The following is a 121,896-nucleotide window of genomic DNA, read 5'->3' as shown; positions in this document are numbered from 1 at the left end:
GTGTCCTTCAAACAATGCTTTCGTCAAAGAATCCTCCATATGTAGCAATTACAGACTTACAGACTTTTGGCATTCTAGTTGTCAGTTTGTTGAGGTAATCTGAAGAGATTTCACCCCATGCTTCCTAAAGCACCTCCCACGCGTTGGATTGGCTTGATGGGCACTTCTTACGTACCATACTGTCAAGCTGCTCCCACAACAGATCAATAGGGTTGAGATCCGGTGACTGTGCTGGCCAGCTGACCGCTTCTTCCATAAATCGTTATTGCATTGTTTGGAGCTGTGCTTTGGGTCATTGTCCTGTTGTAGGAGGAAACTGGCTCCAATTAAGTGCCGTCCACAGTGTATGGCATGGCATTGCAAAATCCAGTGATAGCCTCCCTTCTTCAAAATCCCTTTTACCCTGTTCAAATCTCCCACTTTACCATCACCAAAACCCCTCCAGACCATCACATTGACTCCACCATGCTTGACAGATAGCATCAAGCACTGCTCCAGCATCTTTTATTTTTTTCTGCGCCTCACGAATGTTCTTCTTTGGGATCCGTACACCTCAAACTTAAATTGGTCTGTCCGTAACACTTTTTCCGATCTTCCTCTGTCCAGTGTCTGTGTTCTTTTGCCATTCTTAATATTTTCTTTTTGTTGGCCAGCCTGAGATATGTCTTTTTCTTTGCAACTCTGCCTAGAAGGCCAGCATCCCGAGTCGCCTCTTCACTGTTGACGTTGAGACTGGTGTTTTGCGGGTACTATTTAATGAAGCTGCCAGTTGAGGACTTGTGATTCATCCGTTTCTCAAACTAGACACTAATGTACTTGTCCTCTTGCTCAGTTGTGCACCGGGGCATCCCATTCGTCTTTCTAATCTGGTTGGAGCCAGTTTGCGCTGTTCTGTGAAAGGAGGAGTAGACAGCGTTGTACGAGATTTTCAGTTTATTGGCAATTTCTCACATGGAATAGCCACAGTGAAGAGGGCACAGTGTGGACAGGAGCCAAGGGAGGCTGACACTTCCTGGCCATGTTGCAGCCCAAGGCAAGCGGAGCACACCAAGTGGGTGTCCTTGGCCGATATCTTGTTTCCACAGGTGCAGAGTCGTGCCAGGAGCTTCCCTTCGTTTGGAATGGGAGATTATTTTGTTGCCATAGCTGGGATGCTAAGATTCTAGCTTTCACTCTGTGGCACTCGAATGGCCGGATACTGTTTCCCGAAATGACTGATTAGAAAAGATAGAAAAATTTACTAATAGCTAAGTAAAACCACAAAAGCTAGCTAGCGTGGTGGCTAGCTTGCTAACGATTAATCACTGTTGGGATACAGCCAACTTCGTTGTGAACGAGGTAGCCATGTCACAGCTGTACCCGTTCCTCCCTCTAATAATTTCCCTCTAACTATGGTGAAGGAAAAGGAAAATTTCCACCACTGCACAGCCCAGAGGATCGGGCCTGGAGAGCGAGTTCTAAGCTCACGTCTGTGAACAGTTTAGCTAAATCTGGAAAATGCAGCCGTGTCGAGGTAAGCTTTCTGATGAGAAGCGAGAAGAAGTGTTTCAATGACTCAGAGACGCTGCGTCTGACCTTTTTTTTCCCGGCGGAACACCCTTCCCCGACTCACACGTCTCGACACCACCCAGTCCATGGGTGGTGTAGTTTAGCAAAGGCTTCTGAAGAATACGCTGGGGGCGTATCCCATAAGTGAAATACCAAAACGATTACTTGAAAGAGAATAACATTGTGTTATCTGATCACAGAACAATTGTCTCCCTAGGACAGGGTCATTCTGACATGTATTGCACAAAAAGCTGAAACCATCAATACAATCCAACATACTTTGCCTTTGAATTTATTAGTTGGGCCTGGGTATTTTCATTTTTTCCTATAGATGTTGTTTGTGTAATGCACAGTTAAAATAAGATGTGTTTGTTTATTTCTGCAGAAAGAAATATATAGGATAGAAGAAGAGATATTCTCTTTCTTATAGAACAGAAAACCATGTCCATTTTATGCTGTAGATCTTCATCTGCTGCTCTCTAAACGTTGGGCCCACTAGCTGAGCCCCTGGTTCATCTCTCAAAAGATACACAGAAAGAAAACACGCATTCATGTATCGCTAATTAAAACTTACCAATTAAAACTTGACATTTGTCATTGTCTTTTAATACAATAAATGGTGGTGAAATGGAGAGATACAGGAGCTTTTGCATAGAGTAGTTCTGACACAGATGTAATTGATCAGCCATGGGGAGTGGTGGTGGCGATGAGCTTGGTCCTCATTGGGTGAGGAGCAAACTGACTTTATTCTTATTTGGACATTTGCAGCAGAAGAAAAATCCTTAGCGTGGAAAATGTATTGATTGGCAGAAATGACTTAAAAACAGTTGTGAATGGTTACTGGGCATGCCATGAAGCTGCCCCTCTAAACTCAAGGGGATGTGTGGCCGAGGCTGGGGTCATTCCTAATTCTGTCAACCTGACAAAATTAGGGAGACATGGTTGACTATGCAAGCCCCAAAGCTCTGGTACTTTCAGTGCAAAATATATAATTACACACACCCACAACAGGTGCAGACATACATGTACACAAGGATGAGACATACAGGACCAGCACACACCGTGTGGTTCTCTGTGTAGCCATGAACCATGACCTCTAACCTCTAACCTATCATCAAGACAGGTGATCTCATGAATGTAACAAAAACAATTCCCTTAAAGTGTGTTGCCATAGTACTTCGTGTTGCCATAGTACTTCGGTAACACTAGTCATAACCCTTAATATAAACAAAACATAAAGCTTATAACATTTCACAATTGTGAAGCCATAAACAATGTGGCACAAAACCGAAATATTTATTTGATCGCGTCCACCTCATCACGGACACATTCATAACGCATTATAGCAGCATACCCTACAGTTCTTATCCGGCTCCTCCCGCCCTTTTCTCAACATCGATAGAGATATCCTCATGCAAAAGTTATTAAGGACAGACTTGTGTTGCACTATTTCTGCATGCAAATATCGAGATATAACACAACACCATCTAGGGGTCCCGGGCTCAGTGCAGCTCACAGAGTTGCTGAGATGGACCTTGCATGCAGTTTCAAGCCAGGCTGAGATATGAAGGCTTCCTCCACAATGCATCACAGTGGGGCTTCTAGCCCGAGTGGTCTGTCTTGCTCGCACAGACCTCTGTACAGTAGTTGTAATCATGCGTACCCACATAAAAAGGGTGTGTCTGTGAACACGTGTGCGTGTGTGTGTCTGAATGAGTCCGTTGGGTAGGGGATATGCACTGAGAAGTCCAAAACCAGGATGAACACGTGCTTTCAAGAGATCCCAAGCATCTGTGTAGGTGTGTAGTGTATGTCCCGAGCTTATAGATGCTTCCATAGCTGTGTGTACGGTACTGAAGTAAGTACCATATCATGTGCTGCCCTCGTGTTTGTATTCTGGAACTATTTTAGAATACAACTAAGAGTTGTAGCTCTGTTTTTGTTGTGTGTAACACACCTAGCCATTTGAATGTTCTTTTGACCGACCAAATAAACATTACAAAGTCTCTCGTTACAACTTTTCGGCTGTGACCCAAGAGGAAGAAATAGGTGCGCCCCACTATCGGGTCCCCAACCAACCCTCCTCAAAACACTGAGTGAAAAGGTTTGTCATAACAAGGCACGTGTCCGGTGCCACTTTCAGCCTTGGCTTCCATATTCAACCAATTTTAGGTGATCCACTTCCTGGTGCGGCTCTGGTGTTTATTTGTCTTTGGCCGCAAAGGCTCCTCCTCCTACTACAGCAAGCCAGAGGTGCTGAAGTTTCATACATTCAGTCTTTTATGTGATACATTCATCAGTTCAGTGGATGGGAGGCAATATCATTAGTGAGAAATAGAGCCATGTTAGGCAATGTCTCAGTGTGTGTGTGTGTGTGTGTGTGTGTGTGTGTGTGTGTGTGTAGCTACATATGTGTATGAGAAAGTGCATCTCATTTATTTTGAAAAAGAGTGACCCTACAATTGTATTTGTTATCGTGACTTAGTGTGTGCCAGTTTTAGAGCCTTGCTCATGTAGTCTAGCATAAGAAGACAAGTACAATGTGTTTTGGAGTGAGTCAATGCCTTTGGTGCACCTTAGGAGCTGTGACATACAATTTAATCCCCTCAGAAATTAATCATGAGAGTCATCTTGAAAGTGTGTGAGAGTGAATGAGTGTGTGTTTGAAGACAAGGAATTAGTCAAATGATGTATTATAGTGTACGTAGTCTCCAGTCCCAGAGTAGAAAGACACAGTTCCGAGGTCCAGAACAGGGGGTCAATCAAGGAGGAAGCATAGGGTATTAGGAAGAGGTGTCTCTGGACTTGGAAGGGCAGGCTGAGCCCCTGTAGGAAAAAGGAGATACAGTAACCAAGGCCAATAAACAGATAAGAGATAAAGCACAAGTGTGGTTGTTGTACACAGGAATCAAATGGAGGGCATCAGTGCAGGTAATGGAACGGTAACGTGATTCCAGGAAGTGTGGGATCATGGAGGCGGGAGGTATAGGCAAGCCGGAGGAGGGGGGGGGGCAAATTGGGATTGTCTTGGTGGTGAAATTGTCCCCAAAAGTTCTGTTGCTTCTCCAAAATTATAATTTCTGGTAGATGTCTATTCAGTTTCCATTGTGTACTGCGAGTACTGTCTCGCCTCAAGCTAAGGTGACAGGATTTCCTCTCCACCATTGTTCTTTCCCAATTCGCCCCCTGGCTGTGGCAGCCATTTTGGAGAGTTTACTCCAGGCCAAAGGTGCTGGTTTCTTCTACGGCTGTCAGCATCTTCTCATAGAGCATGGAGAACGAAGGGTACGGCGGGAGGTCCAGACGGTTAAAGCATGTGTGAGCCCTGTAGAGAGGCAGACTGATAGTGAGAGGAGCACACTGACAGATGCACATAACGTACAGTCGTGGCCAAAAGTTGAGAATGACACAAATATTAATTTTCACAAAGTTTGCTGCTTCAGTTTCTTTAGATAATTTTTTTCAGATGTTACTATGGAATACTGAAGTATAATTACAAGCATTTCATAAATGTCAAAGGCTTTTATTGACAATTACATGAAGGTGATGCAAAGAGTCAATATTTGCAGTGTTGACTCTTCTTTTTCAAGACCTCTGCAATCTGCCCTGGCATGCTTGCATAATTAATGCTTGGAGTTTGTCAGAATTTGTGGGGTTTTGTTTGTCCACCCGCTTCTTGAGGATTGACCACAAGTTCTCAATGGGATTAAGGTCTGGGGAGTTTCCTGGCCATGGACCCAAAATATCAATGTTTTGTTCCCCCGATCCCACAGCTGAATCAACTTTAGGAGACGGTCCTGGCGCTTGCTGGACTTTCTTGGGCGCACTGAAGCCTTCTTCACAACAATTGAACTGCTCTCCTTCAAGTTCTTGAAGATCCGACAAATGGTTGATTTAGGTGCAATCTTACTGGCACCAATATCCTTGCCTGTGAAGCCCTTTTTGTGCAAAGCAATGATGACGGCACGTATTTTCTTGCAGGTAACCATGATTGACAGAGGAAGAACAATGATTCTAAGCACCACCCTCCTTTTGAAGCTTCCAGTCTGTTATTTGAACTCAATCAGCATGACAGAGTGATCTCCAGCCTTGTCCTTGTCAACACTCACACCTGTATTAATGAGAGAATCACTGACATGATGTCAGTTGGACCTTTTGTGGCAGGGCTGAAATGCAGTTTGAAATGTTTTTGGGGGATTCAGTTCATTTGCATAGAAAAAAGGGACTTTGCAATTAATTGCAATTCATCTGATCACTTTTCATAACATTCTGGAGTATATGCAAATTGCCATCATACAAACTGAGGCAGCAGACCTTGTGAAAATTAATATTTGTTTCATTCTCAAACCTTTTGGCCATGACTGTACACGCACTGCATACACACTAATTTATGTGCATACATCTCACACACACACATAAGAATAGCTCATATAAACAGGTAGGCAAACATGGACAGACAGAGGGGTGTACTATACCTGGGTAAGGAGGTTATTTTACCCCACTTCTCCACACAGAACCTTCGTGGTCCATTGCTACCTCTGAGGGAGGCAAAGCCCTCATAGGGAATACTGGAGGTGCCTGTCACAAACTAAGGAGACATATACAATCCCCATTTAGGTAACAATTTATTTTACAGTGCCTAATGACCAGGTTTTCGCTGAGAAACTACATGTTAACAGGGCAATTATGTCAATATTACCCGGAATTATTTATCGGTTACTAGGGGATTAATTGTACCACGAAGTTCCAAATGTTACCAAATAATATCACCTTCAATACCAGATAAATACCAGTGGAAACAGAGCTGAAAAATAAAGAGTTAGCAAAGTTAAGACTGGAGAGCTCAGCCTTTCGTCAGTATCAAACTATATTGGAATGTCCCTTGAAAAGTAGTACCTGCAGCAGTCGGAGTCTCTGCTCATTGTTGAACCTCTCCACTGCTGCCCAGAACCAGCGAATGACTATGTGTTTGTCATGGTAACCTAGGGAGAAGGATGAAAGGTGTACCGATCAGCCATAGTCCAAAATAAGCCTGATCTTCTTAGAAGCACAATCTGTAACAAAAGTGGTGCCCATGAGTTGTGCGGAGTCAAGCAGTAACACCTGATTCCATCAAAGTCATGATCTAAATCTTTAAAGACTAGCATTAGATGATTAATATAATCAGGGGCGTTACTAGTTGGCTGGAAAAATATGCCCCCACACCGTCTGACTCTCCAAGGCTAAAACTGCCCCCCGCTGCTCCTCTGTCTCTACCTCCTCTGTACTCTGTGTTGTTCCTCCAGTCGGCCAGGTCGATCTCTGCAGTGCCAGCAATCACCAGCTCCAGCTCTCTGGCATCAAACACAGACACCAGCCTCACGTCCACCACCTGACCAACACATGTCACAATTCTGAAACATTTTCTATTACAGAGACATTACCACCTGGCCAAGACATATCACAATACTAATATACTCCTAATACATTAGGAGTAACCACATTAATTGTTATTGGCATGCATGATTATCTATTTCAGATAAATTACCACTTGCTGCATCATTATCTATTACACAATACCTGACGTAGCGCTGCATCATTATGCAGATACAATGCCACTTGACCAATACATATGACAATGATGGACCATTATCAATGATGTGTGTGATGTCATAGGGCCCCGTGTTTTGTGTAACTATGTCACAACATGGATTTTAACCTTTATTTAAAGCTTTTTCATCAAACTATCCCCTTTTCTTTTTATGTCAGATGTTCCAGCACTATCCTCAGACAATTGCTTAGATTTTGCTGTAATTCTAATTTCTGGCTAAGGCTTAAAATACAGGATAAAATCTTGCTATGTCACATGATTGCGCAAAACACAGAGCCCTACCTCATAGAAGCCTCGCACCAGGCTCTCAGTCTGCTGAGCCACACCCCTTTCGATGCGCCACTTAACCATGCGCTCAATGTACTCCTTCTTATTTTTCTCCGACACTGGAACACCTGCACCGCCTGGCTTCAGCTCTCTCTCTGTGATCTATAGGGCCGTAAAGATAGAAACACAATATAGGGTGAATCCTACCTTACCATTGACATCAATGAATGACTAAGTAAAGTCAGGATTCACCCCCAAATACAACACATTGCAACAAGCAATTAAATATCAAATGCAGGGTAGTGTATGTAGTCTAAAATGATTGAAGATACATATAATACATTCATTATTCAAAACACAAGCATACACACAGACCTGCCCGAAGACCTCCTCGTTGACGGTGAAGGTGAGGTCCAGCATGTCCTCGATGTCATTGTCCTTCATCCACTGTAAACTCTGGTGGAACTCCTCGTCCAGGAACTCCAGGTCACTCAGGTCACATGGGCTGTAGGGGTCAAAGGTCAACAGAGGTGAAAAATGTAGCTCATAACTAAGTCTTATATTAACATTTTAGTAATTTAGCATGATGTTTTCCAGAGTGTATATCAACCACATAATGAAAGCATGGTAACTGAATAACTAAAAAGTCAAATCAATCTAACCAAATCCTGTCTGTTCAGCTTCTTCCAGTTCAGTAGTTACTACCTAAAAAATAGTGAGGTGTCTATTTGTCATATAATTTATTTTATGCTAAAGCATAACTGGCAATTTGGTGGTTGCAGGGGTGGTTGCATTGTCAGACATATAAGGGTGGTTGCATTGTCAGACATATAAAAATGTGGTGTTCATCGTGATAGGATCCTTAGCAATTTGCTAGCTAAGAGAACCTGATTGAGAAACTTACATACGCAGCAGGCCCTTGTAGAACGGGCGGGTAAAGAAGGCATCCAACAGATACTGGTGGATCAGAGCCAGGCCCAGGATACGCCCACTGAAACGAAACCTGGAAGACAGCAACATTGCTAGGTACAGTATGTACAGTATACGATGACAAGTCAGATGTTATTATAGGTTCTATCTGCGTCTTTGATCCTTATTTTATCTAAAGCATGTCTGTCTTCCTAAATCCGACCACTCGCCTGTCCATCCATCCATCCGTCTAACCATCATGGTAGTGTAAACTTGTCACTCACCACTCGTGATGGTTGTCCACGAAGGCAGACATGGGGCTGATCTGCACAGTGTAGGTGTCATTGGCAGAGTACTCAAACAGACCGTAGTAAGGGTTAAACAACTCCCTTGACACCAAGAAGAAGAACTCCCTCGAAGGGCCGCTGTAGTCCAGCCTATAACACACACACACACGTTTCATAAATCATGTATTGAGATTATGGAAAATAAACAATGTACACAGAGACAACATAACAACCGATGCAAAATGAGCAAACTTAAGGTAATGTGTAGAAAATATTAAAAGACCTAAACTACAAAGGCAACACTCACCCTTCCTCTCCCACAAAGCTGACATACAGCTTACTCCTCTGCAGGTCTTTGCGGGAGTAGCACATGATCTGATTGAAGGCATCCTCCAACAGGTGATCTCTACGAACGATCAATCTGGAAGAAGGAAAAACAGCCAGTCATGAACCCACTCAGGCACAGCACACACGCACACAGTTTAGGAATGAACAAATCTAATTTTATTGGTCACATAGACATATTTATCAGATGTCATTGCGGGTGTAGCGAAATACTTGTGTTCCTAGCTCCAACAATGCAGATCCAAACAATTCACAAAAATACACACAAATCTAAAAGTAAAATGGAATTAAGAAATAAATCAATATTAGGATGAGCAATGTCAGAGTGGCATTGACTAAAATACAGCAGAATAGAATACAGTATATACATATGAAATGAGTAAATCAGTATGTAAACACTATTAAAGAGACTAGTGTTCCATTACTAAAGTGACCAGTGATTCCATGTCAGAATTACTGCTGAAATTTAGCAGTTCTCTCAACCTGTTGAATGACGTCATCAAGTACTCACTTGACTTTCCCAGGTCCCTGGCCATAGCCCTTTGTCTCCAGCTTGCAATAGAAGTTTCTCAGTTTTGCCTCAAAGTCACGTTTGTACGGGGCAGGGGCACGTGCATTAGCTCTCTGAGTACCTGAGAATGGGGCGGGAGGAGGAAGAGGAGAATGAAAAGTAGACAAAAAAAATACACAAGTTCCTCAGAATATCGTAATTGTATCTCATTATTACAACTTTTATTAGCATAGATTTGGTTCAGAAAAAAAACACAAAACTTCACTAATTGAGAGCGCTAAGCAATTTTTACGGCTCAAGGCTTTTTCTCATTATCTTGCCCTTTCTTGGATGGATAGTTTTGATTAGAAGCAAGACTAAGGGAAGAAGAAGGGCATGAGGAGAAAATATATGTGTGTGTGGTCTCACCAGGGGAGCTTTGAGGGGAGGAGCAGTAGCTAGGGTGCAGTAAGGCAGCAGGTGGCACATAGGACATGACCTCCTCATCAAACAGGCTAAGGGAGAGAGGAGTACTTAAATTCTCACTCTCACACAGACAGACAGACACGCAATACCTTCTCGTACACACAAACATACACCAACCACAAATAGACATTAGCACATAAAGACACACAAAGGTCCCACCTGAGCAAAATGACTAGATCAGCATCGCTAGAGAGACGAGCAAGCCCAGAAACACCCTCGCTGCGAATGAACTGTAACCTTTCCCTGCAGACAAACACGTTAACATTCGTGATACTGCTGTTTGGCATAATCATAATACATTTAGGAGGTTAAGATTAAGGGTTAAATATCTGACTAAAGGGTTCCCATGGTGATTGGGGTGACCTACTTGAGTGAGTGGTTCCTGACGAGTTCTGGTTGCCTCTCTTGCAGGATCTCAATGATGTTTGGTTGCCGTAGAAATGCCACAATCTTGTCATTGTAGGCTGGGGAGAGACCCGTGTAAATATCAACATTACTGTGTCTATTAGTGCATAAGTTAGCCCTGTATATAGCACGTGTGTGTAAAAAGTTTAAATAGAGGGTGCTTAAATTCTTCCTGTTTCACTGCATGTACACACTTGTATACACTTGTACACACTTGTATTACGGTAACCTGTAGGAGTTTGAGGGGTGAAACGGACATTTTTTTTGCATATCCCAACTCCCCTTGAGACACCCTCAGAGAGTGGGGTCGTGGCCAGGGACCCTTGGTACAATTAGGGTTAAAGATGCACTATGCAGAAATTGCTCCACCATTTCGGGTTGCTAAAATTCTAATAAATTGCCTAATTTCAGTTTTGTGACAAAACAAGCAGTCATTGTGTGGTGAATCATTGTACCATCTAAACCGCTGTGAAATAGATTTTCCATAACTAAAATATTGTTTATTCAGCTGTTTTCAAGCTGCTGTACAAAACCGAAAGTACAGTAAAAGACAACAACAACAAAAACATCAGAACGGGAAGCATAGAAATAGCACACATAGATCTACCTCTTCTTGACTTGCTTTCAATGAATGGAATGGAAGTCTATAACTCATGTTTCTATGTGTATTTGGTCATATACCAAATTGTAGCTTTAAGTGTAGCAATTAGGGTTAAGTGCCTTGCTCAAGGGGAGAATTTTCACCTTGTCCGCACAGGGATTTAAACTAGCAATATTCTGGTTACTGGCCCAACACTAACTGCTAGGCCACAGTGCATGCGTGTGTACTCACCTACAGGCACGAGGTCCTGGTATTGATTGCGAGTGGACCCACTGAAGGTGCTGGAGGGGCGGGGCATGACAGGTGGGTTGGAGTGTCGCGTGTCATCTACCACCTGCAAGGGGACACTCCGAGTCAGGACGGATCCCTCTGCTGCTACCAATTGACACAATCACTCCCAGCCATAAACCCAGCATTGTCATTGTTTCTATTGAAAACCATACTACTTACACCCATTTTAGGAGGTTAAGGAACCATTTCAATCTTTTTGATATATTATGAATTTTTGTCCATTCTATTAACCTAGTATTAGTCTTGCTAATTAGCATTATGATTGATATAGGTCTTATTAAACCAGCTAGTCTTAGTGATGATCACAGGTCAGTATTCTAGTGTGTCAGTGGTGAGTGAGTGTAATAGACTAGATTTAGAGCTGATCTCAAGCCTATATTAGTGGTGCAGTAGTACAGCAGTTTGCTGCGTTCACATAGTCGACTTATTACGGCAAGATGAAACCAGATGTAACTATTTCAGCAAGACAATGGCAAATTCTGATGAGGCCAACGGACAATATCATCCACTGTAGAGGTATTTTCTTTTTTGGATGTTAGTTGGCATGTTCTTCAAACCAGCTATATGAATTCAAACATGCCAGGAAAATTTCCAAGCCACATGTAGGTTAGTCCACGAGTTAGCATGCCGTCATGCAGTCCAGTCAGACTTTTTTTAAGTGGCCTGTGTGAATGCAGCAGTAGTCTCTCACCTCGCCTGCGCTGTGGCTGCGTTGGCGGCTGAGGTGCTGGCGGTGGGTCAACAGGCCAGTGGAGCGTGCACTCTGGAGGGGGAGCCGTGGGTCGATGAAGGTAGTGGAACGACGATTGTGATCCACAAAGAAGGGCTGTGAAAACACACAGCCAGCCACGTACAGTAAGATAGATAAAGAAACTACTGTATATGCAAGCAGGTGTACATACAGTACCAGTCAAAAGTTTAGCCAAACCTACTCATTCAAGTGTTCTGTATTTTTACTATTTTCTACATTGTAGAATAATAGTGAAGACATCACAACTATGAAAAGAAATATGGAATCATGTAGTAACCAAAAAAAAGTGTTGATCAAAATATTATATTATATTATATTAGAGATTCTTCAAAAGTAGCCACCCTTTGCCTTGATGACAGCTTTGCACACCCTTGGCATTCTCTCAACCAGCTTCATCTGGAATGCTTTTCAAACAGTATTTTCAACAGTCCCACATGCTGAGCACTTGTTCCTTCACTCCGCGGTCCAACTCATCCCAAGCCATCTCAATTGAGTTGAGGTCGGGTGATTGGGGAGGCAAGGTGATCTGATGCAGCACTGCAACACTCTCCTTCTTGGTCAAATATCCCTTACAGAGCCTGGAGATATGTTGGGTCATTGTCCTGTTGAAAAACAAATGATAGTCCCACTAAGCGCAACCAGATGGGATGGTGTATCGCAGCAAAATACTGTGGTTACCATGCTGGTTAAGTGTGCCTTGGATTCTAAAATCAATCACAGACAGTGTCACCAGCAAAGCACCCCCACACAATCACACCTCCTCCTCCATGCTGCACGGTGAGAACCACACATGCAGAGATCATCCATTCACCTACCCTGCGTCTCACAAAGACAAGGCGGTTGGAACCAAAAATTTCAACATTTGGAATCATCAGACCAAAAGGACAGATTTCCAGTCTAATGTCCATTGCTCATGTTTCTTGGCCCAAGCAAGTCTCTTCTTATTATTGGGGTCCTGTAGTAGTGGTTTCTTTGCAGTAGTTCAACCATGAAGGCCTGATTCACAGTCTCCTCTGAACAGTTGATGTTGAGATATGTCTGTTACTTGAACTCCGTGAAGCAATTATTTGGGCTGCAATTTCTGAGGCTGGTAACTCCAATTAACTTTTTCTCTGCAGCAGAGGTAACTCTGGGTCTTCCTTTCATGTGGCGGTCCTCATGAGAGCCAGTCTCATCATAGCGCTTGATGGTTTTTGCGACTGCACTTGAAGAAACTTTCAAAGTTTGTACATTTTCCGGATTGACTGACCTGTCTTAAAGTAATGATTGACTGTAATTTCTCTATGCTTATTTGAGCTGTTCTTGCCATAATATGAACTTGGACTTTTACCAAATAGAGCCATCTTCCGTATACCACCCATGCCTTGTCACAACACAACTGATCGACTCAAAGGCATTGAGAAGGAAAGAAATTCCACAAATTAACTTTTAATGAAGCCTCATGATTTCAAGAGTGTGCAAAACTGTCATCAAGGCAAATTGTGACTACTTTAACAAATCTAAATATATTTGAGATTCTTCAATCACTTTAATCATACACCCCATATGTGTTATTTCCTAGTTTTGACATCTTTACTATTATCCTACAATGTAGAACATAGTAAAAAATAAAGAAAAACTCTGAAAATGAGTATACCCATACTTTTGACTGGTACTGTATATATTATACAGTGCATTCAGTAAGTATTCAGACATCTGGACTTTTTCCATATTTCGTTATGTTACAGCCGTATTCTAAAATTGATTAAATACACTTTTTCCCTCATCAACCTACACACAATACGGATGAATAAAAATAAAATTCAGACTCTTTACCCAGTACTTTGTTGAAGCACCTTTGGCAGCGATTACAGCCTCGAGTTTTCTTGTGTATGACGCTACAAGCTTGGCAGACCTGTATTTGGGGAGTTTCTCCCATTCTTCTATGCAGATCCTCAAGCTCTGTCAGGTTGGATGGGGAGAGTCGCTGAACAGGTATTTCCAGGTCTCTCCAGAGATGTTCAATCGGGTTCAAGTCCGGGCTCTGGCTGGGCCACTTAAGGACATTCGGAGACTTGTCCCGAAACCACTCCTGCGTTGTCTTGGCTGTGGGCTTAGGGTCGTTGTCCTGTTGAAGGTGAACCTTCGACCCAGTCTGAAGTCCTAAGCACTCTGGAGCCGGTTTTCATCAAGGATTTCTCTGTACTTTTCTCTGTTCATCTTTGCCTCAATCCTGACTAGTATTCCAGTCCCTGCTGCTGAAAAAACATCCCCCACAGATTGATGATGCCGCCACAATTCTTCACCGTAGCAATGGTGCCAGGTTTCCTCCAGACGTGACACTTGGCATTCAGGCCAAAGAGTTCAATCTTGGTTTCATCAGACCAGAGATTCTGGTTTCTCATGGTCAGATTCTTTAGGTGCCTTTTGGCAAACTCAAAGCAGGCTGACGTGCCTTTTACTGAGGAGTGTCTTCCATCTGGCCACTACCATACAGGCTTGCTTGATGGAGTGCTGCAGAGATTGTTGTCCTTATGGAAGGTTCTCCCATCTCCACAGAGGAACTCTGTCAGAGTGACCATTGGGTTCTTGATCACCTCCCTGACCAAGGCCCTCCTCCCTCGAATGCTCGGTTTGGCCAGGCAGCCAGCATTAGGAAGAGTCTTGGTGGTTCCAAACTTCTTCCATTTACTATGGACAATTGCTTCGACCTGGCTTGGTATTTCCTCTGACCTGCACTGTCAAATGTGGGACCAGGTGTGTGCCTTTCCAAACCATGTCCAATCAATTTAATTTTCCACAGGTTGACTCCAATCAAGTTGTAGAAACATCTCGAGGAGGATCAATGGAAACATAGCAATCTCAAAGCAAACGGTCTGGATACTTATTTAAATAAGGTATACGTTTTTTTTTTATACATTGGCATAAAATTCTTAAAACCTGTTTTTGCTTTGTCATCATGTATATAAATCGATGAGGGGAAAAAGTGTATGTAATCCATTTTAGAATAAGGTTGCAACGTAACAAAATGTGGAAAAAGTCAAGGGGTCTGAATACTTTCCGAATGCACTGTATATTCACGTCATTGCACAAACTAAAACATTTACACACACACCACCCCCACACACACATTTTTTCAGACCTTGCCGGACTGGTCGTGCTTCATCTCCCAGCCCCTGGGTAGCTCCAGCTGTTTGTTGGTGAACATATTGAGAAAGGCCACCAGGTCCCTGTTGTGCTGGTAGCGCTCATAGTGGTGGGCGTCCCGACGCACCTTACTGATCATGTGCTTCAGGCAAGTGTTGCTCGTAAACATGCGGTAGGCACACTGAGGAGGGAGGGAGGGAACAGATTGATGAGGTCATCAAAGAGGGACATGTGAAATTCCAGGCTCTTCTGTAAATAGGGTTGTCATTGCTTTGATAAAACGCAGATTAAGGGAAGAATGATGACTCATAATGGGAAATTAAATCCCAGGTAGCATACCTCATTGTTCTACTTAAATTAACCTGATCAACGCAACATTTGACGTACATTTGAAAACAGCATTTCATTCCAAAAAGCTGTTCCCTTACCACACACTTTTGCAAATTGTTAACTACTGAGAGATATGACGTGATAAGTGAGAGCTGGGGGATCAAAGGTGATCCATTAGAATGTGAAAGGTAAGGGTTGAGGGCCTGTGCAGCCAGACTCACAGGGTTAGAATGCAGCATGGTGAAGAAGTCTGGGCTGCACAGGAACTTTGCGCTGGGGGACTGGAGCAGCAGAGAGAGACGCGACCGGGAGCTGGAGTGACCCACCGCACTCTCTCTCCTGTACTCTACAACACACAAAACAAGAGTAAGAGTAGAATAAACTTTTTGTCCCTTTTTCAGGACCCTGTCTTTCAAAGACAATTAGTAAAAATCCAAATAAATTCACAGATCTTCATTGTAGAGTGTTGAAACACTGTTTCCCATGCCTTTTCGATGAACCATAGACAATTAATGAACATGCACCTGTGGAACGGCCGTTAAGACACTAACAGCTTACAGACGGTAGGCAATTAAAAAATCACAGTTATGAAAACTTAGGACACTAAAGAGGCCTTCCTACTGAAGAAAGATGCCCAGGGTCCCTACTCATCTGCATGAACGTGCCTTAGGCATGCTGCAAGGAGGCATGAGGACTGCAGATGTGGCCAGGGCAATACATTGCAATGTCCGTACTGTGAGACACCAAAGACAGCGCTATAGGGACACAGGACGGACAGCTGATCATCCTCGCAGTGGCAGACCACATGTAACAACACCTGCACAGGATCGGTACATCCGAACATCACACCTGTGGGACAGGTACAGGATGGCAACAACTGCCCGAGTTATACCAGGAACTCACAATCCCTCCATCAGTGCTCGGACTGTCTGCAATAGGCTGAGAGAGGTTGGACTGAGGGCGTGTAGGCCTGTTGTAAGGCAGGTCACCAGACATAACTGGTGAGGACCTATGGGTACAAACCTACCGTCACTGGACCAGACAGGACTGCCAAAGTGTGCTCTTCACTGACGAGTTGCGGTTTTGTCTCACCAGGGGTGATAGTCGGATTCGCGTTTATCGTCGAAGGAATGAGCGTTACACCGAGGCCTGTAATCTGGAGCGGGATCAATTTGGAGGTGGAGGGTCCGTCATGGTCTGGGGTGGTGTGTCACAGCATCATTGGCCTGAGCTTGCTGTCATTGCAGGCAATCTCAACACTGTGCATTACAGGGAAAACATCCTCCTCCCTCATGTGGTACACTTTCTGCAGGCTCATCCTGACATGACCCTCCAGCATGACAATTCCACCAGCCATACTGTTCGTTCTGTGCGTGATTTCCTGCAAAACAGGAATGTCAGTGTTCTGCCATGGCCAGCGTAGAGCCCAATTCTCAATCCCATTGAGCACGTCTGGGACCTGTTGGATCAAAGGGTGAGGGCCAGGGCCATTCCCCCCAGAAATGTCCGGGAACTTGCAGGTGACATTGATGGAAGAGTGGGTTAACATCTCACAGCAAGAACTGGCAAATCTGGTGCAGTCCATGAGGAGGAGATGCACTGCAGTACTTAATGCAGCTGGTGGCCACACCAGATACTCACTGTAACTTTTGATTTTGACCCCCCTTTGTTCAGGGACACATTATTCCATTTCTGTTAGTCACATGTCTGTGGAACTTGTTCAGTTTATGTCTCAGGTGTTGAACCTTGTTATGTTCATACAAGTATTTACACGTTATGTTTGCTGAAAATAAACGTAGTTTACAGTGAGAGGACATTTCTTTGAGATGTTGGGAAGGGTGTGTGAGTAAAATAGTAGATTACATTTTTTTTTACCAACTGGTGGCATTTTGTTGGTCCCCACAAGGTCAAATGCTACTTCTAGGGGAGTTAGGAATTTGTTTTAGTGTTAGGCGCTAGGGTTTGTTTTAAGGTTAGGAGCTAGGATTAGGGGTTAAGGTTAGTGTTAGGGAAAATAGGATTTGGAATGGGACTTAGTTATACGAGACTGTGTGTGTGAGTGAGAGAGAGAGTGTGCGCACGCGCTAGGGCTATAAATAAAAATAGATATAGCCTATATGAATTCTAGATACTTCTGAAGCACGTTGTGGCCTAAAAATTAATATGTAACCCTGTAAATACATATGTTTATTATAAAAAGCTAAAATGTTGATACAAATACCTGTCATTGAAATTAAGTCATTTGTAGAATATATGTTATTTTTACATTATGTAAATAAGCTGTTTTCCTATTGAAATGCATTACATTGGAAATTATACACTGTCTTTTTAAAGGAATAGTTAACCCAAATTACAAAATGACACTGGTTTCCTTACCCTGATTGCAGTCAATAGACAAGGTATGACAGCATTTTACGCTTTGCTTTAGTTTCCCTGGCTCCGTTTCCACATGCTAATGTATGAGCATTTGTGGCACAAATCCCATTCAAGCCATTGGACCGATATAAGCATTTTTAGCGCATCATGTCCAAATCATCCAAAAGTATCTAAAATTAACTGTGAAGCTCAACAGTCACTAATAAATAGATGATTTGAACATGCGTGAAAAATGCTAATATTGATCCCATGACTCGAATGAGATTTGTGCCACAAATGCTAAAACATTAACATGTAGAAATAGTGCCAGGTAAACTAAACCAAAGCAGGGATTGCTGTCATACCTTATGCATAGACTGCTTACAGGGTAAGGAAACCAATATGTAATTTAGCTGAACTATCCTTTTTACACTATAACTGCTGAAGCTTCTCCCAACAGTTGAAAGTGCATTACCCAGTTAATAATCACCATGATAATTGTCTCGAAACTGAACCTAAACTACACCGAAACTAATTTCACACATATAACAACAGGTTAAATAAATGTGATCAAGTCACAGAAGCACAAATATCATTACCTCCAAGACATGATAACCTCTCACCGTTACTATAACAGTCAGTGAAGGTTAGCATCTTTTCAGGGGATGATATTTGTCTGTCTAACTTTCTCAGTCATCATTATTGATGATTCATTCAGGACGTAATCATAGTAGCGTCCACATGAATTCTTATTTACAATAAAAGTGACTCCAAAATGACAACACATTATTTACCATAAATTTCTATTGGACAAAAAAATGATCTGAAACACATCCAAAACAAATAGCAAATGCAGCCTACAAGTTTATAGACTCACAAGCTGGATGTGTGTGTGTGTGTGTGTGTGTGTGTGTGTGTGTGTGTGTGTGTGTGTGTGTGTGTGTGTGTGTGTGTGTGTGTGTGACTATACTAGCGCACCAGGGATGGTCTGGGGTAGAAGGTCACTCTCTGTGAGCTCTGGCGGGAGGTCAACTGTGTTCTCCTCAGACCTCTCGCTGGTCATCGTCCTCCTTATGCTCTGATACCTGATGGAGAAAAATACAGAGACACAGAAATGGGTGTGAAGGGGAAATACAGAGGACTGAAGTTACAAAAGTATGTGTGCACGTGAGTGTGTGTGAGAGAGAGAGAGGGTGTGTATGTATATATACACACACACACACACGACACACGACACACGACACACGACACACGACACAGACCTGCGGTTGAGCTGCTCCATCTGTTGGATGGAGTTGGAGCGGGTCAGGCCCTGGGGGGCAGGTGGTCCGGTGGGGCGCTGCCACGTGGTGGTCCGGTTCACATGATCCACAAAGAAAATACGACCGTGACTATCGATCCTCGCCTCCCAGTCTGTAAGGAGAACAAACACATTGCTTTACATTTAAGACACAGGTAACGTCCCAAATGGCACCCCACTTACTTTTTACTGCATTACTTTTAACCAGGGCCCATAGGGAATATAGAGTGCTACTTGGGATGCACAAACAGTCACAGCCAAACTGAATTCAAACATGGTTGACATGCACGGATGCATTCTAACATCCAACCATTGCACCTTGAAATAACAAACATACAGTAGACCATTGTGCACATAGGACTTAGTCTATGATTAGGCCCACTTTTCTAAGACAGCTCTAGTGCCCCAAAGCGTGTTTTAACATGGGCAGCGCCATTGAGGAATTCCACCAATTTGAAGTACAGTATGGGTTAAGGAAAGATCACATATTTCCATCCAGGTCATAAGGAGAGATCAGCCAATTAACTATATTCCTGAGCAAACATTTTATAACTGTAGGTGGCAGTAAATCACAAATCCTGGCTTTATACCAGTACACTTTAGGTGGAAGTATGCACCCTTTCAGTCTACCGATTCATCGAAGTAGTAGAAGAAAACAACTTTTTAACTTTTAAACAGTTGTTGCGCATGTTGTCACAGAAGCCAGTATGGCACAGGTACAAACAAATGCTCTCTATCGAGACAAATACACATACTATATCAAGCTTTCTTTCTTTCTCTTTTGTCATCTTCCTTCACCTCAAATACCTACAGAGGTAGTATGTACAGAGACACTTACTAGGAGGTAAGGGTTCGTCCACTCGTTGGTATCGGTGGATGTCATGGCGCACTGTGGGGAGCGAGTGAACGGCGTGACCGTTCAGTTGAGCACCTGAGCATACGCAACATTCAGGAAAGGCAGAACACATAGCCTTTTACAGTTTTATTGTAATTCACTATTTGTTTCTACTGGATGAATGAGGGAATAATATTTAATGATTGTTCCAGGTAGGGGAGTATGGAGATGTTTTAATGAATCCCAAGGACGCAAAATAGATAATCATTTCAGAATGCCATTTAAAAGTAAATATCAGGTAAACATCAGACTGTAAAATAATGCGTAACAAAAAAAATATTTTTAAAAAGGTGGTAGTTACATACCGTCCTCTCCATCCGTCTCCGTGGTAACTGCATCTGAATCCACAGTTCCTGCATCTCCCGCTTGCCTTGGCTCCTCCCCCACCTCATCCTGGGACACACTCCCAGATGCCTGCAAGCTCCGCCTAAGCTCACTTATCTCCTCTCCTGGCTCCAGCTCATTGGCTGATGGAGCATCTCCTTCAACCTCATTGGCTGGCGTCTGCTCATCTCCCTCATCGTCTACATGCTGACTGGTGGGTGAGTTGTCGGTGATGGTATCTCCTCCTGGGTCAATGGCAGCTTCTGCCCCTGCATCCGCCTCCTACAAAGCCCAAAGACATCCAACAGCATGAAGGCCGATGAGGTCAGAGTGTTCTTTCCCAAATGGTGGGTTAGGACCAGGGATGTAGTGGAGCGTTAATAAATGCTGTTAATGCACCTTATTTGCTTTGGTGAATAATATTTGCACACCTACAACACTAAACTGACATTGTTAGCATTTGTGTTAACCCGCCAGCATTATCTCGAAAGGCATTCTGTGTTTACGCAACTTTTTTTTTACCAATACTACAGTCCAAACCAGATGTACAGTACCTTCAGAAAGAATTCATATTTTTTGATTTATTCCACATTTTGTTGTGTTAAAGTCTGAATTCAAGATGGATTACATTGTGTTTTTCTCACCCATCTACACACAATATCCCATAATGACAAAGTGAAAACATGTTTTTAGAAATACAGAAATATCTAATTTGCATAAGTATTTGTGAGTCAATACCTGTTAGAAACACCTTTGGCAGCGATCACAGCTGTGAGTCTTTCTGGGTAAATCTATAAGAGCTTTGCACAACTGGATTGTACAATATTTTCACATTATTCTATCTCTGTCAAGTTGGTTGTTGATCATTGCGAAACATCCATTTAAATCCTGCCATAGATTTTCCACCTGATTTAAGTCAAAACTGCAACTAGGACACTCAGGAACATTCAACGTCGTCTTGGTAAGCAACTACATTGTATATTTGGCTTTGCGTTTTAGGTTATTGTCCTGCTGAAAGGTGAATTTGCCTCTCAGTGTCTGTTGGAAAGCAGACTGAGCCAGGTTCCCTCTAGGATTTTGCCTGTGCTTAGCTCTAAGCCGTTTCTCTCCCCCCCAAAGTTTAGTATTTGGTCCCATATTCCTTGCACACAATGACAACATCATGCTTGTGACTCTACAAACTTGTTGGATGCATTTGCAGTTTATTTTTGTTGTTTTCTTTGGATTATGTTGTACCCAATAAGAACTAAATAGTAAATAATGTTGTGTCATTTTGGAGTCACTTTTATTGTAAGTAAGAAAAGCATCCACATTCATTGGACATTCCCATAGACTTGCCTGTAAAGAGAGGCGGTGGAGCTACCGCCCTGCTTTCACTCCTTGTTGTAGTATATTTTCACACATTTGTCCCCAGAATTTAATAGATAATCTAATGCAATTACGCAATACTTTAGTTCAGGATTTCCAAGATTATTATTTTACTTAGTACTAGAGATGTACTATAGGCTATTTAAGGTGGAAATATTGCATAGAGAACTTTTAACCACAGGTTAAAAGATCAGTGTAGTCAACATTCAGTTTTTCCTGTGTTTTGTATCATATTGTCACACCTACTCCCGCTCGACGTCGCAGGTCTACTAACCACCGGTCCTGGCAACCATCCTTACCCACACCTGCTTCCCCTTGTTACGCACACCTGGATCTCATCATCACCTTGATTAAGCTCCCTTTATTTTGTCCTCAGTAGCCTCAGTCATCAGGCAGTATTGGTTTTGGCCACGTTCAGTACGTTTCTGTTTTCTGCCTTATTCTTATCATTAAACTCACCTTCTGCACCTGCTTCCTGACTCCCAGTGTATATGTTACACATATTGTACAACAGCTGATGAAACTAACACTGTAAAAGTGTGAAAACATTGGATCAGTGTTATTTCCTCATAGTTGCTTCTTAAAAATACAATCTACACAGGACCTTCTAATCAGCAGGTTTGCATGAGCGGGAGTTCTGGATTTCCATGGTGAGATCACTATATGGTCAATTGGTTAATAGACCAATAACAAAGAGAGCTCCAAACCTTTCTGCCAATAACAGCTAGTTTTCAGTTTTCCCCTCCCCATTCAGACCACTCCCAGACAGTCCTATCAAAAATTTAGCTTGAGAAATAGTTTTCTGCCACAATGTTTTGGGGGCCCATTTTACATTAAGGTATTTAATTATTATTCAGACATTTTTTGAGATTTATAGAAAAATGGCAGTCATTTTTCTATAAATCTCAAAAAATGTCTGAATAATAATTAAATACCTTAATGTAAAATGGGCCCCCAAAACATTGTGGCAGAAAACTATTTCTCAAGCTAAATTTAGCCATTGGGCCTTTAAGATCTACTTACTGCACCACCAGTCACACTCACCTGAGCTGTGGACATCGTGATTTGGCAACTCTCTGTAGAAGAGAAGACTGTCTGTGGGGCTGTTGCCATGGAGCATGAGTCAATCTCCGACAAGGGGTCGTCAGCGGGCCCCTGGCCCTCTTCTGGCCCCTCCAGGACCTCAGTCAAAAGACTCTGGGACAGCACCTCTGAGAAGAAAGGAACTTCCTCCACCTCTGAGAAAACATCAGGCTCGGAGGCGTCTTCCAAGTCGAGGGCCAGGTCTAACTCAGGGGCCACATAAGATTCACCACCAGTGGCACATTCTTCCCCCTTTACCCCCTCCTGTTCATCACCCTCCACCCTGGGCTGAGGCTGCTCAGTGTCAGAGTCCTGTTGTAGCTCTGGGAAGAGATCTTCTTCATGGCCGCCGTTGAGCAGCAGGGGGGACCCGGGCACCGGGTAGATGTCAGTGGACCCCGAGCGCTCCTCTTCTTCATCCGAGTCAATGTGCAGCATGGCGCTGAGACGTGTGTGAGTGGGAAAGCTAGACCGCAGCTTCGGGGAGGCAGCGCCTAGAGGCCTCTCTCCGGGACCCTTGGGGGCCTCGATGGCATCCAGGCCTTCACTTAGGGACCTCTGCAGCCGTTGAGGGCCAGAGTAGGATTCGCCCTCTGTGGTTCCGCCCTCTGTACCGCTGAAGTCCCTGTAGTCTGGGACTGGATAAGCTGTGGCCCCGCCTTCCCAGGACCTCTGAGAGCCCAGAGAGCCAGTAGGGGAGGGGCCTCCAGTGACCACCCCTGGGAGTGGATGCGGCAGATCCTCGTCATCTGAAGGAGTCCCCGGGGCCCCATTATTGGGCACACCGATGATAAAGTCTAGTGAGGCCCCTGAGCATGACAGAGAGAAAAATTTATAATTTTGTAATACCTTGATTATTATTACATTACAATTCATCAGTGTGTACAGTCGTGGCCAAAAGGTTTGAGAATGAAACAAATATTAATTTTCACAAGGTCTGCTGCCTCAGTTTGTATGATGGCAATTTGCATATACTCCAGAATGTTATGAAGAGTGTTCAGATGAATTGCAATTAATGGCAAAGTCCCTCTTTGCCATGCAAATGAACTGAATCCCCCAAAAACATTTCCACTGCAATTCAGCCCTGCCACAAAAGGACCAGCTGACATCATGTCAGTGATTCTCTCGTTAACACAGGTGTGAGTGTTGACGAGGACAAGGCTGGAGATCACTCTGTCATGCTGATTGAGTTCAAATAATAGACTGGAAGCTTCAAAAGCAGGGTGGTACTTGGAATCCTTGTTCTTCCTCTGTCAATCATGGTTACCTGCAAGAAAACGTGTGCAGTCATCATTGCTTTGCACAAAAATGGCTTCACAGGCAAGGATATTTCTGCCAGTAAGATTGCACCTAAATCAACCATTTGTCGAATCATCAAGAACTTCAAGGAGAGCGGTTCAATTGTTGTGAAGAAGGCTTCAGTGCACCCAAGAAAGTCCAGCAAGCGCCAGGACCGTCTCCTAAAGTTGATTCAGCTGTGGGATCGGGGGACCACCAGTACAGAGCTTGCTCAGGAATGGCAGCAGGCAGATGTGAGTGCATTTGCACACACAGTAAGGTAAATACTTTTGGAGGATGGCCTGGTGTCAAGAAGGGCAGCAAAGAAGCCACTTCTCTCCAGGAAAAACATCAGGGACAGACTGATATTCTGCAAAAGGTACAGGGATTGGACTGCTGAGGACTGGGGTAAAGTCACTTTTTCTGAGGAATCCCCTTTCCGATTGTTTGGGGCATCCGGAAAAAAGCTTGTACGGAAAAGACAAGGTGAGCGCTTCCATCAGTCCTGTGTCATGTCAAGAGTAAAGCATTCCTGAGACCATTCATGTGTGGGGTTACTTCTCAGCCAAGGGAGTGGGCTCACTCACAATTTTGCCTAAGAACACAGCCATGAATAAAGAATGGCACCAGCACATCCTCCGAGAGCAATTTCTTCCAACCATCCAGGAACAGTTTGGTGACAAACAATGCCAGCATGATGATCCAGCATGATGGAGCACATGGAGTCCATGGAGAACAAGAGCACCTCCTCCCAGCTGCCCACTGCACTGAGGCTAGGTAACACGGTCACCACCGATAAATCCATGATTATCAAACACTTCAACAAGCATTTCTCAACGGCTGGACATGCCTTCCGCCTGGCTACTCCAACCTCGGCCAACAGATCCGCCCCCCCGCAGCTACTCGCCCAAGCCTCTCCAGGTTCTCCTTTACCCAAATCCAGATAGCAGATGTTCTGAAAGAGCTGCAAAACCTGGTCCCGTACAAATCAGCTGGGCTTGACAATCTGGACCCTCTATTTCTGAAACTATCCGCCGCCATTGTCGCAACCCCTATTACCAGCCTGTTCAACCTCTCTTTCATATCGTCTGAGATCCCCAAGGATTGGAAAGCTGCCGCAGTCATCCCCCTCTTCAAAGGGGGAGACACCCTGGACCCAAACTGTTACAGACCTATATCCATCCTGCCCTGCCTATCTAAGGTCTTCGAAAGCCAAGTCAACAAACAGGTCACTGACCATCTCGAATCACACCGTACCTTCTCCCCTGTGCAATCGGGTTTCCGAGCCGGTCACGGGTGCACCTCAGCCACGCTCAAGGTACTAAACGATATCATAACGGCCATCGATAAAAGACAGTACTGTGCAGCCATCTTCATCAACCTTGCCAAGGCTTTCGACTCTGTCAATCACCATATTCTTATCGGCAGACTCAGTAGCCTTGGTTTCTCTGATGACTGCCTTGCCTGGTTCACCAACTACTTTGCAGACAGAGTGCAGTGTGTCAAATTGGAGGGCATGCTGTCCGGTCCTCTGGCAGTCTCTATGGGGGTGCCACAGGGTTCAATTCTCGGGCCGACTCTTTTCTCTGTATATATCAATGATGTTGCTCTTGCTGCAGGCGATTCCCTGATCCACCTCTACGCAGACGACACCATTCTATATACTTCCGGCCCGTCCTTGGACACTGTGCTATCTAACCTCCAAACAAGCTTCAATGCCATACAACACTCCTTCCGTGGCCTCCAACTGCTCTTAAATGCTAGTAAAACCAAATGTATGCTTTTCAACCGTTCGCTGCCTACACCTGCACGCCTGACTAGTATCACCACCCTGGATGGTTCCGACCTTGAATATGTGGACATCTATAAGTACCTAGGTGTCTGGCTTGACTGTAAACTCTCCTTGCAGACCCATATCAAACATCTCCAATCGAAAATCAAATCCAGAATCGGCTTTCTATTCCGCAACAAAGCCTCCTTCACTCATGCCGCCAAACTTACCCTAGTAAAACTGACTATCCTACCAATCCTCGACTTCGGCGACGTCATCTACAAAATAGCTTCCAACACTCTACTCAGCAAACTGGATGCAGTTTATCACAGTGCCATCCGTTTTGTCACTAAAGCACCTTATACCACCCACCACTGCGACTTGTAGTCTCTAGTCGGCTGGCCCTCGCTCCATATTCGTCGCTAGACCCACTGGTTCCAGGTCATCTACAAGTCCATGCTAGGTAAAGCTCCGCCTTATCTCAGTTAACTGGTCACGGTGGCAACGCGCTCCAGCAGGTGTATCTCACTGATCATCACTGAAGCCAACACCTCATTTGGCCGCGTTTCGTTCCAGTTTTCTGCTGCCTGTGACTGGAACGAATTGCAGAAATCGCTGAAGTTGGAGACTTTTATCTCCCTCACCAACGTCAAACATCTGCTATCTGAGCAGCTAACCGATCGCTGCAGCTGTACATAGTCTTATCGGTAAATAGCCCACCCAATTATACCTACCTCATCTCCATACTGTTTTTATTTATTTACTTTTCTGCTCTTTTGCACATCAATAACTCTACCTGTACATGACCATCTGATCATTTATCACTCCAGTGTTAATCTGCAAAATTGTAATTATTTGCCTACCTCCTCATGCCTTTTGCACACAATGTATATAGACCCTTTTTTTCTACTGTGTTATTGACTTGTTTATTGTTTACTCAATGTGTAACTCTGTGTTGTCTGTTCACACTGCTATGCTTTATCTTGGCCAGGTCGCAGTTGCAAATGAGAACTTGTTCTCAACTAGCCTACCTGGTTAAATAAAGGTGAAATAAAAAATCAAATTAAAAAAACATAAGGCAAGTGGCTCTGAGAACAAAACATCAATATTTTGGGTCCATGGTCAGGAAACTCCCCAGACCTTAATCCCATTGAGAACTTGTGGTCAATCCTCAAGAGGCGGCTGGACAAACAAAAACCCACAAATTCTGACAAACTCCAAGCATTGATTATGCAAGAATAGGCTGCCATCAGTCAGGATGTGGCCCAGAAATTAATTGATAGCATGCCAGGGCGGATTGCAGAGGTCTTGAAAAAGAAGGGTCAACACTGCAAATATTGACTCTTTGCATCAACTTCATGTAATTGTCAATAAAAGCCTTTGACACTCATGAAATGCTTGCAATTATACTTCAGTACTCCATAGTAACATCTGACAAAAATATCTAAAGACACTGAAGCAGCAAACTTTGTGGAAATTAATATTTGTGTCATTCTCAAAACTTTTGGCCACAACTGTACTTTAATATAGTTGTTAAACACAATACATTAAAAGGTAATGGTCCTCACCGTCAGGTCCAGTGGATGTAAGCTCCACTTTGAACTGCATCTGGCCACTCACATGCTCAGTGGGCAACCGTCGACACAGAGAGAAGCTCAGAGGCTGGACACTGAAAACAGACAGATGGACGAACATACAAAACAACCAAAGGCAATCACTCAACTGTAGTGAACAGGCAATGATAAAGTACAGTGAACAATCAACAATTATGAACATGGGTATACTTGAGTGTCAGTAAGAACACCTACACTACCAGTCAAATGTTTTAGAACACCTACTCATTCTTTATTTTATTTTTTACTATTTTCTACATTGTAGAATAATAGTGAAGACATCAAAACTGTAATATAAAACATATGGAATCATGTTGTATCCAAAAAAGTGTTAAAGAAATTCAAAATATATTTATATTTGAGATTCTTCAAATAGGGTGAAGGAAAAGCAGCAAACACGTGCTCAGCATATGTACAAGCTCCTTCAAGACTGTTGGAAAAGCATTCCAGGTTGAGAGCATGCCAAGAGTGTGCAAAGCTGTCATCAAGGCAAAGGGCAGCTTATTTGAAGAATCTCAAATATATTTAGATTTGTTTAACACTATTTTGGTTATAACATGATTCCATACAGTGGGGAGAACAAGTATTTGAAACACTGCCGATTTTGCAGGTTTTCCTACTTACACAGCATGTAGAGGTCTGTAATTTTTATCATAGGTACACTTCAACTGTTTGAGACGGAATCTAAAACAAAAAATCACATTGTATTATTTTTAAGTAATTAATTAGCATTTTATTGCATGACATAAGTATTTGATCACCTACCAACCAGTACGAATTCCGGCTCTCACAGACCTGTTAGTTTTTCTTTAAGAAGCCCTCCTGTTCTCCACTCATTACCTGTGTTAACTGCACCTGTTTGAACTCGTTACCTGTATAAAAGACACCTGTCCACACACTCAAACAGAATCCAACCATTCCACAATGGCCAAGACCAGAGAGCTGTGTAAGGACATCAGGGATAAAATTGTAGACCTGCACAAGGCTGGGATGGGCTACAGGACAATAGGCAAGCAGCTTGGTGAGAAGGCAACAACTGTTGGCGCAATTATTAGAAAATGGAAGAAGTTCAAGATGACGGTCAATCACCCTTGGTCTGAGGCTCCATGCAAGATCTCACCTCGTGGGGCATCAATGATCATGAGGAAGGTGAGGGATCAGCCCAGAACTACACAGCAGGACCTGGTCGATGACCTGAAGAGAGCTGGGACCACAGTCTCAAAGAAAACCATTAGTAACACCCATGCCGTCATGGATTAAAATCCTGCAGCGCACGCAAGGTCCCCCTGCTCAAGCCAGTGCATGTCCAGGCCCGTCTGAAGTTTGCCAATGACCATCTGAATGATCCAGAGGAGGAATGGGAGAAGGTCATGTGGTCTGATGAGACAAAAATAGAGCTTTTTGGTCTAAATTCCACTCGCCGTGTTTGGAGGAAGAAGAAGGATGAGTACAACCCCAAGAACACCATCCCAACCGTGAAGCACGGAAGTGGACATCATTCTTTGGGGATGCTTTTCTGCAAAGGGGACAGGACGACTGCACCGGGGGGAGGATGGAAGGGGCCATGTAAGAGCATTGAAGATGGGTCGTGGCTGGGTCTTCCAGCATGACAACGACCAGAAACACACAGCCAAGGCAACTAAGGAATGGCTCCGTAAGAAGCATCTCAAGGCCTTGGAGTGGCCTAGCCAGTTTCCAGACCTGAACCCAATAGAAAATCTTTGGAGGGAGCTGAAAGTCCGCATTGCCCAGCGACAGCCGAAACCTGAAGGATCTGGAGTAGGTCTGTATGGAGGAGTGGGCCAAAATCCCTGTGAAAACCAGGTCAAGAACTACAGGACCAAATATTGAGTTCTGCTTTTCTGATGTATCAAATACTTATGTCATGCAATAAAATGCAAATTAATTACTTAAAAATCATACAATGTGGTTTTCTGGAATTTTGTTTTAGATTCCGTCTCTCAGTTGAAGTGTACCTATGATAAAAATTACAGACCTCTACATGCTTTGTAAGTAGGAAAACCTGCAAAATCGGCAGTGTATCAAATACTTGTTCTCCCCACTGTATGTGTTATTTCATAGTTTTGATGTCTTCACTATTATTCTACAATGTAGAAAATAGTAAAAATAAAGAAAAACCTTTGAGGTGGTGTTCTAAAACTTTGATCGGTAGTGTATGCATGGGTGCGTCTGTTTGCCATTTTACCTACCCAGGTATCTTCTCAATCAGCCTCTGGACAGGAATAGTCAGCTGACCAAGGAAGCGCTTGATGATTGGTCGACTTTTGGCAAACTTGTCCTTCACCTCGATGTTCAGAATATCTGTCATCAGTGCTACGAAAGTGTATTTCTACAGAGGGAGGGAGACACAGACTGTTAGAACATGTTTCTATGAGCTGGCTTTTTCCAAAAATATATATTTTTAATGGTTAACAAGAAGTGAATTGCGGCTATCAAGGGTTCAGGTCCAATTTAAGTGGACAGCAACTTAATCAGAATTCTGAAGTTCAGCATGACAGTGGACAGCGACCATCTGAGACGCCAAGCGAGACACAAAAAGGGAAAGCCTTGCTCGGCTCCCCATTAACTCTTTATTTGGAAGACTAGGGATGGGCAACCCCAAAAGGTTAGCGGATGCATGTGTGGGTATGGATGTGGATACGCAGACCCGCAAGCCACAGCAGCCCCTCATGAGGAGTTCAGATTGTGTGCCCCCCACCCCTATCAAATTTACCAATCCCTGACCTAGTCTCTTCAGCCATATTGATTTCAAATGTCTAACCTTCACAATTTTGTAAATAATAGGGAATATAGATCACCTCTCCGTGCCACTTAGGGTTGGTGGTGTTGGCGATGATGGCGGAGCGTCTCTCCTGTCCATGGTGGCTGAAGGTGGGGAAGCCGCTCCTCTTCCCAGGGTGGATGGACATCTTCAGGTAGGGATCCGGGTTGAAGAACATTCCCTTCTTCAGCCCCACCGCACGCATATCTACACAGAGGAAGATTATCATCACATCAGGGGATGTATGTATCAACAGTATCAGAGTAGGAGTGCTGAGTCAGGATTGGTTTAGTCTTTTAGAGAACAATAAATGAGACTATATGGACAGGGGACCTGATCATAGATCCAAATTCCGACTCTGAGACTCTTATACATACAGTACGGCCCCAGGTCCTTCACTGAGCATTGTCTAAGGCTTTGACAAAACAAAATTGGAGGCTAAACTGCCAACCAGAGGGGGCTAGTGGGTGGAGATAGAAGAGGACGGGCTTTGATGCCATTCCATTTATTCCATTCCAGCCATTACAATGAGCCCATCTTCTAATATCTCCACCAAACATATCCTCTCTGCAAATGCATTGATGAAGGTTGTGAAACAGCAACACATTGGCAGTAGACATTATGTTTATCTTTTTTGGTTTTTTTTTAACTTTCCAAAATTAAGATGCCAAGCCGTTTCAATAATGACTTTTATCTGCAACTATATCATCATACACGTTTAGCCAAGTCCAATTTCTTGTCAATGTCACAAGCCAGGGAAACCAAAGAGCACCTTACTATATGAACTAGTATTGCAATTGGAGCGCGAACAGAACCTACTTCTTTTTCACACATTTTCTGAGGTTTATTGCAAAGGAAGGATGATATACATATATGCAAAGTTAGAACCTCTTATTTTCAAGTGGGAATAACACATGAGGAGGAATAAAAGGTCAAATAAAGTGGTAGATTAATATGATTCATCTTATTGATAAGATTTATCAATAAGTGACAAAAGCAATCTGCTGCCAAAACGTTGACAATCTTCTACTAAATAATTTGAAATGGAACTATAGTGTGTGCACCTTTTCTAAGACAGAGTCAATGAGGACATTTACTTGGTTTTAGCCAAACCACACCTCACCTGTTAAAGTAAAGCTGATTAGTTTGCGAGGATGATCTGTGGATGACTGCCCCTCACTTTGACCTTCTCCCTGAGAGACACAGAGAAGTTGTATAAACATGATAACAGTCGTAAAACACACACACACGCACACACACACACACACACGCACACACCAGGACTCCAGGGTTCTTCACAGTGATGCAGGGGGTGGTTGCTCTCAGGGCTCCACTGACACCGTGGTAGTACTTGAAGCAGATCTTGGTCTCAGCTAGAGGGAAATAGAAAGATTCATGATATGAACACAACTTCTCTTTTCCTCTCCTCTCCAACTCTTTTGCTGGCTGAATCTCAATTGTGAGACATGACTTCTAATCTTGCTTGTTAAGAGGGTAGTATGTACAGAGTAATGCAAACATCTTGCTCACAATTACTTGTATTCACATGTATTACAGAACTAATAATTCAATTAAAAGTAGTGTACTATGTAATTGCAGTGTAATTACCTTTCCAGTAGTTAACCATGAAATAATGGCCCTATGGGCCTTGCTCAAAAGTAGTGCACTACATAAGGAATAGGGTGCCATTTGGAACAAAAACCTGTTAATTAAGCTTTGCCTCTCCCCCTTTGTTAATCTCATCACATTGGACTGCACTTTTTGCTCAAAGACATTTTGAAGCTTCAATTCCACATCATACTTGATCATATTAAAGCTTTCTTTCCTTCACTCCCTCTCCTCTCGTTTTCTCTCCTCCCACTCACCATCCATGAAGTAAGGACCAGGCTCCAGTCTCCAGACAATCTGACCCCTCTGTGTCCCATTCACACCGCGATTCTTACAGTCCCACACATTAGATGGGCTGGTCTCATCTGAGCCGGCCAGGGAACAAAAAAGCTTTGTCAGACACTCAGTTTGTGTGTTTGGTTCTAAATGAGTAAAAACATGCATGTTTTGTGATCTATAAAGACGTGAGAGTGACAGACAAAATGTTTAATTATTGAAAAACTAGAAAATGGTGGACCCCAATGAACACTATAATGTTACAGTCAGATATTTATTGAACAGCACATATCTACACTCCACATTGCAGCCTTATCATAACTCTTGTTCCATGTAAACTCAGCAAAAAAACAAGTGTCCTCTCACTGTCAACCCTCGTTTATTTTCAGCAAACTTAACATGCGTAAATATATGTATGAACATAAGTTTCAACAACAGACAAACTGAACAAGTTCCACAGACATGTGACTAACAGAAATTGAATAATGTGTCCCTGAACAAAGGGGGGGGGGGGGTCAAAATCAAAAGTAACAGTCAATGCAGCTGGAGGCCACACCAGATACTAAGTACTGCAGTGCATCTCCTCCTCATGGACTGCACCAGATTTGCCAGTTATTGCTGTGAGATGTTACCCCACACTTCCACCAAGGCACCTGCAAGTTCCCGGACATTCCTGGGGGGTTGGCCTGAGCTCTCACCCGCCGATCCAACAGGTCCCAGACGTGCCCAATGGGATTGAGATCTGGGCTCTACGCTGGCCATGGCACAACACTGACATTCCCGTCTTGCAGGAAATCACGCACAGAACGAGCAGTATGGCTGGTGGAATTGTCATGCTGGAGGGTCATGTCAGGATGAGCCTGCAGGAAGGGTACCACATGAGGGAGGAGGATGTCTTCCCTGTAACGCACAGCATTGAAATTGCCTGCAATGACAACAAGCTCTGTCCAATGATGCTGTGACACACCACCCCAGACCATGACGGACCCTCCACCTCCAAATCGATCCCGCTCCAGAGTACAGGAGTAACGCTCATTCCTTTAACGATAAATGCGAATCCGACTATCACCCCTGTCTGAGACAAAACCGCGATTCGTCTGAGAAGAGCACTTTTTGCCAGTCCTGTCTAGTCCAGCGACGGTGGGTTTGTGACGTGGTTGGCCTACAAGCCCTCAGTCCAGCGTCTCTCAGTCTATTGCGGATAGTCTGAGCACTGATGGAGGGATTGTGGTTTCCTGGTAGTTGCTGCCATACTGTGCCTGTCCCGCAGATGTGATGTTCGAATGTACCGATCCTGTGCAGGTGTTGTTACACGTGGTCTGCCTCTGCGAGGACGATCAGCTGTCTCTCCTGTCTCCCTGTAGCGCTGTCTTAGATGTCTCCACAGTACGGACATTGTAATGTATTGCCCTGGCCACATCTGTAGTCCTTTTGCAACATGCCTAAGGCATGGTCACGCAGATGAGCTGGGACCCTGGGCATCTTCTCTTTTGGTGTTTTTCAGTAGTAGAAAGGCATCTTTCATGTCCTAAGGTTTCATAACTGACCTTAATTGCCTACTATCTGTAAGCTGTTAGTGTCTTAACGACCATTCCACAGGTGCATGTTCATTAATTGTTTATTGAACAAGCAAGGGAATCAGTGTTAAACCCGTTACAATTAAGATATTTAGATTTTTACGATTGATCTTTGACAGGGTCCTGAAAAAGGGAAGTTTCTTTTTTCCCCCCTGAGTTTATAATGTCTGTTTTGCTCTATACCATAACCTTAGATACGTCAAACTTCAGACAATTATCCTTTAATTCGTAAATGTAGTGCCTAAAATACATTCTCTACAACCTCTAACACAAAGGACAAGAAATTGCAACCTCCCACAGTGTTAAAACCGAGGGAATTCCGCTGTACGTAGCACTTTCACGTCAGGCTGAACTGAACAAGCACGAAGCAGCATGATGTGGGGGAAAAGATGGAGGAGAGAGGGAGGAGGAGGAGAGATATCATTGAATGTCTGCTTAGTTGTGGAAAGTGGGAAAGCACGCTGCACCCTGGGGGGATTAATACCCTGACGCTAGTAATGAAGTGCATGATAGCTTTGTGATCGATAGCTAGAGGGATCCCTGCATGGATTGCCTTCTCTGCTTACTCCCTCCCTCTCATATTTTCACCTGACAGGGATGATTGGGATCTCTCTTCCTTAAAGGAGGAAATCCAGACAGGTCAAGGGGCAGGTGGATAGAGGATTCAGAAGCTTCTGGAGGTTGACTGACTCGTCCCACAGCCAATTGTTATATTGGTAAACTGGTAAATTAGTATTAGAGAGGAGTCTTAGACAAGCCTAATGTGGTTGCTTATAGTTTGTGTTAGATAAATACTATTTAGTTTGTTGCCTGAAAGTATTTAGTGGGCATGTATGCTCGCATGGAGCCAAATTGGTTATACTGTAGGTTCAAAACAATATGTGGTTCATTTATATGAATAAATATTAAAAAGTTGGAGAAGTTGTTTTTTCACTGCAATATTTCACAAGGAGCCTTATACAGTGTGCCGCTTAATATATAATGAACAAAAATATTAACGCAACAAATTCAAAGATCTTACTGAGTTACAGTTCATTAGGACATCAGTCAATTTAAATGAATTCATTAGGCCCTAATCTATGGATTTCACATGACTGGGAATACAGATATGCATCCTCACAATGGGCCTCAGGATCTTTTCAAGATATTTCTGTGCATTCAAACTGCAACTGTGTTCATTGTCTGTAGCTTATGCCTGCCCATACCATAACCCCACCACCATCACGAGGCACTCATAGTTCCGGCGCCGACAGAGATGGCCGCCTCGCTTCGCGTTCCTAGGAAACTATGCAGTTTTTTGTTTTTTTTACGTGTTATTTCTTACATTAGTACCCCAGGTCATCGTAGGTTTCATTACATACAGTCGAGAAGAACTACTGAATATAAGATCAGCATCAACTCACCATCAGTACGACCAAGAATATGACTTTCACGAAGCGGATCCTGTGTTCTGCCTTTCAACCAGGACAACGGAATGGATCCCAGCCGGCGACCAGCCGGCAAAAAAACGACTTCGTAAAAGAGGGAAACGAGGCGGTCTTCTGGTCAGACTACGTAGACGGGCACATCGTGCCCCACTTCCTAGCATTCTTCTCGCCAATGTCCAGTCTCTTGACAACAAGGTTGATGAAATCCGAGCAAGGGTAGCATTCCAGAGGGACATCAGAGACTGTAACGTTCTTTGCTTCACGGAAACATGGCTCACTGGAGAGATACTTTCGGTGGCGGTGCAGCCAGCGGGTTTCTCCACGCATCGCGCCGACAGAAACAAACACCTTTCTGGTAAGAAGAGTGGTGGGGGCGTATGCCTTATGGCTAACGAGACGTGGTGTGATCACAGAAACATACAGGAACTCAAATCCTTCTGTTCACTTGATTTAGAATTCCTCACAATCAAATGTAGACCGCATTATCTACCAAGAGAATTCTCTTCGATTATAATCACAGCCGTATATATTCCCCCCCAAGCAGACACATCAATGGCTCTGAACAAACTTTATTTGACTCTTTGCAAACTGGAATCCATACATCCTGAGGCTGCATTCATTGTAGCTGGGGATTTTAACAAGGCTAATCTGAAAACAAGACTCCCTAAAATGTATCAGCATATCGATTGCGCCACCGAGACCCTGGGTCTCGACCCCGCCCTGTGCAACTGGGTACTGAACTTCCTGACGGGCCGCCCCCAGGTGGTGAGGGTAGGCAACAACATCTCCACCCCGCTGATCCTCAACACTGGGGCCCCACAAGGGTGCGTTCTGAGCCCTCTCCTGTACACCCTGTTCACCCACGACTGCGTGGCAACGCACGCCTCCAACTCAATCATCAAGTTTGCGGACGACACAACGGTGGTAGGCTTGATTACCAACAACGACGAGACGGCCTACAGGGAGGAGGTGAGGGCCCTCGGAGTGTGGTGTCAGGACAATAACCTCACACTCAACGTCAACAAAACTAAGGAGATGATTGTGGACTTCAGGAAACAGCAGAGGGAACACCCCCCTATCCACATCGATGGAACAGCAGTGGAGAGGGTAGTAAGTTTTAAGTTCCTCGGCATACACATCACAGCCAAACTGAATTGGTCCACTCACACAGACAGCATCGTGAAGAAGGCGCAGCAGCGCCTCTTCAACCTCAGGAGGCTGAAGAAATTCGGCTTGTCACCAAAAGCACTCACAAACTTCTACAGATGCACAATCGAGAGCATCCTGTCGGGCTGTATCACCGCCTGATATGGCAACTGCTCCGCCCACAACCGTAAGGCTCTCCAGAGTGTAGTGAGGTCTGCACAACGTATCACCGGGGGCAAACTACCTGCCCTCCAGGACACCTACACCACCCGATGTTACAGGAAGGCCATAAAGATCATCAAGGACAACACCCACCCGAGCCACTGCCTGTTCACCCCGCTATCATCCAGAAGGCAAGGTCAGTACAGGTGCATCAAAGCTGGGACCGAGAGACTGAAAAACAGCTTCTATCTCAAGGCCATCAGACTGTTAAACAGCAACCACTAACATTGAGTGGCTGCTGCCAACACACTGACTCAACTCCAGCCAATTTAATAATGGGAATTGATGGGAAGGATGTAAAATATATCACTAGCCACTTTAAACAATGCTACCTAATATAATGTTTACATACCCTACATTATTCATCTCATATGTATATGTATATACTGTACTCTATCATCAACTGCATCCTTATGTAATACATGTATCACTAGCCACTTAACTTTTCCACCTTGTTTACATACTCATCTCATATGTATATACTGTACTCGATAACATCTACTGTATCTTGCCTATGCTTCCAATTAGTTTTGGAATTGTTAGTTAGATTACTTGTTGGTTATTACTGCATTGTCGGAACTGGAAGCACAAGCATTTCGCTACACTCGCATTAACATCTGCTAACCATGTGTATGTGACAAATAAATTTGATTTGATGTTCACAAACGTTGACATCAGCAAACCGCTTGCCCACACGATGCCATACAAGTGGTCTGCGGTTGTGAGGCTGATTGGACGTACTGCCAAATTCTCTAATAAAAACGGAGGCTTATGATAGAGAGATTAACATTCAATCCTCTGGCAATAGCTCTGGTGGACATTCCTGCAATCAGCATGCCAATTGCAAGCTCTCTCAAAACTTGAGATATCTGTGGCATTGTGTTGTGTGATAAAACTGCACATTTTAGAGTGGTCTTTTATTGTCCGCAGCATAAGGTGCACCTGTGTAATGATCATGCTGTTTAATCAGTGTATTGATATGCCACACCTGTCAGGTGGATGGTTTATATTTGCAATGGAGAAAGGCTCAGTAACAAGGATGTTAACTGCATATGGAAAAATTCTGGGAATCATTATTTTCAGCTCATGAAACATGGGACCAACAATTTACATGTTGCGTTCATATTTTTGTTGGGTGTGGTTTACAATCAAAATCCTGACTCTAAGCAGGGCTATTAAACAGTGCATTTGGAAAGTTTTTTAAACACCTAGACTTTTTACACATTGTGTTAGGTTACAGTCTTATTCTAAAATATATTAAATAGATTTTTTTCCACCTCAATCTACACGCAACACCCCATAATGACAAAGCAAAAACAGTTTTTGAAAATGTATAAAAACTTAAAAACAGAAATACCTTATTTACATAAATATTCAGACCCATTACTATGACACTCGAAATTGAGCTCAGGTGCATCTTGTTTCCATTTATTATCCTTGAGATGTTTCTAAAACTTGATTGGAGTCCATCTGTGGTAAATTTAATTGATTGGACATGAATTGGAAAGAAACAAACCTGTCTATATAAAGGTCCCACAGTTGACAGTGAATGTCAGAGCAAAAACCAAGCCAGGAGGTTGAAATAATTGTCCATAGAGCACCAAGCCAAGGATTGTGTCGAGGCACAGATCTGGGGAAGGGTACCAAAAAATGCCTGCAGAATTCAAGGTCCCGAAGAACACAGTGGCCTCATCATTATTAAACAAAAGAAGCCTGGAACCAGTGTAATGTACTTAAGTCGTTTTTTGGCGTATCTGTACTTTACATTTACATTTTTGACAACTTTTACTTTACTACATTCCTAAAGAAATTATGTACTTTTTACTCTATACATCTTCCCTAACACCCAAAAGTTGTGTTTACATTTTGATTGCTTACCAGGACAGACAATTGTATAATTCACACACGTATGAAGAGAACATCCCTGGTCATCCCAACTGCATCTGATCTGGCAGACTCACTAAACACATGCTGCATTTGAAAATTATGTCAGAGTGGAGCGTGCCCCTGGCTATCCGTAATTTAAAAAATACAAGAAAATGGTCCTGTCTGGTTTGCTTAATATAAAGAATTTGAAATGATTTATACTTTTGATATTTAAGTATATTTGAGCAATTACACTTACTTTTGAAAGGTAAGTATATTTAAAACCAAATACCTTGACTTGAACCAAATAATTCACTTGAGTCATTTTCTAATGATGCGGTATCTATACTTTTACTCAAAACCTGCTCCAGAGTGCTGAGGACCTCAGACTGGGGTGAAGATTAATCTTCCGCCAGGACAACGGCCCTAAGCACACAGTTAAGACAACGCAGGAGTGGCTTCAGGACAAGTCTCTGAATGTCCTTGACTGGTCCAGCCAGAGCCCGGACTTGAACCCGATCGATCATACATCTCTGGAAATAGCTGTGCAGCAACACTCCCTATCCAACCTGACAGAGCTTGAGAGGATCTGCAGAGAAGAATGGGAGAAACTGCAAAATATAGGTGTACCAAGCTTGTAGCGTCATACCCAAGACGAGGAGACTGTAATCACTGCCAAAGGTGCTTCAACAAAGTATTGAGTTGGGTCTAAAATACTTATGTAAATGTGATATTTTATTTGATACATTAGTAAAAATAACTAAAAACCTGATTTTGCTTTCTCATTATGGGGTATTGTGTGTAGATTGATGGGGGGGGGACAATTGAATCAATTTTTGACTAAGACTGTAACAGAACAAAATGTGGAAAAAGTAAAGAGGTCTGAAATTTTTTCGAATGCACTGTATTGGAGACCACCCAGGATAGTCTAGGTGTATATGATATGTGGTGGTCCAAGTCAGATGTATGTGTTGACTCAGGCTTCCCTTCTGTGGAACTTCAACAGCTCCAATTTCATTATTTACTCTGTAGTCTCCTGCACCAGAGACATGCATTTCTCAACTCTACATAACTTGCTAGAATCAGCAAGTCCTACACAACAGCTTGGATCAGTCAGATCAATAGTATTAGTTAAAAAGTTTGCCTTGTCAGTCCAAATCAAAGAAACATTATTACAATAAAGAAAAAGTTAGCATTTATTTAAACCTTTAATTCAATGCTCCACAAGTAGCTGGATAAGGTAAACTCGTGTTCTACCTTATTCTGGCGGGGTACCCCTGGGGTTGACCATTGTTGTTTACACCTGTACTAACACAACTGATTCATTTAATCAAGGGCTATATCATTAGTTGAATAAGATTGTTGTACTGGACTACAACAAAACTATGTATCCCTGGGGGCAACCAGTTCATGTGTTCTACTTTAAACGTTCCTAGTTATTAACTACCATTGTGAAATGAGCATGCTGAGTGTCTCACCGATGTGGTAGAGGCCAATCCAGTCGGTGGCATCCACCTCCTCCTTGATGTCCCAGGAGATGACCAGGTTCTCGCCCCTACCCAGCGTGAACTCCAGCGTGGACGCCGTCAGCGACGAGCGGCTCTGCGATGTCACCAGGTCCGTGTCACTGTTGGCCCTCGGGAGGCCAATGGGGCTACTCACCACGGAAGCCATGTCCCCAGCGGCGCCACCGCGCTCTGCCAGGCTCCGAAGGTTCTCCGGGCTGAGTGTGTGTCGCAGGTGCGGGCTGCGCCTCCGAGGCGCTGACAGGTGCTCCCGTCCCAAGTGTCCGGACAATCCATGTGCATTGTGGGGGTGGGCCGTGTGGGGATGGTTACGGGTCCTTGGAAGGACCGCTGTGGCAAGTGAGGGTCGCATGGTGTCTGCGGGGGAAAGGCCAAAGCAGGAAGTTTGGAGTTGTTGTTACAGGAGCTGGCAAAAGGTTGGTGGGGATTAGATAACCGGAAACCCTTGGTCTTAGTGGTTGGGTTACGCTTCAAAGATGCGGTCTACCTCACTTAACTATGGTAGATTGCTACAGCTTTAGCTTTCAGATGGTGGTGTTAATAATGTTTCATGTGGAGGCTGCAGAAGTTATCCTTCCATAAAAGCTCTGTACTGCACTGTGCTGTACCTAATGTTCAAGCCCTCTCTGGCCAACGTAAAAAAAATATTTTTCCTGGAGTGCAGTGAACAATAATCCAGGAGCAAAGACAGGTGGAAGACAGCCAGCGTTGTCCACTCTGCTACCTTACGCTGTCCAACAAGCAACGGTCGAGACAGAGAGCCCAAGACTAGGAAAGAGAAGACAAAATGGAGAGGAAAATGGAGGGACAGGGGCAGACAGACGAAGTGAAACAAAGAACAAAACGTCAGTACTCTTAACCGATGCACTGCATGCACAGCAAAAACAATGAACACTGGACAACTCTCATCGAAATGCAATCACGAGATCCCTGAACAAGCATTTGTCACCACCAGACTGCGATGTGGTGTCACAGAACCAGTCACCAATGCATTTATAGTACATTGCCACCTAGGCCTAGCCATTCTAATTTACACACCGAGTGATTCTCTCTTTCCTAATCAACATTACAAATGAATGACCAAATTACATCAGGAAAGCTGGGTTAAGGCGAAACTGCTGATTGTTTCATCTCTCCTTCTAAATGAAATGCATGCAAATGACCAAATCTAAAACAGGATTTATTGTATTAGAGACACGTTTCCATAACAACAACAACGTCCCAATGTACTGTTTTGAGAACTGATTGTCCTCCTCTCTCTCTTACTGTGACTCTTTCCCTCTCTCCCGCCGTGCTTTGTAGAGTCTGTCAGATTGACTGCCCCAGAAAAAGGAAGTGGAGATCCAGCAGAGAAAGGGAGCTGTAACTGCCTCCCAGGAAGATCTTAAATCAGCAAAGGTGTCTGGGGGATATCAGGGGGACGACTGTCTGATTGGCTGTCCGATTCTGAACCACAACTGTTTAGTATGAAAAGGGAGACATGTGACGTTATGATTCAATAGGAGCTTATTTTAGATGTGCTGAGCAACAACCAAGGCATTTTGGAAGATTAGCTATAATTTGAGCTAATGCTAGCACCAGTAATTTCTGATTTGGGATGATCTATGCTGGGATCATCTCATCGTCTGTTCAGCACTATTATAACCAACTAAGCTGTTGTGGGTGCGGACCATTACACAGTACTGTAGCTCCTTGGTAAATTGAAATGATGATCTCTGTTGAACCAATTTACAGTACATTAGCAAAAGTATGTGGACACATGCTTGTCGAACATCTCATTCCAAAATCATGGGCATTGACATGGAGTTGGTCCCACCTATGCTGCTATAACAGCCTTCACTCTTCTAGGAAGGCTTTCCACTAGATGTTGAAGCATTGCTTCAGAAAATTGGAACGGAAATGGCGCCACACCAAACTGGAAGTCTTCTGACTAGCTTGGGAAGACAGTACCCTGCAGTATCGAAGAGCCCTTACTGCTGCTCGATCATCCTATTTTTCCAACTTAATTGAGGAAAATAAGAACAATACGAAATGTATTTTTGATACTGTCGCAAAGATAACTAAAAAGCAGCGTTCCCCAAGTGAGGATGGCTTTCACTTCAGCAGTAATAAATTAATGAACTTCTTTGAGGAAAAGATCATGAATATTAGAAAGCAAATTACGGACTCCTCTTTAAATCTGCATATTCCTTCAAAGCTCAGTTGTCCTGAGTCTGCACAACTCTGCCAGGACGTAGGATCAAGAGAGACACACAAGTGTTTTAGTACTATATCTCTTGACACAATGATTAAAATAATCATGGCCTCTAAACCTTCAAGCTGCATACTGGACCCTATTCCAACTAAACTACTGAAAGAGCTGCTTCCTGTGCTTGGCCCTCCTATGTTGAACATAATAAACGGCTCTCTATCCACCGGATGTGTACCAAACTCACTAAAAGTGGCAGTAATAAAGCCTCTCTTGAAAAAGCCAAACCTTGACCCAGAAAATATTTTTTTTAAACTGTCGGCCTATATTGAATCTTCTATTCCTCAAAAAAATTAGAAAAGGCTGTTGCGCAGCAACTCCCTGCCTTCCTGAAGACAAACAATGTATACGAAATGCTTCAGTCTGGTTTTAGACACCATCAAAGCACTGAGACTGCACTTGTGAAGGTGATCTTTTAATGGTATCAGACCAAGGCTCTGCATCTGACCTCGTGCTCGTAGACCTCAGTGCTGCTTTTGATACCATCGATCACCACATTCTTTTGGAGAGATTGGAAACCCAAATTGGTCTACACGGACAAGTTCTGGCCTGGTTTAGATCTTATCTGTCGGAAAGATAGTTGGTCTCTGTGAATGGTTTGTCCTCTGACAAATCAACTGTAAATGTCGGTGTTCCTCAAGGTTCCGTTTTAGGACCACTATTGTTTTCACTATATATTTTACCTCTTGGGGATGTAATTCGAAAACATAATGTTAACTTTCACAGCTATGCGGATCACACACAGCTGTACATTTCAATGAAACATGGTGAAGCCCCCAAATTACCCTTGCTTAGAAGCCTGTGTTTCAGACAAAATGAAGTGGATGGCTGCAAAATTTCTACTTTTAAACTCGGACAAAACAGAGATGCTTGTTCTAGGTCCCAAGAAACAAAGAGATCTTCTGTTGAATCTGTCAATTACTCTTAAATGGTTGTACAGTCATCTCAAATAAAACTGAAGGACCTCTGCGTTACTCTGGACCCTGATCTCTCTTTTGACGAACATATCAAGACTGTTTCAAGGACAGCTTTTTTCCATCTACGTAACATTGCAAAAATCCAAAACTTTCTGTCCAAAAATGATGTAGAAATATGTATCCATACTTTTGTTACTTCTAGGTTAGACTACTGCAATGCTCTACTTTCCGGCTACCCGGATAAAGCACTAAATAAACTTCAGTTAGTGCTAAATACGGCTGCTAGAATCCTGACTAGAACCAAAATATTTCATAATATTACTCCAGTGCTAGCCTCCCTACACTGGCTTCCTGTCAAGGCAAGGGCTGATTTCAAGGTTTTACTGCTAACCTACAAAGCATTACATGGGCTTGCTCCTACCCATCTCTTTGATTTGGTCCTGCCGTACATACCTACACGTTTGCTACACTCACAAGACGCAGGCCTCCTAATAATCCCTAGAATTTCTAAGCAAACAGCGGGAGGCAGGGCTTTCTCCTATAGAGCTCAATTTTTATGGAAGGTTCTGCCTACCCATGAGAGAGACGCAAACTCGGTCTCAACCTTTAAGTCTTTACTGAAGACTCATCTCTTCAGTGGGTCATATGATTGAGTGTAGTCTGGCCCAGGAGTGTGAAGGTGAACGGAAAGGCTCTGGAGCAACGAACCGTCCTTGCTGTCGATGCCTGGCCGGTTCTCCTCTTTCCACTGGGATTCTCTGCCTCTAACCCTATCACAGGGGCTGAGTCACTGGCTTACTGGTGCTCTTTCATGCCGTCTCTAGGAGGGGTGCATCAATTGAGTGGGTTGAGTCACTGATGTAATCTCCCGCCCCCTCCCCCCCGAGTTGTGCCGTGGCGGAGATCTTTGTGGGCTATACTCGGCCGTGTCTCAGGATGGTAAGTTGGTGGTTGAAGATATCCCTCTAGTGGTGTGGGGGCTGTGCTTTGGCAAAGTGGGTGGGGTTATATCCTTCCTTTTTGGCCCTGTCCGGAGGCATCATCGGATGGGGCCACAGTGTCTCCTGGTCCCTCCTGTCTCAGGCTCCAGTATTTATGCTGCAGTAGTTTGTGTCGGGGGGCTAGGGTCAGTTTGTTATATCTGGAGTAATTCTCCTGTCTTATCCGGTGTCCTGTGTGAATTTAAGTATGCTCTCTCTAATTCTCTTTCTTTCTCTCTCTGAGAACCTGAGCCATAGGACCATACCTCAGGACTACCTGGCATGATGACTCCTTGCTGTCCCCAGTCCACTTGGCCGTGCTGCTGCTCCAGTTTCAACTGTTCTGCCTGCGGCTATGGAATCCTGACCTGTTCACCGGATTGCTACCTGTCCCAGACCTATTATTTGACCATGCTGGTCATTTATGAACATTTGAACATCTTGGCCATGTTCTGTTATAATCTCCACCCGGCACAGCCAGATGAGGACTGGCCACCCCTCATAGCCTGGTTCCTCTAGGTTTCTTCCTTGGTTTTGGCCTTTCTAGGGAGTTTTTCCTAGCCAACGTGCTTCAACACCTGTATTGCTTGACGTTTTAGGCTGTGTTTCTGTTTTCTGACATTGGCTGATGTAAAAAGGGCTTTACAAATACATTTGATTGTCTCCTGCTGCAGAGGTATCAATCAAAGGTCACTGCCTTATTTGGGTTTCCTATAAGCCTTTAGTGCGATTGTTGACATATCTGAATCAGACAGGAAATGGTTCTAAGGGCCAGTTCAGAGAATGCCACCTAGACTTTTCCTCTGCTTCTGTGCTGGGTGGTGTCTCCCTGCTGAAATTTATTATATACCGGATAGGTTTTTGATTAACAAAAAGGAGAGCAGTGAAGTCAATCTGGAAACTCCTGTAACAGAAGTGTAATGTCTTACATTGTGCACATCTGCAATATCATCCGTTCATCCTGCTGCCCGAGGCAACATATCACAGAATCTCAGTTTCATAGTGAACGATCCATGTTGCTCAGTGCGACATTACATGAGAAGAGAGGTCATGCATGTGTGAGATGATTGCCTGTGTGTCCGGACTGATACTGGAGAAAGGAATGCTTGCATGGATGTCCCTGAGTCAACAAGACTATTCAACTGGGGAAGACATGCATGCAGGCACAAATCGATACAGTGGGGCAAAAAAGTATTTAGTCAGCCACCAATTGTGCAAAGTTCTCACACTTAAAAAGATGAGAGGCCTGTAATTTTCATCATAGGTACACTTCAACTATGACAGACCTAGCCAGTCTCCAGATCTCAACCCCATAGAAAAGGAAGTTGTTGAAAATCTGTTGCCCAGCAACAGCCCCAAAACATCACTGCTCTAGAGGAGATCTGCATGGAGGAATGAGCCAAAATACCAGCAACAGTGTGTGAAAACCTTGTGAAGACTTACAGAAAACGTTTGACCTCTGTCATTGCCAACAAAGTATTGAGATAAACTTTTGTTATTGACCAAATACTTATTTTCCACCATAATTTGCAAAACAATTCATAAAAAAATCCTACAATGTTATTTTCTGGATTTTTTTTTCTCATTTTGTCTGTCATAGTTGTAGTGTACCTATGATGAAAATTACAGGCCTCATCTTTTTAAGTGGGAGAACTTTTACAATTGGTGGCTGACTAAATACTTTTTGCCCCCACTGTATGTACACAGCTACATGTGCGCGCGCACACACACTTGTTGGAGAAGGAGCATTTTGAGTAATTTTGAGTCGAGAGAGAGAAAAGTCTATACACTTGAATGGTAGTTATGCAACTGTTCTTGAGGTCAGTCCTCAAATTCCTTCCATGTCTGTATGCCGTTGTTTTCTCTAATTTGAGTGGGAGAGGTCTGGGTTATGTCTGTCTCACTGAGCCAACAGGATAAGGAGCCTGTTCACTGCCTCTATACACAGTACAGGGGCCTTGACCAGCCTTCCTTTCCTTGAAATAAATCATGGCTCTTACATGACTGGATAGGTGAACGCTAGGCTTCTGCTACAATGCTTTAATCCATCATGTCATGTGAGATCTGTGATTGATTTGCATCTAGGATGTAAAGAAGGAAGCAGGTATTCATTTTAAAGATGAAAAAAACAAGGCCATGGTAACCATTTGTGCTTAGGAAAAAAAATTGCAGATTCCAAAGGTTGGTAAAGAAAAAAAGAAAAATAATGCTCTTCTTTATTGGGACCCACAGAATCCATCCCGTGCTGTGAGATTCTGGTTATAACTGTGTGAAAGTGTATTATTAGGCCAATAAATAAATAATCAGTTCCATTTTGAACTTGTTGGGCACCAGGTTTATGGTAAAGCCATAGATTCCTATTGTTGGGCAAGAATACCAGAGCCATTCTGTTGGGTACAAATACTGGTTGAATAAACATTGCTTCCACATCATTAAAATGAAGAAAAAAAAATGCAACAATTAACGATTTTACTGAGTTACAGTTCATATAAAGGAAATCAGTCAATTGAAAGAAATTAATTAGGCCCTAATCTATGGATTTCACATGACTGAGCAGGTGTGCCGCCATGGGTGGGACCCAGGCCCACCCACTGGGAAGCCAGGCACAGACAATCAGATTATGTTTTTCCCAAACAACGGGCTTTATTGCAGACATAAATACTTCTTTGTTTCATCAGCTGTCCGTGTGGCCAGTCTCAGACGATCCCACAGGTGAAGAAGCTGGATGTGGAGGTCCTGGGTTTGCATGGTTACACGTGATCTGCGGTTGGGAGGTCAGTTGGACGGACTGCCAAATTCTCTAAAACAAAGTTGGAGGTGGCTTATGGTAGATAAATAAACATTACATTCTCTGGCAACAGCTCTGGTGGACATTCCTGCCGTCAGCATGCCAATTGCACGCTCCCTCAAAACATCTGAGGCATTGTGTTCTGTGACAAAACTGCAGGAGGATGCATCTTGGCAAATGACAAATTCTCACTAACCAGGGATGTAAACAAATTTATGCACAACATTTTAGAGAAAAGCTTTTTCAGTTAATGAAACCAACACATTACATAGTGTGATATATATATATATATTGCTCAAAAGAATAAAGGGATCACTTAAACAACACAATGTAACTCCAAGTCAATCACATTTCTGTGAAATCAAACTGTCCACTTAGGACGCAACACCGATTGACAATAAATTGCACATGCTGTTGTGCAAATGGAATAGACAACAGGTGGAAATTATAGGCAATTAGCAAGACAATAAAGGAGTGGTTCTGTAGGTGGGGACCACAGACCACTTCTCAGTTCCTATGCTTCCTGGCTGATGTTTTGGTCACTTTTGAATGGTGGCAGTGCTTTCACTCTAGTGGTAGCATGAGACAGAGTCTACAACCCACACAAGTGGATGGCACATCAATGCAAGCTGTGGCAAGAAGGTTTGCTGTGTCTGTCAGCGTAGTGTCCAGAGCATGGAGGCGCTACCAGGAGACAGGCCAGTACATCAGGAGACATGGAGGAGGCCGTAGGAGGGCAACAATCCAGCAGCAGGACCGCTACCTCCGCCTTTGTGCAAGGAGGAGCAGGAGGAGCACTGCCAGAGCCCTGCAAAATGACCTCCAGCAGGCCACAAATGTGCATGTGTCTGCTCAAACGGTCAGAAACTCCATGAGGGTGGTATGAGGGCCCGACGTCCACAGGCGGGGGTTGTGCTTAGAGCCCAACACCGTGCAGGACGTTTGGCATTTGCCAGAGAACACCAAGATTGGCAAATTCGCCACTGGCGCCCTGTGCTCTTCACAGATGAAAGCAGGTTCACACTGAGCACATGTGACAGACGTGACAGTCTGGAGACGCCGTGGAGAACGTTCTGCTGCCTGCAACATCCTCCAGCATGACCGGTTTGGCGGTGGGTCAGTCATGGTGTGGGGTGGCCGCACAGCCCTCCATGTGCTCGCCAGAGGTAGCCTGACTGCCATTAGGTACCGAGATGAGATCCTCAGACCCCTTGTGAGACCATATGCTGGCGAGGTTGGCCCTGGGTTCCTCCCAATGCAAGACAATGCTAGACCTTGTGTGGCTGGAGTGTGTCAACAATTCCTGCAAGAGGAAGGCATTGATGCTATGGACTGGCCCGCCCGTTCCCCAGACCTGAATCCAATTGAGCACATCTGGGACATCATGTCTCGCTCCATCCACCAATGCCACGTTGCACCACAGACTGTCCAGGAGTTGGCGGATGCTTTAGTCCAGGTCTGGGAGGAGATCCCTCAGGAGACCATCCACCACCTCATCAGGAGCATGCCCAGGCATTGTAGGGAGGTCATACAGGCACGTGGAGGCCACACACACTACTGAGCCTCATTTTGACTTGTTTTAAGGACATTACATCAAAGTTGGATCAGCCTGTAGTGTGGTTTTCTACTTTAATTTTGAGTGTGACTCCAAATACAGACCTCCATGGGTTGATAAATTTGATTTCCATTGATAATTTGTGATTTTGTTGTCAGCACATTCAACTATGTAAAGAAAAAAGTATTTAATAAGAATATTTAATTAATTCAGATCTAGGATATGTTATTTTAGTGTTCTCTTTATTTTTTCGAGTAGTGTATATATATATATCACACTATTTATTTTTGCATCTGATAAAAGGTGAATCAGAGTGGAAAAAGGAATTTGGGTATTTCCTTTTTTTACTCAACATTTTACCTAAATCCAATAACATGGTAAAATGTTTTGTTGAAGTTCAAAACTATATGTTGAACTGATGTCTGTGCCCGGTTGGATAAGCAAAAGGTTGAATTCTCTTATTTTACTATTTTAGAAATGCTATCTTCCTTACAGCCCTTCTTTGAAGGAAAGTCACTGATCTGATATGACTAGATCGGTCAAAGATATGTTGTGGGGCCCTTGCTTTCTCCTGTCCAGTCATGTTAAATCAATAATTATTTAAAAGGAAATAAGGAAAGAAGACTGTAATTGTAAAGTATTATAGTGAATGGCAGGAGTGGGAAGAGTCATCTCCCTTAGGGAGTTTGTAACATCCCAGCGCTTCACCATTAAAAGTAACTCACGCCTCAGATCTGGGACCCACTTCAATGGCCTCACAGTGTGACATCTCATTTTGACACCAATGTAGCAAACGATGGGGGTGATTACCTCCCCGAATGGGAATGCTACCTGGTTTCCCTGATCGCAAAACAGCTAGCAACAAACCTTGTGGAAGTTCACAACTACCGTATTTATGTTGGAAGTTGGTGAGAAATTTAAAAAAAAAATAGGATGGATGGAATAAGAATATTGTTGTTCTTGTCTTGGCAATTGACCCACATTCTACCAACACCACTGCACACCTAGACAGTGGGAAAGGTGTCCCTTTCGCTCTCTTTACACCTCTGTGTCCCTGTTAGAGGGTGGGTGGCCTTGTGAATATTGATTGACACATGTCCGTCTTCCAGGCTTCCTGTCGATATTCTGTCCAGAGGAGATTTGGGCCTCTCAAAGGCCAAAAAAACTCAGGGAGGATAGTAAGTGCACACACTTCCATGCCTAAAACACATCTTGCCAAGGAAAAGTGCTGAATCTTCACAATGCAAGGCACTGTTCAAAGCACACACACAAACATGGACTCCCCTTATATCAGGCGCAGGGGGGTGGGTGTGTGTGTACATGCTGACAGTAGACAGTTAGCAAGTGTGTGCTCAGTATTGTTTTGATTTTTGAACTGACGGCACAGACTTGTATTGGTTATCAAATACTGTAATTTAAACAGCTAGCACGCTTGCGATCTACTTCTACACAGTGTTTTTCAACATGGATACACCTTGCTCTGAGTGTATTCACCTTGCTCTGAGTGTATTCTCCGAGGACGTTTTCTTGAGTGCGTTCTTGTGAGGATGAGAGTGTAGAGAACGCATAAAACATTACATTTGAGAAGCACTCGCACTCCCTCTACTGTATTGCCTCACCACTGCATCTCCCCATTCACTGAACCTGCTTCCAGCCATGACAATGGCAACAATAGAGACGAAACAAGATACACATAAAGCAAACATTTTACTTCAGAATTATTAGCTAGATATGTGATAATGTAGCTAACCAGATAGTTTAATAGGCAAAAATGACCTAAAACTAATGTTACATAAGGTAGATGTCAATTTTTCATGGGGAGCTAGCTAACAATTCTTTGTGGCTATCTGGCTAGCTAACAGTAGTAACAATAGTAGTAGCCAGTTAGCCTTGACATATTATGGGCTTGCGATCTACGGTGTGTAGGCAGGTAAACATGCCCGAAACAGCATGTCATTATTAACATATGAAGATTAAATATTGTAGTCAGAAAACTTAAGAGATGTGGATAGGCAGCATTTAATTCTGAAGTTAGACTGTATTTTCTCAGTGGTTGCGTCATATTTCTTTGCATATTTCCGTTGAAGCTTGCGTCGATGCATGCTTCAAAATATGTACTAATGGAACATGCATTTGAGAAGTGCCTTACGGGCTCCGTTTCGCGCACTTTGATTTGGACTCATACTCCGACCCTCCCGTGTGATAGTGCGCATTTTGAGAACACCCAGGCATTGTATCTATGACGCATACACGTACAGTACTCTCAGAGCCACAAATAAAAACACATGCAGTATGCACTCACAGTCCACACAGCTATAATATGATATGCTGTAAATTAAGCATGCTAATGTTACTGTGGCCAATGACCTGTTCACTATGGGTAATGCAGTTCATATGAACGTGTAAGCTTTATTGATGCACTGAGGCCTCATAATAATGAATGCAGTTCTGACTCACTATGAGAGCAATAACTGTATACTGTGCCAGGGTTTGTCATGGTTACTTCATTGGCTGCTTCCCCATGGGAATACTTGCCTGGAATGAGTCACATGCTGAGAGGTATCCCACAATGACCTGCAATGCGAGTGAGCACCACGGAAGCTCACTTCCTGTTTTCATGCAGTACCCCTTTAGAACGCTGATATTTTTATAAACAATGGAAGAAGGCTTCTAACATATGCACATTAATCTGCACCTTAATTTTACACTTAGGTGCATACACGCAGACAGAAAGACACGCAGGGTCAAGAAAAAAACATGAAACAAGCATGTAAACTGTACAGCCAAACCAGACACATCCATTTAACCTGTTCTCACTCTCCCTACTGTACATCACTTTGTCCAACTACACCTGCACTGCATGACCCCACAAAACAGATGGCGACAAAGACAGCCTGAGACAACGAGGGACAATAACGATGGAAAATGTACCATTCTGGGTCAAAGTTGTCCATTGGCACAGACCTAGGATCAGCTCATCTCTGAATCCTCACCTTAGCAACACTTGTTTTAACCATTTCATTTTGAGTTTGATTCATTTCATGAACTGAGTTCAAATGGAAATGATCTTAACCCTGTCCGTGACTGCATCCATCCAAGTGAAGATTGGCAGGACTATTTGAAATTCAATATAAGATGCTACTGTTTGCTTTGATATAAACTAACGTAGCAGCCGTAAAAGAAAGAGTGGAGTTCCCACACCTGGTGTTCTGCAAAAAAGAAGCTAGGTTGAATTAGCTGCATCCCTGAAAACTGGATGCATCCGGTTGTTGGCAACTAAGCCTAGCTTTGACACATCCTGAGTGTATCACTGATCACCTGATTTGAGGTGACTATACTGTATGTAAAGGCCAGGGGGGCACAGTTCTTGTCCTCAGTGGCTGCAGTCCGGCTTCTTTTCATCTCTCCCTGTACTGGCACTGAATTGATCAATTAAATGCACTGATTTCCCAACGAATGTACACACATGAAGGCTTTTGGTTTTGACATTGAGCCGATTCAAGACAAATTAATGTCGTATACACATCCACCATAGTTGCTGCGATGTTCTGAGCCAGCACAGTATGGTTTGAGTCTGCATGATATTGTGAAAGGGTAATAGATTCCTCTTCCCAGGTCTTAAATCAGTGTCAGGTGAACAGGATAGAACGAGAACTAGCAGACACGTCAGCCCTTGAAGACTGGAGCTGTGACACCCTGGCTGTAGGCATAACAAACTCACTCATAACATCTGAAATAATGGCATGATGTCAATGCTCAGCTGCATAGCGCGAGCATTATGCTGTACTCCCCAGGGCATTACGCAGCCACAAAGTTATGTTACAATGGGTAGCCTATACCACCTACAGAGAAGTATCATGTTTTATAGCCTACTCTCAATATTGACAGGTGAATTGAACACATCTTACTATATTACCTACTGTAGTCTACAAGGCAAGTTAGCCTACATCAATTTAATTAGCATGTGAACACGTTAGGCTTCTCTCGTGCTGTCGAGGCCACAGGCGCATTTGCTTTGCACACATTACTGAATAGGGACCGCACTGAACAGTATGCAATCATTGCTCGCTATTGGGTTAGGCTACTTTGGGAATTCCCTACGTCAATTCTTAATGCAAATCTCCTTGACAAGACGCAGGCTATAAAAACCAATCAATTTCACTTAATTGAAAGTGATGACATGCACAACATGACACTATTCACATGTAACGGTTTGGCTATACTAACAGATTTAAATTCCTTCGGTCACCATCCTAAACGATAATAAAATGCCACATGAAATATTGACCACTGGTGTATCCATGGGTAGTATACCCATTGCTTACCTTTTGCGCAGAGGTGCGATAAAACAGACGTACACAAATTAAACGCGAGCATAGCCTTTATCAGCAGTTATGGTGTGGATATCACGATGGTTTTGTTTACCTCTCTGTGCAGTCTCGGATTTATGGACAGGCGGGATACCGCTTTAGGAGACCCAAGTCCAGGCCAAATATGTAGAGGCAGCCTGGGTGTGAGTCATGTATAGCATCGGTATCTCTCCTCCGGTTGGCAGTAATGTTGGCGTGAATTTTTTAGGCTGCGGAGACTCGACGGCCTTCTTGTAAGGAGGCTGTCAGTGTCTAAAGGTGCGCGCTAGAAACACAATTGTCCCTTATTATTACGACCACAACGTTCGTTTTGTCGTCTTTCCAATGTATAGCTTTCTATGGTTTTGCATCGCAATGCGTATTCCACACACTCAGCCATACTATCCGAATCATCTTCCCCACCAGCAGATGCTCAAATCCGAACGCCCTATCCCGCAAGCAACACAGATTTGAAGCCGAACCTACAGAGTAAGATGGCAAATGTAACCTACCTAATTATTGCAGTTAGCCTATGAGTCGTTTGTCTAACAGGGGTCATTATGGAATTATTCATAATATACCTAATGCGTAAGCCGTGCCTCCTCTGTTGAAATGGGCGGTGACTTAAAGGAGATAACCCCAGCCTGCAGAGCTGTGTATGGCGGCTGGCTGTGCAACCTGGTCTCAGAGTATATTGTAGTATTCTGTACGTAAATCAGACCCGCCTACTATTTTTGTGGTCAAGGTTTTACGTTTAATATGTTACATCTAATGTATGAGACCAGGTTGGTGTGTTGGAACGCGTAGAGAGAGTGGTAAAAAAAGTGGTATTAGCTTACTGTACGTGTTAAAAGAAATTTAGTCTGTGTCTTTTAACGGAATGTCTCATATAGGCAGTGGCGATTTTTGCATTTACATTTTGGTGGGGCAAACTAAAAAATATATTTTTCGATGCATGCCCACTGCACAACACTAAACAATACATTAATTACACTATAACGGTGACAAACGGTGCCCACACAGGCCCAACACCTTACCACTGCTATACCTGTTAATTAATCAGCCTAATTTACTGCCTTTAAAAAAACATAGCTGATATGGCTGACTTGCTTAAACAAATTAGGTTCCTACTGGTAATTGAGATGTACAAACTATGACATAAGGGGATGATGAGCAGATAATAGACTTGATAATACCCATCCCGCATGCGGGAGCGTAATCATAGCCTCAAACTAATTAGCATAACGCAGTGGACATAAATCTTCCTAGAAAATGTTCCTATTCATGAAAATCACAAATGAAATATATTGAGACACAGCTTAGCCTTTTGTTAATCACACTGTCATCTCAGATTTTTAAAATATGCTTTTACAGCCAACGCTAGACAAGCATTTGTGTAAGTTTATCATGGCATAATGCTATGGCTAGGCTCTGCTAGCATCAGGCAACATTTTCACGAAAATAAGAAAAGTAATCAAATTAAATCATTTACCTTTGAAGAACTTCGGATGTTTTCACTCAGGAGACTCCCAGTGAGATAGCAAATGTTCCTTTTTTCCAAAAATATTATTTTTGTAGGCGAAATAGCTCTGTTTGTTCTTCAGGTTTGGCTGAGAAATCGACCAGAAAATGCAGTCACTACAACCCCAAACTTTTCCAAATTAGCTCCATAATATCGACAGAAACATGGCAAACGTTGTTTAGAATCAATCCTCAAGGTGTTTTTCACATATATATTCAATAATATATCTGTCGGGACAATTGGTTTCTCATAAGAAGCGATTGGAAAAATGGCTACTTGTGTACTTTACGCAAGATTTTCTGCGGGAGCCATCATGTGACCACTTGCTCAATGTGGTTCCTTATGGCTATTCTTCAACATAAATGCGTAAAAAGACGTCACAATGCTGTAGACACCTTGGGGAATACGTAGAAAACGTAAGCTCATTCATAGCTCATTCACAGCCATATAAGGAGTCATTGGCATGAGGCGGTTTCAAAAAATGTGGCACTTCCTGATTGGATTTTATTTGGGTTTTGCCTGTAACATCAGTTCTGTTGCACTCACAGACAATATCTTTGCAGTTTTGGAAACGTCAGAGTGTTTTCTATCCCGTTTAAAACGGGAACGTTTTTTATCCAAAAATGAAAATACTGCCCCCTAGTTATAAAAGGTTTTTAATGAACGAGCTAGGACCGGCGTAGTCAATATAACTATTTAATCACCTTTTTTTTAAATGTACCAGCAACATAATTCAGAACATGGGCCGTTTACAGTATTCTCCCTGTACACCAAGTCAGAACCATAGGATAAATCAAGGGGGCATATAAGCAGACAATTTATGCAGCGGCATACAATACATTTTTGGACTCAACTTGTTGTGCTGTGCTCACTTGAAGCTGGTGTGGCAGTCCTTCGCGTGCAATTTTTTCAGAAAACTTTGTCATCAAAGTCTGGCATTCTCTAGATTTATGGTGCTTTCAAAATAACTGAGAACACTGAGATAAAACAAGGTTGTCAGTGATCTTCAGGTCAGAGCTCTAGAGAGAGGCCCGAGTTCCCGACTTGCAATTCCGAGTTGGATGACAGTTCAAACCGTATTTTCCTAGTCGGAACTTGTGAATTCACTAAAATCAGATTTCCCAGTTCTGAGTTTTCAGTTGTTTTGAGCGCGGCAGAAGTCATGCTGAATTGACACCATGGCCAATGTTGAATGTTTATACGTTTAAGCTTGGAAAAGAGACCCTTAAACACAGACTTGGGACCACACACCCACTCCACTGAATAGCAGGCAAGTGATTGCTTTCCAATGCTTGCAGTTAGCCACTGACTTCTTCCAAACCACTCACTGATGAAGTAACAATTTCCAACTTGTTGTGTAATGTTAATGTCCAATGGCCAATGACCACCGATATGTTTTATCTGTAATTTCTCTTCAAAATGTCTAATGTGACAAGGATTTAAAAGGTTTTGCCTGTAGATTGTAGATTTGATTCTTGATGATGTCTGATACCTTGCTAGCTGAGATTTTGAAAGTATGGTGTTGACATGATCAGTCCAATCAAAGCTGATATAAGATATCATGTGATTTGAAGTAATTTTATCTGTGACCAATGACCTTGAGCTTTCTTGGATGGGCACTTCTAATGCACAGTTCCTGTCAAAAGTGTGGACACACCTTCTCATTCCAGGCTTTTTCTTAATTTACTATTTTCTACATTGTAAAATAATAGTGAAGACATCAAGGAGGTGAAATGCAAAACTGACCTTGGGACTACTACATCTCTGGCTGTATTTCAATGTAAAGTATCTCTTTAATAATACTTCCTGTTCACCCGACCGAGTGATATCTCACCTATGATCATGCTGTGCCCTCTGTGTCAGCTAGTTCAGATGAGGGAGGGGTTTGCCAAAACAGCTGATATAACCTAGAGGATTTAGGGAGAAGGGGGAGAGGGATGAAGTGAAGAAGAGAGACTGTTATTGTGTGTGTGTGGTCTCACCTGGTGTCCACACTAAGTGGCTACTGAGTACTTTATTAAACTGAAAAACAGACACATGAGGACAAACAATAGACGATAATGTCAATAGAAGATACTGTATGTGACGCAGACACCTATCGGAGTGTACCTGAAACATTTAAATATAGAGGGGCTATGTGTCTGACCACTTGGCTATTGCAAAGCTAACCCCCAGGGAAATCATGACTTTGCAGCAACAGATGATCCAGTAAAAATGGCTGTGTTTATGTGGTGTAAATCTGAAAATTAGCAGATGACAGATGGTTTTTTAAATTAATGCATGTGAGACTGGTTCCATGTACAACAAGACAGGCGGAGATGGAGAAAATAACACAGAACAGTTTAATTACCTCGGTTATGGACACTTTTGCCAGCAATAAAGCTTCCACGGCCTGTTCCTCGGACAGTGAACATCTGGCAATATCTATATTTTCGACCCCTTGGTCAGCTCGCTCTCTGAAAGTAAAGAAAACAGCTTATTTTTTATACATGTGAAAACAATTTTATTTATTTTTTATTTTTTTTATTTCACCTTTATTTAACCAGGTAGGCTAGTTGAGAACAAGTTCTCATTTGCAACTGCGACCTGGCCAAGATAAAGCTTAGCAATGTGAACAGACAACACAGAGTTACACATGGAGTAAACAATTAACAAGTCAAAAACACAGTACAAAAAAAGGGGGAGTCTATATACATTGTGTGCAAAAGGCATGAGGAGGTAGGCGAATAATTACAATTTTGCAGATTAGCACTGGAGTGATAAATGATCAGATGGTCATGTACAGGTAGAGATATTGGTGTGCAAAAGAGCAGAAAAGTAAATAAATAAAAACAGTATGGGGATGAGGTAGGTGAAAATGGGTGGGCTATTTACCAATAGACCAAGTACAGCTGCAGCGATCGGTTAGCTGCTCAGATAGCACATGTTTGAAGTTGGTGAGGGAGATAAAAGTCTCCAACTTCAGGGATTTTTGCAATTCGTTCCAGTCACAGGCAGCAGAGTACTGGAACGAAAGGCGGCCAAATGAGGTGTTGGCTTTAGGGATGATCAGTGAGATACACCTGCTGGAGCGCATGCTACGGATGGGTGTTGCCATCGTGACCAGTGAACTGAGATAAGGCGGAGCTTTACCTAGCATGGACTTGTAGATGACCTGGAGCCAGTGGGTCTGGCGATGAATATGTAGCGAGGGCCAGCCGACTAGAGCATACAAGTCGCAGTGGTGGGTGGTATAAGGTGCTTTAGTGACAAAACGGATGGCACTGTGATAAACTGCATCCAGTTTGCTGAGTAGAGTGTTGGAGGCAATTTTGTAGATGACATCGCCGAAGTCGAGGATCAGTAGGATAGTCAGTTTTACTAGGGTAAGTTTGGCGGCGTGAGTGAAGGAGGCTTTGTTGCGGAATAGAAAGCCGACTCTTGATTTGATTTTCGATTGGAGATGTTTGATATGAGTCTGGAAGGAGAGTTTACAGTCTAGCCAGACACCTAGGTACTTATAGGTGTCCACATATTCAAGGTCGGAACCATCCAGGGTGGTGATGCTCGTCGGGCATGCGGGTGCAGGCAGCGATCGGTTGAAAAGCATGCATTTGGTTTTACTCGCGTTTAAGAGCAGTTGGAGGCCACGGAAGGAGTGTTGTATGGCATTGAAGCTCGTTTGGAGGTTAGATAGCACAGTGTCCAAGGACGGGCCGGAAGTATATAGAATGGTGTCGTCTGCGTAGAGATGGATCAGGGAATCGCCCGCAGCAAGAGCAACATCATTGATATATACAGAGAAAAGAGTCGGCCCGAGAATTGAACCCTGTGGCACCCCCATAGAGACTGCCAGAGGACCGGACAGCATGCCCTCCGATTTGACACACTGAACTCTGTCTGCAAAGTAATTGGTGAACCAATAACTGAGATATGACCATTCAATCTAAAGCAGCAGATGATTTTTAGGGTACGTCAATACAGCCCATTGCTGCTTACCTGAGATGCCATCTTCGTACGGTGTCCGCTTTGACTTCCTTTGTGTTGGAAAAAAGTTGCTTTCAGAACAATTATTTTTGATCGAAAATATAAACGTTTTTTCTCTAAAAAAAGACACAAATGTACCTCAAATAGCGTTTAAAAAATTACCTGTGAATAACCACACCTTCATACAAACGTGCTACTGTATGCAGAATTCTTGACGTACAACCGAAGATGCTGCCATATCCTGCCAGCACGCCCACAAGCGAGGAACTCAGGAGCAGAATGATGCCACGTGGAAGAGGGAAAGGAATGAGATGGGAACAGCAATTTGTTGCAAGTTGAGGTGGGCTAATTACTGAACAACAGGCTATTCAACCTTTACTAAATAATAGTCTAATAGCCGAGCTAGGTGTGAAAATCTCCCCTCCTATCACAGACCAGATTTGCCCTAACGAACCAAAGGGGTAGCTTGCTACTCAATGTAATAAGGTAATGACTTTTCAAATAAGTTACCTTACACATTATGTTGGCAGACAATTTGTTAGCTACGCTGTCCTTACAAACCACATAGCATATCATTACAGCAGTATGTACTGGTATGTTTTTTATTTTATTTTATTTGTTAAAATTTTTAGTAATTACTATCTTGTCTCATCGCTACAACTCCCGCACGGGCTCAGGAGAGACCAAGGTCGAAAGCCATGCATTCTTCGAAACACAACCCAACCAAGCCGCACTGTTTCTTAAAACCTCTTAGAGATCGGGCAACTTTTTTCAAAATTCTGTTAAAAATCGCGCAACATTTCAACGTCCTGCTACTTATGCCAAGAATATAGTATATGCATATGATTAGTATGTGTGCATAGAAAACACTCTGAAGTTTCTAGAACTGGTTCAATGGTGTCTGTGACTATAACAGAACGAGTTCCGTGGTCAAAATCGCAAGGAAACCTGATCACAAAATCGAAAAAGAAAAAATCCATCCGCCAGTCTCAGTATTGTCTATGGCTTGCCATAAATGATGGGACTGAGCTTGCAATTCCTACAGCTTCCACACGATGTCGCCAGTGTTGTGATTACCAGGGCCCTTTATCCTTGGTCAGATTAGTCAATGGCACATCCTGTCTTCAGGCGCGCAACTGAAAAAAATGTCCGTGAGGAAATGGACTTCGTTTTGAAAACTTCTACCTATTGAATACAGATCGCTCCGTGATCAATTTGAACGTTTATTAACGTTTACTAATACCTAAAGTTGGATTACAGAAGTAGTTTGAAGTGTTTTGTCAAAGTTTATAGGCAACTTTTTTAATTTAAAAAAATAACGTTGAGTTTAAAAACAGTGTTTTTCCTGGATCTGATGGTCTTCATAAATGGACATTTTGGGTATACAAGGACCGATTTAATCGAAAAAAAGACCCAATTGTGATGTTTATGGGACATATAGGAGTGCCAACAAAGAAGCTCGTCAAAGGTAATGAATGTTTTATATTTTATTTCTGTGTTTTGTGTAGAGCCGGCTACGGTAATTCCTTTGTTTACGTCCCCTTCTGGTATTTCGGGGTGTTGCATGCTATCAGATAATAGCTTCTCATGCTTTTGCCGAAAAGCATTTTACAAATCTGACTCTTTGGCTAGATTCACAACGAGTGTAGCTTGAATTGAGTGCCCTGCATGTGAGTTTTAATAAATGTTTGAGTTTTAACGAGTGCTATTAGCATTTGGCGTAGCGCATTTGCATTTATTGTTGGCAAGGTGGGGCGATTGCGTCTCGGGTGGGCCAGAGAGGTTAACACAGCGCGCCTCGGACCCGGAAGCCAGCCGGGCCAATTGTGCGTCACCCGACGGACCTCCCGGTTGCTGCCGGCTGTGATGCAGTGCCCTAGACCACTGCGCCACCCGGGAGGCCCTATGTATTGGTATGTTAACTAGCTACCTAAAGTTAGTAGTTATACTTGACTTGATTATTCTCGTCATTCTGAGCTTAACTAAATGGTACAGTTTTGTGCTTTCTCAATGGACATTCGGTAATTTTGTAAATTCGCTCTGGCTATCTATAGGCTAAAAAAAATCTAAATCCAGCCAAGGCTAAAAAAGAGCGTTGGCTAAACTGGAACACTAGCGTGAGCCCAAAGCAGATTGATTGAATCGAACATAGCAGAGCCTGTTTTGACTGGAGTGATGCTTAGAATTCCATTAAATACGTATCCTTTTTCATTTTACCACTACAATCTGTTCGTTGTACGAAACTGGAAAAAAACTACTTGTGTAGAAAGTAAACGTCCGCACCTCGATGGTGTCAGCTGTGCTTATGTCTGCGTAATGAAAAAGTAGGAAAAAATAAGAACTGAGCTTGCTGCCCAGACTTACATCACTACAAAGAGGAGATTCTCCTGATTAAAATGATACCCGTGTAACAGTTTTACTTCTCCTCGCCCCTACCTGGGTTCAAACCAGGAACCCTCTGTACACATAGACAACACCCACCCTCGAAGCATCATTACCCACCACTCCACAAAAGCCGCGGCCCTTGCAGAGCAAAGGGAACAACAACTTCAAGGTCTCAGAGCGAGTGACGTCACTGATTGAAACACTATTAGTGCGCACCCCGCTAACTAGCTAGCCATTTCACACTGGTAACATCCGACTTGAGAAAAATCTAAATATACACATTGCAAGATATTTGGCGAAATAGACAGACATGGCTATATTTCTCCCATAGGAAACAATGGGAAGGCCGCAGAGTTCCAATATTATTTTTGTTGTTTACATTTTGTTGTTTACATTTTAACTATAAAACAACGTGAGCAGGTCTCATTGCCAACAATAGCAAAGCAGGCATTGTGACGTTGAACAATAAGTTGGGAATAGAACGTTCGTAAGGCGAGTTGGTGCCACGGTGCTCAATAGAAATAAGGCCTGTTTTTCACAATTACTTCTAAACGACAGCAAGCAGCTGGGAAATATGGTCATATTATGAAACTGGGCTCCACGGTGGATGCAATGAACTCGTTTTTATCAGAAAAGAACGTTGTTAAAAATGTGTGTCCAGCCTACTATCTACATGGATTTCAGAGCACTCTCGTCTGAGTGTACCAGAGCACAGAATAATTACTTTACGAGCGCTCAACACCCGTTGAATATGCCCGGTGTCCATAAATGTCAGAAAAAAAGTGTAATTAAATTGTTTCCAGCAGCACATTTATAGTCACCAACGCTCTGGTTAACACAAGTAGCTAGCCAATGTTTGCTTGGGCGCTTCACTGCCGTTGAACCAAAACGCTCAAATCAACCCTACACCTCGGCCCGAGAGCTAAACGGTCTGAATTTACAAACTGACCATTTTTCTCTGAATTGGAACACTCTAATATGAATCAAATTAATTAAGCCAAATTTCATAAAATCAATCCCATATACTATGTTATTACAAAAAAGGTTTTAAATTCTCTGGTAATGCCAATACGGAATACTTTCAAATGCTTCTCAAAGATGCCCTCTGGTGGTCAAACTAGCAATAACTTGCAGTAACGGAAGAAATGGCTGAGAATTAAATGACGTGCCACAGAATGCTGCAGCAGCACTCAGGATGTGCCGCAGTATGACACAACTTTTAAATTATCTCCGCATGTGTAGTTTCCCACTGTGAATCATAGAGGAGGTGGTGTGATGATTTTGGGGGTGCTTTGCTGCTGGTGACGCTGTTAGTGAGTTACTTAGAATTGGAGGCACACTTAAGCAGCATGGCTACCACAACATTCTGCAGTGATACGACATCCCATCTGGTTTGGGCATGGACAATGACCCAACACACCTCCAGGCTGTGTAAGGGCTATTTGACCAAGTAGGAGAGTGGTGTAGTGCTGCATCAGATGACCTGGCTCCACAATCACCCGACCTCAAACCAATTCAGATTATTTGAAAAAAGTTGGACAGCAGACTGAAGGAAAAGCAGCCAACAAGTGCTCAGCAAATGTGGGAACACCTTCAAGACTGTCGAAAAAGCTGGCTGAGAAAATGCCAAGAGTGTGGAAAGCTGTCACATATGCAAAAAAAAGAAGAATATATTTTTGAAGAATCTAAAATATATTTTGCTTTGCTTAACACTTTTTTGGTTACTACATGATTCCATATGTGTAATTTCATAGTTGTTGTCTTCACTATTATTCTACAAGGTAGAAAATAGTAAAAATAAAGAAAAACCCTTGCATGAGTAGATGTGTCCAAACCATTGACTAGTACTATAACTTTATGGCAGCAACCAAGGGGTTGAATCTCCGAACTCCACCCCTAGATTTGGTGGTGACGTAGTGTCCCCATGAGCGACAGAACACGAGAGAACATAACCAAGCCCTATGCTCTGTATTTTCTTCTGGCAGTCCTACCACCACAGAAAGCACTGAGCTAGGCTGAGACATCTGCATTTTGGAGCTGCCTTACTCAAGAAAGCAAAAAAGAGACCAATTTTGTATGCAGCTTTATTAACTTTTTTTTTTACATTGTTTTCAAACTGACACGTATTAATACAAAAATAACATGAAAAACAGCTCTGCCCAACCTCACCTGAATGAAAGGTTGCCACTGCATTTAAACTCAGCATAAAAAGAAACGTCCCTTTTTCAGGACCCTGTCTTTCAAAGATTATTCGTAAAAATCCAAATAACTTCACAGATCTTCATTGTAAAGGGTTTAACTTCTTATGGCTGGGGGCAATATTGAGTAGCTTGGATGAATAAGGTGCCCCGAGTAAAACTGCCTACTATTCAGGCCCAGAAGCTAAGATATGCATATTATTAGTATATTTGGATAGAAAACACTCTCAAGTTTCTAAAGCTGTTTGAATGATGCCTGTGAGTATAACAGAACTAATATGGCAGGCAAAAACCTGAGAAAAAATCCAACCAGGAAGTGCGAAATCTGAGGTTTGTAGTTTTTCAACTCATTGCCTATTGAATACACCGTGTCTATGGGGTCATATTGCACTTCCTAAAGCTTCCACTAGATGTCAACAGTCTTTAGAACTTGTTTAATGCTTCTACTGTGAAGTGGGGACGAATGAGAGGGGATTAAGTCAGAGGTCTGCCAGAGAGTCATGAGCTGACCACGCGCGTTCATATGAGAGTTAGCTTGCTTTCCATTGCATTTCTACAGACAAAGGAATTCTCAGATTGGAACATTATTGATTTATGATAAAAAAAACATCCTAAAGATTGATTCTATACATCGTTTGATATGTTTCTACGGACTGTAACAGAACCTTTTGACTTTTTGTCTGCTCGCGCGTCATGAATTTGGATTACTGGGCTAAACGCGTGAACAAAAAGTAGGTATTTGGACATAAATAGACTTTATCGAAACAAATCAAACAGTTATTGTGGAACTGGGATTCCTGGGAGTGCATTCTGATGAATATCATCAAAGGTACAGTACATGTATTGCGTAACATGAAGTCCTATGTGTGTCATCTGATGAAGGTTAGTGATTAATTTCTCTATTTCTGCTTTTTGTGACTCCTCTCTTTGGCTGGAAAAATGGCTGTGTTTTTCTGTGACCTAACATAATCATTTAGTGTGCTTTCATCATAAAGCCTTTTTGAAATCGGACACTGTGGGGGATTAACAAGAAGTGTATCTTTAAAATGATGTAAGGGAACACCCCCCTAAAATGTACAAAAATGAATGGGAACATATTGGCACCATACAAAACATATACACGGTGTCCAATACCACTTTGTTTCATTCAAAGTTGATTGCAAATGCCATATGGCAAATGCCAAGTGTAACACTCCAAAAATCCAACAGACGGCGAGTGCGCTCCACCATCATTTTTCATATTGCAAATGTAACACAAGTCAAGACCCAAGAGTAAAATTTTGAAAGATTGTCGTTTTAAGTCTTTACGTTAAGAACTGACTGATTTCCACAGGGTTGAATGCACTATTTCTATCAAACATCAGGTTGGGTATGGAAAAACACTTTTCGGGTGATTTTAACCACTTCCGGTTGCTTCAGGAAGCTTAGAATCGACACAGGTGGCCTGATGGATTGTCATCAAAGACAGGTTCATGAGGCATTATTAACCCACATATTCTCCTGGTTGAATTTAGGGGAGCAGGCAATGTATTCCTATAAGGAGAGATGTCATTGTAATCTGTGAGATCAAAAAACCCTGGTTAACTGTTAAGGGTTAATGCCACACGGTCAAGGATAGGCTTGCACTTTTTTCACAGTCGCTGCACTCAGAGTGAGCTACGGTCAAGCGGGGCATCTCGTTGAACTCTGCACGGCCTTGAGAATATGGAAATGCCATTGCAGGCTCTGTGTGTCTTTAAGCACCGCACTTTGTCACTCCATCCATGCTGTGTGTGTGTGTGTGTGTGTGTGTGTGTGTGTGTGTGTGTGTGTGTGTGTGTGTGTGTGTGTGTGTGTGTGTGTGTGTGTGTGTGTGTGTGTGTGTGTGTGTGTGTGTGTGTGTGTGTGTGTGTGTGTGAGAGCTTTTATTTGACATCTGTTGAGGAAAAATGACTGATTTACAGTTCATGAGGGTTGCTTAATCACACATATGAAGTTTTAAAAAGATCTGACCTTTTTAACCCTTCAAAACAGCACATATGACACCATTTTAAGGAACTTCCGGTTGGCACAGGAAGCTATAAGTAAACACATATCTTGATTGGGGTAGGCTCTTACAGAATCCTGAGTTTTAAGTCTTTGTGTTTAGAATTGACTGGCTACACAGAGCCCTGAGCTCAACCCCATCGAACACCTTTGGGATGAATTGGAACGCAGATTGCGAGCCAGGCCTAATCGCCCAACATCAGTGCCCGACCTCACTCTAATGCTCTTGTGGCTGAATGGAAGGAAGTTCCAGCAGCAATGTTTCAACATCTATTGGAAAGCCTTCCTAGAAGACTGAAGGCTGTTATACCAGCAAAGGGTTGGACCAACTCCATATTAATGCCCATGATTTTGGAATGAGATGTTTGACAATTAGGTGTCCACATACTTCTAGCCATGTAGTGTATCTCTTGAAACATCCCTATGTTGTGTGCTTGTTCTTTCACCAGGTACAGCAGGAATGTCTACCAATTGCATGCAATATCATGCCCAAATTACACTGGTCACTCAAAACATTTATATAGTTGTCGTGTCTTTGGCTATGCCGGATTAAGTGATATGACATGCTATTTGATAAAATAATTTCTCCGTAATTAATATCACCTGATTAAGCTAATCATGTAAATGTAATTAACTAGAGAGTCGGGCACCACAAAATAATATTTATAGAGCTGTTATCTTCCGAATAAACTCTTAAAGACCTAGTAATATTTTACATCCATAGCAGTCAACATTAATCTTCATTTTACTTCAGTCTCATCTGAAAGTTGTAAATTCTTGGTTATCTGCAAGAACCCTGGCTAACAATTTGAATCAGCAATACAAAATTGGGTTTAATCATTTATTTACTAAATACCTAACTAATCACACATACACATAATTAAATCATAACTTGATTATGTCATAAAGGAAAACGTCCCTAGCAGGCGGAACAGATATGACAGCTTGTTACACAAAGAAAAAGGGGCTGGGTTGAGTGAAAGAGCTGGAGACTGAGGAACAAAGGGAAAAAGCTGTGCTATCGTAAATACAGTATCTTATGCATTCTAAATTACTGCCCATTTGGAAAAGGAAAATGCAATAAATACTTACTCTGAGCTGCGCCCCAGTAGGTTGGTGGTAGATGGAAGAACGTGTTGCCAAACCGAGTCCTTTGTCCTTTGAAGAATGTCTCTGGTGGTCAATTCGATACGTTGTAGTAACGTCGTTGTGTGGTAGATGGGATACTCTGTCTGTTCCTTCCTAAACTGCATTTGCAGCTGCGTTCGCTAACTCAACTGCTAGGAGGTATCACTTCTGCCGTGAATAAGAGTTCAAAAGTTCATACCATTCGCAACCAAAGCTCATGCTGATGTTGGCTTCGTTCTGTAGTTATTATCTGAACCATTCTGACATAGGACCATCTTCCTACCTCATCAGAACAGCAAGTTATGTTGTCGTCAAGGCTTTATAATGGAAGGGAGAAAAGGGGTGTGTGTCATAGTTTACAACCTCTGTCTCTTCGCGTGGGCGGGCCACTGATTGAGCAGCAATATCTTATGAAAACTCACATCTCACATTTTAGAAGCTAAAATCACATTTCATCCCATCACAAATCATTTAATATTAAAACATTTAAATTGAACAACAATTCCATGTGAATCGATAACTCTGATGCATATACTTTCCACTGTAGATTTTGTCATCTTATCATTGATGAGAATGTCTCAGATGACAACCGAACTGGCATCATATTCATTAAGTACCACCGCATATGTTCAATTGTTCGGATTACCAGAATATAGTTCATTTCCCCCCCACATTCTGACATTCCCAGAGTCTCTTTGTTAACCAAGGGTTTTGCAAATGTAACCTCAGTAGGGTAGAGAGGAAAAGGGGGGGAAGAGGTATTTATGACTGTCATAAACCTATCCCTCAGGCCAACGTCATGACATAGTATTTATAAAGTATCGATTAGGGACTGCAAAAATACTTTACTAATGATTGGTAAATGGTTTATTAATGTGGGACAAATTAATAACAAATGTTGAACACAATCTATAAATGCTTTATAAATGGTTTATTACGGACCCTTAAAATAAAGTGTTATACACCCGATTTGAGAATGAATAAACACATATATTAGACAAATAAATAAAAAATCACTGAATAAATGCCTTATAGATGACCATTGACTTTACAGCCTGGCTACATATTTCAAATTTGTGCATTCAAGTGTTCCGCTCTGCCCTCTTAGTGTTTAAATATTAGGTTACATATAATTCAATAGAAGAAAACAAAGAGAGAGAGGAGACTGAGAGTTCCTTAATGTTTGGCCCTATATTACATTAAGGAACTGGCAGTCTCTCTCCCTCTGTTTTCTTCAGTAGAATTCAATATACAACCTTCTGTGTTTGTCAAAGAACGATGCTGGCACTAGTTTATGTGGATGCGGATAGATTTCTAGCATTGTGCTTAGTTTGACAGCATATAGTGCGTATCTTTCTGACAATAAGTGATTGGTCTTTCAGCAATTGAAATAAGATAGGCGGAACATTCCAGCCTTCAGTGCATTGGCCATATTGTTATCGGACACCAGTCAATTGTTACTCAACTCTCTCACTGGGCTGAAGAAACTCAGATTCAGAAGCAAATAAACATTGATATAACAATTAAAATACATAGCCTTAACTATGTGTTATAAAAGCCAATCTAATGACTTGTTAGGCTATATTGCAAGTAGCCTAGTGTCTAAATGTTCCCACAAATCCCCCTTCCCTAATTAGCCTACAATAGGAGGTATGAAATATATTTCATACAATATACAGGTCAAAATATTAGGCCTAACTGGCATCAGTAGGCTACTTGATGTGTCTGTTTCCGTGTGTCACGTCTAATCAAGGTGGGTGGAATCAGGCGCAGAGAGCAGATAGCGATATAAAGTTTATTCTCCGGTGAACAAAAACAAACAACGGTCAACCCAAATACAGACAGGGTGAATATATCCAACACAGGATAAAGACTAACCGGAGAATAACAAACAACAAACACCGACAGACAAAGCGAAATGACAAAATAAACAATCCCGCACAAAACAAGGGCGGGACATCCTACATTAAATACAGACACTAATTAACTAAACAACACACAGGTGAAACCAATTAGACAAAACCAACAGATACACGAAAAAGGGATCAGTAGTGGCTAATAGGACGGTAACGACGACCGCCGAGCACCGCCCGAATGGGCAGGAGAGCCAACTTCGGCGGAAGTCGTGACACCGTGAGTGTGTCTTTCTCTGTTTTTTCCTAACCCGATGGTAACAAATCAGTTGATCTGTCATTTCTCACAGACACAACCCTCTGACCAGCAGAACCAGAACTTTTAGCAAATAAATCTGTTAATTTTACACATTTAGCAGAGTGGGTCTCGAGACAATTTTTGGTCTCTAACTTTTTCGGCGCCACCTTTCCATTTTTCTGTTTTAATGGACAGAGTCATGGCAGGTCTCACTCTTTTTGATGATGTGAGTTTGACTGTGAAGGCCCACCGGCAAATGCCAAATGCTCAATATAGATGATTATGACAACAGAGAGAAAAAAAGGACCGTAGACCGTCGGCCGTGTCCATAATTATTTTATATATACTGTAACAGTCAAAAATTTGGACACACCTACTCATTCAAGGGTTTTGCTTTATTTTGACTATTTTCTACAGAATAATAGTGAAGACATCACAACTATGAAATAAAACATATGGAATCATGTAGTAACCAAAAAAGTGTTGAACATATCAAAATATATTTTATGTTTTAGACTCTTCAATGTAGCCACCCTTTGCCTTGTTGACAGCACACTCTTCTCCCAACCAGCTTTTTGAGGTAGTTACCCGGAATGCATTTCAATTAACAGGTGTGCCTGGTTAAAAGTTAATCTGTGGAATTTCTTTCCTCCTTAATGCGTTTGAGCCAATCAGTTGTGTTTTGACAAGGTAGGGTTGGTATACAGAAGATTGCACTATTTGGTAAAAGACCGTCCATATTATGGAAAAGGAGAGCTCAAATAAGCAAAAAGAAATGACATTCCATCATTACTTAATGACATGAAGGTCAGTCAATCCAGAAAATGTCAAGAATTTTGAAAGATTCTTCAAGTGCAGTCACAAAAGCCATCAAGCGCTATGATGAAAATTGCTCTCATGAGGATCGCCACAGGAAAGGAAGACCCAGAGTTACCTCTGCTGCAGAGGATAAGCTCATTAGAGTTACCAGTCCAGAAATTGCAGCCCAAATAAATGTTTCACGGTGTTCAAGTAACAGACACATCTCAACATCAACTGTTCAGAGGAGACTGTGTGAATCAGGCCTTCATGGTAAAATCTCTGCAAAGAAACCACTACTAAAGGACAACCAATAAGAAGAAGATTGGGCCAAGAAACACAAGCAATTAGACCGGTAGAAATCTGTCCTTTCATCTGATGAGTCCAAATGTGAGATTTTTGTTTCCAACTGTTGTGTTTTTTTGAGATGCAGAGAAGGCGTATGGATGATCTCTGCATGTGTGGTTCCCAATGTGAAGCATGGAGGAGGAGGTGTGATGGTGTGGGGGTGCTTTGCTGGTGACACTGTCTGTGATTTATTTAGAATTCAAGGCACACTTAACCAGCATGGCTGCATGGCTTAACCAGCATGGCTGCCACATCATTCTGCAGTGATAAACCATCTGGTTTGCGCTTAGTGGGACTATCATTTGTTTTTCAACAGTACAATGACCCAACACACCTCCAGGCTGTGTAAGAGCCATTTGACCAAGAAGGAGAGTGATGCATCAGATGACCTGGTCTCCACAATCACCCGACTTCAACCCACTTGAGATGGTTTGGGATGAGTTGGACCGCAGAGTGAAGGAAAAGCAGCCAACAAGTGTTCAGCATATGCAGGAACTCCTTCAGGACTGTTGGAAAAACATTCCAGGTAAAGCTGCCAAGTCAGGAATTCGGGCAAAGCTGTCATCAAGGAAAAGTGTGGCTACTTTGAAGAATCTAAAATCTAAAATATATTTTGATTTCTTAAACATGATTCCATATGTGTTATTTTGTTAATAGTTTTGATGTCTTTACTATTATTCTATAATATAGAAAACAGTAAAAAATAAAGAAAACCCCTTGAATGAGTAGGTATGTACCTTGACTGGTACTTCATAGTGGTGAATGCATCATACGTAGTGCATTAATGGATATGCTTTTTGTGCTCCTCTGCTCTCCGCAGACTGTCATTACACTAATGTAACAATGTCCCTAATCGGTTTTGCACATACAATTAGTATATTTTCAGATCAGCACCATGGGCATTTCTGTATGGAAAACACTAGCCGACTCCATCCTTGGAAAAAGAGCATGCAGACAGTGTTCTCTCTTATAAGAGAACAGGGAAACGCTCATCCAGAGGCGGTGCTCCTAGTGGCCGGGGACTTTAACGCAGGGAAACTTAAATCCGTTTTACCAAATTTCCACCAGCATCTTAAATGTGCAACCAGAGGGAAAAAACTAGACCACCTTTACTCCACACACAGAGATGCGTACAAAGGTTTTCCTCGCCCTCCGTTTTGCAAATCTGACCATAATTCTATCCTCCTGATTCCTGCATACAAGCAAAAATGATAGCAGGAAGCACCAGTGACTTGGTCAATAAAAAAGTGGTCAGGTGAAGCAGATGCTAAGCTACAGGACTGTTTTGCTAGTACAGACTGGAATATGTTCCGGGATCCTTCCGATGGCATTGAAAAGTACACGACTTCAGTCACTGGCTTCTTCAATAAGTGCATCGATGACGTCATCCCCACAGTGACTGTACGTACACACCCCAACCAGAGGCCATGGATTACAGGCAACATCCGCACTGAGCTAATAGGTAGAGCTGCAGCTTTCAAGGAACCATCAAAAATGCAAAGCGTCTTTACAGGATTAAGATTGAATCATACTAAACTGGTTCCGATGCTCGTCGGATGTGGCAGGGCTTGCAAACTATTACAGACTACAAAAGGAAGCACGGCCATGAGCTGCCCAGTGACACAGGCCTACCAGACGAGCAAAATTACTTCTATGCTTGCTTCAAGACAAGTAACACTGAAACATGCATAAGAGCATCAGCTGTTCTGGACGACTGTGTAATCACACCCTCCGCAGCCATGGTGAATAAGACCATTAAACAGTTCAACATTCACAAGGCCCAAATGGCCAGACGGATTACCATGACGTGTACTCCGAGCATGCGCTAACCAACTGGCATGTATTTTCAATGACATTTTCAACCTCTCCCTGTCTGAGTCTATAATACCAACATGTTTCAAGCAGACCACCATAGTCCCTGTGCCCAAGACCACTAAGGTAACCTGCCTAATTGACTACCGACCCGTAGCACTCACATCTGTAGGCATGAAGTGCTTTGAAAGGCTGGTCATGGCTCATATCAACATCATTATCTCAGAAACCCTAAACCTACTCCAATATGCATTTGAGTGGGTCCCCAACAGATCCACAGATGATGCAGATGATGATCTCTATTGCACTCAACACTGCCCTTTCACACCTGGACAAAAGGAACACCTATGTGAGAATGCTATTCATTGACTACAGCTCAGAGTTCCACAGCATAGTGCACTCAAAACTCATCACAAGCTAAGGAGCCTGGGCCTAAACACCTCCCCCTGCAACTGGATCCTGGACATTCTGATGGGTTGCCCCTAGGTGGTAAGGGTAGATAACAACACATTCTCCATGCTGATCCTCAACATCACCAGCAAACTAACATGGTCGAAGCACACCAAGACAGTCGTCAAGAGGGCACGACAAAACCTATTCCCCCTCAGGAGACTGGAAAGATTTTGGCATGGGTCCTCAGATCCTCAAAAGGTTCTACAGCTGCACCATCTAGAGCATGGTTGCATCACTGCCTGGTATGGCAACTACTCGGCCTCCGACCGCAAAGCATTACAGAGGGTAATGCGTACGGCCCAGTACATCACTGGGGCCAGGCTTCCTGCCATCCAGGACCTCTATACCAGGCGGTGTCAGAGGAAGGCCCTAAAAATTGTCAAAGACTCCAGCCACCCTGGTCTTAGACTGTTCTCTCTGCTACCACATGGCAAGCGGTACCGGAGCACCAAGTCTGGGTCCAAGAGGCTTATAAAATAGCTTCTACCCCCAAGCCATAAGACTCCTGAACATCTAATCAAATGGCTACCCAGACTATTGCATTGCCTCCCCCCTCTTTTACACTGCTGCTACTCTCTGTTATTATCTATACATAGTAACTTTAATAACTCTACCTTCATGTACATATTACTTCAATTACCTCGACTAACCTCTGCCCCAGTATTATTTGGAAAGAATTCTTTACCATAATCTTCATTCTGTGAGAAAGGATGTGACGGAAAAGAGAACATCTGCCTAAAATAATTAGCTCTTTTAAAATAGAATTCTGTCAGGCATAGGTGTATAGGTGGCAGGGAAGTCAGGCGCAGGAGAGTCAAACGGAGTGTAAAATGGAGTCTTTTAATAAAGTCCACTGAATATGCTCCATAACACTAAAATGTACATACATAAACAAACATTGGGTACGAGGACCCGACGCGCACCTATACAACAATAAACTACACTGACAATAAAACAATCTCTGACAAAGACATGAGGGGAAACAGAGGGTTAAATACACACCAGGTAATGAATGGGATTGAAAACAGGTGTGTGGGAAGACAAGACAAAACTGGATCAATGATGGCTAGAAGACCGGTGACGTCGAACGCCGAGCACCGCCCGAACAAGGAGAGGCAACGACTTGGGCAGAAGTCGTGACAAATTCAGAGAATCATAGATGACTACACCTTCAGTAACGAGTTTCTGCAAATTCTTTTTGTTAGCATTCCTGTATTGGAGATTCAGGAAGAATTTTCTGCATTTTCTCCATATTCCATCCAGTTTGCTTTATTTTTGTAATAGATTACATTAGATCATTCTTCAATAAGTTCCTCAAGTTCTGTTTTTCCTCTAATTTATTTTGTATCTCTGTAGTATAATTATTTTATTGCTATCGACCTGTACTATTAGTTCATGGATTTTACTTGTTATTCTTATATCTTTAGCCAGAAACTGCTTTTTATTATTGATGAATATTAAATTGAATGGTATCCCTAACAATAAGGGGATTTTCTGAACCTTTATTATACTGGAAAAATTCAGTTATAAATCATTTTGTCTTAGTTAAAAAATAAGTTTCCTCCAGTAAACTTTGATTAAATTTCCCCATCCAAGTGGAAAATCTCTAAGAGTTACGTGAATGCCAATTAGATGATGATCTGATCGCATTCTGTCTCCTATTAAAAGTTTTTTAACCTTTGATGCAAGAGAGAGAGAGACAAGAAAATAGTCAGGACGACTAGCTTGAAGTCTCCTCCATGTATATCTCACTAGGTCGGGGTTTTTTAGTCTCCAAATATACACTATTTCTAATGTGTCCATAATATTTGTGATTTCCTTAAGGGCACGGTGATGATAGTTTGTAGAGTGATTACCTTTATGGTCCATTGAGGTACTTAACACTGTGTTAGTCTCCTACCATAATGATTAGATCATTTGTTGCCTGTAAGTTCAATAAATTAGTTGAAATGTTTTCGAAGAAGTGTGGATCATCCTGATTTGGACCATATAGATTAATGATCCAAATCTCTTTTTTGTCCACTTTCATATTCAAAAGGATCCCCATTCCTTGCGAATCATTCCTGACTATTTGCAGATTCAGATCGAAATTTTTGTTAATTAATATCATCACACCTTCTGAGTTCCTTTGTCCACGACAGAAAATAATTTCACCACCCCATTCCTTTTACCACGCAACTTCATCTAAGGGTGTAGAGTGAGTTTCCTGTAAACAGTATGTGTTATATTCCTTTTCTTTTAGCCATGTAAAGACTGATCTTCTTTGAGACAAGATATGAGACAAGATGAGAGACAAGATATGTGTGTAGCAAATCTGAGTAGGTTGATGTGTATGATATTGGATGTGATATAGTGAGAGTGTGTACGATGTCTGTATAAAAGTAAGATGATGATGTTCAAATAAATAATAACTCTGCCAATTTGCATGGTTGAGTGTCTATGTGTGTAACATGTAGTGATATTGTAGCCTTAATATTCATGATGATAATTGTAATCCATATCGTATCACCATCAGAGTGGCATCCATTACCTTAAACATAATTGAAAAACACATCCCAGCATTTCCATAGCAATTCACATTTCACATGATCATGAAAGAGACCTTGCATTACTCTAGAGACGGCTTCACTAAAATACAAATGTATTCTGTACAATATGTTACTATTCCCCAATGCCCCTATTCTGATATCTTCCACTTGCTTGTTGTAAACATATATAAACTTGTAGACAAATACATAAAGATAGACAAACAATAAACACATTAAATTAGAACAGTTCTCGACAATAGAGTGTCACAGGCCAGTTCATAGCCTGTGGCAAAAATGAGGGGACACGAACAACAGGTATAGGCCAATTAAAAAATGTTCTTTATTGTAAACAAAACTATTAACTTTAAACTAAGAAAAATGAATGAGGTGTGGAAGTATCATAATGTAAGGTGTATGTAAAGTGCATGGATGCGTGAATCTGTGTGTGTGAATGACTGAGTGAAAACTATGCAAAACTATAAAAGAACAAACAAAACAGGTTCATACCTGGAGAGAGAGAGAGAGAGAGAGAGAGAGAGAGAGAGAGAGAGAGAGAGAGAGAGAGAGAGAGAGAGAGAGAGAGAGAGAGAGAGAGAGAGAGAGAGAGAGAGAGAGAGAGAGAGAGAGAGAGAGAGAGAGAGAGAGAAGTGATTAGTGACACAGTTTAAATACTTAGAGCCCAGGTGACTCCAATCACTAACGACCCTCCTCTGCCTGCAGGAGGAACCGCCCCTGCACTGCAGAGGAGGAGCCGTGACAAGAGAGAGAGGGAGAGAAGAGAAAATAGAGAAAGAGCGAGTGAGAGAAGAGAGCAAGATCAGATGTGTGTGTATGTACGTATAAGTCCGTATGTGTAAGCAAGCTTGTAATTGAGGATGTGTGTGTTCATATCCACTTCATAATGTTCAGATATTTTTACAGTTCTCATACCTTCTTTATTTTCATAACCTAAAGACCCTGAATAATTTACTACAGCCACAGTGTTATGGAGATGTCTGGGAATAGCTGTCCATCTATAAAGAGGTTGTCCATAAAGATAAAGGCATGCTTACCATTCTCCCTTTGTTGTCTTTGTACCAGATACAGTCTCTTACAACGTTCATTTATCTCCCTTGGAAATAGGTCATTGAGACCGAATTTGGTCCCTTTCAGCTCCCTTCCCCTGCTTTTGATCAGCTCCTTTTGTAGGTAGTGTTCAAATTTTGCAATGATCGGTCGGGGCCCCTTGGTCTTGTCGCTCCGAGCTCCAAGTCTGTGTACTCGGTAGAAAGCCACCTTGTTTACAGTCTCTATATGAAGTTTCAAGGCATGAATCCTCTGGTTTATTGGATGTGTCCTCAGTAATCCCAGAAATCAAAGATTTTCAAGCATGCTACGGCTTTGTATGTCTATTAGAAACTCCTTCATTGCCCTGTTTTCCCTGAGTAGACAATCCATGTTTGAATTGTGGATTTTTACCTTGGCTGTGCGTGTCTTGTTTTCTCTTTGGAGTATGATAATTTAATTCTGGCTGAACTCCAAACTCCCCCCTCAGCCCTGCTACCTCCTCACATAACTTTTCCAGTGTTGCATGGATTCCAGCCAGAGCCCTGGCATCTACCTCAATGGTAAGTAAATCGTCCGTGTCTGTAGATTAATCTGTTTTTCTTTTTTTTGTTGAGTTAAAGTTATTTTGTGAGGTGGTCGGATCTTTCCATGATGGAGTATGTTGTTCCTCCATAGCGTAAAGCTGTTGGTACTCATCGATTTCCCTCAGGATCTCCTTAGCTCTTTACTGCAACCAGTTGTCTCACGAAAAGATAACAATGAGTCTTTCCCACGACGATGACAGGTGTCTGTAGTACAGCCAGCTAGCACTTGCGGAATCCACGCAAAAAAAGGAACACAAACTTGCAGTCCCAGCCGTAAAGGCTAACCGCGTTGTGAAATCCTTAGCAACAAAACTTTAGTTCAGATTAAAATTGTATTTAATGAAAAGGTTTTAATATAAACAACAAACCGTGTGTAGACAGTACAATGTTCTGTTGCGCACTCTGATGACATATCTGATGACTATTGTTATTTTACAGCTGCTCTTTAATTATTTCTTACTTTTATTTCTTATTCTTATTTTTGGGGGGTATTTTTTTATTTTTTTAACTTCATTTTTGGTTAGGGCTTGTAAGTAAGCATTTCACTGTAAGGTATTTGGTGCTTGTGACAAATAACATTTGATTTGATTCGAAATGCCACTACAGGGCTACCAGTTAACTTGCTATGGCTACAATCCCCCAATCGGGATAAGTGTCATCAACAACCGCTGAATAGCATAGCGCTACATTCAATAAATATTACTACTAATATTTATATTCACAAGTGCAATATAGGAAAGCACAGCTTAGCCTTTTGTTAATCCACCTGTCGTGTCAGATTTTGAAAATTTGCTTTACAGCGAAAGCAATCCAAGCATTTGTGTAAATTTATCGATCGCACGACAAACATTAAGTACACTTAGCATCAGGAAGCTTGTTCACAAAAATCAGAAAAGCAATCACTCACAAGACTCCCAGTTACACCACAAATGTTCCTTTTGTTCCCTAAAGATTATTATCAGAAATCCACAGGAAAGAGTGGTCATGACAACGCAGACGAAAATTCCAAATAGTTTCCATAATATCCACAGAACCATGTCAAACGTTTTTTATAATCAATCCTCAGGTTGTTTTTAAAATATATAATCGATAATATATCAACTGCAAATGTCTTTCACAGTAGGAGAGGGAAAAGCAATACCTATCCAAACTCTGTTGCGCGAGCAAAACTCATGTGACCACTTGACACGATGTTATCGTTCTGACTCATTTTTCAAAATGAAAGCCTGAAACTATGTCTGAAGACTGTTAACACCTTGAGGAAGCGATAGGAAAAGGAATCTGGTTCATATCCCTTTAAATCCAGCAAAGGGAGGCTATGGAACATGGAGTTTTCAAAATAGAAGCCACTTCCTGTTTTGATTTTCCTCAGGGTTTCGCCTGCAAATATCAGTTCTGTTATACTCACAGACAATATTTTGACAGGTTTGGAAATTTTAGCGTGTTTTCTATCCAATACTAATAATAATATGCATATATTAGCAACTGAGAGTGAGGAACTGGCTGTTTACAATGGGCACCTTTTCATCCAAGCTACCCAATACTGCCCCTGCAGCCATATGAAGTTAAGGGCAACAGACCATGCATACTGTATGTGTTAACCAATCAAAAGCAGTTACACCTGAAATATATGTCTGTGTCTATGTCACAGTCACATGCGATTGAAGGAGCCACAAGAAGTCAGAGTGAAATGCCTGAGTGGCACTCCTTGAGGAGTGACTGCTTCTACTTTTAGGGAAGTCAGCCATGTGAGAGTGCAAAGCACAGCTGAAAACATAGCTGAGAGGAACTAGTCAAATGGCACAGATAAAGAGAATACTGTAAATGGAGACAGAGGTGTTGAGGGACTATTCAACTATGAACAACCTGAACTACAGGAAGTGTGGACTGGTTATCCACCCAAATGCACCATGGCTAGGTGCATCTGTTATATTACCCACTTGAGAGACCTTCATTCGGGCTTATAGAAGAAAAAGGCCTAAATGCAACAAGCTACATTGACTGTAGATACCTCAAAGTTGAGCTCAAAGTTGAGCTCAATATTATTGAGTTCAGGAGCAGTTGATTGTCACAGGTATTGAATGGTGGGATTGTGTTGTCCTGTGCCCATGATGACATGTTTGTGGAGCGCATTTACAAAGATCCAACGCTCTTCAATAAACTAAAGCAAAAATGTGATACCTTCTTTTACACATATTAAATCTGATTAACATATTAAATTTGATTAAATAGCAGTGCACTCTTTCACTACACAGCATGTAGGATTATTTTTAAATAAGAATACAAATGGTTAGAAGGCTGGCTAGAGTTACATTAAAATGGCAGAAGCATGGTGTACACTCAATGGCGCTGCCCATGCTAAAATTGCCTTTTGGTCACTAGAGAACTCTATCATTCTCTATGGCTAGTACACACTAGCTATCTAGGTTGTAAACACATGCTACCTAGCTACTACACCCTATCTATCTAGTACAACTCTAGCTAACTAGCTAGTACACACCAACAAGGGGTTACGCCTAGATCACACCAACAGCTTGATTGCGCAAAATTGAACATAGCATTGTCTGGATATATGTGCAACAAAGGTTCAACATTCCCCTTCTGCTGCCATTTCTGTCAAGCCATCTACACATACAGTTTGATGCATACTATCGATAAATCCAATATATGTGTAACCGATGTGAAATGGCTGGCTAGTTAAGCTAATGCGTTTTCAATTGGTGACATCACTTGCTCGGAGACCTTGAAGTAGTTGTTTCCCTTGCTCTACAAGGGCAGTGGCTTCTGTGGAGTGATGGGTAATGATGCTTCGAGGGGGGCTGTTGTTGATGTGTGCAGAGGGTCCCTGGTACAAACGCAGGTGGGGTAGAGGGATGGAAGCTAAACTGTTACATTGATGCTGTTGACCTGGATCACTGGTTGCTGTGGAAAAGGGGGGTGAGTGTAACTGGTGTGAAATGGTTAGTGGGGTGTGTGCTAATAGTGTTTCAATCAGTGATGTCACTTGCTCTGAGACCTTGAAGTAGTTGTTTCCCTTGCTCTCCAAGGGCTGTGGCTTTTGTGGAGCGATGGGTACCAATGCTTCGAGTGTCACTGTTGTTGATGTGTGCAGAGGGTCCCTGGTTTGAGGAGCGGGACGGAAGCTAAACTGTTACATATAGAACGCACTGCAACTGCCTCTGCAACGCTGCAAGGCGAACACAGTGTTGCATTGAAATGAATGTACTTCTGGTATACCAAAATGGAATAAGTCTGTTGGTGTGATCGAGGCATTAGGCTGTAATGACAGACTACATTTGTGTAGAAAGTGTGTGCTTGCACGCTTGTAGCAGGTTTTGTACCACTCTTTTTTGGGGTAGTGGGTCAAAAGGTTTGAACCCCACTGGAATACATGATAGTGGAAACAAATGTTGGGTTGGATATATTAATGGTAGGCCACAATATTTTTTATATATGTTTTAGCACATACCCCCACAAGGTCTATGCACAGCCCTAGTGTGACATGTTGCCAAGGCATAGTTACCTAGATTAGACATTGCAGAAAAGAGAGGTCTCTTGAAATGGAAAACCAGTTTTACTACATTCTTTGTTAAGTGAAATCTGAGCGCTATGTTTTTAGGCAGGGGCTAGTTTTAATGACTGGCTGCAGGGGCATCCAGTACGTTTGTACGTTTTGAAACGTTCAATTTAACGGAAATGGTGGTGTACTGCTCGACCAGTTGAAATTTGGGGAGGGGTTGGGGAACGCTGTCAGCATGGCCACTGCCTTTTAAATACGTCACTCGTTGCTTCAAGACACACCCACCAAACACACATCAAAGTATTTCAATAACTCTTGGTAAAAACGTGTCATTCAGTACAAACTGTTCCGCAACGTAGCAAACTTTCAAGCGAACTGAACGTACCATAGGATGCCTCGAGGTATCAGGTTAGGAGAGGTTTTTGGGCGTAGCCACCTGTGCAGGTACAAATACGGAAGTTCCCAACTACTAGATTTGACTCAGATATCAGTCAACAGCCAATGCTACCAGATCAATAGATTTGATTTGACTTCAACAGTCAGGACATTGCAATGCAGCGTAACACATTTCTTTAGGAGCGCAAAAGGACTTCAGTAGGGCACATATGGCCGAACAGCTACCCGTACCGACTACTACACCCAGAGCTTCACCTACTGACAAAATGTATTCAGGCAATTCAAAAGGAACCGTCCAGGGAGGAGGATTCGGCGAGCGCACTGTCCCGGGAAGCACGGGGACGTTGAGCCCGAGCGTGGTCAACCAACTCTTGATGGAATTTCTGATGTACTTCGGGAGAGCGCTATTGGTCTTTTATCCTGTGTATTTGACAGGGTACCTCGGCCTCAGCGTCATCTGGATCCTCTTGTGTATGATGCTGATCATTTGGTGGAAGAAAAACCGCAAGTGGAAAGATATCCGAATTGGAACGGCTATGAACTTTCTGGATAACGAAACACAAGTGATCCACAACGAGTTGAAAACATTGAATATGGCAACTTGGGTATGTATTGGTATGCTGTTGATGTAGGCAGAGGTTGTTCCCCATATGTGGAAAGAAAGTTATGTTATGTGGTACTCTGGCTGACATAGGATGAAAAATATGCACACACACACGCACTCAGTTACACACAAAATTAAATTTGTCCTGCTGGATCAGTAGGCGTTTCTACACATTTTACATAATGAATGAACTCATCTAGGCTACAGCTGTTCATGTCCTTGGGAGTTCATGTCTGGGAGGTTTTGTTTGACTTAAAGCAAACACAATTAAAGCAAAACACTCTTAAGAATAGAGCCTACATAGGCCTATTTTTAAATGTGTGTATGAGCATACTAATTACCCACTAAGACCAGATGCTCAGCACTAGCCTACTTGTATGATTGTTATAGCAATATAGTGTTATGGTCAAACCTGTAGAAGAGTCATTTGTCATCATCTTCCAGCCACTTTCTGCCTCAATAATAGTAATACCTAACATTGTATACCATTGTTGGGAAATAACAAAGTAGTGGCAGTGGCTGTATTGTTTGTTGGGAGTGTAATATGCGGTGCAGAAGCTTTCACCCACGTATTCTTTCTTGCGTTTGAATCAAGCTGTGGTTTATTTCCAAATTGCAGTGAATGTTGGGCCTCTGTGTTTTGCCAAAGGCAGTCGTCAGTGCCACATTGACTACTGTGTCCCCAAATAACTGTAGGCTATAGAGCAGTGTTCTTAATCCATTCCTGTGGACACATTAATATTTAGAGACATCATGGGAATATTTTTGGTGATTTGAAGTGTTGATGTCATAGTTGTGTGATTATGTTGCAAGAGGTTTCATTCATCCATGCCTTACCACACCCATGCCTAATAGGAAACATTGACAAAGATAATAAAGTGCCACTGCTGAGGCAGTTGTACATTTAGAATAGTATTTTGTGAACATGTTGAGTAAAGTTGAAGCAGTAGTTACATTTACATTTACATTTAAGTCATTTAGCAGACGCTCTTATCCAGAGCGACTTACAAATTGGTGAATTCACCTTCTGACATCCAGTGGAACAGCCACTTTACAATAGTGCAGTTGTCATTGTTAAAACAATATAGTGGATATTTTGTATTTCGCAATGTTCCTGTTTTGTTTTTGGGGTTGTGACCTTCATCTCCTGCTCCCCACAAGGTTTGGGATTACAATCACTTGATTAGTCATCAGGTCCTGCCTAACCAGTATTTTTCCTTTCAATATCAAAACCCCACACCGTGGTAGATTAAGACGATGCAGTTCTATATTCAACCACTCTGACTGGTCCCAGATCTGTTTGTGCGGTCTTGCCAACTCATATTCTTTGTTTATCATTACAATAGCCATAAGAGTTGGCAATACGGTACAAACAGATCTGGTACCAGGCTAATCTGACACAAAAAAAGGCAATGGAAAGTAAAACATATATTAAAAAGGGAAGTTTACAGTGCCTTCAGAAAGTATTCACACCCCTTGATTTTTTCCACATTTTGTTATAGCCTGAAATAAAAATGGACTAAATAGATTTTTTTTATTCTGTTGACCTACAAACAATACCCCATAATGTCAAAGTGAAATGATGTATTTTAAAATGTATACAAATTAATTAAAAATGAAAAGCTGAAATGTTTTGAGTCAATAAGTATTCAACCCCTGCAAGTCTAAATAAGTTCAGGAGTAAAACATTGCTTAACAAATCACATAATAAGTTGCATGGACTTACTCTGTGTGTAATAATAGTGTTTAACATGATTTTTGAAAATTACTAACTCATCTCTGTACCCCAAACATACAATTATCTGTAAGGTCGATCACAGATTCAACCTCAAAGACCAATGAGGTTTTCCAATGCCTCGCAGGGGCACCTATTAGTAGATGGATAAAAATAAAGCAGAGATTGAATATCCCTTTGAGCATGGTGACATTATTACACTTTGGATGATGTATTGATACACCTAGTCAGTACAAAGCTACAGGCGCCCTTCTTAGGAAGGCTCCCTTCTCAATTGCCAGAGTGGAAGGAAGCTGCTCAGGGATTTGACCATGAGGCCAATGGTGACTAAATCAGAGTTTAATGGCTATGAGAGGAGAAGACTGAGGATGGAGCAAAATAACCTAATTGAAAGGGTGAAAAGAAGGGAGCCTGTGTAACGGATGTGAAACGGCTAGCTTAGTAAGTGGTGTGCGCTAAATAGCGTTTCAATCGGTGACGGCATTTGCTCTGAGACCTTGAAGTAGTAGTTCCCCTTGCTCTGCAAGGGCCGCGCTTTTGTGGAGCGATGGGTAACGACGCATCGAGGGTGACTGTTGTTGATGTGTGCAGAGTGTCCCTGGTTCGCGCCCGGGTATGGGCGAGGGGACGGTTTAAAATTATACAGAGTTTAAAGTGCCACTGCAGAATTTATTTTCCAAAACATCGTTAACGTCTGGGGAGTTTTTCAGGATAAAAAAGAAATGGAATGGAATGGAGCTAAGCACAAGCAAAATTCTAGAGGAAAACCTGGTTCAGCCTGCTTTCCACCAGACACTGGGAGATGGATTTTCCACCAGACACTGGGAGATGGATTTTCCACCAGACTCTGGGAGATGGATTTTCCACCAGACTCTGGGAGATGGATTTTCCACCAGACTCTGGGAGATGGATTTTCCACCAGACTCTGGGAGATGGATTTTCCACCAGACTCTGGGAGATGGATTTTCCACCAGACTCTGGGAGATGGATTTTCCACCAGACTCTGGGAGATGGATTTTCCACCAGACTCTGGGAGATGGATTTTCCACCAGACTCTGGGAGAGGGATTTTCCACCAGACTCTGGGAGAGGGATTTTCCACCAGACACTGGGAGAGGAATCTTCCACCAGACACTGGGAGAGGAATCTTCCACCAGACACTGGGAGAGGAATCTTCCACCAGACTCTGGGGAGAGGAATCTTCCACCAGACTCTGGGGAGAGGAATTTACCTTTTCAGCAGGACAAGAACCAAAAACACAAGGTCAAATCTACCCTGGAGTTCCTTACCAAGAAGACAGCGAATGTGGCTGAGTCTAAACACGTTCGCTGAGTTATAATCTGCTTGAAAATGGTTGTCTAGCAATGATCAACAACCAATTTTGACTGAGCTTGAAGAATTTTGAAAATATGGAAATATTGCTCAATCTATCGTGTGCAAACATTTCTAAAAACAAGTTTTCACTTTGTTTTTATAGGGTATTGTGTTTAGATGGGTAAGACAAAATATAATTAATGATTTTTGAATTCATGCTTTAGCACAACAACATTTAGAATAAGTCAAGGGGTATTAATACTTTCTGAAGGCACAGTGGGGCAAAAAAGTATTTAGTCAGCCACCAATTGTGCAAGTTTTCCCACTTAAAAAGATGAGAGTGGCCTGTAATTTTCGTCATAGGAACACTTCAACTATGACAGACAAGATAAGAAAAAAATCCAGAAAATTGCGTAGGATTTTTAATTTATTTGCAAATTATGGTGAAAAATAAGTATTTGGTCAATAACAAAAGTTTATCTCAATACCCTTTGTTGGCAATGACAGAGGTCAAACATTTTCTGTAAGTCTTCACAAGGTTTTCACACACTGTTGCTGGTATTTTGGCCCATTCCTCCATGCAGTTCTCCTCTAGAGCAGTGATGTTTTGGGGCTGTTGATGGGCAACACGGACTTTCAACTCCCTCCAAAGATTTTCTATGGGGTTGAGATCTGGAGACTGGCTAAGCCACTCCAGGACCTTGAAATGCTTCTTACGAAGCCACTCCTTCGTTGCCCGGGCGGTGTGTTTGGGATCATTGTCATGCTGAAAGACCCAGCCACGTTTCATCTTCAATGCCCTTGCTGATGGAAGGAGGTTTTCACTCAAAATCTCACGATACATTCGTTCATTCGTTCTTTCCTTTACACGGATCAGTCATTCTGGTCCCTTTTCAGAAAAACAGCTCCCCCATGCTTCAAGTTAGGTATGGTGTTCTTTGGATGCAACTCAGCATTCTTTGTCCTCCAAACACGACAAGTTGAGTTTTACCAAAAAGTTATATTTTGGTTTCATCTGACCATATGACATTCTCCCAATCTTCTTCTGGATCATCCAAATGCTCTCTAGCAAACTTCAGACGGGCTTGAACATGTACTGGCTTAAGCAGGGGGACAAGTCTGGCATTGCAGGATTTGAGTCCTTGGCGGCGTAGTGTGTTACTGATTGTAGGCTTTGTTACTTTGGTCCCAGCTCTCTGCAGGTCATTCACTAGGTCCCCCCGTGTGGTTCTGGGATTTTTGCTCACCGTTCTTGTGATAATTTTGACCCCCTCCATCTGGTGCGTGGAGCACCAGATCGAGGGAGATTATCAGTGGTCTTGTATGTCTTCCATTTCCTAATAATTGCTCCCACAGTTGATTTCTTCAAACCAAGCTGCTTACCTATTGCAGATTCAGTCTTCTCAGCCTGGTGCAGGTCTACAATTTTGTTTCTGGTGTCCTTTGACAGCTCTTTGGTCTTGGCCATAGTGGAGTTTGGAGTGTGACTGTTTGAGGTTGTGGACAGTTGTCTTTTATACTAATAACAAGTTCAAACAGGTGCCATTAATACAGGTAACGAGTGGAGGACAGAGGAACCTCTTAAAGAAGTTTACACTTCTGTGAGAGCCAGAAATCTTGCTTGTTTGTAGGTGACCAAGTACTTATTTTCCACCATAATTTGCAAATAAATTCATTAAATATCATACAATGTGATTTTCTGGATTTTTTTTCTCCTTTTGTCTGTCATAGTTGAAGTGTACCTATGATGAAAATTACAGGCCTCTCTCGTCTTTTTAAGTGGGAGAACTTGCACAATTGGTGGCTGACTAAATACTTTTTTGCCCCACTGTATATGTCAAATCAAATGTGCCTCTGAATGGTTTCTTTGTCTAATATGTCCATCTCCCTGCATACAATGTAGACCTATTCAAAGTTCAAAAGTAAGTCTTAAATGAGGATGGGTCATCTTCATTATCTGGACTCCTGCCAACTCACAGAATCACAAGGGTTTGTGTCAACCAAACTCTCTTGTAAAGTTGTGTCTTCTCTTCCCAAAGGTACACTTTCCCGAAGTTGAGAAGGTTGACTGGCTCAACAAGGTAAAATAATGTTTTTTCCATTCATGCTGGTCACTCTTTGTCTGTTGTGCTGTTGTCACCTCAGAGTGGTGGAGGGCCAATGGAGTTGGCCCGACGGCACAAACAGATCTGTTTAGTGTAGTCTTTGGGACGGTCTGGTAATGAACTGCTTTAAACATTGACATGTTGCCCACAAAGCTTCCAAACAACATTGTTTTCAATGACATATCACATACACAACTTCTCAATGTTATGCTCTACATTTGTTTATCCACACAATGATTTGGTTATGCTGATCACAACTAGTTCTTCTGTCATTCTTTGGTCATATGTCTGTCTCTATGTCTTTAGATTTTGCTGCAGGCGTGGCCTTTCTTTGGCATGTTCATGGAGAAGCTCCTCAAAGAGAAGATCCAGCCATCCATCAGATTGTCCAGCCCATACCTCAAAACATTCACCTTCACAAAAGTCCACTTTGGTCATACAGTGAGAGAGCTTTTGTTGTGTTAGCATATCAGGTTTCACCTCGTGGTTCTAGGTTTGTATGAGTTCTAATACCTGGGGCCTCATTTATCAACCGTGCTTAATTCCTCACAAAATGTTGGCGTACGTGGAGATCATAGGATTTGTATTCTCAACACATTTTTCTGATCAAAGCCACATGTAGCAAATAAGCTGTTAAATTTTTTTGTTAACCAAACTTGAAACTTTCTCATTGACCTCCATACAAAAACTCCTTGCTTGGTGAATACAAAACACTACCTGCTGGAGAAGACTGATTATGTGGCCTTTTGTCCCTCTCGTTTTGCCTCTTCCTCTCTGCAAAAAGCATTCAATTTTGGGATTGGGGTAAAATCCAAAAATTGTGCTATATATTCATTGGTTTTGTCATGGCTAATTTGTAAGTGTTAATTATTAATGCATTACAAGCTCAAACACTTAATCCGCAAAAATGACAAATGAATTACTGGGCGATAGGGATTTTTTAGAACCTAAGTGCGGGGCCCACCCTAATCTGATTGTGGAAGTGGGGTGGTAGATGCCTAGTCTCCCTTATGGCTCAAATCAGGTGCCTACATAGTATACACCATAGGCATACATAATTTACACACACACAGTACATACCCCACAGACATACATTATTCTCTCTCTCACACACACACACCCAGAGAGAGAAGTCTGCTCAGACAGATCGAGCTCAGAAAGGCCCAGCTCATGACCCTCCATCAGCAGCAGATTTTAATTTAGAATGGAAAATGAATGTGTTTATGCTACATGTTAGTGCATCGCATCGATTTGTTCTCTAATCAAACCGAATCACACCGAATTGTTTCAAACTAAAACGTATTGTTCCTGTATCGTATCAGAGGCTATTCATGTATCTTGATATGTATCGAATCATCTTGAAAGGGAATGATGCACATCCCTAATGAATGGTAAGATGTGTTGTGTAGTAGCGGGAATAAACCAATCAGGAGATAATTAGAATATGAAATAAACATATTAGGCCCCAGTTATGCAATCTCCTTGCTAACAGAAAATGCATATTTTTATCTTCTGTTTTTATTACCATTCATGTATTAAATGAATGTCAACAAACACCTCCATTTCCCCCAAAAAACTTCAAATTCCCATACTATGAAACATATTTTTGCTACTATTTAGCATACAAGTATGATTATTCAGACACAGCCAGCATATATTTTTTTTGGTGCCTCATTGGATAAATGTGGCACCTGGTGATATATATATATTCTCCTAATTTCAGCCCCTCCGAATCACTGGACTTAAAGTTTACACCCATGAAGTGGACAAGAGGCAGGTGGTTATGGACCTGCATATAAGGTAATAGTAGTAGTAGTCAAAATCGAATCAATAACACACAGTACAGCACAATAAAGACACACTAGGCCTACAATGGCTAGTAGTACTGTAGTTAGTAGTACAGCAGAAGTAGTAGTTTTATCGTCCCAGAAAATCCATAACAGTCCGTAGTCCGTTCTGACTCCCTGTAAACTATTAGGGCTTTGGATTTAGCTTGGTCCCAGATATGTTTGTGCTGTTGACAGTGCTTTTTGCTTCACAGTTACGATGGGGATGTGGACATCGACACAGAGGTGAAGCCGCCCATCACTGCTGGGGTCAAAAGTATTCGGGTAGGCATCCGAAGTTCTTGTGTGGCATCTAGCTTGGCTCCATGTCCTACTGGCATATGCAACCACCCTATGCTAGCCTAGGATGACTGTGGTTCAAAATTGAACATTGTTATCATGACAAACAGGTTACGTCACATTATTCCTCTCACATCAAGCCGTGTGTTCAATTTGCATTGTGTGTAATTAGCTTTTTTGGTTTGAAGATAAATTTCCCCTCTTGAGGAACTGTTTTAAAACTGGTCAGCCCTTTTCTAATCATGTCAGAATGTTTTATTTTTCAGCTTCAAGGCATGTTGCGTGTCATTCTGGAACCTCTGATTGGAAATGCCCCTTTGGTTGGAGGAGTCACTATGTTCTTCATTCGTCGGCCGGTGGGTTCTGAAAGATGGCTCTGTTTGTTATTTATACCTATGACACCCAGAGATATAAAAAATAAAATAAAAACTTTAGCTACCTTCGTTCACCCTCTTTATTATTGTTATTTAACTAAATGTTATATATTTTTGTTTTCAGGAGGACCAAGGCTAGTAGTATAGGCTATAACTTTTTAAACCCAACCATGTCACTGATGAGTATGGGACCTGTTGTGCCCCCGTCAGGACATCGGCATCCTTGTGGTAGGATGCTAAGAGTGATGAAATTTTTAATTTAAAGTTATCAAATTCAAAATGGTTTAATTTTCAGACCCTACAAATCAACTGGACAGGGTTGACCAACCTCCTAGACACTCCAGGTCTAAGGTAATATTTTTTTTTAATGTTTACATACAAGTACAAAATATATTTATCATTTTTTTCCTTGAAAAAGAGTTCTACAAATTCCGATTTTTTTAGGTCAGAATGTATCAGTTTCAAAATCACTATTTTAGATTGAAGTGACTTTTGCCGTTCAACCTTCACCTCCACAGTCACCTGTCTGAGCCAGCCATCATGGACATCATCGCTTCCCTTATGGTCCTGCCCAACCGCATGTGTATCCCCCTCATAGACCAGGTCAAAGTGGACCAGATGAGGTTCCCCCTGCCTCGTGTGAGTACAGTAAACTGATGCTCCACTGTGTTGAGACCTGTGTCAGTGCCAAAGGCCCAGTACAGTAGGTGTTCTGATCGGACAACACAGGAGGATGGATAGACACAATTTGAGTGTATGGCACATCTATGGCACAGTTCCAATGATTGGAAGTGGCTCCATTAAATTGTAATTTTCTATGAAATGTCAGAACAAGATTTGACACATCAAAAAATACTGTAGTTTAATGGGATCTTCAAATATTTATATATCTCTAAAAATCTGTTAATCAAATCTGGTTCCTGTGTTGCTGGCTAACTTGTGTTCATATTTTGTGGGTCTAAAAATATGCTAGTTCTGTTAAATTTGTATTTTAGTGGGTGTGTGCAGTAAGATCTTGCTGTGTTTTGTACTTTTTTTTAACTACAGTATTTTTTGATGTTTTAGGGAGTTGTGAGGGTACACTTGCTGGAGGCCCGGGATCTGATAGCGAAGGACACTTATATGATGGGAATGGTGAAGGGAAAGTCTGACCCCTACGCGGTGCTTAGGGTCGGCAATATCCACTTCCAAAGCAAGACCATCCAGGAGAACCTGCACCCACGCTGGAACGAAGTTTATGAGGTAGGGACTCCTGAAAATCCTCCTACTGTAAATGTAGTCACACACACTCACGATCGTGCAGTCAACCCATTCTCTCTCCCCTTTGTCTATACAAACTTTGTTTTTATTTATTACCATATAATATATATATTTGAATATATGATTTCTTACTCTGTTGTTTTTTATCCCCTTTTTTGTCAACTGCAGTTTGTGGTACACGAGGCCCCTGGGCAGGAGTTAGAGGTGGATGTATTTGACGAGGACACTGACAAGGATGACATCCTGGGAAAGTGAGGAAACCACTTACTATGTGCACGAGAATAGACACAACCTCCCCATTCTGATTTCTTACGCCCACTTGTCACTGACTGCTGACCCATGTCAAACATTCAGTAGTGCACAAGTAGGTTGTGGAATGTTCATATAGAAATATGTCATGTAGAACATATGCCTCTGACAATGTAGATTAAGGAATCATTCCGGCTCTATTCATGACGTTATCTGGAATATTTTCCACAACATTTGTGTGACAAAGCCTATTGAACATGGCCCTGGTTAGATACTTTGACCATTTGAGGGCTTATTTATCCATCGTAGGTTTCGCTTGGACTTTGGAGAAGTGAAGAAGGAAAAAGAGATGGATAAGGTGAGAAGGTCATATTGAATGTTTATGTTGTGGGATAGGCAACTCAGGTCCTGCAAGGCCAAATTACTTCTGGTTCTAATTAACTGAGGTGAATGAACCTACAGCAGCTAAGGTGATAATGGCTGGGGTCATTTTTGCTGTTCTCCAAATAGAATTTTAACATTTTTAATTGTGTAGAAATGCAGTAAATGAAATTTAACTTTCAAAAAATGTCCAGGGAGGACCTCACTAACTCAAACCCTGGTTATGGCCCTGCACACAACGGAACACATTTTTAAAATGTGGATACAAATAGAAATTATTGTTATTAGCTAAGGTAGTCTCCCGGTTTCAGTGTGTTTTCTACCTTTTGGTATCTAAAGAATGGAATGAGAAGACTCTCTTGCCAATCAGTGATATAAGTCAATACATCAACTATCAGGTAGAAAAGAAAACTAGCAGAACTTTTGGCCTTCCATGTCTGGAGTTTACTAGCCTTGTTTTGAGAGGTTCTGAGGGTGATAACATCTCGGTTCAGATGAATAAACTCTTCCCATTTCGTTGTCATAGTGGTTCCCCCTGGATGATGTGACGAGTGGAGAGGTTCATCTCAAACTGCAGTGGCTCTCTCTACAAACTGACCCGGGACTCCTAGTGGAGGTAAGCGCTCTTAAGCAGTTTATAACCACTCTTAAGCAGTTTATAAGCATTCTTAAGCAGTTGAGCTGACTCACCCAAACCGTGTTGTGGAAGCTCTGATATGTCTTTTCATATTGTACAGCCTGGGGCGCTAAAGGAAAACAACAAATGTGCTTATTAACCGTATACAACCTTTGACGAATATTGTGTATTTCTTTTATTTTTCCGTTACAGAAATCTGATGGCTGTGCTTGTGCTATGCTTGCTGTGTACCTAGACAATGCCTCAAATCTACCAGTAAGTACCTCTGTCAAGCCTGTACAGCCACGGAGACTCACATGTTAACTAGCACAAACAGTCTGCGATGTGAAAATAAGATGCGATAACCAAGTTTATTCGGTCATGAAAACATTAGTACACATTCGTTGAGCACTAACAGGACACTCTCCACTCAATCAGAATGCCCCAGGTGCCTTAGCACATGCATATAACAAAGAGTTAGCAATTTTGCATATACAACATGTGATAGGCCGATGACAATCAAATATAAATGTTACAATGTAATCCCCTTATTGAAGATTATCATCACCAGTACCATCATTCGTAACTCATCATAATTGACCCTTCGCAAAGATCTGCCTCAGAATTTTGGGCAACCATTCACAGCGCTCCAATGGATAACAACTGTCGTCGAGTCCTCGGACAAGCTCACATTTAAATCGCATGAAAGCCAGTAAAGGCTATGGCAAATACTGAGAATTTTCTTCAAAAAATACATGTTCAATTATTTAGCCATTTAAACAGTGCAACAGGTGTATTTGCTACTGTGATTCCTGAAATGCAGAGCTTGTTGATGGAGTATTTTTCTAATCTGAAATTAAACCTTTGTTACATTGTTTGCTAGCTCAGCTGGTTATTAACTAGCTCTCAATTTCTCAAAATGAATGTTAGCTCCCTAAGTTAGCAATGTTATAAATACAACTCCCATCTGCTGTCGGCATTAGGATACGATTTGAGCGCACTAGTTATCTCTAAAAGTTGTTATAGCTTTGACTGCATGCTGACAGTGAATTCAGAGCCATTCAGTGGCTAGCTACACTACAAACAGAGCTACACTACAAACAGAACATTACCAGATTCCTGTGAAGCAATTGTAATGACAGTCAACAACATACCCCCTGCTAATCAGGAAATTATTGGGTGTCTGTTTTAATTTCATTAAATATGAGAAACACAGTTTGAAATCATTGTGAGGGGATTTCGCCAGTGATGGAATAGGTAATTAGGCTTCCCTGGAAAATGTGACCCATTTCAGGAAGCTAGGTGTATGTCACGCTCTTTTTATTTGTATATTTTTTTTATATATACAGTGGGGCAAAAAAGTATTTAGTCAGCCACCAATTGTGCAAGTTCTCCCACTTAAAAAGATGAGAGGCCTGTAATTTTCATCATAGGTACACTTCAACTATGACAGAAAAAATGAGGAAAAAATGCAGAAAATCACATTGTAGGATTTTTAATGAATTTATTTTGCAAAGTATGGTGGAAAATAAGTATTTGGTCAATAACAAAAGTTTATCTTAATACTTTGTTATATACCCTTTGTTGGCAATGACAGAGGTCAAACATTTTCTGTAAGTCTTCACAAGGTTTTCACACACTGTTGCTGGTATTTTGGCCCATTCCTCCATGCAGTTCTCCTCTAGAGCAGTGATGTTTTGGGGCTGTTGATGGGCAACACGGACTTTCAACTCCCTCCAAAGATTTTCTATGGGGTTGAGATCTGGAGACTGGCTAGGCCTCTCCAGGACCTTGAAATGCTTCTTACGAAGCCACTCCTTCGTTGCCCGGGCAGTGTGTTTGGGATCATTGTCATGCTGAAAGACCCAGCCAAGTTTCATCTTCAATGCCCTTGCTGATGGAAGGAGGTTTTCACTCAAAATCTCACGATACATGGCCCCATTCACTCTTTCCTTTACACGAATCAGTTGTCCTGGTCCCTTTGCAGAAAAAATACCCCAAAGCATGATGTTTCCACCCCCATGCTTCACAGTAGGTATGGTGTTCTTTGGATGCAACTCAGCATTTTTTGTCCTCCAAACACGACGAGTTGAGTTTTACCAAAAAGTTATATTTTGGATTCATCTGACCATATGACATTCTCCCAATCTTCTTCTGGATCATCCACATGCTCTCTAGCAAACTTCAGACGGGCCTGGACATGTACTGGCTTAAGCAGGGGGACACGTCTGGCACTGCAGGATTTGAGTCCCTGGCGGCGTAGTGTGTTACTGATGGTGTCCTTTGACAGCTCTTTGGTCTTGGCCATAGTGGAGTTTGGAGTGTGACTGTTTTGAGGTAGGAGCCTCTTAAAGAAGAAGTTACAGGTCTGTAAGAGCCAGAAATCTTGCTTGTTTGTAGGTGACCAAATACTTATTTTGCACCGTAATTTGCAAATAAATTCATTAAAAATCCTACAATGTGATTTTCTGGATTTTTTTCTTCTTCTCATTTTGTCTGTCATAGTTAAAGTGTACCTATGATGAAAATTACAGGCCTCATCTTTTTAAGTGGGATAATTTGCACAGTTGGTGGCTGACTAAATGCTTTTTTGCCCCACTGTAACTACACACGATGTCTTACTTAGTTAAATTGGTTCCAGTCTGCCATGAAACGTTCATCCATTTTTCAGAAATTATACATTTCTAATTTTGTCGGAAAGTCATTTTCATTCCAAGTCAAGCTATCAAACATTAGCTTGCTGGCTCGCTAGCTAACGTGTATGATCTGTGTAGAAATAATATTACTATCTCAGAAACTCATTTGCATTGCCTAATGTTAGCTAGCTAGCAAACGTTGAACCTAGTTGGTTACCTTTAGCTACCTGCAGATTCATACTACAGCATTTCATGCATGGTGGCTAACTATGACAATCAGTTTGTACTGTTTGGGGGTGATTTTACAGCCATCTATTGTATTTCATGAACATGTGTACATGTCTAGACAATAGTGACCCATCTACTTAGTTTGATGTGTCTGGGGGTTATAGCATTTCTTTCACATGACCCATCAATTTAGACAAGTGTCTCGGGAAGCGTCATCTAATAATTATAAAAACATTTGTCTGTACCCTTCCTATTTGTGATATTGTTACTATGCAAATTTTCAAGTTACCATTCCACTGTACTGTTTATAGCTGTATCATGTGCTTGTGACAAATACATTTTGATTGTATTTGATATAGTGTGTGTTTACCAGAGACTGTAACGTGAAGAACAACATGACCTGCACCAAAGTCAGATTAGGATATAGGCCAAGAACTAGATAAAGTGTATTTTTACCTGGCGGTTTCCTTATTGTAGGTTACTTATTTCATTATTTTTAGTTTTGAAATCTTTGGTTGTTCACTACTCTACACTACTCTGTTTAGCACATGGCCTCACATGTGAATCCTTAAAGAGATGGGTGGGACTAAGGCTTAAGAGGGTGTGAAAGATGCCGAATTGGTGTAGACAAAGACGAGCTTTCCAGTAGGTGTACCAAAACATTCACGGGCCATTTTCTAAAAAGTGGAGTTTATCAACTTTCAAAGCAGAATTACTTTCCCATTGTTTGTCAACTGCAGTGTATGATATCCCATTTTGTAGCTCTGTGTCTTTACCTTTATCAACAACAAAAAACCATACACCATTTCAAATTTTGCCACATAAGACCCAATCAGGGTGGTCGGTCATATTTTGCAGATGTTGTCCGAGGTTGCAACAGTACAAAGAGGGGCGTGGCTTAGAGAAAGGTCAATTGTGCTCAAGTTTTCTGTCATAAAACGTGGCCTTCTGCATTGAACATTTTAGAACTCTATTTTATCAAACCTAACGCAATGGTTAATATTAGCGCTGGCTGGGTCTGGGGGTGTGTCAGAAATATTGTTGCTATTTTCACTGCAGTAATTGAGTTTATTAAATAGCATCGGCTACAGTTACATGTAATAGCAACATAACAAAAACAATGTTTTCTCAAGATGTTTGGAGTGTTGACAGTCAACATTGTTGTAATTGGCTTCAACGACTATAGGCCTTTACGCATCGCACTTCTCCTCAAATAAAAAATACTAGGCTCCCGTAATATGTTCTCAATATGATGTAGCCTAGGCCTACCGTTGATATGGTGTTATAGCACTGAATAATTTGAATACAAGAGGCGCTCTTTGGAAATCAGGATGGATATAAACCGACTGGAGTAGTCTAAGCGCTGCAGGTAGACCTATGTGAATTGTGAATAATGTAAAAGCATGATGGCAAAAGCCTCATGAGTAGACCATTTAGAAACCTTTTATGGATAGCCTACTTGGCTAATGCATGGCTAGGATAAGAAAGACACCAGATTAATTGCTGTTGAACCTTCTTTCATTATAGTAGGGTAGTGGTAGCGTGTAAGGGCTTTTTTTCTTTATCAAATGAAATGGAAAACAAGCAATTATTACAGGAAAATAACTTAAATGTTTCTAAATACCAGTGTCACCAGATCATGTCATCTCTCTTTCCATGATGGGCATATAACCTACATGGAGGGTTTTTTACGCACATCCAAAATAAGAACAGGAACTGGCTCAAATAATGTACAGTAGCCTACATAGATAAGGGGATACTCACAAACTTGATCTTTTAATAAAGATTTGATGATTTTAAGATGTATTTCAAAGCGGTCTCACGAGCCAAAGGACACACCTCAGATATTACCACTTCTCCCACCTCTGCACAGGGGTGCTCATGTACAAAGTAAATTACTAATCCTGGCTCGAGGATTTGAAAATGGAACTGTGCTGGCTTTAACAGGTCAAAATTGCAAAGAATGTGCATTTGACAACTGCTTAATGCCAGCTGAAAATAGAGCCCTTAAATGTGTTATTTTGATACATGCACTACATTTATTTGTTTTGCTCTATACATGCTCTTCATTCTACTTCATTGCAGGCATATGCCAGTATTTGTTTTTCTATTGGAAATATATATTGTATACTATTAATATCCATTTATTTGCCTACCACAGAAAGACCACAGTGAGTTCAGCCACTTTAAAAAGGATGGGAAGCACGCCAAAGATGCCAGGGTAAGATTGACCACATGCATGGGTTGTATTTGGTAGGGCACATAAAGGACAACATTTTGAATCATTTTGCAATGGAAACGAAAATGTTTAGTTTCTTATTGGACATGTCCAGGTAGTTCCTCCCTGTTTCAGTCTGTTTTCCATTTGGTGCCTAATGAATATGACTTAGGCAGAGTTGAATGGCCTGCTACTGGTACTCCAGGGTTGTGTTCACTAGAAACCAAATGGAAGCCAACAGCAGCAAACAGAACAAAACAGGGAGGGACCTACATGAATTTGTCCAACAAACTCTTTTCTGTTTGGAGTAAATGGTTTCCGTTGTGCACAGTACCTGGTACAGCACTAGTGTTTCCTGTTTTTCTGGAGAAGGCAGGTCATGAGGGTGTGACCTGTTGTATTCATTCCCATACCTGCTTTGTCTGCCCTGTCTTGATCTGTTTTTGATTCTGCTTCCCCTCCTCTGCTCCCCCTCCTGGTCACTCTGTGACACTGCTGTGATAATCTTCAGTTTCGCTGATGTCACTCTTCGGGGAAAGTGTTAAACACTGTCATGGAAAATGCCTTTTGCATAAGTAAGGTCCCTTTCTGGACCGTAGGCAGCGAGTTCTGTCTTTGACCTGTGGTAATGCAGAACTTTTTCTGAAGGTTGATTAGTCAGAGGACAATCTCCACTGTCTGTATGTTGTGATGATTAGTCTAGAGCTGCTCTCTCTCTAAAGCATGAAACCATTAACAAGCTGCCAGGTGTAGCACAGTTTCTATTATTGAATCTATGTTTGTGCATTTGTGTCCTTTTATACAGTATAGTGTAGATCCCCGTGTTAAAGAAGTATTGACATTTCCCTCTCTGAAGTCTGCTAACACTATAGGCTCCCCTCTCTAGGTCATATAGTGTACTAGCAGCTAGTGTGTGTGTGTATATACACAGAGAGCACCTTTTCTCTTATGAGCTGATGCATTCCTCTGTTTGCTCACGTGAGCCTAGCTCATATTATTCTCATGTGAGTGGAATGCAGACTCAAGGCAACCTATATGGGAGCTGCCTGCAGGTAAACTAGAATATTCTAGAGCGCTCCGCCACTCATAAACCAGACATGTCAGACCTGGCTGAAGCTTGTTTACCTTTTGTGAAATCTCTTGTTTTTCTGCTGAGTGTTCCTGACATTGAAATCTCTGATTTGGAGTTGGACAAGTACAGGTTCTAAGTAATGAAGTGAATGTTATGCAGGTCAATTAAAAAATACAGTGAGCTCAAAGTATTGGGACAGTGTTTTGGCTCTGTACTCCAGGACTTTGGATTTGAAATGATACAATGACTGAGGTTAAAGTGCAGACTGTCAGGTTTAAAAAAAATAAAAAATTACAGCACTTTTTATACATAGTCCCCTCCATTTTAGGGGAACAAAAGTATTGGGACAATTTCACTTATACTGTAGAGTATAAAAGTAGTCAAAAGTTATTATTTTGTGTCCAATAGAATGGTAAATAATATATTGTGTTATTTTGGAGTCACTTTTATTGTAAATAAGAATATAATATGTTTCTAAACACTTCTACATTCATGTGGATGCTAGCATGATTACGGATAATCCTGAATGAATCGTGAATAATGATTCATAACCCCCCCAAAAATGCTAACAGCCCCTGTTAATATAATGTTGAGAGGATAGCATGTCTTGGGGGTATGATATTTGTGCGTCTAACTTTGTCACTCATAATTTATTCATGATTAATTTAGGATTATCTGTAATCATGGTAGCATCCACATTAATTTAGAAGTGTTTAGAACACAGGAGGTTGGTAGCACCTTAATTGGGGAGGACGGGCCCGTTGTAATGGCTGGAGCGGAATCAGTGGAATGGTATCAAATACGTCAAACACATGGTTTCCGTGGTTTCCATGTGTTTGATGCCATTCCATTTGCTCTGTTCCAGCCATTATTATGAGCTGTCCTCCACTGGTTTAGAAATATATTATAATTTACAATTAAACTGATACAATTTCATTATTTACCATTCAATTCTATTGGGCACAAAATAATCTGAAACACAACCAAAATTTACAGCAAATGCACTTTAACCTCCATTGTATCATTTCGATTCCAACGTGCTAGAGTACAGAGCCATACCAATAAATACTTTTGGAGCTCACTGTACACACACACTGACACACTCATATCTGAGCCTCTTTTATATCAATGTTAATGTTCTTTTAATCTATAGTTCACAAGGAGACCCAACAATCCAAACTCTTATGTGGAGTTCTCCATTGATGAACAGAATCTGAAAAGCAAGGTATGTTAATACTGAATGCTGCTGCATTGTAGAGATAGTCATGCCAGGTGGATGTGACTTCTATGAATTAAATATAGTATATCCCCACTGATACGTTTTTTTGTCCATTGCATCATTCAACTGACTGTATCTGCCGTTAACCATTCTATATACAGGTAACTGCCAAAATAATGCAAATACTTTAGTAAATGAGGGATCCAAAGTATATATCGAAAAAAGTTGCTTCCACACAGGTGTGGTTCCTGAGTTGATTAAGCAGTTGACATCCCATCATGCTTAGGGTCATGTATAAAAATGCTTGGCTACCATGCCTATAGGATGACAATCCACATGCCATGAGTGGTATCTGAATGGTTTCAAGAGCATGAAAACTATGTAAACCATATGTCATTGGCTGGCTCAGTCACCAGATCTCAACCTAATTGAGCACTTATGGGAGATTCTGGAGCGGTGCCTGAGACAGCGTTTACTACCACCATCAACACAATTATGGAATTTCTCGAGGAAGAATGGTGTTGCATCCCTCCAATAGAGTTCCAGACACTTGTAGATTATATGCCAAGGTGCATTGAAGCAGTTCTTGCTCATGGTGGTCCAACACCCTATTAAGACAATTTATGTTAGTGCTTTATTTATTTTGGCAGTTACTTGTATCTTACAGGTAGGGCCCCTAAAATCCCCGAAATCCTGATTTGAAGGATTTTCTGCTTCTCCTAGAATTTCCTGCTTCTCCTATCCTGAACTCCAGGAATCTTCAGACCTGGGTTTTCTGGGAAAACATGGATTTTTTTTTTTTAAACTTCCTGGAATTTTGTAACAGGTGTTTTTCTTAGATTTTTTTTTTCCTCAATTGGGTAAAAAAATCTGTTCTCTCCTCCGTGACCCGGAAACCAATAAGTGGTCACCATATGTAGGAGTTTCAATTCTTTAATAGGTGAAATGAGGAGTTTCCTCTTCTCCTTGTTTGCCCCCTCCGGCAAAGGATGTTAAAGGTGTGTCCTACCACGGAAGAGTTTTGAAATCAGCCACAACCCTTTGAAACGGCTGTTTTCTCAGAGGAGAAAACTTTGCACATCTTAAAAAAGTAATACATTACTTATCCTTTTATCTGTGAAATGTATAGTGCAGCTACTTACATTTATTTTTACCACTTCACACATGTATACTGAGTGTACAAAACATTAGGAACACCATCCTAATATTGAGTTGCACTCCCTTTTGTCCTCAGAACAGGTTTTGAAATCGTTCCACTGGGTTGCTGGCCCATGTTTACTCCAATGCTTCAGTTGTATCAAGTTGACTGGATGGAACATTCTTGATACACACAGGAAATTGTTGAGCGTGAAAAACCCAGCATCGTTGCAGTACTTGACACTCAAACTGGTGTGCCTGGAACCTACTACCATACCCCGTTCAAATGGCATTTAAATATTTTGTCTTGCCATTCACCCTCTGAATGGCACAATCCTTCTTTAGCCTGTCTCCTCCCCTTCATCTACACTTATTTAGGTGGATTTAACAGGTGACCTCAATTAGGGATCATAGACGGACCAGATGAATCCAGCTGAAAGCTGTGTCATGGAAATAACAGGTGTCACGGAAAGGACAGGTTTTGTACGCTGTGTATTTTGGGATTCCACTCCTGTAAACGTAATTTGCCTGATACACTAGAGAAGAGACAAAGTAATTTCTTACAAGCGCATTTGTTTCCACATTTCCTCGCTTCCCTCTGATGTTTTCAAAAAGAGGCACGGAGAGGACGAGGAGGAGGACATGAGGAGTCGAGGAAATCCAATTGAGAAAAGGGCTCCATTGTGCCCCATCTTTATTGTCATTCCCCTCTCCTTCCTATAGGTGGTGTTTGCATCCAAAGACCCTGTGTGGGAGGAGTGCTTTACCTTCTTTGTGCACAGCATAACAAACCAGCGACTGAATATTCAGGTATACGACCCTCATGATAAAGTAAGGAAGAAACCTTCACACTGGTAGTAGTCAGTGCACACACAGACCTGATCATGTCATATAATGGGCAAATAGTCTGTAGTCTTTTTTAAAATTTAATTTTCTGTTTTTATGATTTCAGGTCTACTCTATTTTTCTACTACTACTATTCTTTTTGTTTTTTTTACTACATTTCTCTGTTGTACTACTGTAGACATCAGACCTGGGATAACTATATAATCAAATATGCTTTGTGAATAGTAACATCTTTTTTTTAAAGAAGTTTACTACCATTTAGAGTTGACTACAAATATCTGAATACAGATCGCACAAAGTGACTACTTTTCGGAAACATTTGGATTTTCCACCTTCAACTAAGATTAGTTAAACTAGTAGATTATCAAACCAACCAATGAGATTTACTCCTCGAACTACACACACGTACAGATAACGTGTCTTGTTTCAAACAAATGTACCAATTTTAAAGGGATAGTTTACTCTCAATAAAAATTAACATTATTTTCCACCTGTACCTTGGCTGTTGTCGATTTTCAACAAGGCAAGTTTGGATATTTCCTTACTTGGATACTTAAAATTCATATTTTGTTTGCAAGTGACTTATGCCTCTTTGATTAACAATGTAATAACTTGAGTAACATTTTATTAACATTGTTATATAAGTTGTGTATTTTAATTCCATAGCAATGGAGATGAGCTTTTTAAAAATGTTATTAAAAGAGGAATAGTAACTCAAATCAAATGTATTTATATAGCCCTTCGTACATCAGCTGATATCTCAAAGTGCTGTACAGAAACCCAGCCTAAAACCCCAAACAGCAAGCAATGCAGGTGTTGAAGCACGTTGGCTAGGAAAAACTCCCTAGAAAGGCCAAAACCAAGGAAGAAACCTAGAGGAACCAGGCTATGAGGGTTGGCCAGTCCTCTTCTGGCTGTGCCAGGTGGAGATTATAACAGAACATGGCCAAGATGTTCATAAATGACCAGCATGGTCAAATAATAGGTCTGGGACAGGTAGCACGTCCAGTGAACAGGTCAGGATTCCAAAGCCGTAGGCAGAACAGTTGAAACTGGAGCAGCAGCATCGCCAGGTGGACTGGGGACAGCAAGGACTCATCATGCCAGGTAGTCCTGAGGCATGGTCCTAGGGCTCAGGTCCTCCGAGAGAGCGAAAGAAAGAGAGAATTAGAGAGAGCATACTTCAATTCACACAGGACACCGGATAAGACAGGAGAAGTACTCCAGGTATAAGAAACTGACCCTAGCCCCCGACACAAACTACTGCAGCATAAATACTGGAGGCTGAGACAGGAGGGGTCAGGAGACACTGTGGCCCCATCCAATGATACCCCCGGACAGGGCCAAACAGGAAGGATATAACCCCACCCACTTCGTCAAAGCACAGCCCCCACACCATTAGAGGGATATCTTCAACCACCAACTTACCATCCTGGGACAAGGCCGAGTATAGCCCACAAAGATCTCCGCCACGGCACAACCCAAGGGGGGGCGCCAACCCAGACAGGAATATCACATCAGTGACTCACCCCTCCAAGGGACACCCCTCCGAGGGACTGCATGAAAGAGCACCAGTAATCCAGTGACTAAGCCCCTGTAATAAGGCTGAGAATGCCCGTGGAAAGAGGGGAACTGGCCAGGCAGAGACAGCAAGGGCGGTTCGATGCTACAGAGCCTTTCCGTTCACCTTCACATTCCTGAGCCAGAATACACTCAATCATATGAACCACTGAAGAGATGAGTCTTCAGTAAAGACTTAAAGGTTGAGACCGAGTTTGCGTCTCTCACATGGGTAGCAAGACCATTCCACAAAAATTGAGCTCTATAGGAGAAAGCCCTGCCTCCAGCTGTTTGCTTAGAAATACTAGGGACAATTAGGAGGCCTGCAAACCATTCACAGAGACAAACTGATATCCTTCCGACAGATAAGATCTAAACCTGGCCAGAACTTGTCCGTGTAGACCAATTCCGGTTTCTAATCTCTCCAAAAGAATGTGGAGATCGATGGTATCAAAAGCATCACTAAGGTCTATGAGCATGAGGACAGATGCAGAGCCTCAGTCTGATGCCATTAAAAGGTCATTTACCACCTTCACAAGTACAGTCTCAGTGCTATGATGGGGTCTAAAACCAGACTGATGCATTTCGTATACATTGTTTGTCTTCAGGAAGGCAGTGAGTTGCTTTCTAATAATCATGATCTTTTCCTCAAAGAAGTTCATGAATTTATTACTGCTGAAGTGAAAGCCATCCTCACTTGGGGAATGCTGCTTTTAAGTTAGCTTTGCGACAGTATCAAAAATACATTTAAGATTGTTCTTATTTTCCTCAATTATGTTGGAGAAAAAAAAGGCTCTTCGAGACTGCACGGTACTGTCTTTCCAAGCTAGTCGGAAGACTTCCAGTTTGGTGTGGCGCCATTTCCGTTCCAATTTTCTGGAAGCTTGCTTCAGAGCTCGGGTATTTTCTGTATACCAGAGAGCTAGTTTCTTCTTAGAAATGTTTTTTGTTTTTAGGGGTAAACCTGCATCTAGGGTATTGCGCAAGGTTAAATTGAGTTCCTCAGTTAGGTGGTTAACTGATTTTCTGTCCTCTGACGTCCTTGGGTAGGCAGAGGGAGTCTGGAAGGGCATCATGGAATCTTTTGTGTTGTCTGAAAATGGCTGTTTAGCAATGAGTAACAACCAATTTGAAAGAGCTTGACAAATTTTGAAAATAATAAAATGGGAAAATGTTAAATAATCCAGGTGTGCAAAGCTCTTAGAAATTTAGCTAGAGACTCACAGCTGTAATAACTGCATTGTAATAACATGTATTGACTCAGGGAGTTTGTCTGGAACCACTTTTGCAGATTCAAAACATCTAACAAAACACATTTTCAGAATTAATTCAACCAATTCAGTTCTTCTTTAAGAGGCTCCTCTGTCCTCCACTCGTTACCTGTATTAATGGCACCTGTTTGAACTTGTTATCAATATAAAAAACACCTGTCTACAACCTCAAACAGTCACACTCCAAACTCCACTATGGCCAAGACCAAAGAGCTGTCAAAGGACACCAGAAACAAAATTGTAGACCTGCACCGGGCTGGGAAGACTGAATCAGCAATAGGTAAGCAGCTTGGTTTGAAGAAATCAACTGTGGGAGCATTTATTAGGAAATGGAAGACATACAAGACCACTGATAATCTCCCTTGATCTGGGGCTCCACGCAAGATCTCACCCCGTGGGGTCAAAATGATCACAAGAACGGTCAGCAAAAATCCCAGAACCACACGGGGGGACCTAGTGAATGACCTGCAGAGAGCTGGGACCAAAGTAACAAAGCCTACCATCAGTAACACACTACGCCGCCAGGGACTCAAATCCTGCAGTGCCCGACGTGTCCCCCTGAGTTGCATCCAAAGAACACCATACCTACTGTGAAGCATGGGGGTGGAAACATCATGCTTTGGGGCTTTTTTTCTGCAAAGGGACCAGGACAACTGATCTGTGAAAAGGAAGAGTGAATGGGGCCATGTATCGTGAGATTTTGAGTGAAAACCTCCTTCCATCAGCAAGGGCATTGAAGATGAAACGTGACTGGGTCTTTCAGCATGACAATGATCCCAAACACACCGCCCGGGCAACGAAGGAGTAGCTTCGTAAGAAGCATTTCAAGGTCCTGGAGTGGCCTAGCCAGTCTCCAGATCTCAACCCCATAGAAAATCTTTGGAGGGAGTTGAAAGTCCATGTTGCCCAGCAACAGCCCCAAAACATCACTGCTCTAGAGGAGATCTGCATGGAGGAATGGGCCAAAATACCAGCAACAGTGTGGGAAAACCTTGTGAAGACTTACAGAAAACGTTTGACTTCTGTCATTGCCAACAAAGGGTATTGAGATAAACTTTTGTTATTGACCAAATACTTATTTTCCACCATAATTTGCAAATACATTCCTTAAAATTCCTACAATGTGATTTTCTGGAATTGTTTTCTCATTTTGACTGTCATAGTTGAAGTGTACCTATGATGAAAATTACAGGCCTCTCTCATCTTTTTAAGTGGGAGAACATGCACAATTGGTGGCTGACTAAATATTTTTTTGCCCCACTGTATATGTGTGGTGTACAGAGATGAGGTAGTCATTCAAAAATAATTTCAAGCACGATTATTGCACACAGAGTAAATCCATCTAGATTATTACGTGACTTGTTAACCTTTCTGGCGCAGGCATTCCGCTAGCGACCCACCTCAACAACATCCGGTGAAATTGCAGAGCATCAAATTCAAAATACTGAAATAGTCATAATAAACATTCATAAAAAATACAAGTGTTAGACATCGGCTTAAAGATTTTACTACTTGTTAATCCAGCCGCTTTGTCAGATTTCAAAAAGGCTTTACGGCGAAAGCGTACCATGTGATTATCTGAGGACAGCTCCCCGCTTCAAAAGCATACAAACATTTTACAACCAAGTACAGGAATTACGAAAGTCAGAAATAGCGATAAAATGAATCACATACCTTTTGAAGATCTTCATATGGTTGCAGTCACAAGAGTCCCAGCTACACAATAAATGTTTGTTTTGTTCGATAAAGTCCCTCTTTATGTCCCAAAAACTCAGTTTTGTTGTTCAGTAATCCACTGGCTCAAAGGCGGTCAAAGCATGTAGACAAATGCATCCTAATATTAGTGGTAAAGTTTGTCGAAACATGTCAAACGATGTTTATAGTTCATCCTCCGGTTGTCAATTGTCTAAATAATCGATAATATTTCAACCGGACAACAGCTTATTCAATAGAAAGGAAAAACAACGAAGGGCGCGCACTCGGTCACGCTCACAAACCAGCACTGCATGATTCTACAGTCCACTGACAGAAAGGTCTCATTCTTCTTCATTTTTCAGAAAACAAGCCCGAAACAATATCTGAAGACTGTTGGCATCTAATGGAAGCCATAGGAACTACAATCTGGGTCCTCACCCATTAGATAATCTTTAGGCTTTCAATTGAAAACTACCCACGTAAAAAAATCCCACTCCCTGGATGGATTTTCCTCAGTTTTTGCCTGCCTTATCAGTTCTGTTACACTCAAAGAAATTATTTTTACAGTTTTGGAAACTTTTTAGCGTGTTTTCTATCCAAATCTACAAACATATGCATATCCCAGCTTCTGGGCCTGAGTAACATGCAGTTTACTTTGGGCACGCTTCTCATTCAGACGTCGAATTACTGCCCCCAAGCCATAAGAAGTTTAAAGCAAATTTTACTCCTAAACCTATTTAGGCTTTCCATACAAAGGGCTTGAATACCTTCTGACTCAAGACATTTCAGCTTTTTATTTGTAATTAATTTGACATTATGGGCTATTGTGTGTAGACCAGTGATGACATCTAAATTTAATCCATTTTAAATTCAGACACACCAAAAATGTGGAAAATTCAAGGGGTGTGAATACTTTCTGAAGGCACTGTAGAAACAGAAATAAAGTACACAATTACCATTGTAATCAGTGATGGGATTGTTTTTAAAACAAAAATAATTCTGGATGAGGAAAATATTTAGATCGATACTGAATGTTTGATATTTTTCCATACCGCTCTAACCCATGTAGGCTACTCAGGTAATTATATGCTCGTATCACAATGTAAATAGCACATGGAATGAGATTTGATCCTTTGTTTCTGTGTGTGAGAGTGCCACTGTGTCTTATGGCCATAAAAGTACAATGACAAAAGTATAATTATATTTCTATACAGGTCAAAGAGCACGATAAGAAGACGTTACTAGGCACACTCAATGTGCCCCTCAGCCGGCTCCTCAACACGTCAGATATGACCTTGGACCAGCGCTTTCTGCTGGAGCGCTCTGGGGCCAACAGCCAGATCAAGATGAAGGCCACTCTCAGGGTGAGGGAAAACTGCTCACATATCAGTGTTCTTCTTCAGGGGTTGGGTAAATGGGGCGAAATGTGAGGTGAGACTGGATCCGTGTTGCAGGCTTAGACTGGATTGGTGCCCTATAGTCTCACATGGAATGGTTAGGTGTGATGTATGTAAATCTGTTCTCAGACCAGTGTCTTTGATTTGTGTCAAGTTGGGTTGGGCGTCAGCTGGATATTGTGGTCTGCAATTATTATTTGGACTTGTTTGAGCTAGAACAGTGACTTGCAGGTCACTTCTGTTGCAGATTAACTTTTTTTATTTGGTTCAAATTATAGGGATTGGGCTAGATTTGATTGCCACGTCCGTTTGCGATATTACAACAAAGAAGTTACTTGAAACAACGAGCAATTTTTGTATTTATTTTTGCCTCGGACATCATTGCATGCGTGCTAGAAAAGCAGAGTATGTACTGCATTTATAAAAAAAATTACCACGATGCTGGATGATCCTCCTCTTTTTCATCAACAAACAAAAACAATAATAGATGTGCTGCGGTGAACAGTGGTGCTGTTTCACCTTATGTGGATTTCAGCTTTAACAGTGGTTGACGAGAGATGTGCTAATGTGACAGGGCTATTGCGAGCTGTACACTATCTAGCTGTAAGTGGCGAATAGCCGTATTTTTACTGTCTGCCTTTTAGTGTCCTTGACATTGTCCCTACCCTCTATTCAAACACAGATCTTGACCCTAGAGAAACCAGAACCAAAGGTCATTCTCAATCCTCCACCTCATCCTCAGCCCCAGCCCTTACAAAACCCACCCACCACATCTCCTACTCCTTCTCCCTCCCCGTCCCCCTCATTTTACACCACCCCTACTGCTGCAGCTCTGGACAGTTCCACCAATAGGTTCCATGGAGATTACGTGCACGACCGCCACGGGTCTTTCCTGGCCGCCGACGGCCGGAGGACAGTCCCTTCCACCCCAGCACACATTCGACGCTTCGACTCCCAAAGCCTCCTGTCGGAGAACTCCATCGCCTCATCCCGTTTTGACTTGACTGAAGGGGCCCCCTATCCTGAGTGAGTCACTAACTTATTATCAACAGTTCATTAGGATCCAAATGGGCCGAAACGGAAAGAGATTAACATAAAAAAAATATTGGTTATCGTTGCAAAATGTTTTTCTACACTTTGCTATGGTGCACACTAATGAATGCACCACAGTTGGGGTCATTGGTTGGTAGTTTCGTATAATATTGAAAAAAATGGCTTAAGATTCAAACAGTCTTATTTGTGTATATTGTTTGTTTTTATATATATACTCAGTGATGAGTCCTGACTTTGTACACTAAAAATAAAGTATTGCCATTTTAGAGTCACACCTCATCTGTGCTTGTTTGATTCTGGAAAGTTTCTCATCTGGTGTAGACTAACTCAAACATATTGTTGAGTCTTAGGTCCTAACTTTGTACAGAAGCAGTCCAAATGAATGAAAAGATGAGCACTGGAAATTACATGGTGCTTATCTTTTCCATTCATTTGTAGAATGTGGGATATTGCTGGATCTACAAAACAGATGGCCTGGGATCTTGACAGAAGACTACTTTTGAGGTCTGAAAACATCTGGCAAAATGTGATTTTGATGTGTAATGTCCCTTTAACAATGACTCCAGCTACATCATGAACCACCAGGGGACCTTTGGGGAGATACAGCTGACAGTGCGCTATGTCACCCTGAGGAGCCGTCTCATCATCCTGGTCAACTCCTGCAGGTACTGTGCCTGGGAAACCTACTATCATGCCACACATCCCCACTCTATCTGTGTACTGTCTTTATCACACTCCACACTCAGGCACGTGCACGGATATGGTTCTAGGGGTGTCTGAGCATCTGACCTTTTGCCCTCCTATGAGGAAAGTGCCTTTTCAGATTGGTAGTGTTTAAAAAATAAATAAAAAATATTATTTTTCTTTTAGTCTCTTTTCTCTCCTGTTCTGCAATTAATTCCCCATGAAACTAGCTAATAATAAATAAATAAATAAAATGTATCTTGAAAAACTCTGGCGCGCACACTGCACTTGTCCTCCTGCTGCTGCTGCACAAGCAGAAGCTACCGGCGCCTAGTGCTAGTATGAGTAGTGGCACACGGGGTACTTTTTAAATTTTATGTCGTCTTTCACGGTCACGGACAGAGAAGGATTCAATTTGACTGTTTTTAAGTAGGCATACAATGCAGATGTCAGCAGCAGAACAAACTTTTTTTCCACTTTGACCACCTGCCCCTCCAAAGATCTGTACATGGCCCCACACACACACACACTTATTCACTCATCTCATATCTTGATGGATACAAACATACTGATATGCTGTACACTCATATGGACATGTATTTCCAAATCACCGTTAGCACCCAGTCCATTGTGTAAACGTGTTATGATCTTTACTTTGTAATACAATTGAAAACGCTTAACGTTGTTTAGAATGGCACTCCTGAGGACGAGCAGACATTCAGAATAGAACATGTTCTCAGCCCTACGTCCTTCTCTTCACTTGGTTCCTTCATATAGAGCCATACTCTGCTAGGTCCTTCTCACCCAAGCCTTACTATTTTTGCTCTTTACTCCACAGGAACTTGTTTGCCTGCAGCAAGGACGGCTCAGATGCTTACGTCCGCCTTTACCTCCTCCCCGACCAGTCCTGGAAGCATCGCATGAGAACACAGGTGAAGAAGAAGACGGTGACTCCTGTCTTCAATGAGAAGTAAGGGCCTTACCTCCTTTGACCACCAGAGGGCATTCATTTTTGTGTCCATAGGTAGCCTGGAATCCAAGCTGCTTCTCCGAGCATAGTGAAATTGCATATGAGTTTCGATTCCAGGTTTATGAACATAAGGCCAATTCCATCTAAACTCAATTTAAGAAATACATTCTGTGCACCCTTCTGAATGCGAGTCTCTGACAAACATGTTGTTTTTACATCTCTCAGGTTTGAGTTTGACATGTCCCTGGAGGAAGCGGGGACTAGGAAGCTGGACGTGGCGGTCAAAAACAACCGCATGTTCCACACGCGGGAGAGGAAAGAAATTGGAATGGTAGGTAGCAATTAGGGAGGTTTAGGAGGTTTAGTAGGGAGGTTTAGGTTTAGGCTGCTGTCACTATGGAAGCTCTAGTCAAGAGTTTAGTCTAATCTGTGTTTAGAAGCATTATTAAACTTTTTCCATTATTAAATTAGTAATACATATATGCAATTGTTGTAAATAATCTGTGAGTGTGCTTCATTCACTATCATCCTAAATCAAAATATATAAATATTTTGACATTGAATTATTTCATATTACGCTAATTCCCCTATGCCGGAAAGAATGTTTTACTACATTACACCGACTAACGTTTTCACCACACACTATTTACAGGAAATACACATTCCTTTTACCTCAGATGAGGATAGTATAAAAGTTTATAGTCATCAAGATTACACAAAATCGATTGCTTAAGGATGCCTGTAGCTCAGGACCTGAAGCAAATGATATGTATATTCTTGTTACCATTTGGAAGGAAACACTTTGAAGTTTGTGGAAATGTGAAATGAATGTAGCAGAATATAACACATACAAAAAGTTTTTTTCATCTTTGAAATGCAAGAGAGTGGCCATAATGTATTATTCCAGCCCAGGTGCAATTTAGATATTTGCCACTAGATGGCAGCAGTTTGTTGTGCAAAGTTTTAGACTGATCCAGTGAACCATTGCATTTATGTTCAAAATGCTGTATCAAGACTTCCCAAATGTGCCTAATCGGTTTATTAATAACTTTTCTAATTCCTAACTGTGCTCACTCCTAAAACAATAGCATGGTATCCTTTCACTGTAATAGCTACTGTAAATTGGACAGTGCAGTTAGATTAACAAGATTTTAAGCTTTCTACCAATGTCCTGGGAAATTTTCTTGTTACTTACAACCTCATGCTAATTGCATTAACCACCAATCCTGTAGAGGTTAACCTTTTTAAACTGACTATCAAATTTGTTGATTTAAATTTGACTAAATTAGTATAATGAGTAATCCAGCAATGTCTCAAGTTAATTAACATGAGAAAACCCAAGAAAATAGCAGCTCTACAGAGTGCCAATGGCTACAGTGAATGGCTAAATTAGTTCTGGACAAAAAGGGTCCACGGAGCTCCTCCAAATTCACACTATCTATTTCATAATAAGTTGTAAGTTTATCATTTGCATGAAATGGCAAGAGACCAGTCTTAAAAACAAGTTCAGCATTTATTCTTGATGAGTACTGGCCCAAAACACAAAGAACATTACATTTTAAAGAGAAGATAAAAATGACGTCATCAGTTCTCACACTCTCTCCGATCCACACAATAGCGCAGTGTCTTCAGGTCTGGAGATTGTCTTCTACTCACCTCATAAAGCAAACATTCCAATCTGTCTGAAAGACATACTCTCCTCCACTAATGGAACATCAAAGAACATTCTTATCTGTCTAAAGAGATATACCCTCCTTCTCCCTTAAACCCCGCAAGGAACAGACAATTCATTCGTTTTACCTACATTTTCAGTCCTAGTTTAACCAAAAACCCATACATTTCATACCATAACAGTATTAAAACTTAATGGTTCTAATAAAAATGTATACATAATTAATCATTTCAACTATAATTTCCTCCAACAGTTATCAGTAGAACAGTAGGACAAGCTAATCAATTCCAGTCTAGAGTGACCACTTGGTAAATATTGGTGTGCGAGCAGTTTTAAAAGAATTTTACTAAATACTGTATTTTACTACAGTAGTACATCTGAACACGTGTTACGTGTGTATGGGGGGGAGGTGCAATTTGTATGTCTTGGCCTTCAGCATATTGATTATGCTGAACCAGTGTTTGCCACTTGGCTATAAATAAAAAAAATCATAACAGGAAGCAGCAACCGTATCATATTGAATTTGTTTTAGGAATATACATTGTACTGTTAACATTTTCCGACAGGATTCTTCAAAAGGTTTTTAAATTGTTTTAAAATTGCGATATCTTGTGTTTTTATAAATCTAGGCAAATCTTGTTGAGTGTATTAACAGATCTGCTGTTCATTTTGTCCACAGGTACTAATAGATCTTTCTCAGATGGATCTGGTAAAAGGTTTCACAGAATGGTAAGCAAGGAACCTCATCTTCTTCTTTTCTATAATTGGAGCAGTCTCCATTTCCTCCTTCTCTATTCATCTAATGGTGTGGTCAACATTTTCTGTACTATAAAGGGACTGATCCCTTAGCTCTGCAATTGAGTGCTTCTTCTCTTCTAAAGGAGGCAGTGTAGCACCTGGAGTCTTGAGGTATATCCAGTAACCTGATAGGTCAGCATTGGAGAGGAAGGGTTGGACTCACATTCATGACAATGTCATACTTTTTCTAAAACTGTGATTGAATGAATGTGTGTGGGCTGTTGATATTGCCTTCTGGGAACGCTATAATGTCCAAAAGTTATGGGCAGAGTTAGAAAGTTGGCTGGCAGAAGGATTGCAATGTAAATGTACTTTTAATCCATCTGTCTGCATATTTCAAGACATGGCATATGAGGGTGCAGTAAGATACCCTCATGGTTTGGACAATTCTCGTCAATCGTCTTGGAAAAATGTATAAGTAACTGTAAATCAACCAATCCTCCATTGTTAACACAATAGAAAGGTCAACTGCGACAGAGAGAAACGAAATTGTGCAGTTGTAGGCCATGTGGCGGTGAGTGATGGTTGGTGGGTCTGGGCAGGGTTGATGGTGTGGATGTGTGTGTGCGTCTGTATGCTGTTCAATCAATGAAATGTAATAAGGGCTTTATAAATACATCAGCTGATGTCACAAAGTGCTGTACAGAAACGCAGCCTAAAACCCCAAAACAGCATGCAATGCTGTTGTTTGTATATGTATGTTTTGTATGGTTAAGAAGAGAAAAAAAAGTAAAATATGCTGGCTAAAGAATTCAGAACATAGTCGGTAAAGGTAAATATGCACAATTACCACCCTGTCTCTCTTGCTTGTGGTTCTGGGAATAACAGCCCATAAAAATTCAGTTCATCATAAAAGATGACTCATAACCACAGGACCTATACACAGTCTTTGCTGATGTTTGTCAACATTTCTGTTGACTGTCTTGATGGCTACTAACCGAAACATTGACAATCAATAAATTGTGTGTATGGGAGTCCTCTCATGGCCAAAAGTTTTGAGAATGACACAAATATTCATTTCCACAAAGTTTGCTGCTTCAGTGTCTTTAGATATTTTTGTCAGATGTTACTATGTAATAGTAACTGAAGTATAATTACAAGCATTTCATAAGTGTCAAAGTCTTTTATTGACAATTACATGAAGTTGATGCAAAGAGTCAATATTTGCAGTGTTGACCCTCAATACTCAATATTTTTTATTCAATATTCAATATTGCAGTGTTGACCCTTCAAGACCTCTGCAATCCACCCTGGCATGCTGTCAATTAACTGATAGCAGCACATTCTTGCATAATCAATGCTTGGAGTTTGTCAGAATTTGTGGGGTTTTGTTTGTCCAGCTGCCTCTTGAGGATTGACCACAAGTTCTCAATGGGATTAAGGTCTGGGGAGTTTCCTGGCCATGGACCCAAAATATTGATGTTTTGTTCCCTGAGGCACTTAGTTATCACTTTTGCCTTATGGCAAGGTGCTCCATCATGCTGGAAAATGCATTGCTTGTCACCAAACTGTTCCTGGATGGTTGGGATAAATTGCTCTCGGAGGATGTGCTACCATTCTTTATTCATGGCTATTCAAATTGTGAGTGAGCTCACTCCCTTGGCTGAGAAACAACCCAACCCATGAATGGTCTCAGAATGCTTTTACTGTTGACATGACACAGGACTGATGGTAGCGCTCACATTCTTTTCTCCGGACAAGCTTTTTTCCGGATGCCCCAAACAATCGGAAAGGGGATACATCAGAGAATATGACTTTACCCCAGTCCTCAGTAGTCCAATCCCTGTACCTTTTGCAGAATATCAGTCTCTCTGATGTTATTCCTGGAGAGAAGTTCTTGGCTGCCCTTCTTGACAACAGGCCATCCTCCAAAAGTCTTTGCCTCACTATGCGTGCAGATACACTCACACCTGCCTGCTGCCATTCCTGAGCAAGCTCTGTACTGGTGGTGCCCCTATCCCGCAGTTGAATCAACTTCAGGAGACGGTCCTGGCGCTTGCTGGACTTTCTTGGGTGCCCTGAAGCCTTCTTCACAACAATTGAACCGCTCTCCTTGAAGTTCTTGATGATCTGGTAAATGGTTGATTTAGGTGCAATCTTACTGGCAGCAATATCCGTGCCTGTGAAGCCCTTTTTGTGTTTCCTTGCAGGTAACCATGGTTGACAGAGGAATAACAATGATTCCAAGAACCACCCTGATAGAGGAATTCTAAATTCCTATGTTTTGAGATGAAGGGGAAATTCACACTCTATCTATTTCATAATAAGTTGTAAGTTTATCATTTTTGAATGAAATAGATCGAGACCAGTCTTAAAAGTCAGGTAACAGTGTTTAATTCAAGAGAGTACTAACCTAAAATACAAAGAACATTACATTTTAAAGGGAAGATAAAAATGACATCAGTTTCTCACACTCTCTCCGATCCACACAATAGCGCAGTGTCTTCAGTTCTGGAGATTGTGTCCTACTCCCCTCAAGCAAACATTCCAATCTGTCTAAAAGACATTTTCTCCTCCACTAATGGAACATCAAATAATATTCTTATCTGTCTGAAAAGATATATGCCCTCCTTTCTCCCTTAAACCCGCAAGGTACAGACAATTAATTTGTTTTACCTACATTTTCGGTCCTAGTTTAACCAAAAATCCATACATTTCATACCATAACATAATAGTATTAAAACTTAATGGTTCTAATAGTAATGTATACATAATTTCTACTATAATTTCCTCCAACACACCCTCCTTTTGAATCTTCCATTCTGTTATTTGAACTCAGTCAGCATGACAGAGTGATCTCCAGCCTGGTCCTCGTCAACATTCAAAACCTGTGTTAATGAGAGAATCACTGACATGATGTCAGCTGGTCCTTTTGTGACAGGGCTGAAATGCAGTGGAAATGTTTTTTTGGAAATCAGTTCATTTGCATGGCAAAGAGGGACTTTGCAATTAATTGCAATTCATCTGATCACTCATCATAATATTCTGGAGTATATGCAAATTGCTATCATACAAACTGAGGCAGCAGACTTTGTGAAAATTAATATTTGTGTCATTCTCAAAACTTTTGGCCATGACTGTATACATACTCCTACTAGTTGTACTAAGCTACCTGCCTCATTCTCTCAGAGATCTCCCTCTTTATCATTAGTGTGTCCTCTGTCCCTGCAATTGAACCTTCAGTAACTAGTTATGGTGTCAATCACTGTCAACAGTTCTAAAAACAAATGTTAATCATTTTCAGAAACTGTTGTCGCTGTCTGATGAAAACCTCGTTGCCAAAACAGAAACTTTCCAGGAAATGATTTATTTTCCCATTTCGAACATAAAATTATGGAACTTCAGAAGATACAGTGCCTTGCGAAAGTATTCGGCCCCCTTGAACTTTGCGACCTTTTGCCACATTTCAGGCTTCAAACATAAAGATATAAAACTGTATTTTTTTGTGAAGAATCAACAACAAGTGGGACACAATCATGAAGTGGAACGACATTTATTGGATATTTCAAACTTTTTTAACAAATCAAAAACTGAAAAATTGGGCGTGCAAAATTATTCAGCCCCCTTAAGTTAATACTTTGTAGCGCCCACATGCTTCCCACAGTTGGCTGGATGTCGGGCCATTCTTGATTCAGATAGGAAACTGTTGAGTTCTTGACACAAACCGGTGTACCTAGCAACTACTAAGATACCCCATTCAAAGGCACTTCAATCTTTTGTCTTGCCCATTCACCCTCTGAATGGCACACATACACAATCCATGTCTCATGGCTTAAATATCATTCTTTAAACTGTCTCCTACCCTTCATCTACTCTGATTGAAGTGGATTTAACAAGTGACATCCATAAAAAATCATCGACTGACCATGTGAATCCAGGTGAAAGCTATGTCATGGAAAGAGCAGACATTCTTAATGTTTTGTATACTCAGTATATGTCAATCACACTAAATCTAAATATATGGGCCTTTGTGATCTGAAATTTTCCCATTATATTCTCCAACAGGTATGAACTCACTCTGCCCAGACTGAAGAAAATCGCCTAGAGGGAAGACATTTACTCATCAGCCACATCAATGGGAGCTGGTGTGTGTAGGTCTCAATAAAAAGATAACTGCAGTGGATATAGCCACTTTGAATATATTTATATATATAGCAACTTCTATGTTCATTCCTCTCAGGGTCTGAATTGTGCTGTGATTCACACCAAAGTTCAAAGGCACAATTAATTTGCTATTAAAATAGTTATTTTACTTATTAGAAGTCAAAATGCCCAACCTGCACATACTATTTTTTAAATTTAAATTACGATACGGGTGCTCTTTATATGAATGTAGATGTTAATGTTACTTTTTTAAGACAGGCATGGGGTTTAAATCTTCTTTGTTTAAACATAGAAAAAATTCCCGAACCAAAGCAATATAATCAACTTTTCTAGTGCCTTGTGAAAGTATTCACTATACCTTTTCCAAGTTTCACATTTGCTTTAAATTAATATAATTTCCAAATAATAAAAACAAAGCTATCTTGATTGCATTGGTATTGAGTTTGAGTTCATTTTTACAAGGACGTTTCTTACAGGGACATCAATCAAAACTGTTCAGTAAAAGTGCCAGTTTTTTTAGCCAGCCGGCTAATTTTCAACTGCAGTTCCTGGGCAGGTTATTAAAAACAATTACAATGACAATACAGACAAATACTGAGCAGTGAGCACATGCAGAGCAACATATGAATGGATGGAGCCCATCTGTGTGCAATAACAGTGAGTATGTTAACACACTAATAATTTGATTATGGCTATAATCTGACTCAACACAGGCAAGGAAGGCTCCAAGATCCTGCTGCTTCCTCAGTGCGCTGACATCCTTTTTCCTCCCTGGGCACATGTTCTCCTTCCTCCCTGTGACCTGAGTGATGCCAATGCAGCCGCTAAGGGTACAACGCATCAACACAGGCAAGGAAGGATCCAAGATGCTGCTGCTCCCTCCCTGAGCACGTACCTTCTTTCTCCCTGTGTGACCTGAGTGAAGCTTAATGCATCTATCAATAAAAAAACAACACGTCTACATTTCAATGCACACAACAAAATATCTAGGCGAAATAGGGGAGAGGCGTTGTGCCGTGATGTGTTGCTTTATCTGTTTCTTTGAAACCAGGTTTGCTGTTTATTTGAACAATATGATATGGAAGGGAGTTCCATGCAGTAATGTCTCTATATAATACTGAACGCTTTTCTTGAATTTGTTCTGGATTTGGGGACCGTGAAAAGACTCCTGGTGGCATGTCTGGTGGGGTAAGTGTGCAGGGGTCTGAATACTTTCCGAATGAACTGTAGAGTGAAGTCGGTAGGTAAAGGATATGTCTTTATTTTTTCAAGTATTCTTATTTTGCTTGTTTCTAGTGGGGTCTTGTTGCTATCTTGTAGCTACTTTGCCAGCTAATACCCAGTCCCTAACAGCACAGACAATCATGATTTTTGCAATTATTTATTATTTTGTCGATTACTGACAATGGATTGTATTCATGTAGCACTTTCCATTAGGTCTCAAATCACGTTTTAGCGTATTTTGGAGTTGCCGACTCACATGACCCAACACTAATCCTTTACAGCTAGCACTCAACAGTTTTTAACAATAACAATACATTTCCCAGGACTATAATGAGGATTTGAATTGTACACAGTACTTTATGTATTGTCACTTTGAACCCTGGGTCATATATATTCATTAGGCACCCAATGGAAGAAAATGGATTGAAACGAGGAGGGACTACCCCCAATATGAACTGCTTGTTTTTATTTTCTGTTCAAAAAACGCTTGTTAATTTTTCGATACGTTGTGTGATAATATGATCTTGATGTGTTCACTCATTTCTGACTACCGACGTATCTTATCCGTGTGTGTGCTCAAGCACGTGTGCGTCTTTGTGCGAGTGTTTACCTGTTTTGGACTTGGCTGTCTAAAGAACTAGATGGGTTGTTCCATGTCATTTCAGCAAGCCATGACACCCACCATCTCAGACTGCTCTAAAGTTGTTTCTGTAGTAGGAAACCGATAGGATTAGCATTCCTGCAACATTATTTTGTTTGTCATTTGATCTTTAAGAAATCAAACAAGTTGATTGCACACAAATTGGCCATTTTACTTCATAGGATTCATATAATATTCAATATATTGTATTTTGTATCTTACATCAGTTTTTTCAAACAATGAATAAGACATGGACTCCAAAGCAAGTATACAGTATCCGGTCTCTATTTCTGAAGAGTAGTATGGAGCTGCGGCTCGGAGTATTGTTTCTTGATTGTATGTTATGTACTGTATTTTCAGTGAATATAGTGATGTTTTTTCCCTTGTTCAGAGAAATTAGTAATTGAAGTTAGGTTTATGTTCCGTCTGACATCCTGATATTACCATGTTCTGACCACCTAGATGGTGCTGTTCCTGCAAAAATGATTTCAGAACAATGTGAGATGGTGGGTGTAAAAATAATTTATTTTGCTTTTTGAGGTGGAACGACCCTATAGCTATGTAAAGGATGAGAGGCTAGTCTGGTTATGGCGGCCCCACATGTTTAAATAAGCACCGGCCCCTGTTGTTGCCCTTGACACACACACACACACACAACAATTGTTCTACCCTAGAGATTCTCCAAAGTGTAATTGGCGTCCTCAGCAGAACCGAAATGAAACGCATCAATGTCAGCCCAGCATCCTCCAGAAACCCGGCTGACTGCACCATCAAATAGAATTGATGGATTTTGTCTCTGCCGGGTGAAGTCACAAAGAAAATGAGGTTACAAAGGGAGAGCCTACAGTCTCAATGTCTTTTTGTGTCGTTTGGGACTGTGTGGTGTGATGTTACTGTATGTGTACAGAGAGAGGGGAGGTTTTCAGAGGAACAACCATTGATGAAATGAGGCCTATCTGCTTACACTCAGGAGAGTGGAGGGGCAATTTGTCAAAGTAGCAATCATACCAGCATCAATGATAGTGCTACCTCAATACAAGCTCAATCAAAACAACTTTATGGGGGAGGTGTGTTTCTAAAATAAATAGCTGACAGCATTACGCATCAACAACAATATGTTCTTGTTTGTGGCAGTTTACGATTTCAGAACATGTTTTTGCTTCACACTCCTTTAGTGTCTCCCTTGGTGGCCTCTGGTTAAAAAAAGTATAGACATTTTTTTTATCATGATTATGTGCATAGGTCTCAATCAAGATATGACTAATACCTAATAAACACAGCTGTGCATGAAAGGTGCTGTGTGTCATTCTACCATTCCTGTATCATACCAGAAGATTGTGTCACTGTACAAGGTAATACACCACAGGAAACACTTCTGTAGACAGACGTCAATCAATGTTTGAGAGACGTGAAATCAAAATCAACCACAGGAGTGCGCTCAAGATTCACGAACCTCACAACAGCTTCCCCAGCACATCTCAGGTATCCCAGTCATTATTTACTAACCACTTCAATTATGATCTGTGGACAAAATCAGAGATAGCAAATTAATTGAAAAGACATGCGTCTGTGGACCTGCTTCTTTTATAATTACACTTGCACTCCTCACCCTCAGAAACGCCCAGTTTGCCCTCCAATGCAGATGGGAGTGGAGCTCTTTCATTTTCTTTCAGTGTTTCTTCCAGTTTGGCCCCCTGCCCTTATTTCCTTCCTTTTCAAGGTAAAATGCTTTCACCCTACACATATTTCATTTGAGCAGAAAAATGGAGGAATGGATGGGGGATGTTGAAGGTGAGGTGTGTGTGTGTGCCTGCTTGCATGTGAGGGTTTGTATGTGTTGGGTTGGGTGGTGACAAGTATATACAATACAATGTTTTTAGTGTTTCAGGTCAGCAGTACCACATACTCTACAACTCTCGGTAGTGTAGAGACCTTGTCAATTCAACGCCCATGCAGAAGGATTTCAGCTGTTTGGCAATTAAATACCACAATGACATTTAAACATACCTTATGGCATTGTCAACCATTCAGTGTATCCAGTCTTCAGTCTTTCTGTTCACAGACTGAATGGAGAAGTCCCCTTTTATAGTCTTGTATTATAACAAAAGTTGTGCAAGAACTGAGCCTGATTGATTGTGAGAGCTGCTATTTTTCTGAATGCCACAATGGCTAAGTCATCTGGCCTGAAAAAGGAATTAAAACGTTACAACAATCACCCCATTCAAACTGATCAAATCAGCTCATCTGTTCATTTATTTTTGCTTGTCAAATGAGGTTGATTATTTGATTTAGCCTTTTGTCGTGAGTTGGTGACAGTAACCGGAATGTGGCTAATAATGTGATTTTGAGAAAGGAAACTATATTGCCCATAAAATCCAAATAAAAAATGCATTTAATCTTAGAAAATGGAGTCTCCCTTTTCTTCTATTAGGATAATCAAATGACAAATTTTCATGGATACAAAAGGATATTTGGTGAGAAGGCTTTATTACCACTTCACCCATTACATGCTTATGTCAGTTTTCAGAAAAAGGTTATTTTGGAATGAAACACATTGTTAAAGTTCAATTTCCAGCCACTGCCTCAACTTCAGTCACCACAGATAATAGGAAATCAATAGCAATCAGGGGAAGAGGAAAAAGGCATTTTTTTATATCTCTTTCTGGACGATGTGTAGTTTCTATACTTGTATGTGAGGGCAGAAGGAGAGGATCAAACAAAATAAAAGGCTGTTTTAAATCCCCCCCCCATCCTCCACCCAAACTCCCCACCCAGCTTCAAGAACTTGGACATCTCCAGTACAACCCTTAGAGCAATACGTGATCCTAAGATCAAATACCACACACTCTTCTGTGCCCATTTTTCACCATAGAATTACATAGAATTACATACTGTATGGAACTCAATAGGATCTCTGTTGGAATTGGTCTGTACTGTACTAATGTATAGATTACAAAAAAGCTAGACTAGAGTCATCTCTCTAGCCTTCAGTCTACAATGGGAATTATGTCAATTTCACACTCCAATATGCTTCCTTGTACTGTACTACTTTTGCTCTCGAATTGTGTGTAGGGAAGACTGAGGCTAGTTTGGTTGGTCTGATTTATTTGTCATTTAATATACCCAGAGATATAGAGATGGAGATGTATTTTGGTATTACACAGTAGTTTAGATCTTTTCTCAACATGTTTTGCTGAAAGGAAGTGCACAACACTGTCGATCGCAACAAATTGGTTTAGTTTCGTGTCAGTAATATTGATATATATTTAAACCTTTTCCCTGTCATCGACAAGAAAATTGTTCATTCCATGATTCAACTCTTATGAGTTATGTTTCTCCATGTATTATCTCTTAATTCCATCTCAGTGCTCTTCATATTATATCAGCATGATAGTATCCCTCAGAGCCGTGCTCATGCATTCCCCATCTAACCTTGGAAGATTAGCCCTTCCACGGAAGTCTAGAGCCAACATGTTAAATTAGTCCACAGCTGAGAACAGATCAGACCTGAATAATATAGTAGGCCTTAGGACAAGTCTTTTTTATCCTAGTTTTAGGTTTGGTTGGAGGCTTGAATGAGAATATTGGAGTTTTGGTTGTAGACTCAGAACATGGATGCTGTACATATGGATGGAGAGGATTTGCAGAATACAAACTTGAGACACCCTTGGGACTTTCGTGTATGTCATGCAATGTCAATGCTAGATTTGCACTCATGTTAGAATTTCGCAAGCATAGCACAAGTAACATTATATGAATATGATACAGCAGAGGTGTGGCTAGTAGAATAAGAATGACTGCAATATCGCAGTCGGCCATTTTCCAACATGAGATCCCAATGTTGCTGGCTAACTCAATGTTGCTGAGCCTTCAATGTGATATGTGTCTAATTTTAGGGTTAAACAATAGATGCAGTGTAGTGGTTGGTCATACAGTATGTAGAGGAAGTATTGGTGGCATTTGAGTTCCATAAGTGAGGTATGTTGGAGTATTGACAAATGTAGCAGGTTTATGTCACAACTGCTCAGAGAATAACCTCCCAAAGTCAGATTTGAACAGAAAACACAAATTTGGCCTCGGCACGCTGCAGACAATTCATTCAGCAAATAATTATCTTCTTCACCACCTTATAAAGAGGGCTTAAAAGAGAGATTTAAAAAAGCAATTTAACTCAGTTGGGGCTTTGAAAAACTAATTTCAAGCCTTAAATCATGCACTTACTGTGGGAATTTAAATATGGAATGTCTTCTTCTCCCCATGACATGCCCTACTTACTCCACTGTGGCTCCCAGAGCAGGCGCATGGCTGATAAGCCTTGTCTTTCTTACTTCACCCAGGGTGAATTTGTTTCATAATGAATGTGATTTCAGACAAAGGAGGCTCAGTTCTTTACTCTTCTTTGCTTTCTTTTTTCACCTTCTCTCTTTAATGCTCAAACTGCCATGAATTTCATCAGCGACATCCCGCCTTGTGCAGTCACTGACTTTTCTGAAAAGACAGAAATGTCCACTCGCCTACAGTATCTTGATTTTGGCGAGTCGATGAATCCATTGCCAAGCTGAATAGGACCTACTGTGCCGTCATTAATACCCCGTTGAGCAAAGATGCACCAGTTGCCCATCTGAAGAGCTTCACTATAGTCCTTTCCCTATCAAAGTTTTGCTAGGCTGTCCCTGATAACCCACACAAACTTTTTTTATGGTTGCTTTAGAATTTGTTTTTGTAGTTTCCCCAAGTATTCTACTTCAATCCAACACAACATAACATATTACAAAGTAATTAGTCACAGGAAGCCTAACAAAAGGCTTAGGTGTGGTGTTTTGTGTGTGCGTGTGTGTGTGTGTTTGTGTGTCGTTCCCCGACTGGTGGTCCGACAACAATCAATAACTGATTATCTTTGGGATTTAGGACAGATACAAGAGTTTGAATGCTGTGTGAATAACAAAAATGTTGATTTTCCAGACAAACCCTTACATGCAATAAAATAATCACAAGCAGCCGGCCTATATGATATGCTCCTACCTGAGATAGGGAAAGGAAGTCATGCGTTGAAAACAAGGAACTTGCCACCCGGGGGGAGAGATAAATAGGCTACCTGTTTAGTTAGATTCTGCCTGGTATTAAAGGGATGATTAATCTTAAAATCAAAAGTTTGTTAGTTCTGTGGC

At 41.7% G+C, this 121,896-nt stretch overlaps 2 protein-coding genes across 7 annotated transcripts; one reads left to right on the top strand and one right to left on the bottom strand.

Annotated features, from left to right (window-relative positions):
- Nucleotides 1-2,825: 2,825 nt before the first annotated feature.
- On the bottom strand, nt 2,826-53,288 carry hecw2a (HECT, C2 and WW domain containing E3 ubiquitin protein ligase 2a). 3 transcript variants are annotated; one of them, XM_064975749.1, is made up of 30 exons: nt 53,262-53,288; nt 39,796-40,200; nt 32,061-32,168; nt 31,474-31,568; nt 31,319-31,388; nt 30,233-30,402; nt 29,624-29,763; nt 27,369-27,469; nt 22,713-23,560; nt 20,282-20,582; nt 19,920-20,012; nt 19,044-19,194; nt 18,760-18,866; nt 15,648-15,772; nt 15,092-15,277; nt 11,911-12,045; nt 11,160-11,262; nt 10,290-10,386; nt 10,082-10,165; nt 9,866-9,951; nt 9,458-9,578; nt 8,909-9,022; nt 8,599-8,751; nt 8,310-8,408; nt 7,781-7,910; nt 7,421-7,567; nt 6,805-6,919; nt 6,445-6,530; nt 6,024-6,136; nt 2,826-4,873 (listed from the first exon to the last, which is right to left on the bottom strand). In XM_064975749.1, the coding sequence occupies exons 2-30, from the start codon at nt 40,193-40,195 to the stop codon at nt 4,762-4,764; spliced, it is 4,590 nt and encodes a 1,529-aa protein (XP_064831821.1). In that variant the 5' UTR covers nt 40,196-40,200; nt 53,262-53,288; the 3' UTR covers nt 2,826-4,761. The 3 variants fall into 3 exon arrangements, with proteins under 3 accessions (XP_064831821.1, XP_064831820.1, XP_064831822.1); XM_064975748.1 differs by having other exon boundaries at nt 39,796-40,611; nt 53,262-53,283; XM_064975750.1 differs by having other exon boundaries at nt 11,911-11,982; nt 39,796-40,611; nt 53,262-53,283.
- A 26,186-nt stretch (nt 53,289-79,474) lies between these two features.
- esyt3 (extended synaptotagmin-like protein 3) lies at nt 79,475-115,295 on the top strand. Of its 4 annotated transcripts, none has more exons than XM_064975746.1 (23): nt 79,476-80,146; nt 85,233-85,274; nt 85,605-85,739; nt 87,022-87,098; nt 87,340-87,409; nt 87,691-87,780; nt 88,094-88,149; nt 88,317-88,437; nt 88,864-89,040; nt 89,227-89,309; nt 89,617-89,665; nt 90,215-90,304; nt 90,518-90,580; nt 95,330-95,389; nt 97,612-97,683; nt 99,538-99,624; nt 105,401-105,550; nt 106,266-106,609; nt 107,203-107,301; nt 108,159-108,290; nt 108,516-108,621; nt 110,642-110,691; nt 114,766-115,295. In XM_064975746.1, the coding sequence occupies exons 1-23, from the start codon at nt 79,751-79,753 to the stop codon at nt 114,803-114,805; spliced, it is 2,589 nt and encodes an 862-aa protein (XP_064831818.1). In that variant the 5' UTR covers nt 79,476-79,750; the 3' UTR covers nt 114,806-115,295. The 4 variants fall into 4 exon arrangements, 3 of the variants coding, with proteins under 3 accessions (XP_064831818.1, XP_064831817.1, XP_064831819.1); XM_064975745.1 differs by having other exon boundaries at nt 99,538-99,645; XM_064975747.1 differs by lacking the exon at nt 99,538-99,624.
- Nucleotides 115,296-121,896: the final 6,601 nt, after the last annotated feature.

This window comes from Oncorhynchus masou, chromosome 10 (assembly GCF_036934945.1).
Source record: "Oncorhynchus masou masou isolate Uvic2021 chromosome 10, UVic_Omas_1.1, whole genome shotgun sequence".
In the NCBI taxonomy this organism is placed as follows: domain Eukaryota; kingdom Metazoa; phylum Chordata; class Actinopteri; order Salmoniformes; family Salmonidae; genus Oncorhynchus; species Oncorhynchus masou.
This window is presented reverse-complemented; position numbering and strand designations above follow the sequence as displayed.

Coding starts and splice junctions, on each gene's coding strand:
- hecw2a (XM_064975749.1), bottom strand. CDS start 40,195: ATGCGACCCTCACTTGCCACAGCGGTCCTTCCAAGGACCCGTAACCAT. Junction 20,583..22,712: donor TCACGATGTCCACAGCTCAG/GTGAGTGTGACT, acceptor TGGGCTTTGTAG/GAGGCGGATGCAGGGGCAGA. Junction 7,911..8,309: donor TACAAGGGCCTGCTGCGTAT/GTAAGTTTCTCA, acceptor TGACCCCTACAG/CCCATGTGACCTGAGTGACC.
- esyt3 (XM_064975745.1), top strand. CDS start 79,751: ATGGCCGAACAGCTACCCGTACCGACTACTACACCCAGAGCTTCACCT. Junction 85,275..85,604: donor AGGTTGACTGGCTCAACAAG/GTAAAATAATGT, acceptor CTATGTCTTTAG/ATTTTGCTGCAGGCGTGGCC. Junction 88,150..88,316: donor CTAGACACTCCAGGTCTAAG/GTAATATTTTTT, acceptor TCACCTCCACAG/TCACCTGTCTGAGCCAGCCA.